The sequence below is a fragment of the Micromys minutus genome (genome assembly GCF_963924665.1).
Source record: "Micromys minutus genome assembly, chromosome: 20".
Lineage (NCBI taxonomy): Eukaryota > Metazoa > Chordata > Mammalia > Rodentia > Muridae > Micromys > Micromys minutus.
Window position 1 is genome coordinate 45,612,654 of NC_137955.1, and position 140,613 is coordinate 45,753,266.

The 140,613-nt window shown below is 44.3% G+C and overlaps 2 protein-coding genes across 2 annotated transcripts; both read right to left on the minus strand.

Moving 5' to 3' along the window:
- Nucleotides 1-44,978: 44,978 nt before the first annotated feature.
- On the minus strand, nt 44,979-55,812 carry ROPN1L (rhophilin associated tail protein 1 like; the record flags this gene model as incomplete). The annotated part of the gene is made up of 5 exons (XM_080933887.1): nt 44,979-45,042; nt 46,341-46,516; nt 50,618-50,779; nt 53,542-53,665; nt 55,682-55,812. 5 exons carry the CDS (start codon nt 55,810-55,812, stop codon nt 44,979-44,981), a joined length of 657 nt encoding a protein of 218 aa, XP_080790013.1.
- A 2,041-nt stretch (nt 55,813-57,853) lies between these two features.
- On the minus strand, nt 57,854-118,769 carry MARCHF6 (membrane associated ring-CH-type finger 6). Its single transcript, XM_080933753.1, has 26 exons — nt 118,557-118,769; nt 101,079-101,175; nt 99,977-100,050; nt 97,373-97,516; nt 94,538-94,610; nt 92,268-92,436; nt 89,705-89,894; nt 87,721-87,782; nt 87,039-87,071; nt 85,277-85,328; nt 83,754-83,812; nt 81,838-81,918; nt 81,547-81,615; nt 81,389-81,463; nt 80,197-80,331; nt 78,967-79,086; nt 78,671-78,771; nt 76,596-76,733; nt 74,902-75,103; nt 72,620-72,689; nt 71,491-71,672; nt 69,567-69,701; nt 68,466-68,555; nt 66,068-66,200; nt 63,369-63,504; nt 57,854-61,186 (listed from the first exon to the last, which is right to left on the minus strand). Exons 1-26 carry the CDS (start codon nt 118,573-118,575, stop codon nt 61,096-61,098), a joined length of 2,730 nt encoding a protein of 909 aa, XP_080789879.1. The 5' UTR covers nt 118,576-118,769; the 3' UTR covers nt 57,854-61,095.
- Nucleotides 118,770-140,613: the final 21,844 nt, after the last annotated feature.

Sequence of the window (140,613 nt, forward strand, 5' to 3'; positions counted from 1 at the left end):
CCCTCCCAGAGTGTCTGTCAAAAGCTATGAAGGCTCTTAGGGCTCTGGAGACCATAGTGGGCCACCCGTGGATTTTGCCGGACACCATCTTATCTGAATTGAGAAGCAGAGCTCCTCTTTTCTGTTTCAGAACGCCAGTCACCAGAAGTTTCCTTGAAGCACATTTCACAAGCGGAAATGAAGATGTCACCTGGGGCGATAGCTCAGAGGTTAAGATTCTCTTGCAGAGGACCCGGCGCTCACACTAGGCAGCGCCCAACCACCAATCACTCCAGGTCTAGGGGACACAATCCCCACTTCTAGGCTCTAAGGGCAACTGCACTTGTGTGTAAATATCCTCACACAAATGTACATGGCACAGACATTAAAAAAATAAAGTGTCACTTGTCCTTGGCAATTCTTCCAGCTGGAAAGGAGATAGGCTCAGAAGAACGTGCTCAAGGGTTAGAGTGGGTGGAGGGCGCACTAGTGGATTAAAACCTAAGAAATAAAACCTCTCGAGGATGTAAATGTTCACAGAGCAAGCAGTGCTCTTGAGGTACAGAGACAGGCCCTATGATCAGAGTCAGAGGCGTCAGGAGCAGATCCTCCGAGGGGGCATCTAGAAGAATAGGAAGGTATTTTAAACTTTTGTTATCACAGTGACAACATGATTGTATCGGTTGAAAGTCAGTTATTGGCTCCCTGCAAAGCACCAGGTGGGAAGTGATATTTAACTTTAGAGGCTCCCTTCTGTAGCTCTGCTGTTTCTCAACATCTCTTCTCTGCTTGGTCCTGTGGAGTGACGCTCAGAGGAAGGGCATGTCTTCCCATTTCTGGCAGAAAAGGGCCTTTTGAGTCATTCACCTCACAGATGTTAAAGGTCAGAGGCAACAGGGTTCTGGTAGCCACTTATAAAGTAGAGCTACAAATCATCCGGGATGTAGCTGTCCTAAGTAGAGAGGTGTTGGGAGGTGAACGTGCAGAGAGAACTTTTAAGATTTAGTCACAAAAGTTTGCTGTTGGTTATGTGTTGACATGATAATCCTTTCAGTGTTTTGGATTAAATAAGTTGTTGTAACCAACAGAAAGTTAATGGCTAGCATAGCATACTGTTACATTGTTGTTTATTGTCAACTTGACAGTACTTTGAATATGGTATGTCTGTGGAGGGTTATCTTGAGTGTATTAACTGAGGTGGGAAGAATTGTCCACTGTGGGCGGCACCATTTCCTAGACAGGGTTTCTGGGCTGTGTAAAGTGGAGAGACCGAGCTGAATTTACCATGCATGCATTCATGGCTCTCTGCCCTTCAATGTGGAGGTAATGTGACCAGCCTCCTCAGCCCTTCAATGTGGAGGTAATGTGACCAGCCTCCTCAGCTCTTCAGTGTGGAGGTAATGTGACCAGCCTCCTCAGCCTCTTGGCACTGTAATTTCCCTACCATGATGTTCCCTTAAGTTGCCTTTATCAGGATATTTCACCAGAGCAAAAGGAAAAGAAATGAAGATTATACCTATATAATGCTGTTCTGTATAAATTAAACCATATAAGCACTTTACCCTAACACTATACATAGTCTGTATATACACATCATACTATTTTATTATTATCCTACATTTGCTTTTGTTTGCCTTTTAAGATGCAGGGACTTGAATCCATAGCTTTATAAATGTCAGGAAAGTGCTCTACCACTGAGCTACATCTCGGCCCATATTCTATTATACTATAGCATCATATGACACCACAGGGTACGTAAAAGTAATTTTACTTTAGCATAAGAGACCAGGCGAGTGGGCTGTCACAGAGCCAAGCATCTCACATGGTCATGTCCACTACTCCCTGTGGAGACTGGGTTAAGGGTGCTTTTGTTAATGTACAGCCTGACCCTACCTTTGGTCCCTAAGACAAATATCAGAAGGCAAGGACACTCCACAAAGGATCAGCCTGACCTGGAGTATGCCTGGTCTACCACTTCCTGTCCCCACCCTGTAACCAGGACCCTCCTGGGCCTATATCTGAGAGGAACAGAAGCAGTCTCAGGTCTCAGGAGGGCCATCAGAGGCTGTTGGTCCTACCACATTGAGGGCCCCAGCCCGGGGGCTCCCTGCTGAACCAAGTACTGACAGAATGGCCAAAGTTGTGGCTTTTCTAGGCTCTGCTCTCCTCAGCACCGGCTGTTCTTTCTGCCATCCTGGGCTGTTTCATAATTGCTCTCAGTAGCTACACAGCAGGTGTTATGTCCCAAACACTGCCCTAGGATTTCTCACCGAGCACACAGGACCCCCTTCACAGCTAATATAGAGGGATGTTTGCCTCAAGTGCCAAGTAGCCTCTGATGAACAGGAAAAGAGGAAGCACGGTTTGGGGTTACTCCCAAAAGTACAGAACAACAACAATCAAAATATGTTACACACTTCCCTCAGAGGACCTGGAACTGGCTTAGTCAAGACCAGGGTTCAAACAACCTGCTGGTCCTGGAGCAGAAACAGTATCTGCAGCATCCGATGTTCAGGTCTCTTCAGAGACAATGTGATGCTCTGATAGGCAGAGAGAAGCTCTCTTCCAGTCAACACTGAGCTATCCCAGGCTCTCTCTCTCTCTCTCTCTCTCTGTCTCTCTCTCTCTCTCTCTCTCTCTCTCTCTCTCTCTCTCTCTCTCTCACACACACACACACACACACACACACACACACACTCACACAGAGTGGGGCAGGGTGAAAGTTACAGATTGGTAAAATGCCCCTGGCAAAAATTCAGGGTGATTTCCATGAGGTCCCCCTAGAACCCTCTCTCTACAGCCATTTTCTGACATGCCAATGTTCCTGGTGGAGACCTCACACTAAGGTCTGCCCTCCAGTCACCTCCCGCTTCCTTGATACCTTCATTCAGGCCCTTGCCTGCTTCTGTATCCCCAGATTCCCAGAAGGACAGTTAAGGGGTTGGCATTGAACTGAAAGGTCTGAGTGTGTCACCTCTGACCTTGACAGGGACATCAGTGAAGGCATGAAGGTTCAGGGAAGGGGCTGGGAGGATCTTTAAAAGAGGAAGGATGAGCAGAGAAAGAGAGAGAGACAAATCCCACCGACTTCATCTTTACTGTGTGTGGGATGCATTTCTAAAATGGCTTGCAGATCCCAAAGCCTCCTTGCTTTTTATAGCACATCAGTCCTGGTCCCAAATTAGCAACCCCTAATCTCCCTCTGCTCTAGTTCTGGGGGGACACTAAGCTGCCGGAGAGGAGGCCCCTCCTCTGTCACATTGAGATCACCCGGCCAGAATGGGAGACTGGGAAGCAAGTGGGACCGGGAGGAGATTGCTGGGCTGTTCACCTGGGCCGTGGAACTAACCGTGGCTCTGTGAGCCTTGCCTCCGCTGCCCCAGGAACAGGCTGCTGAGCTGGCCTGGACCCTCCAGCTATGGTTTCTGTTCTTAGTCTCTGTGTGGTGAGTTGGGGGACCCTTCTCTGTGGAGCCGTGAACTGTCCATATCGATCAGCTTGCGGAGGGCAGTGAAAGGGCAGAGAGTGTGCATCAGTGCTACTTGTCTGACATGTTTGAAGCGCTATGGTCTCATATACAATAATCCCAACAAGGTCAAGATCATCATCACTCAGCATCACTCAGCCCGGGCTACACAAGACCCTGTTTTAAAACAAACTACTAACAAAAACCAGCCAGAGCAGAAGCAAATGCTGGACGCTGTTCCTGCTCTGCTCTGTGGCAGGTGTTTGTGTCTCTCAGGTGGTGGCATCCCCACGATCCTGCAGCGCCTCCAAACATCCTTGTCTAGACAATCAGTCTGAGCTAGGGTCACCAAGCAGAGGCTCCTGGTCTTGACTCAGTCTCATCATGTTCTGCATGTGCTAAAAATAAAACATTCGAAAGTCGGTGGCTTAGAAGCAGTCAACTTACGTTCTCTGGGTTATGGACACCACAATCTCAAGTGTCCGCAGAACCACAGTGGGAAGACCCAGCCCTTGGCATCCCTCTGCCAGGCTGGCCTCAGTGGCACACCTCTGTGTTTCCTGTGCACACACCAACCAGGTTATTGCTGTCCCTGCCTCTGCCATCAGGACCTCTCTATTCATTTGTGGCTTCACCAGGATGCCATCGAGACATGTCTTGAGGTGACTATATTGTGTGAGAGGCCACCCTAGTCCAGTGCAATCTCATTTTAAGCAAAGACCCTGTTCCAAATGAAGACCTTCTCGGTGACAAGTGGCCAGGGAGTTGAGGGATGGCATTCAATGCCATACACACAGTGACAGCCACACCCATGCCCAGACAAGAAATTTACCAGGTTTCACCTTCCTGTGTCTGGGCATCATAAGCTGAGACAGCACCTCCCTTTCTGGTAGTAAGAAGAGACCAGGTAGTATAATGGTTAGTACATGCTTGGCCCGGGGAGTGGCACTATTAGAAGTTATGGTCCTGTTGGAGGAAGCGTGGCACTGTGGATGTGGGTTTTCAGACCCTCACCCTAGCTGCCAGGAAGCCAGTCTTCTGCTAGCAGCCATCAGATGAAGGTGTAGAGCTCTCAGCTCCTCCTGCACCATGCCTGCCTGGATGCTGCCATGCTCCTGCCTTGATGATACTGGACTGAACCTCTGAACCTGTAAGCCAGCCCCAATTAAATGTTGTCCTTACAAGAATTACTTTGGCTATGGTGTCTATTCACAGCAGTAAAACCCTAACTAAGACAGGGAAAAGTGAGCCCTTCCTTCACAGCATCTTCTGGGGGACACTGCCTAGGGCTTCCTTTCTGGGGCATCTCCTGCCTCTGCCTAACCAGGAAACAGCTTTGCCTTCGGGACATAGTCCTTGTTTATCATTTTCATCTATTTCCTTGATAAGGATTTCACTATGTAGTCCGGGTTGCTCTTGGCTCATAATCCTCCTGCTTCAGCCTCTTAGATGCAGGGACTACAAACTTTTGCCCCTGGGTACTCGGAGGCAGAAGCAGCCACTGGGATGGGTGTGTGTCTCATGATCTGACGCACTGGACCACCATCTTCATGGATGCCCAGAATCCCATCATCGTGTTCCAGTGGCAGCATGTCATCAGAGACATCCTAAAGTGGCTGCTGATGGCAGTATCCGCCCAAGGATGTCCAAGGCTGAGTAAGGATGTCCTTGATGACAGAAAGACTCTGGGGAGAGTAAGATGTCACCAGGCAGACAGCGCAGCCACAGCAGACCTGGTCTCTGAGGAGACGGTGCCTCTGAAGCCCTTCTCCAGACCCCAGCGTTCAGATGTGACGAAACTGATTCCATCAGGGATTCCAGAGGGCAGAATGAGCCAGCTGGGCGGTGAGGGCCCCAGACCCATCCCCTTGAGGCCCGCTCCCCTAATAAAAAACAAATTTGGCTATCAAAACAAACCCAGGTGCCTTTAAACTGAGGGATGATATCATGAAATGCACAGCACATCGCCTCATGAGCGACAACATCTGCCACTGTGCAAACATTTTATTCAAGACAGGGTTTCTCTGTGTGTAGCCCCAGATGTACTGGGACACACTCTATAGACATGACTGACCTCGAACTCACAGACATCCACCTGCCTCTGCTTCCCAAGTGCTGGATTAAAATCATGTGCCACCACTGCCTGGATAATATTTTGTTTGTTTGTTTGTTTTGCAAAAGGAAGTTGAGACAGGGTCTTTCTATATGTTGTAAACCTGGCTGTCCTAGAACTTGCTCTGTAGATCAGACTGGCCTCGAACTCAGATGTCCCTCTCCATCTGCCTCCCTAGTGCTGGCACTAAAGGCATTCGCCACCACTGCCCAGCTTCCATATGCAAACCTTAAGACCATTTTTTTCGGACCCTCAAGCTGGATTAATCCTCGGTCATCCTTCATATGTTGAGATTTGAACAGTGTTGCTTTTCCACTTGATTTCACTGTTTGTCCAGTCTATGTATACACGGCATCATGCGTGTGTGCGTGCATGTGTGTGTGCGCGCGTGCGTGTGTGTGTGTGTGTGTGTGTGTGTGCGTGTGCGTGTGTGTGTGCGTGTGCGTGTGTGTGTGTGTGTGTGCGTGCGTGCGTGTGTGTGTGTGTGTGTGTGTGCTCCTGAAAGCATCCCCTCTCTATAAGGGCAGCAGGCATACTGCATCAGAGCCTCCCTATTCTAATACTCTCCTGTCAATCTCCTACAGACCAGTCATTTTGCCATCTGATGGAGTGAGTCGTGCTTCAGTGGTGAGGTCGTGGGCACAAGTCACTCACAGTGTGGAGTGTGGACTCTGCCACCACAGGCTCGTGGATGCCACGTGACGCGGTGACATAAGAGCTGCAGGTTTGGTCCTGCGGAGCTCTGGTGTGTTCTCAGCCGTCCTACACACATCCTACAGACTCCTTCACTTGGCCACAGCACAGCCTCTGGGATGCTTTGGGTGGAAATGAAACTAACTAAAATGCCTTTCGAGTTGAGAGGATGCTCACCCCTTCACCACGCCGGAGACTAGACCTTGAGATGGGTCTCTGCCGGTTTCCTCTCAGAAAGCCGTCCTGGGTCTGTCCTCAGAGCGGCTTGATTGCTACTTGTTTTCCCTTCTGCAGAGAGAACAGGACAGATGGCCCTGGGTGTGTTTCTTATGAACACAGCATTAGTGGGATCATGATGGCTCCCCATCCATTACTGACTCTTCCAACAGCTCTTAACTGGCAGGTTCCCTATAGTTCAGGGGGGGGGAGTGGGGGCCTAAACTCACAGGAAGGATGGAATAAAGGGAGAGAGGCTGAGGGCGGGGACAGAGGAGGGGGAAAACAGGTGGGGGGATCCAGCTCCCTTTTGACCGTAAGCTCTTCACTGACATGTTTAAGAACTTGTGGGTTGAGTACAGCCATACGAGGCTCAGAGCTAATGCAATGGGTAACGGAGGCCTCGGGAGATTCACCTGTCCCACCTGCCGTGTGACTCTGGAAAAAAAATCACTCACCCCCTCTAAAATTTGGGGTTCAGATGTCTGAAAGAGTGAGATTAGGATATTGCTGTCAAGGTGGCCACGGTGATGGGATGAAGAGATGCAGGCAGAGCTCCTTACATAACAAGAGACTTCTCAACCCCAGACAGAGGCCTTGATCAGCACAGCCTGGTTCCTGCCTCCAGCACATGAGGCATGAGACAACTCCAAGCTGGCTTCAAACTAGATGCTCTTCTGCCTCAGCTTCCTGAGTGCTGGGGTTGCAGGAGTCATTGTTACCATGGTCACCTCAACTCTGTGATGTGAAGTTGCTTGGATGTGTTTGTAAGTCAGAGATAATATTGCATGTTAGAGCCGATAGTTCCAAAATTCTTTAACAGGATCTGTTGTCTTAGTCAGGGTTTCTATCCCTGCACAAATCATCATGACCAAGAAGCAAGTTGGGGAGGAAAGGGTTTATCCAGCTTACACTTCCACACTGCTGTTTATCACCGAAGGAAGTCAGGACTGGAATTCAAGCAGGTCAGGAAGCAGGAGCTGATGCACAGGCCATGGAGGGATGTTACTTACTGGCTTGCTCCCCCTGGCTTGCTCAGCCTGCTTTCTTATAGAACCCAGGTCAACCAGCCCAGGAATGGCACCACCCACAATGGGCTGGGCCCTCCCCCCTTGACCACTAGTTGAGAAAATGCCTTACAACTGGATCTCATGGAGGCATTTCCTCAACTGAGGCTCCTTTCTCTGTAATAACTCCTGCTTATGTCAAGTTGACACAAAACCAGCCAGTATATCTGTTAACCTTACAATCTCTGATTCTTCTCACCCATCCTGGAGTACTTTGGGGGGTGTCTCCACCTGTCCCAAGGCTTCACTTAGCATTTGCTGAGTGGAGGAGTAACCTGCGCTGATTCCTTGTGGGTCTGATGCTTAGCGAAGAGGTGTGGCTTGCACAGGGTCCCCTGGCCTGGAGTGCTGTCACTAAGGACCCAGCTTCATGTCCATCTTTGTCAGTTGACTTCCTGGTCTTAAGGCTTGTTTCTTGTTTTCACGGGGCTTCTGTAGCTCCACATGTCACATGTATCCTTGAGGCAGCAGGAAGTGAGAGGAAGCCGCCCCCATTTCTGTATCTCCTATCAGGAGGCCCAAAGTTTGCAGAAATCTGTTGGCTTCGGCTTCTACTCCGTATGCCTCTGGCTGCAGGGGAGTACGTTTTGGCACAGTAGCTACGGGCCCCCTCGGAAGGCAGAGGGGAGACATGGACGTGGGGTGAACTGATAGTGAGTTTGCCACAAAAACTCAAGGCGACCTGAAAGTCACTATTTAGGAGAGAGTCTAGGAAATAAGTCCCGACTTCAATCTAGCAAATGTTTCATATCAGTAAATACATTTCTCCTTTGTCATGTGGCGAAGCCAGGGCTAATGATTCAGCAGGAACTCCCTCTGAAGACACAGAGGATAGGAAGTGAGGCCTGTCAGTTAACACCAAAACTTACTTCTTTATGAAACCAACCGGCCTTACCATGGGGACAGGGGTTGCTGAGCAAGCTCCCACAGGGAACTTCCCACATGGATAGATGCTGTCCCAGCTATCTGGAGAAAAATACTTTTAAAAGACACATTTGTTTCTTTACGTATTCACTTACTTATTTAGGTGTCATACCACAGAGTGTGTTTGGAGGTCAGAGGGCAACTTGTGAGAGCTGGTTCTCTCCTCCTGTTATGCAGGTGTTGGGGATAAAACTTAGGGTCCTGGGTATGGTTTTATTGCTGGAAAGAGACACCATGACCACAGCAACTTTTATAAAGAAAGAAGAGTATTTAATCGGGGCTGGCTTACAGGTTCAGAGGTTCAGTCCATTATCATCAAGGCAGGAAGCATGGCAGCATCCAGGCAGACATGATGCTGGAAAAGAAGCTGAGAGTTCTACATCTTCATCTGAACCAGGAGCTTGAGCATAGGAGACCTCAAAGCCTGCCCCTACTGTGACACACTTCCTCTAGTAAGACCACACCTCCTCCAACAAGACCACCCTTCCTAATGGTGCCCTTCCCTATGGGCCAAGCATTCAAACTTAGGAATCTATGGGTGCCATTCCTTTATATAAAAAAAAAATCATTTCTTATTGGATATTCTCTGTATTTACATTTCAAATGTTATCCCTCTTTCCCCTTCTCCCATCCCCCCTCTCCCCATGGGGGCCATTCCTATTCAAACCACCACACTTAGAGTACCAGACTTAGCCACAAAGGCCTTTACCCACTGAGCCATCTCTGAGAGGTGCACTTTAAGCCAGCATACTGCTTCTATTGAGGGAATCAGCATTAGGCTTAGAATGTCAGGTTGGGAGTCACTTAGAAAACCCAATTTGAGGGCTGTGAAAGCGTTCCTCTGGTCCCACTTAAAACGTTTGTGTTCCAAAGTTGATCACCAACCTGGTTCCCCAGACTCAGCTGTTTCTAGAATTCAAATCAACCATCAGAGAATGACATCTGGGGTTGTTGTTGTTGTTATTGTGGGGAGCATGGTTCTTTAATGGGAAAATACTGGAAATAGTGTGCCACAAGGTGTGAAAGCAGCTCACAGGCTGGGACCCCTGAGACACACATGCTTTCAGTCCTGGGTCCTTGAGGCAGGTCCAGTCACAGGCCTGTGCCACTAAGGCCCGTTGGGGACAAGTGACAAGGAGACAGTGCTTTGGGGCTGAAGAGAATTCCCAAATGAAAGCAGAATAAACCAGCACCCCCTAGGCAGGCTGGACTTCCCCCCAGGACCCACCCCCCAAGAGTCAGCAGTGAGTCACAGTGCTTGGCCACATTGTAGTGGGCTAGAGTGAAAGGTGCTTGCTACATCCAGTGTCACGCGCCCACGCTTCCCGCCGCTAGGAATAGGCGTGCAACAAACAAACAGCTTCTTCTGCGGATAACCTTTATTGAACAGCACTTTGAGCAGGGGGCTTCTTGAGCAGGAAACTTCTCTCTGAGCCGGGGACTCCCTACCAGGTTCTACTGTCTAGACGACCTCTCACGCGCAGTCCCCCACTAGCGATCTCTCTGTCCAGTCTCTGTCCACGCGGGACCTCCCGCAATCTCTTTTACCGAGTCTCTCTCTCCACGTGGTACCTCTCTGCCATCCCTCCACGTGGGGTCTCCCGCAATCTCTCCACTGTCTTCTTCTTCTCCCCACGTGGGGGGAGAAAATGCACTACTATATATGCCTAAGAGACTTGTGTTGCTACCTGATTGGTGCATCCTCCTGTAGCTCAATCACGTGCCCCAAGAGTGGGCTGTGACTTATGTGGTACATGCGAATTAAGTCTCTTGGCTGGGCAACAGCTTTGTTTGCTGAGTTCTCGGCGGGAAGCCGGCGCCATGTTTGGGTGCAGACAAACGGCTCCCTACATCCCAGGACTGTCACAAACAGGGACAGTGACCAGCAAGGTCAACCGTAGCTGCATTTCCAGGGCAGGCTGCCCTAAGGGACTTGTTACCGAGGACACAAGTCTGTTCTGTGGTACATAGTTGTCTGTAATGTCAGAGTCCAATTCCAAAGATCTTTAAGGTCCCCACCAGGTGTGACAGTCCCATTCAGGTCACCAAGGCTCCTCAGGGAGGGGTCCTGGGGGGCAGGTGCCATCCAGATGCTAAGCTCAAAGGCTGAAAGGGTAGGGCAGCTGTTGCTCCGTTCTTTACCGCCTTCCCCTCCAATCTACCCAACTGGGAACTGAGCGAGCCACAGCCATGCAGGGGCGGTGGTTGGAATCCCAGCTGCCTCCAGCTGCGAGATCTAAATTGGAAAGATTTTAATTAGGTCCTCATAACTGCCAGTGCCTTTATCCAGTTATTCATTCTCCCCTTATTAAGAGCCCACTCTGAGCAATGATGAGCACAATGAGGCTCAACCACTCGGGACCCAGAGTGATTATGACATAATCTCCTTTCTGCTGGAGTCGCGGCCGTGACAGGCGTCTTTTATGGGACAGCCATCAAATCATGGTCTTTAATAAAGGCAGATGGCTCGCACAGATTTACTGCACAATAGGAGTTTATCCTAAGTAGGCTTTCATTAAAGTAATTTCAAGGTCCTTAGAACTCTGCTCCCAGCCTCCCCTGGCACGACTGTTTGGCATGGCTGAGGATCACCTCTTCAGGTTTTGTTGCTGAGGGAAGCCTAGCCATAGTATTTGGGAACCAGGAAAAATAAAAGCTGGATGTCACTTGCCTGCCCAGGACATGCAAGACAGGCCAAGAGAAAGTTAGCAGACACACACACACACACACACACACACACAACTGTATGAGGGCATGAGATGGGAGACAAGAAGAGGTTCCTGCCCTAGCATGTGATCTGAGGGTCACCAAACGCCTGAGAACAGTCTAGAATGTTTGTGATCCACATATGTTCCCACCCACCGTGGAGGACGAGCCTTTGATCAGAGCCTCACCGTATACACCGGTGACACCAAACCTAGACTGCAGACTCTCAGCAGTCTTCCAGAGGTGTCACTAGTATTTTCCTAGGGTGTCTCTCTAATCACCTGTGTGTGCACACATGGCCACGAATAACTAAATGAATGTTCTCCAAACCCACCTCTCTGTCTTCTCAATTCTTGACTTCTCTCACTCTGGCTAGGTCTAGGCGCTGTGTCCCCACACCCGGCCTTTTGGCAGAAGCCCTTTAACTCTTTCTAGTGGAACATGGCTTTTGTATCCTGAATTGCGAACACCGAGCCAGTGAGAAGCAGAGAAACACACCCGGCCTTCCTCAGCTTTAGCACTGTGAGACACCTATGAGCACCCCGAAGCTGGCACTTATGAACTCCTCCTGTGGTCACTCCCTGGCTGCTCTGTGCTGCTCACTAGTGACAGGAAACGCTGACCACACTTTTCATGGGCTGTTTGCACACTTACCCCCTCAGCTCCACTCCTGAAGGCCACTGTTGCCCATACTGCACAGGTGAGACCTTCCAAGGCTCAGAGAGTTTCAGTATCTTTTCTGGGGCCGCGGAGCTGGGGTCTCACAGAGACGCTATTCCCAGAGTCCCCTCAGCCACCAGTGCCCCATGCTGTATTGTGCCCACGCTGCACGCCTAACCGAACACCAGCAGGAAGCATGAATTCATCGACTTCATGGATGCCAGGGGTCGTGGGTACGGCCTTTGCGTGTGGCACAGTGAGGTTACACGGGTCCCAGTAGAAAATGTGAGGGTGGCTGAACCCAGAGCAGAGCATGCTCCCTTTATTCATGACACCTGAGCTGCCATGACCCAAAGGCGGGGTTTGGCTGGGCCCCATAACTGGGGTTTGCACAGATCAGAAGGTAGAAGGTTCCGAGCAGAAGCTGCTGGTGGAGCACATTGAGAGGGAACACTCTCAGGACTCTTCTCGACTTGGCCTGGGGAGCCATGTAACATCGCCTCAGCTACACTGCCAACTCAGTTCCAGGGAGTGAACTACCCTCCCTCCCTCCCTCCCCCCTCCTCCCTCCTTCCCTCCCTTTCTTTCTTACAAAAGGTCTCATGTTAGCCAAAGATGACCCTGACCACCTGATCTTCTTGCCTCTGACTCTCAAGAACTGATTACAAATTGGGATCATAATAAACAGGTAATTAAATGCTGAGGCTTGAAGCCATGGCCTTGTGCATGCTAGCCAACCATGTCACCAGCTGAGCTGCATTTTTTATTACATTTTATGTATGTATTATGTAGTATGTATGTATGTATGTATGTATGTATGTATGTATTCATTAACTTCACACATGCCACCACCCAAGCATGGTGGTTAAAGGACAACTTGGAGTCAGCCCATGCTGGTACTGAGATCAGGCCCAGCAGCAGGCACCTTAACCTGATCCTCCATTTTGCCTGCCTTGCTGATGGGCTAACGCTATTGACTGCTCACTTCATTCATCCCAATGGAGCAAATTTCTGGTGGTCACTGGGAACAAGGGAAAACCCAGTCACTCCCAGCAGGGATTCCTCCGCCCTGCAGGTGGATTCAAGGACAGTGACACTGTGTTTTGTGTTTCCCAAGCTGTTCTCTCCTGGGTAGGACAGCTCGGAGAATTTTCTGACTCCCATCCACACCCGAGTGGACAATGCTGTAGTTTGAATGTGTTCCCACGTCCACGTCCTGATGGCACTTAGATTTGGATCCTGTGTGAACTGGATCTATTGGGGTGACTAATAGGGTGGGAACTATTATGGGTTATCCATGACAGATTTAATGTCTTCAAGCAAACACGAGACAAGAAGCCTATGTCAACACAGAATGTCTGTCTTTTGAGTGTTGCCTGAAGGCCTCATCATTCCCTTCTCAGGAAAGGATCCCCAGGAACTAGAGCCATCATGTCCTCCCGGGACAGTAGCCAGTGCTCTTAACAGGCGAGCCATCTCTCCAGTCCCTTGAACTTAAACTTGGGCCCTCCTGAAACTCCAACTGGAGGGACCATTTCTTTCTTTCAGTGTGGGAAAAAATTCACAAATACTGCTTAAAAAATGTTCACGTGAGTCCTTTCCCACATTCCCCTACTTTCTTTCCTTTTTCTTTCCCCCTTTCTTCCTCTTCCTCTTTTTTCTCCACACCCTCCCTGTTACAGAGTTTGGCTACGTAGCCCTGTCTGGTCTTAAACAAAGTAGCGCAGGCTTGCTTCCTGTATTCCTATCTCAGACAACCAAGTGCTGAGATTTTAGAGACAAGACCGACCTACATCCAGTACCATTTCTTCTTTGCCCATTTTTAAATTGAGTTCTGACTACAGTCGAGCTGAACAAGTTGCGCGTCTGTGTATTTTTTGTAGGCACAGACTCTTCCCTGGTAAATGACGACGTGTCTTTCCTCCCGTTCTGTGGGCTGCTGGGGAAGATTGAGTTTTAATTGCTGTTTCATCAAGCCTCCCTATTGTGCTTGAGCTTTTGGTGCCTTATCTCAAAAGCCAAATGCAACATCATATATTTTACATTTACAGCTTTGATCCAATTTAATTTTTTATAGAGTGGAAGCAAAACTGTGGTATTTGTTGAAAAGCCATTCTTCACCCACGGCTGTTCCTAGCATTGTTGACCCACCAGACAGACCACGGGCGTGCGGCCCTTCTTGCCGGCCCTCAGCTCTATCCTACTGGCCCGCATGTCCACCTGCCGCCCATCCCACACCGCCCCGTCCCATCACTGCGGAGCAAGGCCGGAATCCAGGAGTGAAGACTGCCCGACCCTGTCTTCTGGATCACTTTAGCATACTGGATATGATCCGCTTATTGTGTGTGGGAAGAGGGTGGTGTATGTTTGTGTTGTAAGTGGTATATGAATGTGTGTGTGTGTGTGTGTGTGTGTTGGGAGGAGTATAAACTCTTGTTTGTGCACATGTAGAAGCTAGGTGAAGACCTACTGGGTGTTCTGCTCTATTGTCTTCTCCCCTTGAGAGAGGGTTTCACTGAACCTAGGGCTTTCAGTTTCCTATTATGCTGACTACAAATCCGAGCAATCCTCCTGCCTTTGCTCTGCACCCTGTCTTTGATGCAATACTCGGGTGGAAGCTGTGCTGGGCATTTGAACATGCTTACCCAGTGCACTCTCTCATCCCTGAGCCATCCCCCAGCCTCCGTTAGCTTTTTATGTGAAGTCGATGATGGTGGTCTGTCTGAATTGCCTTGTGTTAAAATTCACTGTTGAGTCTTAACTGTTGAAACAGATTGCTTTTTTGTTGTTGTTTGGGTGGGTTTTTGGTTTGTTGTTGTTGTTGTTTGTTTTTCAAGACAGGGTTTCTTTTGTGTAGCCTTGGGTGTCCTGAAACTAGCTGCTGCAGGCCAGGATAGCAAAACAGATTACTTGTTAAATTTGCAACAATGTGATGTCTGTTTAAGCCTCCTGCTTCATGTTTTATTGATATTTCTGCCCATGATTATACTCTAAAATTTATACATACAAAAAAATACTGAAGATAGTGAAAAGTGAGACAGCAAGAGGGTTTGTGATGTGCCTTCGGACTACAGAACAGACTCTGCCCACCTACAGGACACTTCTAAGCTAGAGTAGACTCTGACCAGGTAGTTGGATGACTGAACACCCAATAAGTAACAAAGGCCCAGGGAGGCCTTGGGGTTCTGACTCCTTATGTAACTTAGCCAGACTTCACTCATCCCAGGGATTCCAAAGAGCAACCAGCCCTGAGACCCACTCCCCTCCCTCCCAGGGTCACCCTAACCTTCATGCTTTCTGCCAGATTCCCAGAGGGGCAGCCCTGAGGTCAGCAATAAAGAGTCCAAGGGCAGCAAGGGCTGGACCACAGGGATAGCAGCTTTCCCAGATACACCAGCGACGACATCTGGTAAGCAGGTCACAGCAGAGCACAGAAATCTCCGCTATGAACCTCTTCTGGCCTCTAAGCTTAGGAGTTGGTGAAGGAAGGCTCCGGGTCCACTAAAGTTAACACATTACAAAAGCTTTGGTCTCTAGTCGTTCAGAGTGCTAGCTCAGACACAGAGGTGGCTCTCAACAAGTAAAGATGTCCCAAGATAATTTGGCTCTGGACTTGCAAGATTCCAACTCTCTACAATCACAGAGTTCCCATTAATCCATCAGTCTGAAAGCTCCTCAGCACAAATGTGGCTTTCTTGGGAAACTTCCACCCAAGGAGAGCTGTCTTTCTGTCAGATAATTCCAGAGGCCCATTGCAGGAAGGCCTCTGCCCAGGGAAGCCCAGGCAGGGATCAAGGCTTTTATGGTGAGGGTTAGTCTGGTGAACACATCCTGCTCAGTAGTTGCCATGGCACCTGTAACTTAAGACCGGGCCATGAGACCATAGGCGTGCGATGGAGCAAGACATTTGCGCAAAGTATCCGAAGCAGCGGGAAGTGGGCCGCTGCCCCGGGGCCTGTGCTCAGATCATCCTGCTTGGCTCATTACGGTCACACAAAACTCCTAAACCTTGGGCCAAGCTATAAACCCAATTTGTCCCATGTGTTGGCGGCATTGGTAGAATTAACTGCAGTAAGGCGCTCACTGGTAAGGGGCATTCGTTCAGCCAATATCTGTCGGATGTATATATTCAATGAGGCATTAAATATGAACAAGAAGGCAAAGAGGATCCGGCAGACATGGCTCCTGTCGACTTCCATGTGTCTGCTGGGGTGGGAGTCCACCTGTCCTGCTATACTGGGGACACAGGGATTCAGGCATGGGAGTTTCAGGACTGAAACTAATCTTGGGCAAACTAAAACACGTTGGTAGCTCTTTTACTTTCCAGAACCTTCCAAGAGCTAGCCCTTGCAAAAAAAAAAAAAAAAAAAACAAAAAACAAAAAAACAAAAAACAAAAAAACTTGGCATTGAATTTTCTGGGCTCCAAAAGTAAAAGAATATGCTTGTACCACATCAAGCCACCCTTGGTCTCAGCTCTTTGTCACAACCGCCCAGGAAGCCAGCCTGCAGCTCCAGAACTGACTGTGGAGGACCCAGCCCAGGCCCCACGGGGACAGGTATGACCACTGCCCGTAGCACATGCCTCTGCTTCCAGGGAAAGTGTGCAGGCTTCAGTCAGAAGGAAAGGTACAGAAGAGCAGTGTCTTTTAGCAAATATACACCTGCTCCCTAGTTCTGTTCCCCGAAGGGGACAGACACAGCGTGTGGTGTCATGCTGTCACCCAGACAACTCACTTGGTCTTGAATCATCTCTTCTAGATGCTGGCAAATAAAGCCTAGTCTCCCCTCTCTTCCTCTCACTTCCTGCCTCACTTCCTTCTTCCACCCTGCCTCTCCTTCTGCTCTTCCTTCTCTCCTTCTTTCTCCCCCTCCCTTCCTCCTCTCCTCCCTCCCTCCCTCCCTCCCTTCCTCCTCTTCTCCCTCCCTCCCTCCCTCCTTCCCTCCCTCTTTCCCTCCCTCTCCTCCTGTGACTGGGCCTGCCTCCGGACTGCAGCTGAGCTCAGCCCATCTGCTCCCTGGTGGCCTCCACAGCTGTGCTGACTTGTGCCCCGCTGACCCAGATTCCCCCTTAATCTCAGACTTGAGCACGTAGAGCGGCTGTTCTGATTTCATAAGACTGGCAGGTGGTTTTTGCTAATCACATAGATGTCCATTAAAATAAACGTCACTCAACCTATTAGAAATGACGAGCGGGCCCAGCTATGGAACAGAAAGTCAGAAGCAGCCCAGGGTAAGTGCTAAAGCCATTGGGTGTCACGTGACACGGCGCTTTCTTATTTCGATTATTCGGCTATCATGTAATCCATGAACTCGTGATCCTCCTGCCTCTGCCTCCTTCAGCAAATCCTGCCCTGTGCCCAGAAAGAATGAAATATGCTTTAGCTAGCACTCTGTTGCTGGAGTAAACACCATAAACAAAGCTTCACGGGGAGGAAGAGGTTTGCTTGGCTCACACATCATGAAAGGAAGGCAGGAAACATGTGGAAGAACACTCTTACTGGCTTGTTCGGTTTAGCTGCCCAGTCTTTCTTCCACACCTCAAGGTGACCTGTTCAGGGTGGCACTGCCCGTGATGGGCTGGGTCCTTCAAAACCCAACCACTAATCAGGAAAATCTCCCTTACACTTGTCTACAGGCCAATCTAGTGGAGGCGTTTTTCAGTTGAGGTTCCCTCTTCCTAAATGATCCTGGTTTGTGTCAAGTTAACAAAAAAATTCCCCAGCATCAGGGTCTTTGTCTTAGTGAGGACTTGGGATAAAGTAATCAAAACTCCGGGGAAGTCTGAAAAAAAAATGTATGTATGTATGTATGTATGTATACACACATATACTTAATGTTAGGCAAATATGGATTTTTAAAGATTTATTTTTATTAATGCATATGTGTGTGCACAATCATGTACATGTGCTTGTCCATGAGTAAGTGTGTGTGTGTGTGTGTGTGTGTGTGTGTGTTGTAAAGTAAGTAGGGAGGTCCAGTCTACAAGATCAGTTCATGAAAGGCCAGATGCAGACAGGAATCTCCCACCCTCACCAGGGCAGTGTCTAGAACCCAGCCCAACAAGGATGCCTGTGATGAGCGGAGGCCTCACTTGTCCCAGGAGTGAATAACAATGACAGAGGGCCCTCTGACTGCTACCACCAAGCTCTTTACTGTCATCTGAGTCATCTGTTTACCTACCCTGTCAGCGGTTAGGAAGGGACAGACCGTGCAGGGAGTCCTGGATGAGATTTGGAAGGAAAACCTCCGGAAAGCACAGAACCCACCCAGGTTCCCTCAGGCCTCCTGGGAGAAGCGTCTGGACCACAGACAGCGCTGGAGGGACGGTCACCCTGAGCGCTGGCTCACAGGGCTGCCTCAGCTCGGGGGCAGCACAGCAGGTAGAGCCCTTTGTGCTGGCTCCAGGTGCTTTGGAGATGATTTCTGGCATCCATTTGCCTTTCGTGTAGTTATCTACTACCCTTTCCTGATGGGAGGGATACCGTTCTCCAGGGTGGCCTTTTCCCAGCTTAAAGAACTGTACCCCAGTGACTCTATGTCCAAATAAAGTCGCTCTGAAGTCCCTGGGCTTGCCATGTCAACATGTAAGTTTGGAGGGGACACTGCTCAACCTATAAAGTCTGTGGTGGCACAAATCTCAGCACAGAGGCTAAGGCAGGGGGATGATGAGCTGTCTCAAGCGGGGGTGTGTTGGCCCTGTCACAACAGCCACAAGGGCATTCCCCTTCCTTCTCACAACTCTACTGCCTTAAGGTAGCACCATCCAGGGTAGTGAGTTAAAAAGGTGCATACTTAGACACAGATCAGTTCAGATCTGTTTTGTCCCCAAGAGGGTCGGTTTTAGTTCCCAATTCCCCCTTAAATGTTTTGTTCCCAAGTGACTCTTATGTACAAATTCCACTTTAACTTTTCCTGAGCTGTTTGGCTTATACAATGGCAGTTACAGGAGTGGCCGCCAGATCCCAAGGGGTGAATGACAGTCACAGCTGACTTAATGTGTTGGTGCAGCTGGAAGTCGGACCATTCAGGCATGCTCAGAGAATCCCTTTTAATATGATGCAGTGTTTCCCATCCAACAGAGACTTGAGACGAGGAGAGAGCAGAAGGTGCTTCCTGAGACTCCCTTATCGGATTTTCTGACCTCAGACAACCCCACCTGTGAGTATCTCTATGGCTTCAGAGACCGGTGTGAGGCTCTTGAGGGCCTCGAAGACCCCAGCTGGCCTCTAGTTCCCACTTCTCTAGAGAAGTGAGGAGACTCATGTGGCATCGAGGCACCATTCAACAGCTGAGGTCACAGGATACTGGTCAGATGCAAACTGTAGACCGCCAACCAAATTTCTGTGTGTGTGTGTGTGTGTGTGTGTGTGTGTGTGTGTGTGTTTGTATACTGGCTGGTTTTATGTGTCAACTTGACACAAGCTGGAGTTATCACAGAGGAAGGAGCCTCATTTGAGGAAATGCCTCCATGAGATCCAGCTGTAAGGCATTTTGTCAACTAGTGATCAAGGGGGGAGGAGCCAGCCCATTGTGGGTGGTGCCATCCCTGAGCTGGTAGACCTGGGTTCTATTAGAAAGCAGGCTGAGCAAGCCAGGGGAAACAAGCCAGTAAGTGACATCCCTCCATGGCCTCTGCATCAGCTTCTGCTTCCTGACCTGCTTGAGTCCCAGTCCTGACTTCCTTTGGTGATGAACAGCAGTATGGAAGTGTAAGCTGAATAAACCCTTTCCTCCCCAACTTGCTTCTTGGTCATGATGTTTGTGTAGGAATAGAAACCCTTACTAAGACAGTTAGTATACTGATATTTGAGATACAGAAGAGAGTTATTTATTTGGAACTCAAATGTAACCATGTGGATGTTTTATCTGGCAACCCTTCCACACATTTCTTGCCACAGCTGGTGGGTCGAAGAACTGTGACCCTTACTACACTGTTAAGTCCTCTCCAAGTTCTGGGACCTCACAGCATGACTAGATCGGGAGATAGCTATGCTAAAATGTGGGGTTGGGTGGGGATTAGGGTGGGTTCCAATCCAATGGCTGCTGTCCTGAGAGGACACCCCAGGTGAGGCCTCAGCTGATGTCAGACTTTGGTAAGTCATCAAGGAGAGGTGCCCAGGAACCGTGCACCAGCTGACACCGGATCATTTGAACCATCAGCCTCTGGAACTGCCAGCGTGTTTCTGTTGTTTGAGGTGCCCAGCCTATGAGCTGGTTATGTTGATCCAAGTGTGCTATACACAGCTCGTGTGCTTGGACCAAGAAAGGAGAAGCATTCTGGAGAAGTAAAGGCCCCTGGACACGGGTGGGTGGACCAGGAGATAGGCCCACAACAACAATGCCAACTTCCTCCTTCCCTCCTCCACCCTTCCTGTCTTCTTCCTCCTCCTCCCCCATCTCCCCTGCAATATCCAGCTTCTTGGTCCTGATACTCTGACTGCAGGCAACTCCTCCCTCCTGCCAGTGGCCATGGAGGGGAGGGAGTTAAGCACCTGAGCCCCAGGCTCCCTCCTGCAGCTGCTGGTCCACCTTGAGTTCCTGACTTTTGCCACAGGGCATAATTGCTGTGGGAATAACAGTGAAGGAGACTGGGGTTTGTTGAGTAAAGTTTTAAACTGGGAGTGGTGTCCCCTGTCATCCCAGGAGGTGCAGGCAGGAAGATCAGGGTATTTCCAGATGCATGATTTGAGGCTAGTCCAAGACTAGAGGTTGTCAAAAAATAAAAAGGTAAAGAAAAACTAAAAAAGGTTTTAAGATATTTTATTATCTGTGTCTAGTTACCGGTCTGTGTGTATCTGTGTGTGTATGTATGTCTGTGTGTGTGTGTTGATGTGTGTGTCTGTATGCTGTGTCTGTGTCAGTGTATGTCTGTGTGTTAATATGTGTGCCTGTGTTGTGTCGGTGTGTATCTGTGTGTTAATGTATGTATCTGTGTGTTAATGTGAGAGTATCAGTGCGCATCTGTGTGTGTATGTCTGAGTGTTTGTGTGTATGCCCATGTGTCTGTGTGTGTCTCTGTGTTAATGTACATATGTATCTGTGTGTTAACATGTGTGTCAGTGCATGTCTGTGTGTATGTCTGTGTGTGTGTGTGTGTGTGTGTGTGTGTGTGTGTGTGTGCATGTGTTCATGAATGTAGTGCCTTTGGAAAAAAGAATGAACTGAGCTGCCCAACATGGGTGCTGGGAACTGAATCCAAGTCCTCTGGAAGAACAGTTCATGTTCTTAACCACTGAACCATCTCTCCATCTCAAGGAAAAGGGTTTAATGACAATTAAAGTAGAGCCATGAGGGGGGAGGGGGCGGAGCTTAGAGAAAAGACTATGTACAGCTAAAGTGTGAGCTGCTTCTTAGTCACATTTGGGTGTCTCAGCGTCTCAGCTATGTGGTCCCCCCCCTCTCTGCCTCCTTCTTGTAGTCAGACAGATGTACTCTCAGCTACGGCTCCAGCACCCTGTTGCCTGCCATGTTGAACACGGACTCACCCTCTAAAACATGAGTCCCAGGAACCTTTCTTCTCTCCTTGGACATGGTGTTTTGTTATAGTAGTAAAAATGTAACTAAGACTCTAACCTAACATGTCTAAAAATCACCAGGATAAAGTCAACCGTGTCAGATTAGGGCCGAGGCTCTAGTAGTTCCCAGTCTCTCTGCCACTGGAACAGCCTAGGGCACCAAGACAGGTTTCCAGGGTCTAGGTCATTCTTTGCTGACTAAGGCAGAATTTACAGCATGGCTCAGCCTCTAGCCACTTAGAACACTCCTTGGGGATATCTGGGGGCAGCTGGACCCACTGACTAAGTCCCCCACATTCCAACACACTGAAAAAACCCAAAGACCCATGTAAACACAAGTCCTGGCTCAGAAGGTAGGCTGACCTGAGGCTTCTTGAAACTGGTAAAAATGGGGTTTCTCGTGTGAATGTCACCTGGACCTGGGAGTTTGGGAGGGGCCTAGAATCTCACTTCCCATCCAGGACCTGAGAATCAAAGCTGCATTTCAACAAGTCACAGGCAGGATGGACGCACAGGCAGGATGGACGCACAGGCAGGATGGACGCACAGGCAGGATGGACGCACAGGCAGGATGGACGCACAGGCAGGATGGACGCACAGGCAGGATGGACGCACAGGCAGGATGGACGCACAGGCACGCTAGAGCAACCTGCTCCAGCCCAAAGCCTTGGCTGCTGATTGAGAGTGAAGACCTGAGAGAACAGAACAGGGCCACTCCCACTTCAACCTCTGCTGCTAATTAATGCAAAGGGTCTGGGAAACTGACAGCCATGCAGACACACTCATCCTGCTCCAGGGAATCCAGGAACAAAGTCCAGAAACCATGGAGAGGAAAAAGCACACACGGGGATAAGGAGGCTACAAAACACAACCAAAAGATGCTCTGCTTTCATCTCTCCAGTTAAACAATAGCTAGCCGTGGGGAAGGGCAGGGTGGGGGCGGGGCCAGTGACTCAGTGGGAGAGCACTTGCTTAGCTTGCACAAAGCTCCCGGGTTCAGCCTAGCCTTGGGGAGGAGGGGATTGTGAACTCAAGGTCAGCATTGAGGCTTAACGATAGGGCACTTGCCCACCATGTGCAAGGCCCTGTGTTCAATCCCCAGCACTTGGGGGAAGGTGGCCGGGAGAAGCTCAGGGGAGGGGTATAAAGAGATATTCTGTGGGACGATGGATCACTTGCCTTCACAAGCATCATCCAGCCCTGATGGGAGAAAATTGAACTTCCTTCAACCCTCTCAGCTGTGAGACCACAAATAGGAAAAGGTCTCAGCCAACAACCATGCCCAGCTCTTCCTGTTTCAGAGACTGCAGGACTGGAACGGCAGTCTTAACCAGAAGCAGATGGCTCCAAGGGCACTCACCAAAGGATGAGACTTATTCCTCTCCATTTCAAGACATGGCAGTGAGCCTTTACTTGGCTAGTCCAGACCCCAGTTTTTTGGAAACGGTCAAAAGTTACTCAGAATCTTGTTAGCTGGTCCAGGTGGATAGCCACACTAACAAGCCATCCTCAGAGACAAATCTGAAATGTAGCAGTGACATGACATCTCTGGGGTCCTCCTGAGTATTACCATCTGCCGAGTGAGGTCAGCTGAAGGTCCCTGTTGTCATGTCCCTAACACCTCCCAACTCTACCTCAGTTCCTGTTCGCACACAAGGCAGGGGTTTATTGTGGGGATCACAGAGGAAAAGACAGTCAATTCTTAAAACATGGCTTTGGAAGCAGGGACTGGCCAGGTGGCAGCAACAAAGCCCAGGAGAGGGGCGGGGCTACCTGGAGCGTCCTGGGCTGCTGTGACAAAGAGCCACACATGGCAGATTAAACAGAGGAGCCTGGCAGAACAGCACAGTCCTGAAGAAAAAAAGTGTCCACAGGATGAGCCCTCTTGAAACCTGCAAGAGAGGATCCTCTGTGTCCCTGGGAAGCATTACCCACAGGCTTAGGTATTTGGCTGCATAGCGCCCAGCAGGTGGCGCTGTTTGAGAGAGAGTCATGCACTGCTTAGGTGGAATGAAGGAAGTGAGTCATTTCCCGTGGACCCTGAGGTTTTGAAGTCTAGTCCTGCACTGCTTCGCGGTTGCTTTCAGCTTCCTGGCAGCAGACACAATGTGACCAGCTGCCTCCCGGCTCGGCCACCATGCCTTGCCCACCATGATAGATTCATCCCCTTGGGCTGTACACAGAAATACATCCTCTTCCTTTAAGTTGCTTCTAATTATGTACTTGGTCACAACCATAGGGACAGCACATAATACACCCTCTCTGACTTATCCCAGCTCCTGGCCATCCTTGGTGCTCTTGGCATAAAGTACACCTTATAAAACTACAGCCAGTTTGGACACATTCATAATAAACTCAGAGTCACCAATAATGTGTCGGCATTGCAGTAAGGAAAGAGATCAAAGCACTTCCCTTTGGTGTCATTTAGCCAAGAGCAAACCCAGATTTGAACTCTGCTTCTCCTGTGTGTCTTTCCATCCCCTCGTCTATGTCTGGAGGCTCAACCTGTACCTCTCTGAAGGCTTCCTGTGAACCTGTCCCTCTGTTTGTGTGGGGTCTGTACCTAGCAAAGTGCTCTCCTCTTTCTTTTATTGAACAAAACTCGACACATGGGGAAGGAGTGAGGGACACTTTACAGAAATCCTTAACAGAGTTTTACAAGGGATTAAATCACTGATGCCAGTTGACCCCAACTAGCCTAGACAACTAACTAATTAACTACTAACTAACTAACCAACTATATTACAAGTAATATATAACCAATTATATTACTGGTTATTGAGCAATACCCACATGTTATGTTCAACATTTATAGTGATGTGTTGGCTAGTTTTATGTCAACTTGACACAAGTAGTCACCCAAAAGGAAGAAACCTGTTGAGGAAATGCCTCCATGAGATCCAGCTGTAGGCATTTTCTTAATTGGTGATCGATGGAGGAGGGCCCAGCCCATTGTGGCAACCTCCGGGCTGGTGGTCCAGGGTTCCATAAAGAAGCAGGCTCAGCAAGCCATGGAGAGCAAACCAGTAAGCATCACCTGACCTCTGCATCAGCTCCTGCCTCCAGGTTCTTGCTCTGTTTGAGTTCCTGTCCTGACTTCTTCGTTCAGTGGAAGATTACAATGTGGAAGTGTGAGCTGAATAAACCCTTCCCTCTCCAACTTGCTTTTGACCAAGGTGTTTGATTGCAACAGCAGAAACCCTAAGACAAGTAGATATTCATTTTATAAGACCACTTTCCACCTATATTTCTGTTCAACACACACACACACACTATTCTTGGCTCAGGGTCATGGAACAGTATATAATTTAAGATAAGAGCTATGCATCAGCTTAAATTGTAAAAGTTGCTTACATGGGCAGTCCAGGACAAGTCCTCTTAAAGGCAGGTTAAGCAGACAGGCTGGGTACACAGTAGGATAGCAATCTTAAGTGACTTAAGGTGTGTTATTAACTCTGGCTGTGAGGTTCAGCAAAAGTCCCAGTCTTCTAGAAGGGAAGAAATGCTCTCATTGTAATGTGTTGGTGAAGTGACATCACTGGTCAGAAAAGGATCCGAGTCATGTTTCTGGTCCCGAGGAAAGACACTACCTTCTGAATACTTAGGTCATTTATAGCTGAAGAAACCTTCTAAGATGACTGTCAGGCCAAGGAATTCTGGTAGAGCACAATGACATCATCCCGCCCTCTGCTCCAAATAACAACGAGCCTGTCAATCACCCGGAGGGGAAAAGTCTTCCGAACAGCTGTCCTCCAGCCCGGATGGTTCCAAACCCTAATCCTCATGACTCTGCGTTCCAGCATCACCCAGGGTTGGAAGTAGATTTTAAGTCTACTCCAGACCTGCAAAGGCAGTCTGGAGCAGTGCCCACCACAGACCAGCCCCAGACCAAAGTCGGAGCCTAAGGAAGTCTTCGCTTCCTTCTGAAGCCTGCTCCAGTCCTAACGGAGCTCCAGAGTCCTAAATCATTCTGCTCTTGGTATTCCCCGCCAAGACCCCGGGACTCACACAGAGCCTGCCCCTGGCCTCATCCCTCCACACAAACTCCGCTCTTTTCTCTCCCAGCAGGACAGGGCCAGCTGCCTAGGAACAAGCCCATAGTTTGGAAGTCAAGTCTTTTGGTTTATTTATCTTCCTGGAGCTTCGTCTATTTTGGGTCTCACGTACCATTCTGAAAAGGCGTGAGCTGTTATACTTGTTCAGGGTGGGGTAAGAGTGCTTGTCTTAAACCAAGTTGAGAAACGTATCTCAGGCTTGAGGGCTGGCCCAGCACCAGGCCCAGCCTCACCTGTCTGCCTGTCCAGTAATCGCTGCAGACCTTCTGGGTTAGGCCCTCCCCACAGCCGCATCTGCTTCAGAAAAGAGAGAGCACTTCCCTTTCATTGAGAAATTTCTGTTCTGGATAGAGCAGGGCTGCTCCTCACAGCATGCCATGGCCGGCTACCTCACTCCACCCAAGTCACATGGCCGTCACGTGATCCAGGCCTGCCAGTGCATTGGCCTACCTGTTCCTGGCAGCGCTGATTGCTCCAATGTGGACTCGTCGCTGAAGCTAGCCCACTTATGGTCTGCGGAGCTGCTCACGAGAGTCCGAATGGAGTCTGAGGAACCGCAATGACGTCTATAAACACACCCCGTCTCAAGCTGTACCACCCCGATGCTCTGCTGTTCAGAGGTTTCCAGACAAGCCCCAGATCAAAGTCAGAGCCTAAGGAAGTCTTCACTTCCTTCTGAAGCCTGTTCCAGTCCTAAAGGCCCCAGACTTGGAGCTCCACAGGCCTGCTTTGAACTTGATTTGTCATTTGTCACTAAAAAGGCTCTAAAAAATCCCCATCCTGGAAGTCTTTCAGGGGCTGCCACGGTGAAGACAACATCTTAACCTCCCAGTGTAGCTCGATGCCCTACGCTTCCTCAGTGGAAACACAGCTCCTGCCCTTGATCTTCAGAAGTGCAGGTTCCCGCTGGGCCCTTCCGGGTCCCTTTCTCCCTCTGGATGCGGCACAGGGCAGGTGCACTATCCTGTGTGACAGCAATCAGCTGTCTGTTTCCTTCCTTCATCGTGAGCCTGAGAGACCGTAGTTAACGCTGCTTTGAAACCCAGAATGTCTCTGACTAATAATATCCACAGAGCCTCCAAACTCACCTTGAGACTTGTGAACTCGGGGTCTGCAAACACACTGCTCTATAGTAAATATGGAATTAAAAATATATATTTTCAGAAGGCGATGGCTGGAGCGGTTGAGTGGTTTTGAACGCCTGCTCCTTTTGCAGAGGACCAGAATTTAGGTCCTGGCGCCCACAACAGGAAGTTCACAGCTCCACCTCTGTGGATATGATGCCCTCTGCTGGCATCCATAGGCAACTGCACTTATGCAAGCCCACATTTGCATTCCTAAACACAATTAATTAAAAATTTAAAAAATAAATAATAGACATAAAAATATTTTCAGAGGTGGAAGGACACTGGGCTATTTGTATGGAATCAGCTGAATGGCTTCAGTCTCTGCTCACTTTGTTTCTTTACATCAAGCCTGTGCTGGCATCTCTAAGACACTATCATCTGGCAAAGGGGTTTGTTTTGTGTTTTTCAAAAAAAACATTTTCTAAGTTTTCTTCAGTATATTTACTACCTAAAAATTTAATTTTTATAAAATCTAAGCGAACTGCAAGTGAAATAGGTTATGCCACTTTGAGAAAAGTAAAAATACATTAAATAATACAAGTAATAAATACATTAAATAAATAATAAAATAAGTAAAAGTAAAAGCAGTAATTCCAGCTGGCAATGGTGGCACGCACATTTAATCCCAGCACTTCGGAGGTAGAGGCAGGTGGATCCCTGTAAGTTCAAAGCCAGACTGGTCTACAGAGAAAGAGCCAGGACAGCCAGGGCTACACAGAGAAATCCTGTCTCAAAATAATAATAATAATAATAATAATAGCTATTATTATTATTCTTTTACATGAATATGTCTGTTCTGGCTAATGGGCAGAACATAGAATCCTAGCCCAAACATGGGTCTAGGAAATAAATGGGGTTTTGTTTGTTTGTCTGTTTAATTAATTAATGAGAGAGTCTATCAAGATATGTATTTGGGTATTTTGTAGCTCTAGGGGATAGTCAAAGGAAAAGAAAAGTCAGCAAAAGTAGTTACATTTGTTTCCGGCCAACTACAGCCAATGTATTCATTTATTGGCTCTGGCAGGGAGTTGAGAGGCTCTAATTTTAACACCTCCCTTGCTCAGGCTAGGGTGCCTCCCTTTAGCTGATAATTCCTAGCCTCGCCTGCAAGTCCACCCAGAGGAGTTAGTGAGGGCAGGAGCCTCTTCCCCACAAGTACCAAGGATTCCTCCAAAGCTGGAGAGTCGGAGGTCTGTCTGCAGCTCCCCTCCTCGGCTGCCTCTGTGCCATGTCAGTCGGATTTCCAGAGAGGCCTCCCTAGTCTTCTGCTTGCAAATCCTGTGGGTGTTGACGCTGCCGTCCCTCCTCCCACCTCGATTTAGCTCCGTCAAGCCATCTTGTCCAAACAGCACTTGATAAGGCCCACTGGAAACAACGGACGGAGCACAAGCCCCACCTCCACCCTGGAAAAGTACTTGTAGGTTAGTCACACAGTCACGACAAATGTGACCAGGGCCTGGGCACAAGGGCTCTCTGACTCCAAGAAGCTGGGTTAGACTCTGAATTATCTGTACGGCAGCATCTTCTGTTCTACAGACCACCCCACCCTGACTTGTATTCCCAGAAGCTGAAAGAGTTCTTACTGCCTGCTCCAAAGTGACTGGCGCATGCCTCGGCCATTCATGAAGCCCATGTATTTATCCAGGCCGTTGCTTATTTTGTTTCGTTCCGGTGTGTTGTTTGTGTCTTTTGAATGCTTATTTTTAAAACTTTTGATTAATTAAATTTTTTTTACAAATTTTTAAAAATTAAAATAATTTAAATAAATCATTTACATTATTTCCCCATCCCTGTCTTCCCTCTAAACTTTCCCATACACTTCTCCCTCTCAAGTCATGGCCACTTTTTATTACATGCATACATACATACATATATGCATGCATACATACATACACAAACATGTTTAGTGTTACTTGTATATATGTATAGTGTATTACGTATTATATGTGGTACGTATGCCTAGTACTGCTTGTATGTACGTATCTTACTTCAGGGCTGACCACTTGGTACTGGGAGCCCCCAAGGGACAGTGATTGTCCCCTCTCAGCCGTCATTACCCATAGTCCTCTGTCGAGGATGGAGCCTGGTGACATTTCCAAATTAGGGTAGATTTTCTGTTTTGTTTTGTTTTTGAGATGGGTACTGAGTAGCCTGGGCAACTCTGGAACTTGCTACATAGCTGAGGTGACCTTGAGTCTCCTGCCCTTGTCTTCAGACGCTACCAACGCAGGTTTGTACCTCTCCTGGTACATGCAAGCTGGGAACTGAAACCAGAACTTCACACGTGCTCTACCAAGTAAGCTACATCCTCGGCCCCATCATGGGGGCCTTTTAATACTGCCGTTCACCACATAGTGACGTCTCTGGTGGTGCACCATGTATGAGGTGGTCAACAGTCACATTATGGATGAGAGCTGTCAACACCTATTGGGCCTTTCCTACAGTCAGACACAACACCACCATGCAATGACTGCACTGCATAGTCAGGACAGCAATGCGCTGGGCAGTTGTGTGTGTGTGGTGGAGGGTGTCCAGGTCTGCACAGTGACAAACTTGCCTAGTAATGCTGTTGACAACCGTAGCACAGGGGCCGGTCACTGTGCACCCCAAGCTGTTGTTCTCATTACCCTAATCAGCTCAGAAACAGGAAGACTAGGGGACACAACAAAACCACACGCAGACGCAGGCTTTACGTCTGAGGGCACCAACATAGCTCATCCCAGCTTATCGCCTGAGCAGACAATGCCCTTCACTATCCTTCTTTCCTCTCCTGAGATGAACCCATGGCTGCCTTCATTACCTCTAAGGTGTACTACTCTTCAGCCTGAGAAATCCAACCGTGTGGGCTTGGGCGGTGCATCGGCTGGGAAAGGGCTTGTTGGCAGTGCTGCCTGTCAACCAGAATTCAATTTCTAAGATCCATGTGATGGAGTGAGAGAGCCGCCTCCCCAAACCTGACCTCTGACCTACACATACACATTAATTAATTGATTGATTGATTGACTGATTGATTTAAAAATTTGAAGAAATCCAACAACATAGCTGGGCATGGTTGGATTTAAGCCCAGCCCTCAGGAGGCAGAGGCACGCTGAGCTCTACGTGTTCAAGGCCATCCTGGTCTACTTGTTGAGTTCCAAGCCATTCAGGGCTGTAGAGTGAGGCTCTATTAAAAGAGAGAACAAGCCAGCATGTGTGTAGAGGTGAGCACTGAAGTTAATAACACACCTTAAGGTCTCTCAAGTCTTAAGATTCCTATCCTACTGTGTACCCAGCCTGTCCGGTTCACCTGCCTTTAAGAGAAGTTGCCCTGGGGCTGGAGAGATGGCTTAGTGGTTAAGAACACTGACTGTTCTTCCAGAGGTCCTGAGTTCAACTCCCAGCAACCATATGGTGGCTCACAACCATCTGTAATGGGATCCAATGTCCTCTTCTGGTATGTCTGAAGACAGTGACAGTGTGTTCACATATATAAAATAAATAAAAATCTTTAGAGAGAGAGAGAGAGAGAGAGAGAAAGCAAATTTGCCCTAGATTTCCCATGTAAACAATTTTTACAATTTAAGCCAATGCATAGTTCTAATCTTGAAATACATCAGTTGATATTTCCTAGAAACGGAAACATAGGCTGAAAGCTGTCTTATAAAATGAATATCTACTTATGTTCCCTCGGCTTCTGCAAATTTGTACCCAGCCAGAACCTCTGCATATGGCCCCACTTGTGAGTAGAATCTTTGCAGGTGTGGTTAAGACAGGTATTTGGGTAAAGTGAGCATCTTCACAAGGACCCTCTGGATAAAGATGAAGGCTCTGTGAAGAGGGAGGCTGGGATTTAAGTGATGTATCCACAGAGGATCGCCAGAGGCCAGCAGAACCTGGAAAAAATCAGGGAAGGGGTCTTCCTTGTCACCTTGGGAGAAAGAGGGCTCAGCCATCTCTGAGATTTCTAGTCTCGGTGGTGTCTCAAGACTGCGTGAGCTCAGTGGCCAGCCTGAGGTACTCAGGTATAGCAGCCCCATACCTGAGTATGGGGTACTGTGGGGGACAGGATCTGAGGTCGGAGAGCTCAGAGGGAGCTCCGGAGGCTGTGACTGAGCAATTGCACCATTTATCTTGCCGGTGCCACCAGCTGCCTCCCTCTATGGCAGCAGAAGCATAGTCTCGGCAGAGTCTGCACAAATGGCAAATACTACCGGATCCTTCACAGAGGAGGCAGGTTCCCAGGAGCGGCCAGGTCCCCTCTGCTTCTACCTACTCCATCCCAGGAAATATGAATTCCAGCCACTCCCCCCCACACCCCCACCATCCCTAAATGCACAGCAGTGAAGCAAATGTAACCCAGGTCTCTGTGTTTATCCCCAGCCTGGATGGCCAGGCAGACACACACTCCTGATCACTCTATGGAGGAGAGTCACCTGGGCAGGCTGATGGGAGGCCCTGGTGAGGAGGCACTGTGAGCAGCTTGTCTGACCAGGGCTCCCTCAGCAGGGGTTCCCTCTCCAGGTTGGCACCGAGGGTGTCAGGACCAGCATCCTCTTCCCTGAGCAGAGTAGCAGACACCCTCTGTCACCCAGTTCTAGGAGACTGGTCAATTGAGAATCCCTCATCCTCGGGTCCTATGGTTGCCTAGCCAACCCCCATCCCACCTTCCTTTCCTGGTGTCTGCATGGCTTTGGCCCACTTTATGCCACACATCACGTTTAGTGAGACTAACAAGAGCAGGACCTGCCTCTCAGGACAGAATCTGGGACCATCTGTGCTCAAACATCGTGTTAGAAGACATCACCACAAAACTAAAGAGCATCCGGGTCAACGGCATGAAGTTTGTGAGGTGAGAGGGAAGTGTAAGCAGCGAGCTAAGAGCAGTTTCATGCATATTTATATTAATATTATACATATTTAAATAACTGAAAAGGTGAGGCATACAAGTTAATGATGCTCATTTACCTAAACTTATAACTTTGGTGTTGAGCAGTAAGGGGTTTTCTTAGATTTATTTTTATAGTATGTATATGAATGTTGTGCCTGCTTGTGTACACGTGCACACTGGGTGACTCTGGAGACAGGAAGAAGACCCTGGATCTTCAAACTGAAACAATAGATGGCTGTGATCTGTCAGTAGTGGGAACTGCACCCTGGTGTGTTGTGAGAGCAGTATGCGCTCTTAACCACTGAGCCGTCTCTCCAGCCCCAACAATAAAATTTCCCTGGACACAAATGCACTTTTCATTTTCACATGTTTTCGTAGGGGACACGTGTCCTACAAAGTCTTAAACTGTTTCCTGTTTGATGTTCTACAGAGAAAACTTCCTGGGCTCCAGCAACCACACTGACTTGCAAATCCACTCCTGGCTAGCTTTGTAGCGTTAGGTCAGTTCTCCGCCACATCCTACCTCCATTTCCCCAGCTCCAAATGGCCATGACAGTCCAATAAGTCCCAACATAGCTTTATGAGACTTAGGTAGATTAGCATTTTCAATTAGTATGGTGCCTGAAACGCTGATATACCATAGATAGTGTTATCAGTCAGCTTCCAGCAACTACAACAGAACACCTGAATTAACTCAATTATAAAGTGAGGTTTGATGTGGCTCTTCATTTGGGGTCTACTCCATGACTGAGCAGACCTTTTCTTCTTAAGCCTCTCCTGGGGGCTGTGGACATTTCAAAAACATGGGGCATGGCAAAACTGCTTAATTCATAGCTAGGAAGTAGAAGAGACCAAGGATGAGTCTTTAATCACATAGGAGTTAAAAAGGATACCCCAATGACCTATAGTCAGTTTGCTAATGGCTTTGGCTTGGTGAGAAATGCACATACAGCCTGTCATTCTGTTTCAACGTTTTAGAATTAAGACCAGCAGAGCTTGGGAGGAACTCTCCATGCCGAGAAGTCGGAAACGCTGGTGGGATGGATAACAGTCTCTGTACATCTGCTAGGGAATACAGAGTTTTCCTCCCACGTCACAAATTAGAAACCATCTGGGACTCGAGAAATCTGAGCTCAGGTTTCCTGAGTGTTTGCATATGGCGCAATGGCTGAAAGTTCGGAAAGCATGAGTCAGTCTTGAAGAACTTCTGTGCATGAGTTGGGGAAGCTCCTGGAGGTTTTCAGGGCTCATCCAGAAGACCAGGGTAGGCTGGATTTCAAGAGAACAAGGACCTAGGGAGTCATGTAGTCTGTCAACTATCCTCTGGATTCATGATAAGTCTGTTCACAGGTGCTGTTGAGAGATGGTGGGGTCTGCAAGAGGTGGACCTATTGGGAGTCCTTAGGTCATCAAGGTGTCCTTTTCAACACTAGAAGACCTATCCTTGGTCTCTTTTACTTCCTAGCCCAACAGAAGGCAGCATTTCTGAGTCTGAGTCTCAGACAGGAGTATATGCTCTTCCTATTTCAACTGCTAACCTCGACCTGTGCATGGCAGCCATGCAGAGAGGAGACAGTCGCAGGATGGCAAACCGAGAGGACGGGGCCATCAGCTTTCCTGGAGGACCGACCCGAGAAGCACAGGGATTCTGTGATGAAGAAGCCCTCATCCAAGGGACCCTCGAGAGAGAGTCAGCTATGTGCTTGATTCACAAGATGACTTCATTACAGCAGCTTAGCTTTATGCTCCATCTATGTGAAGGCCATCACCTTCTGCAGACTACAGATGAGGGCAAAAGAAGTTCTCACACTTAGTTATAAAGCCAGTCTCCCACCTTGAAGACCTGTGCTCTGGCCATGTGTCCTCAGTGTTGTCTGCCTGTGGGAGATGGAGCAGTGTCTCTTTTCAAGCCGTGTGAGGTGCCATCAAGCAGCGTGTCAGTCTGAACCCAGTGAGGAGAAAGGAACTGCCCAGTGATTTGAACAAGGAAAGCTTAATACAGACTCAGGCACTAGAGCAGGATTGGCTGGTAGAAGAGGAGGGAATCCTGCAGATTCTAAGAACAGATTGAAAGAATAGTCATTACCCTAAGGACTGGAAGGTGGGTTCCAACAAAGCAGCTGGGAGGGGGAAAGGAGCTTAATGCCCAGGTCAAATGGATGGTCTGAGGATGTGGCTTCATCTTTAGAAATTTGCCCTCTAAGATGCCAGGGAAAGCTGCCTATACCTAGGCAGCCTCTGTCCACACAGAACAAGCAATCTATTTCTGTATACATCTCAAACACGGTTTTGCATAACCAACGATCAACTGTTGTTCCTCCGTCTATATTTTCTTTAGATGCTTTGGAACTCTTTTCAGACTAATGTGTGATTCTATTCAGAGTACAGACCCATGCATAACACCGGATCGTGAACACAGCTTAGAGAAGACGCGCAGCTGATGTCCCAGCTCAGCTGCTGCTGTCTGAGCTAGATGAAGCGCTTGTGCGGCCTCAGGACCCTGGAGAGGTCCCCGCGGTAAAGCAGTCCCCAGCTGGATCCCAGGACTGTGAGAGGGATAAATCTGCATGCTCTGTAAGCAACCTGGTATGTGCTGTTATAGCAATCAATGAAAACAGACTAAGACATCTCCCACACACAGTGAATTGTCTTCCATGAAGCTTTCCTCTCAAATTCTATTCAAGTGTCCCTTGCAGGGAGCCTCCACCCCATGCTGTCACTGCCCCAATTCTGGCAGCCACATTTCCTCCCAGCCTTGATTTTAAAGGCAGGCTCCCTAGGCTTACTGCCATACCTCTAACATACCCGTTTTAACCAAACAAACTTGGACAAGGATCTGTGTCTTCATCCATAAAATGTGGGGACAGGAACCTCTGAGTGTGAGAACTTGGCGGTATGCAAAGTTCTTTCTTGACCCAGGATCTGGCCCATAACAGGTTCGAGAGAAAAGCATCTTTATGCAAGCCCAAGTGCTATCTCAACCCAAATGCCTTTCCAGCCTGAGGCCCCTGGTGTGCACTGGCTGGTCCTTCTGGCCACATCCTTGCTAACTCTACTCTGTGTTGATCTGAAGTTAGCTGCCTCAAACTCAGCACAGGACACCACAGGACTGCTCCCTCCTGGTGGGGTGGCCTCAGTCACTCTTGACAGACCCCTAGGAAGACTGGCATCAGTGTGTCACATTGTTCAATTTATTTTACCTGTTGGGTCTTCTGATTTCATAGAAAGGCAGCAGAGGGTTGGGGGGGGGGGGTGATACCAGAAATGCTGTCTAGTGTAGAGACCAGAGAGGGACAAGTATGTGGGTAGGTGGATGGACCTGAATCAGGTCCTGAGTGTCTGTAGTGGTCTGAATAAAAATGACCCCCATAGTTCCATAGGGAGTGGCACTATAAGATGTGGCCTTGTTGGAGTGGGTGTGGCTTCGTTGGAGGAAGTTCGTCACTAGGGAGTGGGCTCAAGCCAGTTCTCTTCCTGTTGCCTGCAGATCTCAGCTTTTCCCCCAGCACCATGTCTACCTGCCCAGTGCCATGCTTCCTGGCATGATGCTAACGAACTAAACCTCTGAAACTATAAGCCAGCCCCAACTAAATGTTTTCCTTTATAAGAGCTGCCTTGTCCATGGTGTCCTTTCACAGTAATAAAACTGACCCTAAAACAATGTCACTGGCCTTTGCTATAAAGAGGCTAAAGTCTTCTTCTGTGGCTTGCCTCTGGGTGATCTCTGAGGAGTCCCTTTGCAATCAAGGAGAGCCAGCTTTGAAGAGCAGACGAGAATGCCGGAGATCTAGTTCAAAGGAAGCCTGAGCCATTTCCTCAGTCTTCGGTGACTAAGGCAGAGAATTCAGACCTGCAAGTGTCTCAAGGGCCTTTGCAAATGATGTAGACTCTTGAAGAAAAATGATTGGCTGCAAATTACTGAAGGAGCAGAGTCATTCTACTCAATGATTAATTTATATATTCATCTCCATTAATTGCTAAATTGAGATAAAAATATGAGTGCATTTGAAAACCATTTGTAAGTCAGATTTTTTTCTCACTTTACAAGAATTCACAAGTGTGCTTGCAAGTGCCAGGAAATAATAGCTGATCAGAAATGAGTGATTGGACCAAAATCATTTCTGTAGCAAATGCTTGGGTCTGGCCCCTCCTCAGCACTCCTCCACAAAGGGGGCCACATGTTTCCCAGGGGTGTTGCTTTACATGCCATAAACACCTGTAGGAGAGAACAAAACCCAATTTATGATAGACAGACAGACAGATAGATAGATGTAATGTGTATATTGATAGATTGATGAGAGAGAGAGAGAGAGAGAGACAGACAGACAGACAGATAGATAGATGTGATGTGTATATTGATAGATGGATAATAAATAGATAGATAGATATTGAAGGTACTCACACATATGATAGGTACCCACACATAGACATAGTCAGAAAGACAGACAGAGAGGCCAGCCAACTACAGCAATAGACTGAAACCAAAGACCCATGGGTCACCACTGCATTGAAGAGGACATCTGAAGTAGATTTTAAAGAGACACAGCACTAAGCCTTAGGAGGATTAGCACTGGATGTGTGACACACAACTGTAATCGAGCGCCCAGGCACTCAGGAGGCTGAGGTAAGAGGATTGCCTGGGTCCAGAGTTCAGCTTAGGCTGCAGTACAGCCCTATCCCAAAAGCATAGAGAGACCTGGGGAGATGGCTCAGTAGGTAGAAGTACTTACTGTGCAAAACATGAGACCCTCATGAGTCCTCAGCACTTACATAAACAGCTGAGCATGCCCACACATGCCTGTTTCCCTAACAGAAAGGGAAACAGATCCCCGGGGCGTACTGGCTCCCAGCCCAGCCAAAGCAGTGAGCTTCAGGCTCAAGGGGAAATTCTACCCCAAAGCAAGGTGGAGATGGTGACACCTGACATCAATCAACATGGTCCCTAGGAGTGCCTGCAAGGACAAGCATGCATGCACAATGAACACACACAAACACACAGTAACCCCCACCCCAACAACCCCCCACTTGTCACTTCTGGCTTTTCCAATTCCTCATCAATAACTGCAACTTGGGGATGTTAAACAGATCTTTTTCAAACCCGTATGTACTTGCCCATTTCTGTTGTGGTTGCTACCGTAAACTACATAATCAGAATACCTTTATAAAGATAAAGCGATGCCTTTCGCATCCCTCTGGTGAGGATATAGAGGCAGGAGCACATAGGAGAGGGGAAAATCACATCACCAGATGAGCCAGAGTCCAAGAGGCACAGAGGTCCTTGTGCTCTCATATAAGCACTAGAGGAGCCAGGAATGGTAACTAGGCAGGGTTGTTGTCTTACTCAGGGTTTCTATTCCTGGGGAGGAAAGGGTTTATTCAGCTTACACTTCCACATTGCTGTTCATCACCACAGGAAGTCAGGACTGGAACTCAAGCAGGTCAGGATGCAGGAGCTGATGCAGAGGCCATGGAGGGATGGCACTTACTGCCTTGTTCAGCTTTCTTATAGAACCCAGGTCTACAAGCCCAGGGATGGCTCCACCCACAACGGGCTGGGCCCTCCCTCCTAGATCAGTAATTGAGAAAATGCCTTACAGCTGGATCTCATGGAGGCATTTCCTCAAGAAAGACTCCTTTCTCTGTGATAACTCCAGCTTGTGTCAAGTTGACACACAGAACTAGCCAGTACAGTTGTCTCTTCGAAAAGATGTAGAACCTATTTTCAGCCCAGATGGATGGGGGCAGGGGTGGTAAACAGCTTGGTGAACTTCACACCAAGTGTATGACCAAGACCGTGTCATGGACACTTATTCATGAGCTTGTTGATCTATAGAACCCATGTTTATGGAAGATGCCATGTGTGCTTTCTATGTAGTCATGTGTAAGCTTTGACATCCACGCAGGATTGACTTAATTATCACAAGAGAGTTTTTTCCAAATTGTGCTGTGCTTGAACAAAATAAACCATCTGGCGTCAGACTCTCAAAGTTTGAACCAACGGCAGCCACTGAGCAACGCTGAACCAGATTCCCTTCTCTCCTCTTGTGGATCAACAATCTGCTGGTCATGATGTTTGAAGAGACCCTCACAGGAGAGACCACTCTCACAGATACTCACACTTGTGAAAACTAACACAGGGTCTCAGAATAATTACCCATAATCCTTTCTGAGAATGGAGTCCCAGCGACCCAGAGGACTTCAGTTAGGTTCTGACACATTAATTTTTTTAAAGATTTATTTTTATTTTTGATTATGTGTGTATGTGAGGGAGGTGGATACATGTAGGTACAAGTGCAGGTACCCTTGGAGTCCAGAAGAGGACTTCTCATCCCCTGGAGTTGAAATCACAGGCAGTTGTCAGCTTCTGGAATGGGTACTGAGAACTGGACTTGTGTTTCTGCGAAAGCAACAGATATTCTTAGTCCCTGAGCCATCACCCCATCATCCCATAGGTGCCATCTCTTAAGCTCTAATCTCTCCCAGCACTAGGATTCTAAGGATCCAGCTTCTGACATCTAATGCTCAGGGAACAAACACAAGCCATATACCAGCCTTAGTCCCATGCCTTTCAATTACGAGGACTAAAATATTCTGGTGTAGAGGCTCACCGTTATCAGACTGTAACTGCTAAAGTCTCTGCCACTGTGGTGTTAATCCAGATGGGGTGCCTGCCTCCCTTCCCCTTTCCCACACGTGAGTAGATCCTGGCTCCTGGGAGAATCTACATGGTCTGTCAGGGTCCTCACAGATCCCAGCCTGTGTGCGGAGCACAGATGTGACACCACGCAGCCTGCGACTGGAGATGATTTATTCAAACACACCAGTTACTTGGTCAGTTTGTCCTACCCAACCGTCAAGTGAGCTATGACAGTTGCAACATAGCTGCTGGTAATTAAACCTTTGTGTGTGTTTGTGTGTATGTGTGTGTATGTGTGTGTGTGTGTGTGTGCGTGCGTGCGTGTGTGTGTGTGTGTGTGTGTGTGTGTTTGTGTGCGTTCGCGCGCACTTTCTAAGGTGGTTATTAATGTGACTGAAAGCCTAGCTTCCTACAGCTGTTTAACCATGAGTAACTGTTACAGAAGTGTTAAAGTCCTAGACAAAAATGGGGCAGAAAGTTGCCAGGCTGATTGTCTGCCTCACCGCTGGGGTACCTGAGTGTCACCAGCAAGTCTCTGGGGGGAGGGGCATTACAGTCTGTGATGGCATCCCAGCCTGTGTTGTTCTGGGACAGATCCTGTGGTTCTTAATCTCCTGTATACCCAAACACCACTGGGGACCATGAGTTGTAGAGAAGAGTGATCCAAGGGTCTGCCTGTCCCCTCACACCAGGCAGGAAGGGGATGGTTGAGCCCAGGGAGGGGTAGAATCCGATTTGGTTCCAAGTGAGTGTCATGGGTACAAAGGGGCTGGATGAGAAAAGACCTTCTCTAGGAAATGTAGGTGTGCAGGCTCTTTACAATGAAGGCTTCCCATCCCATACCCCCACCCCCACAGCGATCCTTGATGGAGAATGCCCTTGCTTGACCAAACTGTTTTATTTATGCTAGACATGAATGCATATGTCTTACTCGGCTTGAACCGGAAAATAAATAACCTTTTGCAGAAAGAAATGCCCAGAAAAGGAAGCTCATTGGCTAAACACTCCATGGATACCTAGATACCTCATTAGCATGGAAAGCTCCAGGTTTTGTTTTTTTTTTTGCTAACGTCACCAGTTGTCATGGTTCTCTCCGTGGGGTGTCATGGTTACCTGTTCCAGGACAGGTAGAGCTTGGCAGGGAGCTGGCTCCATGCCTACAGTTCTCAATTCTGAGATTCCCTGGGGTTTCGAACCTGCTTCGACTTTACCACCTCTTCTGCCTGGAGCACAGTCCACATAGAAGTGTCTTCCTTCATGTGTTATTAATAACACCACCAATCATCTTCCATCCCTGGGGAAGCTCAGCCCCTTTGAGAGCCCAAGGCTTACAGCTTGCACACCAGGACGCCTGGGGCCTGGATCTGAGCTGAGAGGCTAGGACCAGAGGGGGCTAACAGAACATGAAGGTGACTCTGAGTATGTGATGACCCAAGGAGGAGGGGGGTTTGCTCTGTATCCACTGCTGGGATAGCCAATGGCTCCCATTAGGAGGACAGGAGTGCAGCCGACAGGCACCCGTGTTCTTCAGAACATTCTTGAAACCTTGAACTTGGCTGATAAGCATTTACTCGTAGGGCTTCAGCTCTGCTTGCCATTTGAGATGATACGTGTGTTCAAGTGTGAACTAGACAAGGGCCAGTGTAGTGTCTAAGGTCTCTTTGTTAGCAGTTTATGACCTAACTCACTAAAAGTTAGGCCAAAACAGTTTGGGAGACTCAAACACAAAGTAATGTGATCTTGGCTCACTTGTGTTCCTTTTCAAACTCATGTGTTGGAAGTCCTAACCCCAAAAATCTCAGAATTGTGACCATATGTGTACAAAAAAGTTTTAAAATGATGCGTCATTTAAAAGAGGTCATCACAATAGATCCTGATCCAGCATGATTCTTGTTGAGAGAAAATCAGGGCAGAGATGTGCAGAGGACACATGGAAAGCCAAGGTAACAGTTAAATCAGAACTTTCTCTCCTGGAGTGAAGAGAGAGACTCCTGAGATTCCTGGGAAGTGAAACATGCAAGCCACAGGAGTTCCTGAAGCTTACAGGACTCAGGAGCCCACCTCCTTAGAGTCACATAAGTAATAATAATTGCTGGGTTTAGGAGACTCTCCAATCAGCTAAGCTGCCTTAAAGTCAGCCACAGAGCTCCAGGGAACAGCCTTCATAAGCCACCACCTATAGCTTATAATATTAAAAAGCAATACACATTAGCACGTGCTAGGCACCAGCCGGAGGTCTCAGTCTATTCTCAGCCCAGCACATAGGCCAAAACAGCATGTTTCCCTTTTGCAAAGCCTGTCCCACCAAAGCTGGCTCTGCCTCTCCACAGCTCTGAAATTGCTCTGTCCTCCCTGTGGCTGGCTGCTGCCAAACCTGCTCAGCACTCCCAAATTTCCACAGCCACCGCTCTGCCAATCTTACCTTTTCCTGGACCTCAGCCGAATCACCTCGGAAGGAAAACACCAGACAATCTTCAGTTAGATCAACACAGATAACACAATCATCGGGCACAGAACCTAACATCCTAAATTCCCCAACTATTCTATGTTAGAAATCTTCCCGTGGTGGATCCTGGTGGATCTGCCACCCAAACTAACAGCCCCCAGCCTACATGTTGGTTGCCTTGCCATTGCAGTCCAAACAATGTCCCCTCCTCCTGCCTTCCCTCTTCCTCTAGGACCCAGAAGTCCCGCCTCCTTCTCACCCAGTGATTGGCTTCTCATATTTATTATTTTAATCAATTAGGGGAAAATTCTGATACAACCACCAACCTCACTGGTTCTCCAAGATGACCTTGGTGGAGCCCTGCTTTGGTCTGTTGTCAATTCATGTCCCATCCCGGGGTAGGGGCAGACTTTGGTTGGCATCTACCCAGGAAAAGTCACTGCACCATGAAAAACCTCAGGGACTTTGTTAGTGAGAAAGGGAAATGGGTTTGTGTCACCCACACTGTCTGCACCGGAAAAAGGCAGATGGAATTAAGTATCATTCCAAATTCTGCCAAACATTCTGTATCCACCAGCGGGCTCTGGAGGCACTGTGTAGCCTGCGCTCCTGGCTCAAGAAGGGCCCATTTGGCCCTCTGACCCCAATATCCACAGAATGAGGCTACTTCTGCCAAATTCTCATGGCCATATTGGCAACCCTCTAGTGGGGCAGGTTGCAGGGTCCTCTGTAAAGTCACAGGCTTGAGAAGAGCCCAGCATGGAGGAACTCCACGGTCCTGGGAGACCATAACACAGGAGGGCCCTCTCCTCCCTGCATAAACTACCCCCATTTTCTTACCTCCTCCACACCCATGTCCCACTATACAGTCCAGCAGGCCTGGGATTCAGGATCCTCCTGCCTCTGCCTCTAAGTGCTGGGACCACAGGCATGCACCGTGCTCTATCTGTTCTTCTGTACTTGGCTGATCAGGAGTTTGGAGACCAGCCCATGTTCCCTGCCTTCAACCACCCATCTCCAGAGACCACATACCCTAGGGGCCATCTTGAACCCCAGAGCTCACTGAAATCATTCACTCCAGCCCTAAGCTTCCTTGGTGTCTCTATTCTGTTCCCACTCTTCCTTCAAGGCTGGACCTGTCTCAACAGGACAAGGGCAGTCCTGAGCTTTTCCTGCCTGATGTATGGAGAAGAAACTGAGACCAGGCATATTCATGGTAAGGCGAGGAATGGCCCAGGGACAGGGTCCTAGTGGGGCTGTGGCTTTGGATCCTGAGACTGTACTCTTGCTGTCCTATGGTGCTGTGTACTTGGTCTCTGTGCCCTTGAAGTATCCCTTTGCACACTGATTGGCTTATTGCTTACTTTGTCCCACTGTATGACAGCTTTTGCTGACACTGACCTAGTTTTCTTTCAGGAAAACTGTAAGATGCTGCATTTCTTAATAAACTTTGCTTCCATGAGCCATCGGCTTGTGTAAAACCACCCCCACCCCCATCCAAAACTTTCCTATCTTCTCATCCCCTGGCCACCTCTCTCTTGGGAACCTGTCATACTGGATATGATGTACTGGTCCAGATCACAGCTTTCTTCTCTCTTCTTCAAAATCCCCGTGGCCCTGTGTGGGTGATGTGCCTCTTGCATCTAGAAACCTGTCTCTCCCTGAAACCATTTCTTTTGCTGTCTTACTGTGCCTGACTAGAGGTGATCCTGGCTATATTTTTAGCATTCTCTGAAGCATAGTTCTTGAGAGACAAGCCCATTTTAGAAGGGATGGGAGAGGATGGAGTGGCCTGGCGTCTCTCACAGAGTTGTGGGTATATCCTGACCCCTGGATTCCATGATTGTGGTCTTTAGAAAGGAGGGAATCAAGAGATAGGGGCCAAGGACATTACTCAGTGGGTAATGGCTCTTGCCACAGAGCCTGACAGCCCCAAGTTCCATCCTCAGGACCTACCTGGTGGAAGGAACTGACACAGGTTGTTTGTCAGAGCACACAGGTGCGTGCACATGCACACACACATGTAATAAATAGTCTTTAAAGGGCAATAGGATTGTTCTGCTGTGCAGATAGGCCCTGACCTCCACGGCGGGGGGAAATACAGAAAGGGTCAAGAGATGACTGCGGAGGCTGAGGTGGGAAGCCCCCAGGCATCTGAAGCTGGCCCTCGTGCTCTTTCACAGAAAGCATAGCTTGATTTTGATATGGGCCTTCAGATGGTGTGGGGTAACTCCCTCTTACTTCCAACCAACCACAGGAAACCATTGGGGGCCAGAAGATAGCCAGGCACGGTAGCCTTTCTGTTCTCATAGTGTGTCCCGTCGGTAAGTACTGACAGAAATTCAGCTTGTCCATTGCTAACTCCAGGGTTGTCATGCTCTGTTGCTATGACAAAACAGCCCAGGCCGGTCCTTTATTACAGAGGAGGTTTGCTTGCTCTCTGGTTCTGGACGGGGTCATCCTGGCACGTTGGAGCAGAGAAGTGCATGCAGCTTCATCTCCTGGCAACCGTCTCAGCAGCCTGCAGTCCCAGCGCCCACGTAGCTGGTGCTGGAGGATCATTTTTGTGACCAGCTTGTGCCAGAATGTACCTAGACCCTTTGACAAGACCAACACAAGAAACAACGTGACGGTAGCCCCAGTGTTCTGAGGACTGACTCTGTGATGGTTAGCTCTCCCAACTTGACACAGTCCAGCATCCCCTGGGAAGGTTCCCCTTGACGGATGATATCATTCAGGCTGGTCTGCAGGAATACCATTCCCTGGGAGTGTGTAGTAGATAAATGCAAGAGGGGACACGGAGCTGAGTAGGCACGAGATTGCCCGGTCCCCCTCTGCTTTGACTGCAGAGATGACTGGCTGCTTCAGTGTCCTGTCACCTTGATGTCATCTGAATATGCTACCCCCACACTGGACAACAGCTCCAGCACCTGAGCCTTCCTGAAACCAAACACTTGACCATCTAGAAAGCACAACGAAGCTGAGTTCTTAAAACACAAACGTTTAAAATGAACTCACCAGGCCTGGGATGCACATGGGAGGCACAGGCATGAGGATGAAAGTAAGTTCAAGGCTAGCCTGGTCTACATACTGACCAGGTCTTTCAGGGATAGAGATCCCATGTCAAAAAGACAACAGCTCTCAGAGCCCCACTTTCTTGGCTTGAAAACAGAAACATACTGCTTTATACTGGTTTCCATCAGGGTCACTGTTTTAGCTTCTGGTGGTCAGACATACACACACACACACACACACACACACACACACACACACACACACACACACACACACACACACACCACTCCCGGAAATCACTCTGAACTGGGCCCTGCACTTCCGACATCCAGGGCGTGGCTTTCCTGTGGTGATGGCTCATTATGTAGTTTGAACAAATAGGCTTTGCAAGTTGCTCTCGGAGGTTCTGGCCTGTGGCTTTCTCTCTGAATCATGAGTCGTCCAGTCTCAGATCTCAGAGATGTTTTCCAAAGTCGAGTTTATAAAACACCCAGTGCCTGGACTGACATGGAGCTACAGTTGTCCGAGCAAGCCTGTGCATGTGTGTAGCTGGCCTCCAGGTCAGGGGTCAGTGGCCTGCAGTGGTGGTTCAGCATTCCCCGAGTTACATTCCTAAAACTGTAGTCTCTTACTCTACCCCACCCCACTCTGCCATTTCCTGAGCCAGTTCTTGGAAAGTTATAGTGCAGAGAGAATAGCTTGTGTATTGTATGGATGCGCCACCTGTCAATCAAACAGTCTTTGGCTTAGGCAGGAAGGAGGTGGGACATCCAAGAGAGAGAGAAAGATTCGGGGCGAGAGCCAGGGAGGGAAGATTCACTGGGAAGATGTGACGGAGATGCGCGCATGAGCACAGGTAACCAGTCACATGACAGAGTGTAGGCTACAATAAATGGGATATTTTAAGTTATATCTAGGAAGAGAAGAGCCCAGCTATATGGCCACAGTATTTGTGTATGGATTTGGAGTCTGTGTCTTATTTCTGGGAGTGTGGGGCTGGGAGGAAGAACCAGAGATAACATCAACATTATAGTTTTTAAATGTATGCATTCCATCAAAATTGAGATTTTTTTTTTTCAGCTGTGAATGCTCTTGTCACAGACAATCCCACTTCCGGGCGGACTCTCGGCCCTGAGGAGCCAAGTGTCTGTGTAGTCTTCTAGGCAGGAAACAGCTGGACCCTGAACACTTCCCACCCACTCCGCTCCCTGCTCTCTCCAGATCAGTTTAGCAAAACTGACTATCTCCCACTTCGAGGTCTCCCCCTTCCCACCCCTTCCACACTGGAGTGAGAAGCAGTAACTAAGTGCCCCATGAACACCTGCCATACTACCATCCCACTAAGAAAAACTCCCAAGTCACAAGTCATAAGGTAATGAATGACAAGCTGTATTTGGCGCCAAGTTTTCTCAAAAGCATTGCTTCAACCTTAAACGTGTTCCTCTGTATTAATGCTCTACTCTCCTTTGGAGCCTTCTCTTCACGCTTCCTATACTGTCTTTCTTCCAATGTAGAAGTCCGAAAGGCCCACCATGCCATTCTTTCTAGACTCACTGGATGGGAAACAGACACAGCATTAGAAGCATTATTTATTTTTTACAGGATGTAAACCATTTAACAAAATTATCTCAAAAACACTTGGGTTTCACTAGACTCCTGTTCAAATCTTAGTAGGACAGCTCTATTTTCTTGTACAACAATGGATGTTTATTTCCAGGTAAAGCACCCATGCTGTACCTTGAATCCCAGCACTCAGGAGGCAGACCCAGGCAGATCTCTGAGTTCTGGTCTACAGAGTTCCTGGACATCCAGAGCTGCAGAGAAACCTTGTCTTGAACAACCAATCATCAAACAACAAAAGCCACCTATATTTGGGAGTGGCTTTATGCTAAGCAGTGATCACAGCACACCATAGTTCTTGAGACAGCAAATGACTCTCCAACCTTCCCATGCCTCCCACCTCCCACCCACTCACGCTAGCCAGAGAGCTCTCTGTTGCCTACCCCATCCCAACACACATTCTCTCTCCCTCTCCCCTTCTCCCCCCAACCCCCGACAGTTCATAGGAAACCAGTACTAGCGCCCACATGGCTCTCTGTGCCTCAACAGCTAGAACAGATCATCATGGACAGCTTCACTGTCCACAGAGGTCAAGTCCGTCAACAACCTTCTCAGCTGCCATTCTCCTCCATACATCCACCTCAGTGTCATGGAGTCACACTGTCTGAGATAATCCTGGGAGTATTAGGAAAGACCTAGCCTAAAAAACTTATGAGCTTCCCACATAGAAGCAGCAGCCCTCTCCAACCAAGATGACAGTAAGCCCACATCCACAGAGCACGGAAATAGAACATCTCAGATATGGGTACCTTGGACCAAGTACTAGAGAGAGAAGATACCAGCCCAAGGCATCCATGAGTGACCAAGGGCACCAGAGGACTTTCACTGCTCTACATTCTCTCAGTGCCAGCAGCAGGAAGACACAGTGTGCACATGTCATGTGCCAGTTCCTCAAGCCAACAGTGGCATGGGTAATACAGTGTCCACAGCTGCAGCCAGGGTACCCACTGCTGCCAAGTCACCTCGGTGTCTCATGCATTGGTGAGGTTAATTCCCTCCATCTAAGGTCAAGGAAGATAGAATCTAAGTCCCCATCCTGGCTGCTGCTGAGAGGATAAGCTGAGGCCTGTGGCTCTTTTGCCGTGGTCTCTGATAAGCAGCTCCTCTACAAGACTGTTGGGATCAAGGTGGGTATCTTTGCCTTCCACCAGGGGCAAATCCTCAACAAAGAGGTGGATGAAGGAGATGCTCCAACTGTCAACACACCAGAAACCCAGAGTATTGTACTTACGACTTCTCCCTTAAACTGGCAAGATAGTTCTCAGCCTCTGAGGCCGGGAGTTCGGGGTCCAGTGAAGACAAGTACTGGTAAACGTAGGCAAATGTCTTAAAGGGAACTCGAGCAGGCCCGCCCTCTGGATCAGAGGTGAGGATCTCACACACGTTCTTCATGGCCGTGTTCAGGGTCTGGATAGGGAATGGGACAAAGATGGGACACAGTCTATCTTGGAATCACAGAGATGAGCAGCTGACAGCAGAGACAGAAATGCAAGTGTGCTCTGAAAACATTCTTTAGGGTGTGTTCTCCACCTTAGCGAAGACCCAAGAGGATGCGTAGCTTCCACAGCCGGAAGCAAGGAGGAAGGTTTGACCAGGACACAGGAGAGCAGACACAGAGGTTCACAGATGTTATAGAAACGAGAGTGACTGCATACACAAGATAAACATATCGACTTTAATCAGCAGCTTTCTCCACGAGGTTCCGGGCTTAGAGTCTAGAACCATTAACCATGACCTTTAGTCAGTGCCGTCTGACTGGATGCAGACACACACTCTGTGCCATGCCAAGGGACACAGGGAACGAGTGCCGGTCTGAGCTGCTCCTGGAGAGGGCACAGTTGGCAGGACAAGTGGTACTGTGCATCCGTCAATGTCCCTGCCGCCCAGTCTTCAACCTCACTCACACAGGAGGCTTTAGGACCCGGTCATGCCCAGGAAATCAGCCTATGACCTGTGAGCCTCTCTCAGACCTGCCTACTTCTTGGCGCCCCAAGATGGCAACCTAACTCTACCTGCACCCCACCTTCCACCTGCAAGCTGGCTGCTTTCCTCAACATGCTCTCAAGTCCATACACAGGTTTCTGGTCTCTCTTGAAGGCCTACAGAATAGCAAATGATGGACCAGGAGCAAGGCTGCAGAAAAGCACTGACCAAGCCTCAAACACTTCCCCCTTGCTCCGTTAATTCTTATTGAAAAGGGGGGATGGGTGATGAAGAAAAAATAGTCCATAATAGATTCTACCTAAAAACTATCCAGGAACCAAGTTTCTTTCCTTTCTTCCGTACCGAGGCAACATAATGTCTTAGCTACGCTTTCTATGCTGTGATTAAAACATGAACAAAAGAAACTCAGAGGAAAAGATTTCTTTGCTTACATTTCAAATGAGAAGAGTCAGGGCAGGAGCTCAGACACTCCTCCAGGAACCTGGAGGCAGCACTGGTGCAAGTGGAGTCTCACAAGCTTTCTTGCTACTTCCAGGCCTGCTCCCCGTAGCTCGCTTGGTTTGCCTTCTTAGAGCATGTAGGACTCACCAGTCCAGGGATGGCCCCGCCCCCATCAGTCATTAGTCAAGAAAATGCACCAGGGGCCAATCTAGTGGGGGATTTTTTTTTTTCTTTCCAGTTTTCGTTAAGCTGGTGTAAACTGGCCAGCACGGATCAGAATACTGAGTTTGCTGCTAGCTGGGAGACATCCCAGGGAGCAGATTTAGAGTTGCTTTGGGTGATGTGGTAGCTGTTCTTGGTTGTCAACTTGACAATATCTGGAATGAACTAAAACCTAAGTGTTGGTTATGCGTCTGAGGGATGTTCTTTCTTAATTAAACCACCCAAAGTGGGAATTCTGGCTTTTAATCTGGATCTTTTGAGGTGGAAAGACAAGCCTTTCGTTTGGACCACCTTCAGCTGGAAGCCTGCAGGAGGACACGGAAGAGGGGAGCTGGGTCTCTCTGCCTGCTTGCTCTCGCGCTCGATGGTAAGTCTGTGCCTTCCTTGGCATTAGAGCCTACTTTGTTAGGATTCCAGCGTAAGGACTAGCTGAGATGTCCTTACTGAATAACTACTGGATTGTTGGACCTTCCATCGGTGGACAGACATTTCCTCGCCTGTTCCTGTGAGTTCTGTTCCTCCAGAGAACTGCAGTTAGTTTGATTGTAATGGTCCCTAAAGGTAGGCACGAGAAATAGTGGGCAGAAGCCAACACATGCAGAGCTTAGAATGGTCGAGGTGCCAGTTCCGCAGCATCCAAGGGGACAGAAGAGCAGGTAATGAGCCACACCTCTTCTTGCTGGCACTTGATCCTCAACTGCTGGTGCCGTTTTGGGACCTTACGGGACCTTTAGGAGGGGAGACTGAGCTAAAGAAAGTGAGTTTCTAAAAGGGGTAAATTTGAGCCAGAAGTCTCAGCTTCCTGACCTAGGACGAATGAGCACTCACCATCTGCCTTGCCTACCACGATGGAACAGCATCTCAAGCCGTGAGCCAGCATCTGTCTTTGTGCCTTTACTTGCTTCCTGCCCGGCAATAGCACAGCAGTAAGATCACCCAACACACCTACCAGCTCCCTTCTCCATTTCTCCTTTGGGGATGTAGTTTTTAGAATGCAGAATGCCATCCTACTGTGTGCTTGCGCATATCCAGGCCACAGAGCCTGAAACATGGGCTCCACAAGTGTGCTAATGGCTCTTCTGGGCTCGGGTACCTCCCTGCCTGCACAGCCAGCACTGAAACAGAGTTCGCTCTCCACTGGGGAGTAGAGAGTGGGGGTGAACAGACCCCATCCGATCCAGTGGAAGGCAAGGCTCAGCACTCCCAGCAGACCCTGACCCTGACCCTACGTGGTACTGGGCACCTAAGAGAACAGAAGTCAAGCAATGCGGTCAGTGCCCATGAAGACTGAGGTTGGGGGACAGAAAGGACCCCTCTGTGACCAGTGTGCTTTTTTGGTGTAAATTTATTTTCTAACAACACAGTAGCATAGAACAGGACCTCAGTTGTTTCCACAGCCACCGCAGGTGAAGCGCCTTCCTTTACAAAATGGCGCCACCTAGTGTTTCTCCAAGTGCATGGCTTGGACTTGTTTTCATGAATTATCCTTGTTCTTTCTTGTTAAGAGCAAACTGTCACAGCTGATTTTAGAGGCATGCACTGTCAACACTAACCCCAAGGCTTGATACTAATTCTATGCTAATATAATGTTAACTTCAGAGCTCCTGATGTGCACACTGAGTTTCTCTAATAAACACGGCTGTCTTGCCTTTCCCAGGGACAGTCCACTGGGCAGCACAGCCCCTGTGAGAATACTTGTCAGTGTACGGGCCTCAGCACAATGAGCCCAAAGCTGATGAGAAACCACATACCCAACCACTGCTGGGCATGCGGCCACCTGCCTGACACTTGCCTTCTTTGAAGGGACAGGGGGTCCTCTGCTTGGCCAGCCGAGGCCATGCATACACTACAGCAGACAAAGGCCTCCACCATGCCACCAGGAATGAAGTTTCAGGAGACACCTATCTAACTACCCCATCATAAAACCCAAACAAGCTCCAACAGTGCGCGTCCTGGGGCATTTGTGTTTAAGTCAAAGGACTAGAACAGGCAGAGAGATGGCAGGCGGGATGGTGGCCGAGGAGGGCACACGCAGCTGGGATTTCACTGTCACTGTCTCAGTGCCGTTCAGTACAGAGTAACTTCACAAAGTAAGAAGAAGCTTGCGCATGGACAGGCACTAGAGGAGGACAGAACAGGAGCTGGCTCAGTGGTTAAGCACATCCACTGCCCTTCCAGAGGGCCTGAGTTAGAGACAGACAGTTCTTCACCGAGAGGCTAACGGGGGACCCAGCACCCTACTGTTAAAGAGTGGGACATGAGGGATTATGAGTTATGTACAGTAAGGTACTCAGAACTGCAAAGGCTGAAGAAGCAATAGAAAATATATCCAGACCGGAAAAAGATTTAAAAGGCTGCTTCTCCTTTTGAAGCCCCTTTCTTCACAGACGCCAAGTGTCCCTTCACTTCAGCACAACCTCATCAGACAGCAGCCTTCCCAGGAAGCTCCGCCCACAGCCTCCACCTCCCGCCTAAATGCCAGGCTCACAACTGAGGAGCACCGGTCCACCATCCTGCTTTCTTATTCCTACACTGCTGGACTTACACTGCAAGGACAGCAACGGTACACCGTATCTAACAGTTATTATTACTGGGCTATAAGTGCAATGGAAATTTATGTCTCTTCCTACAGAGGAAGAAAACTGTTACCAACTTTCAAAATTATATTGTCCAATAAAAGAACTCATTGGTAGATCCCATTTGAAAACCTAAATATATTCCAAGTGTGTCCGCATGTTTCCTCCACACTGAAGATCTTTGAACTGTGGTTTTTAATCACATAACTGAAGTCTTGGAAAGTCAACATTAGTTTGTAAAATATCCAACCTGTTTTCTGTAGCTACCGAAACCCAGTCGGACATATAAAATCACAGTGTTAAAATGCCATGTGTAGGTACATACCCCACCCAGGGAACTACATCCAAGTGCTAAAAATTTGATCCATTCCATTTTGTCTTCACACGGATCCAGATCCAGGATAGCTCTGAACTTTGCTACTGGCAGGCACAAGTTTTTCCACTTCTTCTCAAGATCTGGTAAATCCACAAACTCTTTGTGGCTACACTGTTTAGAAAACACAATATGACACACTCAGTATATGTAGAAACCCCACGAAACCAGAAAAATGCTTCTGAAGACTGTAACTCACAAGTAACCATCATGTGTGTGACTGTGACTGTGCTGTGTGACTGTGGACTGTGCTGTGACTGTGGACTGTGCTCTGTGACTGTGGACTGTGCTCTGTGACTGTGGACTGTGACTGTGCTGTGACTGTGGACTGTGCTGTGACTGTGGACTGTGCTCTGTGACTGTGGACTGTGCTCTGTGACTGTGGACTGTGCTGTGACTGTGGACTGTGCTGTGACTGTGGACTGTGCCTGTGACTGTGGACTGTGCTCTGTGACTGTGGACTGTGCTGTGTGTCTGTGGACTGTGCCTGTGACTGTGGACTGTGCTGTGTGACTGTGGACTGTGCTCTGTGACTGTGGACTGTGCTGTGTGACTGTGGACTGTGCCTGTGACTGTGGACTGTGCCTGTGACTGTGGACTGTGCTGTGTGACTGTGGACTGTGCCTGTGACTGTGGACTGTGCTGTGTGTCTGTGGACTGTGCCTGTGACTGTGGACTGTGCTGTGTGACTGTGGACTGTGCTCTGTGACTGTGGACTGTGCTGTGTGACTGTGGACTGTGCCTGTGACTGTGGACTGTGCCTGTGACTGTGGACTGTGCTGTGTGACTGTGGACTGTGCCTGTGACTGTGGACTGTGCTGTGTGACTGTGACTGTACCTGTGACTGCTGTGTGACTGTGGACTGTGCTGTGTGACTGTGACTGTGCTGTGACTGTGGACTGTGCTGTGTGAATGTGACTGTACCTGTGACTGTGAACTGTGCTGTGTGACTGTGGACTGTGCTGTGTGACTGTGGACTGTGACTGTGACTGTACCTGTGACTGTGGACTGTGCTGTGTGACTGTGGACTGTGACTGTGCTGTGTGACTGTGGACTGTGACTGTGCTGTGACTGTGGACTGTGCTGTGTGACTGTGCCTGTGACTGTGGACTGTGCCTGTGACTGTGGACTGTGCCTGTGACAGTGGACTGTGCCTGTGACAGTGGACTGTGCCTGTGACTGTGAACTGTGCTGTGACTGTGCTGTGACTGTGGACTTGCTGTGTGACTGTGCCTGTGGACTGTGCTGTGTGACTGTGCCTGTGACTGTGGACTGTGCTCTGTGACTGTGGACTGTGCCTGTGACAGTGGACTGTGTCACATGACTGCAGTCTGTACCATGTGACTATGAACTGTGCCTGTGACTGGACTGTACCCTGCATGACTGTAGTCTGTACCATGTGACTGTGGACTGTAGACTGTACCCTGCATGACTGTAGTCTGTACCATGTGACTGTGGACTGTAGACTGTACCCTGCATGACTGTAGTCTGTACCATGTGACTGTGGACTGTAGACTGTACCCTGCATGACTGTAGTCTGTACCATGTGACTGTGGACTGTAGACTGTACCCTGCATGACTGTAGTCTGTACCATGTGACTGTGGTCTATACCGTGTAACTGTGGATTGGTCCACCCTGGTAAGGAGATCTAGGAAGGGGCACAAGAAAAGGACATGGCAGGATGAATCGGCTAGATGGATGTTAGCAATATTTCAAAAGAGAAAAGGTTAGAGGATGGCTCAGTGGGGAAAGTGCTTGTCACTCAGACACCTACCTAAAAGCTGTGGTGGCATAGACTTTAAAATCTGGGGTCCAGTCCTTGGGACTGCTGGTTCTAGGTGTAGTCCCTTAGTGGTGTAGCTGACTGTAGCAAGATGGCTATGGAAGCTGTCAAAAATGGCAGCACAAGCACATTTCCTCAGCTTGTAGCTGTCACAGAAGCTGCAGATGTCGTCCATGTGGTACATCACTTTTCCCACCACAGCAGAAGCCACCCCTGGAGAGAGTCCTAAGACTTTCCTGCCTTAGCCTATTCCCATCATGAGGAGCTGTCCACTGGTGGTGACGCTTTCTTTCTTGCCCCAGCCTGCAGCTGTCCCTCGGGAGCTGTCCACAGTGACAGCTCCTCCTCTCCAGCCTCCTCCACCAGCCCCACAGAGTGCCTCAGCAAAAGCCAGCTTCGGCTGGGAAGGTCTTCCCACCCTAATCAATGAGCCTAATACAGGGGGAAGGGGGTGGAAAAAAAGCCACCATTCCTGAGCAGGAAAACCCACTAATCCCCAAACTCCCCAAGCTCAGGACTTGAAATCCCACCAATCCTCAATCTGGGAATCTCTGGCCTTAGAAATCCTATATAAGCCCTGCCCTTTGTCCAGTTCCCTGCTGTCCACTCCTGGGAGCAAAGCAGAGCAATCCCTGGATTCATCCCTCCATATCCTGGACACGCCAGTGAGTCTCTTTCATGAGATTTTCTGCCTGGTGCGACTCATCAGAAGAAGCCAAGAAGAAAGGAAGCAATGAAGAGAAGGGGAGAAAACACACACACACACAAACACACACACACACACACACACACACACACACACACACTGTGCATACAGAAGTTTGAGGATATCTAGGACTAAAGAGCATGTTTCTGTCCCTCAAAAAAAGCATGAAACAAATTTCTGGTGGTTTGTTAATCTCTGCTTTACACACACACAACCTCCAACATACATTTACAAAAGAAAAGTAAAATCTATACATAAAAAACTAGCTCATGGGGTTCTTTCAAAGAAACAAAGTCAGACTTAAACGTGGCGGGACAGGTCTGGGGACATGTTTCAAGAGTCACAGCAAGATAACTGCAGCACGGGCAGGTAAGAGGCTCACCCACCTGCTTGTGCAGGACTTTCAGGAGTCCCTGTGTCAGGCCAGTATCAGTCTTCTGTGTGGCCACAGGCATCTCGATCCTGTCCTTTACAGGAAGCGGGTCTCCTCTGGACAGGGCTGAAAAATACCTGTAATGAGAGACATCACTGAAGAGCATCAGACCACAGGTAACACCCAAGGTATGAGCTGCCTGACACCACAGCAGATGTGGGAGCCCCAACGCCCGAGGACCACACTGAAGTCCCGGAACCTCGGCTGAGAAACTCACTGTGCGCTCTGGTTTCTCTGTCTGCAGAGCAGACATGCTGATTGCTATCTGAGGATCCCGGAAGCACCAAGTGACCGAGAACTTGCGTGGGAGCCAGGAGAGCCTCGCTGAACTGTGTTCGCCTCCCTTGTTGGTCTCATGTTCCCTTCCTCCAAGAGCTTTGCAAATGTGAACAAAGGAAGCAGAGTCTGATGCTGTGGTTTTTGCTGTTTTTTTAATATTTTTATTTTTAAGTGTGTTTGTGTGTGTAGGTACACAAGTGCAGATGTCCTTGACCTGGAGCTGGTGTCAGCTGGTTGGTTGTGAGCTGTATAACGTGTGTGCTAGGAATTCAACTCAGGTCCACTCGGAAAGCGAGCAAATACTGTTGTTAATGGTGACTGTCTCTCCAGCACCCTGTGCCAAAGGCTAATCCTTTCTCAACAGCTGCTTTCTGAGGTATGTGGCGTTAGCACCTCTATGCACTGACGTGGGGGGGCAGCAACTCAGTGGATCAGATTTGGTCATCGGAGGCCTCGTGCCAGGCAGGTTCCTGAGTCATAGTCGTTAACCAAAAAATTTGCCTCCAGGAAAATGAACGTGAAGGAAAGGTACGTATAGGAGTCACCAGAAGCCATCTAAGTCTGTTAACATGGGTGTGTATGGATAGAGGAGACTGAGTAAATCAAAGGCAGCCCCCTTTCTCTTCACCCCTTAGGGCCAACTCTGCCTATAACAACTAAGACCTGTGCTCCTCTCTGGCTTTGCCAATGACCTAAGGACTGGTGCGGACAGCCACGAGAGAAACATGCAGAACTGACCTAAAGGTCCAGGCCCCATAGCGGACTCACAGCTATTTCATAGTTGTCCTCATCACCCATCAAATGCTTCGTGTAGTTCTTGAGTAAGGCCTCAAAAAACTATCTCTGAAAACTATTATCAAATGCGCCCGGTGGGGGCGGAGTCTTGGGGTGCACATACATAAGCTTCCATAAAAGGCTAGACCCTTCTCTAAGGCTTGTGCATAACATTGTAGAGGGGAGGGGAGGTTGAGAGAATAGACGAAGGGTAGGTGCTGGGCTCCGAGGTGGCCCTGACAGAGCTAAATAAGCCACCCAGGTCCCATCCCCTCAGGCTGTGAGAGTCGCTGGATACGGCAAGAGCCTCTGCACAATGAAGGACTTCAGATGGGGAAACTATCCTGAACAAACTGGACGGCTCCTAAGTGTATCACAGGAATCCTCAGGAGGGGAAGGCAGGAGAGAGCCTATGGGTTGTAGAATGGCCATTAAAGTACAGTTCTCCCCCAAAGGGGCCACCCCAAAAGCCTGTTGCCTGCTTCAGGTGATTTGGGTTTTTTTTTGTTTGTTTGTTTGTTTTGTTTTTCCTCCAGAGCTGTCGTTTTAAAATAAGTTGAGTTATTTAAACAGCTAAAAGAAACGAAACCACTTTAGTTATACAGGTCGGAGAAAGTTAGCAAGATCTGGCTAACTTTCAAAGTACTTATTCTCGCGATTTATAAAGTGGCGGGGCTCTCTTGTACAAACCGAGAAAGAATGAGTGGTAAGATTATAACGGTCAGGCCCTTGAAAGGGTTCGTGTCCTTATTTCTAGAGTGTGAAGGTTCGCTACCTGTGAGCTGTGTTGGCCAATTTTCTCGGGTGTCGCATACCTCAGCCTCGGTGAGGTTAGGGGGAACCTAAGTCAGTTGTTCTGGGCGGTTTCATTGTTAACATCCCTGTAACTGATTTAAAACAAAACAACAACAACAACTACAACAACAACAAAACCTCAGCAGAGCCTCTTCTTGCCCGGCGGTTGGTGTGCGAGCTTTGTTAGTCTACACCCACAATGCAGGCGTCTGTACTGTAACGTGAGGTTCCCAGGCCGGCCTTACCCCGCCGACCACTGCAGCACGTCCGCCGGCTGCGTACGGATGGCAGCCTTCGTGAACTGCTTGAGGATGTCCGGCAGCTCCGGGGGGATGTGGATCTGCTGCGCGCAGAACATGGTGTCCGGCAGCGGCATCGCTCCGGACAACAGGGGCGGCCAGGGACGATCCGCTGTGCTACGGGGAGGACGGGCAGGGTCAGCGCAGCGGGCGGCGGGGAGGGACTGGGCGGGCTCCGCTTCCAACCGGCTGCTCCGCCCCCTCCAGGAAACTGAGGCCCAACCGCCCACAGTGCCCAGAGCGCGCGATTGTGGCGTGCGGTTTCCAGGCAACCCGAGGCGCGCAGGCGCACAGCTTCGGCGAGCAAGGGAGCGGACGTCGGACCTCGGTCGTGGTGACAGAGCGGAGAGCGCAGCAAAATAGCTTGTTTTCCTAAAAAAACAGAGGTTGAGCTAATCTGGACCCTAGGAGGTCGCAAGCTGTCTTTTGGTTAGACCAGGGTCTCAGCTCGGCGTCACCATCTGTGAGTCCATTTGGTCCACATACCCACATTTCCAAACCAAAGCAGCTTTAGAAAAAAAAAATTTTAGTTGATAGAATGGGAAAACTCTCAGACACTGTAGACAGACGTGCACGTGTATCTGGGGACTACAGACCAGCCTGGGCAACATTTAGTGTTTCCAGAATCAACAAGTCTGTCCCCACCCACAAACACCTACGACCACCACCACAAAAATTAGGCACATGGCCAGTGAAGCTGAAAAGATTGTAGAACAATCTGGGTATGCACTTGTCTGTTCTTTTTATTCTTAAGTCTCTCAGGCATAAACTGACAATTTAACTGCTGTTGTATCTTAAAAACGTGTGCCTAGGACACATTGAACTACATTTTTCTCCCTACAGAAGTTACCATCTGGGGATTTTACTCAGAACTAGTTCATTTGTACATATCTGTAGTATGAATGTTTGCTTCTCATTCTGTTACCAGAGTCCAAATACTTCACTTCTGTTCAGCATCCATGCACCGTTGTGAAGAATCCACTGTCTGTCTACATATGGGCGTGTCTATTTTTACCAGTCACACCTCGGAAAAGAAATGGCCTCCTAAGCAAAGAACAAATGGGTGTGGTTCCTGAGCAAGAAGCTCCTTCCTCCTCCAAACGTACTCGTAGTCGCTGTTATATAAGAAAGAAGAGAAGAAATAAAACCAATGGCTAAACAAAGGAAACTGACGCAGAGGGACCTGTGCCTTGGTGTTCAGAGAAGCGGCAGGCAGCAGGAGGCTGATTAGGTGCATATGTGTGGAGACCTACAGATCCCACTAGGTCCCAGTGGTCTTCCGAGTCCCGTGTGCTGGCTCAGGCAGCTGACTTCTCTTCCATCTTTCGGTTACTATCTGTTCTCCACTTGTGGTCCTTAGAGGCAGACATCTTCAGTCACTTGACACATCGACTCTCCAGATCACTGTTTCCAATGAGTAGATAAGGAGATAACCATTTCTGAGTATTTCCTTTGATGAGGACTTTTAACTTTACAGATTAAAGATGGCTGTGGTTCAAAGAGCATTTTCCCACCACTCCTACACTGAACAATGTATTTAATTGGCAGAGATGAGAAAAATGTTGAAGCTTTGAAAAACCAGAAATAGCCCCTAAAACCAAAAGATCTCATCATAAAGGAGGAAAGGTCATGCAACCCGTTCCTTCTGCATGCAAGCAATGACATAAAACGGTTTCTGACATGTCTTTTATCACAGTCTCCATCCCAAAGCCATGGCTCATGGCATGACAAAGTGGGGAGTGGGCAGTGTCACCTGTGGCCCAAGTAGAGATGCCTCACGCCTTCCAGAAGAAATGTCCTCCATTCCAGTGCACGAGAAGGGGCAGATGTGTCCTCTGCAGCTACAAGTTCCACCCACTGCACACAACGGGACTACGAAGCTTCAGATAACTGTTTTCCTTCCGATTATAAACATCTAGCTATTTCTAAATTTTATTAATTTCTTTTGAGGTGGGGCCTTCCACCCAGCCTAGCCATGAATTTCTTGTCTCCCGAAATCCTCCTTTTTCCTAGTAAGCTGGGCTACACTCATGTACCACAGTACCAGCCTCAGATTTTTGGAAATTAAAAGCATTCTTACATCAAAGTAAAAACACACAACCAAAAAGAAAACAAGGCTACAACTAACATTCACTTTATTCAATTCTGTTCTCTTAACTCAGAAGGCAACAAATGACCACATAAAAAAAGGGAGCATTTTGAGTATATACACATAAAATTGGTCTGGGTACAGGTGTTTACTGTATAGAAAACTGACACCCCACATCACTAAGTGTTCTAATCCACTCCTACAAGAGACACCCCTAGGCCTTAGTCATTCCTTTCCATCTAAGGTTCTATAGGATGGCCATGATTACAAAATGAGGCACTCATACAGACAGGAATGGAGACACACATACATGTATACTGTCTCTTTATATTAATGCCAAAGCTCTTACTGGAGAGTATCTGAAAGAAGCCCTTGCTCATGACAGCTGTTTAAATATTTGACACAACAGCGATAAGCCGAAACAAAACACCTGATTGACAGGGCAAATTAAGTGCGTGGATACAGGGCAGTTTAAGCAAAGAATTTAAAGACCCTTCACAGATGAGGTCTTTATTAACACTTCAGTGGCACTGTCTCCATCTCTCCCCCTTGATAATGACTGAACAGGTTAAGGTCCTAGGAGACTGTTTTAAACAACAACTTTGAACATCACAATGTAAAATGAGGCATCACAGTAACTAGCCTGATAGTCTCCATCCTGAGAAGGAGGAGCTAATTTGGAGCACCGTGACAAGTGCCAAGTTCTTGCATAGGGCACCAGTTCCTGTGTCTGCAAACACAACAGGGTACAAATGTCCAATTCAAAGACAATTTTGTGTTTGTCTTAAAAATTCATCAGCTCAACCTAAATTTAAGAATATACTCTAATGGAGCATTTGTGCATCAAAGAAACAACATGCCTAATAAACTCACTGAAGGACAATCACACTGTTCCTCGAGGGGAAGGGCTGTCTGAGAATTCACAGTAATAACATCCATACTGAACATTGAGATAAAAATTACCGCTCACGTCTGGAATATATGTCCTATCTCCTTTCCCCCTACAGAGGACGACGGGAGTGAGGGCTGGGCTGGGACGACAACTACAAACATGGAACTTTGAGGCTAGCTACACACAAATTTTATATTGGCATTTTCTTCAGTTTTCATCTAAACTATTAGTACTTTGTAGTTTAAAAATCAAACCATAATTTGTTAATAATGAACAACTATGCATTTCGATAACTTGATAACTGATCACGTAAAACTAATCCTAAGTGGTGATTTGTCTTCAAAGTATCAATAATAAAGCACAGAGGTCTTTCCTAGTAAACTTCCTTGAATACTGGGTATTGGCCCAACTCAAAATGATGCAAAACTCTTTATCTGTAAGTTTCCTGTAAAGACAGGCAGCAAATAGGAACACCTTCTGAACTGAGGGTTTTAAATGTGTATGATATTGTTGAATAAATCCTGTATGTCACCCTAGCAAACGTTATGCACAATAAGTCCTCATGAGGATATTATTTTATTGAAAGCCACTGGACAAAACACAACTGTAAACCCGGGAGGAATTCCTCAGGAGGAGAGCAGAGACTCCTGCCAATGAAATGGGGGCAAAATTTGGTAATCTGTACTGTCTGTGTTTGTGAACTAATAAGGTTCAGTTCAAATTCCAGATGATTAAGAATTTTTAACTTTTTGTGGTAGATCCATAAATTCTTTAAAAATTAAAAATGAAACCTAAATGTTATATGCCCAATACAGCAGCAACTTTTTCCTCAAAAGATTAGGTTTTATAGACACATTCCCATTGACAGGTGGCATTGCATTTTAAAATGCTAATTCTTTATTAAAAATCTAAGAGTAAAGGCTGGTTTGCTAGAAGAACCTTACTTTACACACAAGAGAAAGGCTGTTACGAAACAATAGTGTTAACACTGGATCCCATGGCAAGCACTGTTTTTGGTTTTTTTAAATATAATGCTGCTTTAAAACAAAGTGTCTATCACTTGGTGAATTTAAGAGATAGAAAAGACAAATATCAAAGAAGAAACAAAACCAGGAAGCTCTGCTCTTAATCTTTTGTTTGGCTTTGTGTTTGGAGGTGGGGGCTGGGCCTCAGACCTTTCCGACTATGGGTTTAATACTCCATGGAACTCTTTACAGTCTAGGACAGCTTCTAGCACTACCCTTACAATACACCTCACCATTAGACACTGGGATGATGTGCAACCACCCTACTCTTTTACACTTTAAACATGAGGCCTGGGCTGGGGGAACCAGTCTTCCTCGGAGTACGAAATTCTTTAAAATCTCACATTTCTCTTTCCTATGGTGAAGGCCAACTCGGTTTTATTTGCAGTTTATTGTAAACAAAATGCTTTAAGAACAGGGATTTCCTGGTGCATTCACTGAGGCTCATCTTCCCTGCTGCAGTAGGCCTCACACCCCAGCCCAGCCCTCCACCTGTCACAACTGGTATTGTTGGTGACGTCATCCCTTAGGTTTCTCATCTGGCATGACACTTTTGGCCACTGCTGACAAAAAGAAAGAGCTGTGTGGAAGGGGAGGAGGCTAATAAAAATCTTCATTTGTAGTTTATCTTTCTAAGTATAGACATGCCCCTAACAAGCACAAAACCCCAACTCCCAATGCTGATCACTAGGAATATTAAATTATCAAAATTAAAAATAATTTCCTCATCTAGCACAACACACTATACAATATTACAAACACAGACACATGAAAACAATCAGGCAGTAGAAAATGTACAACAGCTTTGGTGTTACATGTAATCGTTTCCAAACACGACTGTCTGAGAGGCACTCTGTCCACGGCCCTTACCACAGGCTCCACTGCTCACCGGCTCCTGAAGGACTGACCAGCCAAGGACAGGATGCAGTTACCTGGTGAGAGCTGCTGGCCACACTGTGCACTGTGCTCCGAAAATGTCAGTCTTGCCTATACACTACTGCTCTGTGGCACATTTCCTGTCGAGATCACAGCAGGTCCAAAATAAAGTGACAACTAGATTTAATAAATTAATATACATTTGTTAAAGATGTACAATGCACATTCTGTTTAATCCAAGGTTTTAGGGCATTAAGGAACTCCTATTTACACATGTACAGATCTCAGACAGCAGTGATGTCGGCAGATGCAGGGAGGAGCGGTAGTGCCGGATACGCTGCTCTCTGAGTGCTGAGGACACAAGTCAGGTACATTTAACTTAACGCTGAGATCACAGGAGAATCTCCAAGTGAGAAGTCAGTCCACAACAAAGGACACGAAAAGGCAAGGAGAAGCTCAAGGAGCTGAGACAAGCACTTTATTCTTGGGACGACACTGGAGGTGGTGTAGATGGACCTTGCTTGCCAGATTTGCGCTCATAGTTCACCAGGCGCTGCCCCACAAGGTACCTAGAGTACAAAAACGGGGTAGTTACTTTCCTGTGTGAGTCACACATACACCATCTTCCAGGGCAAATTCTTCCAGTGGCACCTTGTTAACTGTATCCAGATCAGCTTCCTAGCAACCTTTCAAGAGACAGGCTACAGGGCGTCCAGAATGAGCACAAAAGTCAGCACATTGGAGGAAGGTCTTACGTAAGGTATGGTGGACACGGCCTTTACTACAGTGAGGAGGTTAGTCATCCCTTGCCGACCTTGTAAGAGAGCAAACAGGTGCAGAGATTTCCTTTGTTCATCTTGCCAGGGTTTACACTTTACAAGTCACCTTAGTGCTAAGGTTTTAGGAAGCAGACTACAAATAGTGCAGGTAAACAGCTTGGACAGGAAAACAGCAGGACCTGAAAACCTCTTGTCTAGAGCAAAGGAACAATGAGGGGCAGATTTCAGGGAGGCTACGGCACTGAAGCACGCAGTACTGAGGCTGGAGTACTGAAGTATGCCCATGAGGAAGTTGGCATCCTCACAAGGCAAAGGACAGCAAGCTCTCAGCGATGAGCACATACATGGACCACTAAAGACACACACTTGTGAAGAGTGGAGTCTGCATGTGATGAGCTGTCAGAACAGGGACTGGGACCTCAGTTTACTTCTTAGTGACACAAGAATGGTAGTGTCATGCCACATGATTATTCTGAGACTAGGAATGCACACAAAGCCCCGTGACAAAGGCTTTGGCACATGTTAAGAGGCTCAATGCAGTGGTCGCTGGCTTCTCAGATCGTTTCTGTCAATGCATACAATCCTTCAGACATCTCTCAGCTTCTTCAATGTCACTGTTATGAGGCTCTCAAGTCTGTCTGCTTCTTTACCCATCATCATCTCGGTAATAAATTCCTTTTCACATGACTAGTTCTTTTCTTGAATTTAAGCATTCCTTACCCCAAAGCAGTGTTTTTTGAAACAGGATTTTGTTAATATCTTATATGATAGTGCTATTTGATATACGGAAACACATCATCACATATATCAGGACTTGTCAAGAATGTGAGCAGGGCCACATTACTAAAAAAGCAAAGAAATACAAAGTACACAGACTAAGTGATGGAAATCTGCCTAAGATCCAAACTGACTCACTAACAGAAACAAGATGCTGAACTCATGGTCCACTTTCAGCCTCCCCCTGTACTTTAGTCCATGTCCCCTTCTCTCTATACCTCCTGCAGACCAAGCTGTGCCAAAGGGTTCACACTCAGAGACAGATATCACATGTAACAAGTACACTGAAGTGGGAAGTGAAGAGTGGGGACGAGAACCCTCTGTGACATGAGAGCAGAAAGGTGGTGACGGCAGGAAGGACGACAGAGGGAAACAGAGCAGAAACAGAAATGGTGCTTGAGAATGCTGCGATGAAACAGTACTGTCTGCTGGTGAAAACACGAGAGTGGTCAACAGACCCTGGAGAAGACGGAAAAGGGTGAGCCTAAGGACAGGTGGGCTCCAGGATGAAGGCAGGGAAAACCCTTCAGGAGCACTATCCTTTATCCTCCACCTGCTGGTACTTGTATTTCTACTGCCAGAACATTTTTCAGAGAAGTTTTAAACAATTTAAATTTCCTTCTTGAAAACATTCCTCTTAGGAATCCGCAGAATAAGTAAGGTGTCTCTGGAACTGCTCTCAAACAAGGCGTGCACAGTGAAGGGCGGTGTTGTTGATACTGATGTGCTACATTAATTTATGTCCACTAGATGAGCATTTTCTCACATAATTTATCACACTGAGCACGGGGGTTGTTTGAATAACAATGCTCCTCCATAGCTCACAGGGAGTGTCACTATTAGGAGGTGTGGCCCTGTTGAAGGAAGTGTGTCACTGTAGGGGTGTTTTGAGGTCTCATATGTGCTCAAGCACCTCTCAGTATGAAACAGTCTCCTACTGCCTTCAGATCAAGACGCAGAACTCTCAGCTCCTCCTGCACCATGCCTGCCTGCATGCTGCCATGCTCCCCACCAAGGTGATAATGGACTGAACCTCTGAACTTTAAGCCAGACCCAATGAGATATTTTCATTTATAAGAGTTGCTACAGTTATGATGCCTCTTCGCAGCAATAAAACCCTAAGACAAGCACAAAACCCATAAAATGACAGCACCTTAACGAGTTGCTACATGAACAGAAAGAATCCTAGACTTACTTGTCATTTTTAATATGTTCATAAAGGCGCTTAAACTGGCGGACCTGGAAGGACAGGATTCCCATCAGCACAACGACCATCAATAAAAATGGGTAAATCCGCCGGTGAACTAAGTTCTGCATTTCTGCAGTAACACCTGTAAAAGAACAAACAACGGTGATTTTATTAAAGCAATAGAAAATGGACCAATGAGCCTGTGGATAAAGAATGAGGTATGGCCTTTCTGCCAACCTGGCACCTGTAGAGTCCCGCTGGGAACAGGACTCCTTAAAAAAAAAAAAAAAAAAGTATGTGTGGAAAGGTTTGGTGCCATTTTTACGGCTATAGCTAGAACCAAAGAGAGCACATGGCTCTTCTTAAAATTTAAGGTGTTTATGGTAGAGATAAAACTGAGTTCTACTTAGGCAAGAGATGTGCTTATGTGTATAAAGAAAAAAAAAAACCCACAGAAAAACAAGAGTGATTCCTGGAGGCAATCAAAAATACCAGAGTGATCTGGGGAAAAGAAACTGAGGAACCAGCAGCATAGGTCACGCCACACTTAAAAGCAGCGGTCCTACAATGGCCATTGGACACAGGGTCCGTGTGATGCTGTAAGTACTCTGGTCTGCTTCTCTCTTCTGTGAAGTAAGGGAGTGCAGGTAAGTGCTCCGGGAGATTCATCAAATGCAGATGCCCTGGACTCCACAAGCACTTGGTTTCACTTGTGTGTTTCAGCTATGTCACCATTAAAACTAAGATCCGGTGCCTGTACAGAGCAGGAAACAGATGCTTGCCTAGCCTGTGTGAGGCCTTAAGTTCAATAACACAGACTGTGCCTATATAATGAAAGAGCTGACTAGGGTTGTCAAATGGTAGAGTGCTTGCCTAGTATGAACAGAGTCCTGGTACGCTGTGCCACAGCATAAAACCAGGCATAATGGAGCACACCTATAACCCAGTGAGTGTGGTACTTTAATAGGACTGGCCTACTAGTGTGTGTGAATAGTGGCCCAAAGAAAGTGCCACTATTAGGAGGTATGGCCTTGTTGGAGGAAGTGTGTCACTGTAGAGGCAGAATCTGAGGTCATTGTATGTTCAAGCTACTTCCAGTATGACACAGTTTCCTGTTGCCTTCGGATCAAGATATAGAACTCTCAGCTCCTTCTCCAACCACGTCTATCTGGATGCTGCCATGCTCCCCACCATGATGATAATGGATTAAACCTCTGAAAATAAGCCAGCTCAAGTTATGTTCTCCACGATAGCTATACTGGTCATGGTGTCTCTTCAACAGCAATAAAACCCTAAGACAGCCAGCATTAGGAACACAGGAGGATCAGAAGTTTAAGGTCACTGTCATCTACACAGCAAGTTCAAAGACAGCTTGAGACCCTGCTTCCCACACTTCCAAACACAGATTACCAAAATACATGTATTCATTTTTCTAACATTCAAATGCTTCCTTTTCAAATCTTAGCTTATGAGTTTTAACTCTTCTTTCAAATAGGGGAGGCTTTAAAGGCAGAGGAAGTATTTCAAAGGAATAAGGAGAGTAAGCCTCACAACTGGTTTAATCCAAACACCACTCCTCCACTGTGGAAAAAGACCCATGTACTCTGGAGCCCAGCACAGCTCAAAGCTTCCCCTCCTTAAAATCTACAATTTGTAGAAGATGCTCAATCTCTATGAACTTCAATTTCCTCATCTCTATATTCAAACTGATAAAACCTTCAAAACGTCCAGTAAGGACAGCATACAGGAGTTGGGGAGATGGATTAGAGAGTAGACGGCCTGGGCCTGACCCCTGAATCTACATAGAAAATCTTGGCATGTTGGTCATGCTTCTAGTACCATTGCTGCAGAGGCTGAAACATAAATCCTTAGGGTTCAATGGCTAGCCAGCTATGCCTAAAAAGTGAGCTCTGGGCCAATGAAATATCCCGTTTCAAAATAAGGTGGACAGTTGCTTATTGCTTCCCGAGTAATATCCAAAACAGCTCTTAAACACACACACACACACACACACACACACACACACACACACACACACACACACGAGTAATAAACTATGTAAAAAACCAAGACAGTGCCATTAAGCACATTACTATTAATTTTGCCCATTTACTGCCATTACCCCTTTTGTTCCCAGGGCAGTAGCTCATGCCTTTAATCCCAGCACTCGAGAGGCAGAGGCAGGCAGGAGTGTGAGACTGTCTGGTCTACAGAGCTAATTCCAGGACAGCTAAAGTTGCACAAAAAATAGATAGATAGATAGATAGATAGATAGATAGATAGATAGATAGATAGACAGACAGACAGACAGACAGACAGATAATTATGTTTTCCCTTCTCACTGAGACAAGATCTTGATGTGTAGCACAAACTTAATTTTAAGCTCCAGCCTCTGGAATGCTGGGATTACTAGGCATGCATTGCATACCCTCACACACATGAACATGTACAAAAAGATTTAGGTGTGGAAATTAAATTGTAATTCTTAAGTCTACATACTGTCAATGAGAAAACTGCAATATACATAAATAAACATACTATAAAAAAGACAGTAGCATATTCCAAACAGCCACAATTTCAGCAAACTTTAACTCTTTTTGGAACTTTGTGTGTGTGTGTGTGTGTGTGTGTGTGTGTGTGTGTGTGTGTGTGTTTCTGTTCTAATGAAAGTATTCTTTGAAAGGTTCACAACCAGCATTACCTACCTAATAAAGGAACCACGCCAGAAGCTATGACATACGGTATACACAGGGAAAGTAAGAGCACAGAGATCACTGGAGCTGCCAGCCTGCGAATGATGTAGTGAAGGTCGATGTTACGAATGCCATTTGCATAAACCTGAAACATTGAAAAGGAATGGTTAGGGTGTGGCCGCTGAATGATCAGCAGGTAAAGGTAACTGCCACCAAGACCAGCCTGAGTTAGACTCCTGGGACCACATGAATGGCAGCAGGAGAGGACTCTCCCAACTTGTCCTTTGACCCTCAATGCTGAAGCACTCAGGAAACCCAGTTATCTTAGAAAAAAAGCTACTACATGGTATTGCAGGGGGAAAAATTGGATCCAAGTGGGAAACCTTGAAAACAGACAGCACTGCTGTAACAGAGGGAAAGACAGCACTGTCCTCATTTTCTTCTCTTGGCTTCACTCAGAACTTCTTAGAAGTCAGGGTATAGCCCAACTCAACCCATTACTCTGAGGTCTGAAGGACAAACAGACTTACACCTCTGAAGACATCTTCCATCTCCAACAGAGTAACCCAAATGCATTAGCACTAAGGAGCCGGCACCCCAGGGTTCCTCAATCAGCCTGTAATTTCTCCCTCTCAGGCTGCCTTACCCTAACCCCTCCCCAGTCTAAAATAGTGCAACAGACAAGGGGACCTCACAAACATCAGCAACGTCTCTTAGCTCCTAGCTATTAATAAAAGCTATTTCCAAACTTCTCTGAAGGTCAGTTTCAACTGGTAGACTTTCCAGTGGACAGTCTCCTATTTCTATCCTGAAGGGATATGCTGCCACAAACACACTGTGGCCATCTGATGTACCATTTCCTGGCCCCACTCTTGTTCTAAGAATCAATGACTAAAAGGTCCAAGACTACTCTGAGTGATTTTCATGTGTACACTGGGCAGAAAGAACTACTGCTTTTGGGTAGATCTCAACTGCCACAGGCCTGCAAGACTTTTACCTTTCTAGCAGTTTCCTAAGAATAAAAAGACTGAGTTATCCTTGAGTACATTTTCTAAATAACTGAAGTTTAAAGAACAAAGTACTAAAATATCTAATAGGGCTACATGGATAATGTTTTCTTCTGAAATGAGCTATCGATTCCTATTCAAAAGCACAATCTACTTTTTTTCAAGGTTAGCACTATGATGACCAAGTTACCTGAGTAAACCGTCTTAGATGCTACGTAATCAAGAGTATTCCAAGCAGCTGCCCTATCTGTTCTATGAATAGTAACTTCCTTTTATCTAGCACAGACTTAGAAATAAGAATACTGCCTCATCAGAACACCTGCAGTGGAGAAAAGAGGATCAGTGTGCCTCCACTTCAGCCAATGTCCTAGTTCTGTGAATGTACAGGGTAACCTTCCAGTGAGTTTTGAGAGACATATGAGTGACAAGAACAGAAAGCAGAGCAGGCACTGCAGCACCTGACACCCTTGGCATAAAAGGCTGAAAGCAACACATGTGGGAAAGCACTCAGTCCTCCTGCCCCTCTTCACAGAAAAGGGACAGAAGGTGGCTCACCCCTAACCCATACTAAGAAGGGCAAAGGCCAGCTACAGACAACTTGAAGCTTTCTTTGTAGGCCTACCTAGAAAGGACCAGAGAAAACAACATTGATAAACCTCATTATGTTATCCCCCAGGCCTTCAAAAAACGGTCTCCGATGGCCCAGCTGTCCCTGAGCTGCATAACCGAGGACTGCAGACATGGGCCCTTGCCTCCACGCCAAGTGCTGCAACTGAAGGATTTTTTTTTTTTTGGTCTTCTACGTTCCTTAAAAATTTGTTAATGTTTCTTAAAAAACATTCTATCAGTTAGAATTCAAAGCTACTTCTTTAATAATTATTTGTTCTCAAGCCAAACTATTCTAACAGCCACAATATAAGAAAACAAAACTACCTCCTCTGTTTAAAAGAAGAAAGAGGCTAGGCATTGTCACCTTTAATGCCAGCACTCTGGAGGAAGAGGCAGACAGATCTCTAAGTTCAAGGGCAGCCTGCTCTACAGAGTGAATTCCAAGACAGTCAGTACTACACAGAGAAACCCAGCCTCAAAACCCCCTTCCATCCCCTATCCCCCCAAAAAAAGAAAAAGAGGTCAGCAATGGGTAAGGCACTTGCTATGCAACCCTGACAACCTATTTAATCCCTAAAACTCACAGTGGAAGGAGAAAATCAATGCTCAGAAGTTGTCCTTACATAGGTGCACTTAGGCACACAAACACACTCACACAACTTAGAAAAAAAAACTGTATGTCCACAATAATGAAAACAGAGCTCAGAAAAGTAGAAACATAAAAACAAAAATTCATTAGTTAAATTCAACCATGACCCATTTCAAAGTATCTTTCCATGAAATTGGTTTCTTACCTGTTCAATGACAGTTTTCAACCACCACTGCGGACCCATAAGAGTTATAGCTGCGATAATTTTGGCATGCAGCACTCCCAGTGCCCAGTCCTATAATTAGAGAAAAACCACAAATACTTAACACATCTTCATTGGCCTCAAAGGTAAGCCTAACAAAAAGCTGTTTAGTTTTGAAACAGAAGCTGCCCAAGACTGGTAACACTTTGCTAAGCTACCACTGCTAGCTTCTGGGAGACGGTCGGTTCTCTTTAAGAGATCAACCATTGGTGGGTAAAAGCCACACATCCAAAAGTACATGGGCAGCTTATATTTTATGGATTAAACAGATCCCCACCCCCTCAGGCCACAGATTAGGGATAGTTAAGGAAGGGGGAAGAATAGAATATGACCAAAATACACTGTACAAACTCTCAAAGGACTAATAAAAATGAGATTAATATGTAAAAGCTCAAATTGAGCAAAATAGTCTTGTATCTTTTAGAAATCTCCATTATTTCCTCAAGAAAATATAGACAAGTCCGTACCCCATTAATGAAGACCCCAGTAAGGAAATAAAATGAATGTTACTATTTAATCATCTATGCTTGTTGCCTGTCCTGTGTTATCACTATGGCATGAGATACTTAGGTTGCAATAAGACACTTTGACCTAAAGAATTATTCCAAAGGCTGGTGTTCAAGCTCAGGCATTTGTGGGTTTCCTGAGCTGTTACCAAATCCAGACTGTTTCCTATTCCACTACCATGAAACCATACTAGTGGTACCCTGCCTCCAACCCGTCCTTCAGCTAGCCCATAACCACCCACCCCTCCATCTCATGGACACACTTTAAACAATATACATCAAACCCTACAAGCACTAGACCCTGCTTAGAACCCTAAATCCTTACCATGGCACAAAGCAAGTATTCCAAGAAAGGAATTTATATGGCTTTTATATCTTAAAAGCAAGAATAAAAGAAATCATTTCAACAACTTTACAAGGGTTCTTAGAATATATATATTAAAAAAATCTTCCTAAAACAACTGTGTTAAAAAAAAAAAAAAAAAAAACCTCAAAGATATTTTTTTGATCCCACATAATTAGCAACGTACACATTTACCTGCCAAGGGTAGAAAAGGGGAGTTTGATCAAGAGGGACCCTCAGAGGAGCAACAATAACCAGCTCAAACAGGAGCCCCAGGAGCAGTGGGACAACCCCAGCCAGCAGCACAGCAACTATCAAAGTCTTCATTATCTAGTGGGAACAAGGAACAGAATCATTACAGAGAACCTGTCTTCTTGACAAACTGTATTCCCGTCAGCCTTGTTTTCCTCTTTGACCTGATCCCCAACACATTTTTATGTCATATATTTCAGTGAAATTTCTTTTTTAAAATGTGTATGAGCACATGTGGGAGTGCACTGCACAGGTGTCCATGTGTGCACATGCTTATGGAAGCCAGAGGACAATCTCAGATGCAGAGAACTCATCTATTAGACTAGACTGTTCAGCCAGTGAACCCCAGGAGCCTCCTATCTCTGCCTCTTCATCACTGACATTACAAGAATACATTACACACCCAGTGTGTTATGTAGATTTTGGGGACTGAATATTGGTCTCCAGTTTGCAGCAGGAGCTTTACAAAGCCAAGTCATCCAACCCCATTAAGTGATCTCACCTGAAGGTACAAGCGCAGAACTCAAGCTGTAACAAAACCTAACATTACAAAGATTGTTGCTCTAAAAGATTTCCCCCAAACTTTTATTTATTGTTATATACAGTTAACAAAATGACTATGATGTTTTCCTCCAAATATCCTTCTCAGTACTTGACTTTTTATCTTCCTGCAAAAACACTGATTTGCCAAATCGCTGGTCCCATAGCAACAGAAGTCATAAGCTGATTTGTGAGCCTTTAGGTAAACTGGTAGTTAATCCTAACTCCAGTTAAAGTGACTCATCAAGCCAATCAGAATAGTTTTGTTTAATTAGGAAATACTGCCTATCTGTTTAATACACGAGCAGCTACAGCTAATGCATCCACAGTGCACCTTTAACATTTGGATTAAGTAGGAATAAGAATAAACGAATACAAAGTAAAAGAAGTTAAAGTATAGACAATGAAATCAGTCTTTTAAATGACCTTTGGTTCTGGTGACCTCTTTTGAAGGTGGCTTCAGTTGATATTCTTACATATGACCAAACATGGTATTAGTGGAACACATACATACTATCTCTTAACATGGCATTTGTGAAGATAGGATAAATCACCAAAAAAAAAAAAAACAAAAAAAAAAAAAAAAAAAAAAAAAAACTAAACTTAGCTGTTTTCTGTATTTTAAATATAGGTAAGTGGCTCATTACCCTATAGACTAAGTAGCAATTTAACCCCTCCACTCATAATCTACAACAAACCACTACAGACACAAATGTTATCAACACATAATTGTGCAATGATGGAAAAGTGGAATCTGCTAATCTAATTAGAGCAAACTACATATACAAGTTAACACGTGGTACCAAATTGTATGTGCAAATAATAAGTTTAAAAATTAAAAATGGTTTCAGCACAAATATAAAAAGTCCAAGAGAAAGCAAATTATAAAGTCAGATTCAAAATGCAGAGCTGATTACCCAAATGACTAGGCAGAGAAGTGCCATTACCATATTTACTAGTCTAGCCAATGGTGTGCACAGGAATTCATTCCACACTCAGAAAAAGATACTCTGGGTGAAATCAAGAGTTTTGAGAATAGCTTCCTTAACCTGTGCAATTCCCATCTCCAAAAGCATTTTCTGTAATTCTTAGTTATCTCATGAGTTTACTTAGCAGCTCACTCTTCTGTTGACTCTCTCAAGTGTATCTGGGTACTTGGAGGACTATGGTTCAAGTGAAACGGAAAGTTACCATCTTAAAGGAACGTGCCTTCTGATAAAAAGATAACTCTCCTGAAAATTAGTGACTCGGTGAGAAAACAAATGGGAAATGGCTGTTGAAGTCTTAGTGCCATCAGTAAGATCAATCTCCTGCTACAGAAACCTACCATGAGGGACCACTCTTTAACCTTCTGGAAAATCACTCTTCGACCCTGCGGCATCCAGGCCACCAGCACAGTCACCGCCCTTATGGTTAGCCAGCACACATAGAGACCACAAGCAGCTGTGTACAGCTCATGGATTTTGGCAGTCCCCGTCCAAAATGACATTAACCAACGGCCAGCAAATACTGAAAATAGAAAGGCTGACAAATGAGACATGTGGCTAGGTAAAAAGAACTGTAATCTTGACATTCTATAAATATTTTCACGTCAGAATAAAGAAAAACAACCCAAAACCCTTCAGTAATAAATGACTTAAGAAACATCCAAAACACAGAGCCAATGGGCTGACTGTCCCAGAATCTGCACCTGATCCGCCAGGCCATTCACTAGTTTATTCCGGACGGGGATGTTATGAACATTCCTGCTTCTGTTACTCTTTATTACCAATTGAAATTATTATGCTAATAGGATAAAGATACGAGTTTTCTATTATTTGTGCTATCAATACTTTATCTAAAAACATTACAAACAACTTGGGGTTTCTCCCAAATGATCCATTCATTAGCACAGAAAACCAAACTTTTTAAAACAAAGAAGTAGACACAAGGAGGCTGGAGGGATGGCCCAGTGGTTAAGAGCACTGACTGCTCTTCCAGAGGACCTGAGTTCAGTTCCAGGCAACCACGTAGTGGCTCATAACTATCTCTAATCTCATCTGATGCCTTCCACTGGTGTGTCTGAAAACAGGGACAGTGTACTCATAAATTAAATAAATCTTAAGATAAATAAAGAAGTGGATAACATTTCAAATCATAGCATCAAAGAATAATGTATAAACTTTCTTTTTAAAAATCAACACCAACATGGAGACAAAGTCAACGTCAGGGAAGAACAACATTTTGAAGCCCCAGATTTTAGTAAGAAGTCTTTGAAAACCCAATTGCAACATATTATGAAAACTGAAGGGCTGTTTCTGGAACCTGTGGGCCTATGGAGTCCAACAAGATGAAGTACCCCAAAGGGATCAATAGCCTGTAACCAAACATTAGGACTATATTCCCAGTTTCTATTTGGTATGACATGTTTTGAGAAAAGAGTTTTGACATTCAACAGTTGGAAGCTAGGATCATACCTGGTAATGTAAGGCATATGAGGCTGGCAATTAGTAATGTTATGCACATGAAGACAATCAGCAGAAATATCTGCAATACAAAACAGAAAAGTTCATAAGTGGTTCACACATCCTCAATGTATTCTGATACTTGTCAAAGAATTCACATAATATTTCCACTATAAAATCCCACCACTGGGAACAGGACACATGCCTGCACTCCCAGTACCAAGGAAAGAAGAAAAGGGGGCAGGAGACAGTCTGCACCTGTGCTTTAGGGGTAGAGAGCTTTTGGAAAATAAGTAAGTGTTCATTTTCACAAGATCAGATATACCCAAAAGAAAAAAAACTAATACACTTATATTCAAGCTCATCCAAAATTAACAAATTTAAGATATCCACTGTTCTAAACTCAGCAATACTGTGACTCAATTAGAATGTTCTGTGTGCTGATAGAGACATCTGATTCTGCACTCTGTTCAGCACAGCAGTCACTAGCCACATGTGGCTACTGAGCCCATGACATGTGAACAGTATAATATAATAACAGAACTTTAAGTTTTATTTTCACTAATCCTAACTGTAAATACATACACACAGCCAATGGCTTCTGTGCTAGGAAGTATCAATGGAACCGAGCACACAAGGGAAAGGAGACCCCTTCTCTGGGGCTGAAAGAACGCTCACTTTCTACCTTACCCACCTCCGAGATCACACAGCTAAGACTACAGCTTTGCCTGCCATAAAAGCCCTTAGTGATTCTGTCTCTACTGTGCCGTCCCAACACCAGCAAGGGGGCCAAGTGAAGACCAGGGAAAAGTAAAACAGGAGTTTACTATGAGGTCTGCTTTTAAGACTCAAAGATATGGAAGCTGAAGAAAGGACCTTTCCATTTCCTTTATCATTATAATCAACATCTTTAGGATAATCTAATGCCTTAGAACAAATGTGTTTCTCAATGGGACCAGAAGCAGGAAATACAAAATCTTGAGTGCCAGCTACAGTACACTGTAGTTCAAGTGTTCAAGGCTCTCCACTCAGCTGCTGCCCATCCAAAAGTCCGGTCTGCCATAACCTCCCTGCCCTTCACCTCTCCTCTGGATATATTCAGCTCCCTGAAGCTCCAAGCTTACCATGTCCTGGAAAGCCCTTTCTACTTTCCTCTTGTGGTTAATCCTCTCAGCATTAAAGGCAGCTTATTTATCACCTCCTCCATGAAGATCTCTATGCATCTGTACTACAAGCCTGTGACCACTACCCAAAAGCAGTCACAGTGCCCTCAGCAAACGTCCACTCTGAGAACCCAAATTTGCTAGGTTTTTGTTTGTTTGTTTGTTTGTTTGTTTGTTTTGTTTCTTAATCTCCCAAAATAGTCTAAAAGTAGTTTTAGGACAAAGACTGCGTGCATGATCTCCACAGCCTTAACACACATCCAAAAAATATCAGACACTCAAGATATGTTTACACAATGGCTACAAATGACTTACATATGTAAAAATAAGACAATGACTATTTTTACAGAGAAAGAACCAAGGATGAGATATTTAAATAATCTATCAAAATTTCAAAATGCTGACTCACAACCTCAAACCATTATGAACAGGGATTTAAAATATAACAAGTTGCATATAAATGGTCCTAACATCAGGACACATTTCTGACAAGACTGTGAATCACACACTGGCTTTGAGACACTGGAACAGGTATATTTTAAGCCAAGCTGGTCTTCAGTTTCATTCCATCAACATGAAATGAGCACCCACATCTCGCATGCCAGGCCCTTAAGGACACATTGGACATGGTAAGCTCAAATACAGATAACTGAACCTGGTTAGGAGCTGCTGTATGCAGGAGAGGTAAGGGACAAGAAAAGCTGTGACATCCAGCACTCTGGGATGGATGGACAGATGCCAGAGTAAGGAGCAGAGAAGGCCACATGTGCACTGCCCCACACTCACTGCTCCTCTGCCCTACCGAGGAACACACTTCTGTCCTGACCCAATAGCTGCTCTAAGGGGATTAAATCAGAGGCCAACACTAGCATGTCATTACAGTTCCTGACACACACTGAAATGTTATCTATCAAGCTAGCTTCTAATTTATGATCTTTTTCTCTCAAACAAGAAGTCCATGGAAACCTAACCCCATATAATGCCCATCTCCAAAATCTAATAAACTTGTTTTGAACATTTAAGGTACATAATGAGAGCAATAGTTTCCTTCTAGGAATCATACGTCACAGCTACACAGCACTCAATGGGTGAAAGAAAAGTTAATAGAGAAGACAGGCTCTCTGGACTTACCCTGAGTGGGAAATGTAGAGGCCGGCGGTAAGGCTGAAAGCCCACAGGCCCTCCCTGCTGCAGGATGGCTTGGTGGGCTGCGTGCAGGCCTTCCCCAGCTTGAACAGCGTTATTGTTCCTCGCGGGCTGGTTGTTGTTGACCTGTTGATTTGCACTGTTCTCGTTTTCTTCCTGGTCTCCAAGTAAGTAGGAATGAAGGTCCCTACACAAAAGTCACACCACAGTGAGCCTTATTTCAGGCCAAAGTGACAGTGTCAGGTGTGACATATCTTCTTAAAGGGGAGAAGACATTATACAGAGATCGTTACTCCTGCTGTCTGGACTAAATGCTGGTGTCTGCTTCAAATCAAATCCTGCCAACTCCGTTAGCTAGCTTGGGGGACAGTCCACAAATTCAACCTATTTTATGTTTCTTCACCTAACACCAGGGAAAAGTCAGCAATTTAAAGGAAAGCACAGACACTCAGCATTAGGCTCCACAGAGTGAAAACCTTTGCCTTTCTCTTGATAACTGATACGTCTCTCCTGCAGAAGCGACAAGCAATTCAGACAAGAGCAGCACCGGGGAGAAGGGAAGTGTTCAGTCATCAAATACACCAAGTCTATATCCCACAGTAACATACCATACTATGCCAAGGATTTCACAGAAACCTCCATATGTATATAAGCCTTATATGCCAGTGAAGAATATCTAAAGTAGGCTGAGGTGAGAAGACATCCTAAAAGTAGGTGACACCATTTCTTTGCCAGGACAGGGATCCTGGACAGTAGTAGAGTAAGCAGTCTCTAAGAGAGAAACCAGCATTCCTCTCTCTGCTTCATGAATGCAAAGGTAACGGCAATAGAGTCTTCAAGCTTCTGTTGCCAAGACTCCCCACCACAAAATGGGGTCTACCCTGAAAACATAGCCAAAATAAATGCTTCCCTAAAGCTACTCCTGTTGGGTTTTTTCTCACAATATAGTAAGTAACAAAGTAACAAAAAAGAAATCAAATCTTAGCACTTAGCATTTAGTCCAGATAGCAGGGACAGACTCCCTAAAGTAAGTGTAGAGTAGTCTTTAGGTGCACTGCATTTTAACGTTTAGGCTAGTGTGCACTTCTAGTAACACAAAAGGAACTGCAGTGAGCCTGCACAAGGTGGACAGTGTGAACGTACCTGCCTTCCACAGGTAACCTCCGGACAGTACTCAACTGTTTGGTATTAAAATGATGGCTTTTGAAGAGTTTCTGAGTACATGTATGTATCTGTAGGCCACATGTATTGTGGGTGTCCAGAGATAGAAAACGTATCAGAGCCTGGAGTTGGACTCAAAGGCCATTGTGAGTACCCAACGTTAGTGCTGAAAAGTGAAGTGGGTCCTTTGAAGAATAGCAGGCACTCTTACCGCTGAGCAGTTTCTACAGCCTCTAAACTAGGTTTTATTGAGTGGAACACAGAACACACTTCTTTCAGAAAGGTTATAAAACAATGGCACATGCCTGTATGCTCACCACTAAGACGACCAGGGTACAAAGACTCTAGGGTTGAGGACTGCTTGGATAAGAATGTGCCTCAAAATTGAAAATAAAATACAGGGCTGTAGTTGTCACTCTGTAGTATAGCAGTTGTACAGTGTGTATGAAGCCCTGACTTTAGAAAAAAGGCTGCACACAGATAACAGAGATGCCCACAGAGTCAGCTACTATACTCACAGCAAGTATCCAGCAGTAACAGTCCATGCACGCACAAGTCCCTTCAGCCACTGCCTCGTGTGTCCCTGTTCCAGCAATGCTGGCAAGACAACCTGCAGCAGGAGCAGCTCAAGTGACAGCTCACTCACCGGAGCATCACTACAATAGTTACAAAGAGCCAGGTTTACTACACGAGTCTCATTATAACTTATAAAACATCTATCTAGATAACAAATCTCCAAAGCCAAATGAATCGTCTTTATTGCCTTTTCTCCCATTCTTTCCAAGTCAGTGAGGCTATCCTCCTAAACCCCATGAGGCCGTTCCTGGTCCCTTGGTGTCCACCAATGTCCATGCCTTGGTGCTCACTTGTCCTGTGACAGCAGTGTGCTACAGAGCTGCTCCCCCTTCCCACAGCTTCCAAACAGCTGCTCCCCCTTTGCCTCCCCAGTCTAGAAGAAACACAAGGGCCCAAGTTCTGTCCTGTTTCTCAGTCTAGCTTATTCTCTGTATGACTGTAACTCATCTGGCCTGAATACCACCTCTATCTACAGTAGTAGTTATTCTTCCCTGACTCCTAAACTGGTGTTTAGGAGTTCCACAGTGGAACTCAGTGATTCACGCTGAGGTGAACAAGCATCCAAACCATTAATGCTGCTCTCCCCACTATCGCATAGATCTTAATACATGTAACTCCACTCTCCCATGCTAACAACACAACTTCTGATTTCTTGACGTCTTTACGGAAGTTTGTGATCTCTTTTCAGCTCACATCCACTAGACTCCTTTGACTCAACAACACTATCAGTCCTAACTGCTTCTTAGCCTCCACTGGTGCCTCCTTCATCTACACCCTCCCATCTCCACCAGGATCCTCACACTATCTTACTGCTATTCTGTTTCTACGCTAAGCACTCATGCTTTCTCTGGTCCCCAAGGAGCAGAGTGACCTCAGAGCTTTCACAAGCTATCCAGGTCTTTGAGTAACTGCCACAGAGCCTACTACAGCCTCCAAACTCAGAGCTGCGCTCAATGCTGTCCTTCACTTCATAGCTAACTCCTTTGCTTTCTCCTTAGCCAAACTAGTCTGTCAAACAAATCTGGGCGCTAGTGTGCCTACCTAATCCACTTGCTTCAGCACCTCTGTCCCCCTCCTTGCATGGCCTTCCTTAACTGTCACCGCATCTCTCTTAACCCCATCCTGGACAGTCTCTATTCTTTCTGCCCCTTTCTTTTCCCTAGAACAGTAGTGGTTATTAAGCATACTATACATTCTATCAATACTAAAGCCTGTCTCTTTGCCTGTAAATGAAAATGTCCTATGAAGGAGCTACTGATAATTTTTTAACACAGGAATAAAACAATCTACCTTTTAGAAAACCTACAGACAGCAGAGATGCGGATAGGATATCAATGGAGAGCAAAGGGAAACTAAACTACTGAGTGGAAAATGAGCTACATTAGTGTAAGTAAGTTCTTAAGGACAAACTGACAAGACAGAAGTAAATTTGAGGACATAATCTCGTTCCTCATAGCTTATGGTGAACTATGGGGTAAAAAGTTACTTGAAAGCTTAATCCAAAAAGATGAAAGCCTTGAGTCTTGCTTTTAGTACATAGTTAAAGATGTACACAAAGAAAAAAAATGTTACTAATTCTCCTTAAGTGTGGTTTAAAAAAAAAAAAAAACCTTTTCAAACAAATGCAATAAGTCATCCCTTGAAAAAAATGTATCCAGCAGGTGGTAGAAGCTCAAGCCTTTAGTCTCAGCACTTGGAAGGCAGAGGCAGGCAGATTAACGCAGTGAGTTCCAAGATAGCCAGGGCTACACTGAGAAACAATAATTTGGGGAAGGGTAAAGGGAGAAAAAAAACATCTAACTATTAGAAGTATGGCAAAATGGAACTAACACATAAAATGTTTAATGTAAAGTGAATATTAAATCCCCAGCAGTGATAAATCATTACAGCTTTCCTAAGTTTTAAAAACATATCTTAGATTTAGAGATGCTGCTCAGTAGTATGATACTTGCTTAGCATGCTAGGCAGAGTTCAATCCCCAAACCACCACAATAGCAACAAAAAAAAAAATCCTTACCTGTAGAGCATGACATTGTAAGGAAGAAAATTAGGCAAGAGACTCTTAATTATACGTATAGGAAGCCAGAGCATCAGAAGTACAATGGAGCCAAAGACAATCTGTAGTAAGAAGCAAGGTACAACCCTACTGTGAGTCTAGGAAACTACTTGTTATGTTCCACAGGTTTACTCAAATACAGTCAGTATGTTCTCCCAACCCTCCCAATCTAAAAGAATACAAACAACAAAATGCTGTATGAAACTAAAAGATGGCATGCTTTGATTTTTTTTTTTTAAATAAAAAGACCTGCTCACCACTGACAAAATAAATCTTCGGAGATGTCTATAAATGGGCAAGTGAATCATTTCCTGTACTGGATTAAAATCTGGATCATTCAAATTCCTCAGAAACCATAAAACGCCAGGTCGAAGTACCTGCAAATATATTTCAAGTATGATAGATACTCAGTAACATCTTTATGCTGTGCATCTGAAAATTAACAAAAGAGAGAGAGAGAGAGAGAGAGAGAGAGAGAGAGAGAGAGAGAGAGAGAGAGAGAGAGAGAGAGAGAGAGGTCCTAAAGTTATTCTGGCATCTAAAATTCAACCCTGACAATTCATGGAAAAAAGAAGTTTCTTAGACAGAAACTATCAAACGAATGTGCTTTAATGACCTTTGATGCTTTTAATCATGAACTGGAAAACACTCACTGAAAACAACTTATCAAGAAATCAGGGTCACTGAGGTAAAAACATACAAACATTACTATACATCGTATGATTTAGAGGCAAGACTTAGACCCACCCCCCTATTGTCCTCAAACCTTTTACAGATTAAGCACAAATGGCATTCAGTCTGTGATTTCACATTCCATTCCCACTGCCTTTGTTGGCCTTCTCCATCAACAGTCTTAGGAGAGCAAGCTAATATTTCAAAGGATTTATTAACTCCCAGGAATGGAGGCTAGGAATTGTCTTTGTACCTCATTATTACCCCAGTGTACAGCATAGAATCTGGAGACAGAGGCGTACATTAAGAAAATACAGACCTCCTCTTATTTTTAAACCACCCTGAACAGGACCTGTGAAGGCAGCCAGCCACCTAACAAGTGAGCTGTGATCATAAAGGATCCTCACTGTTATTCTGTAATTCAAGTGTCTGTTCCTAAATATTTCAGTGTTTTCAATTGTATAAAACCTCTCTTGGGGATAATGTCTATGACCAATTATTATCACAAACACTTTTAGGAGTTCACAACAGAGGGTTAAGTATGATGTATATCAAATAAGAACAGTGATTTTTAACTAGCCGTGACCATTTTCAAAACTATAAATTGCCATTTTTGACATAAATATTGATTCAAAGTAATCAAACCAAACTATCATTAGTTCCTCTCTCTTGGAAGAAAATATGGTTTGGTTAGGAAAGCATCCTAGTCTTTGAGGGATGTTAGGAAAGCATCCTAGCCTTTGAGGGATAAATGGCTAACAAAGCAAAGCCCTTCTCAAAAACACTGCTCACCAACTCTTCCATACAAGACCTACCTCTCTCAGTAACAGGATGAAGGAGGCAAAGTAGAACACATACACCATTCCCACCAACCAGTGCAGAAACATGGTGGTCCCTGGAGCTGACTGAAAGCTCAGCTCTCGATCTTTCAGAGTAGCATCAAACATTTCCTGAGCCAAAAAGAACAGGTCAGAGATCTGAACCACCTACATCTGCAATGTTTAGTACTTCCAACATTAACAAGTCAGATCATAAAAGTTAACATTTTGTGAAACTTTAAGTTCTAATGAAAATGTATTATACATTTACAAATTACAAACGTATAAGAAACATTAACTTGAAAGATAAAAGTCAGAACTCCAAATGTAGATAATGTCAATGTTTTGGGTTTACAGGGTCACAGAGCATAGAACACTTTAAAATTCTGAAGCATGGACAGGTGGCTAACCCTGACTCTGACCCCTGGACTCCATGGTAGAGAGAATGAATTCCTGCAAGCTTTCCTCTCACCATCGCACGTGCAAACACTTAAACGATGCAAATAAAATCATGAAGCATAAATAGTGGCTGCACTAGTTTGTTTTTCTGTGAGGGGGTCGCACGTATCTCAAGCCAGCCTAGAACTAGCTGTGCAACTCAAGAAAACATGGACGCTCCCATCCTCCTGGCTCTCCCTCCTCACTGCTACAACCACAGACCATGCCATCTCACTTATCGATACTGGGAACTGAACCCAGGACTTCACACATCCTAAGCAAGCATCCTACCAACTGACCTATGCGCTCAGCCTTTACTATTACAAGCTACTCTTGTTAACTGTACAAGATCTTGATTTCTTAATTACAGCCTGCATTCACAAAGGTTTTAAACGATGAAGAGTAAGAGGAGATGTCAATCTCAGAACCAAAAGCACCTTTTCTACACATATTTTGAAAAATTAAAACTAAAAACCATTAAAATTTAGTGTCATAATATTAAAAACTGACCACCATTACTATAAAATTTAGGAGAAAAAGTAACAAGATTCTCCAATAGTTATAAGAGTTCCAGTCAAAATACTCTGACATTCAAATATATAAACAAACATTAAAAAAATTAATACTCAAGACAAATTAATGACATTTAGACTTAATAGTGTTTTGTTCCAATACTTTACTTTAAAAGAAATGTTTTGTAAACATGTTCTGAAGCTTTGAAATGAGGTATCTCAGTGGGTACTCAACTCACCAGAGAACAGATATCCAGCCACCAGCCACAAATGAGAGGGAACACTCCAATTTCTACCACAACTAATAAAGAGACCTTAATTAAATAGAAATAAAGTTCATTAGTATCAATCAAATGGAGGACAAACCATTTTTAGCTTTTATTTACAATTGGATTACCTTAACCACAATGTAGCAGACGCCCAGCAAGCGGCGAGACCTATGAAATTTAACCAGAGTTGCCAAGGCCTGCAACATTTAGTCAAGGAAAAAATGTATGAGACAGGAAACTCTTCAGATAATACTGAATGTAATAACAAACTTCATTTATCTCAAATCTCTCCACACTCACCCCTTCACCAACACCAACTTTTATGAAGACAACAGGGGAAGGCAGCTGCTGTTATTAGTGAGAACTCTTCGGTATGAATGGCACATACCTCCAAGCTAAGCTGGTTCATTAAAGGATACATGACAAATTATCAGTGTTATTGCTAAAAGTATATATCCAACAATCGTTGTGATTAGACCTTCAAAATGAGATGCTTGGACCTGAAAATAAAACAAATAAATATAAGGTTTCCCCACACGGTTGGCAACCCAGTTTTTTCAGTATACTAAGGAATATAAATGACACAAAATAAACTGTGGCTTGCTTGGCTTGGTTTGGTTGGGTTGGATTGACTTTCAACTCAGAGATCTACCTACCTGGGCCTCCCAAGTGCTGGGATTAAAAAGTATGCAACATCACCTTCCAGCACGGTAGTAAGTAAACTGTTGATTCTACATATTTATAATTGAAAAACTGGAATCTCCTGCATCTACAAACCAGACTCTCTCATGTACAGACAGTTATATATTACTGAAGATTGAAGAGATATTAGATAACATTTTATACAAAGAGTCAAAATAACAGAGTGAATGAATTTTTCCTATAAGACCACAATCTTATCAGCCAGCCCTTATTTTCAAAAACAGGCATTTACTCCGGGCTGACAGCTAAAGCAGCAAAAAAGTCGCCAAGTCGCCCACCCAGCTGCTAGCACCTGACTTCATTATCTCATACCCTTAGAAGTAACATTTAAGCTTCTCTGAGCCTCCAAAATTTTCATTCATATCATTTCAGTAAGTAAGTAGCCACAGTACAGAAAATTAGTATCTGCTAATACCATTTATCTCAGCTTTCTAGGTGCTTACAAACAGCCACCAAGGGGTGTCAGCAGTAGCAGATAATGAAACATTCCTAAAAGTAATCTCAGAACTCCCCGACACAAGAACAAGTGAGCTCAGTCACCCAGAAATCTTCAGAGCCCATAAAGGTAATCATACTCCAAGGGTCTTTGGAACCTACAGCTGTGGTAATCCTTCTTAACACAAAAGACAGTCTTGTTGACATGCAAAGCAAAGCCATCACCATCTAACTGCCATCGGAATCAGACATGCACAATGACATCCTTCTGCTAAGGAGCCGAGGGACACCAAGTTACTGGTGTGCTTTTCTATGCCATTAAAATGTTTTAGGTAAAAGGTATTAGGAATCTGACAGCAGGAGAGGATGTGCCTAATCCTGTAGAGACTGGATGCCCAAGGAAGGAAGATGCAGGGGCTAGGGGAGAGGTGAACTCTCTCAGAGGCAAAGGGGAGGGAGGATGAAGAACTCTGGGAGGAGGGTACAACATTTAAAATGTAAATAAATAAAATAATTAAAATTTAAAAAATTAAAAATCTACTGGAATACTTATCCACTGTTAGGAAATAAGAATATATAAAATATAAGCAAATTCTTGAGCAAACAGTACAGTCTGCTACTCCAAGATAGTCCTCTATTCCCTGTTTTTAAATTGATAAGTACACTGATACTTCTCAAAATTCACTATGGACAACCTGGGGAAAGGCAGAGAGAGGGACACACAAATTCATCAAGTAAGTGAAAAGCAACCTTTGGGAGTGCTCTTGCAGTGTTCCTCAAAGTCCACCATACATGCTGTGAGGTTCTGTAGTGGACCTGTAATGACTTGCAATATGACACACTACTTCCTGAGCAATTGTTTGGCTTTAAACAAAGAGAACAAGATTATGCTAACTATTCTTTTGTACAAGATATACTGAGATATGAATTCTTGAGAATCTTCCTTTTGGGCTGGAGACATGGGTCAGCAGTTAAGAGTATGGGTTGCTCTTGCGCAGAAGAGCTGTGCTCAGTTCTCAGCCTCTGTATGGTGGCTCACAACCATCTATTATAATCTCAGTTCCAAAGAGCCAACAAAACACACATGGTACACATATATGCCAGCAAAACATTTATACACATAAGATAAAAATGTCCCTAGAAAAGAACAAACTCGGGGACAATTAACAAAGTAAGTTTCTGAAAGTAATATACTCACATGCTCCTCAAACCCCAAACCAACAAGGGAGAAATGACCAATGTGGTAAGGACAAAATGCTGAAAGGGAGGATAAAATTTATCATTAGGACAATGAGCACTCTTAACATATTCTCCACTGAAGGAACCAGGACTTCTTTGAAAAATGGAAATTCTAAGATGAAAAACAAAATCTATTTCTTAAATATTCTCTATAACCAGAGAATAACTGGACCCTGTCACAAGGACAGAGGAGCCATATTGACAGGTGTCACTGTCAATTTTAAAGAGATTATATGAACATTAAAAATTAAAAACAAATACCCAGTGTCTGAAATTGATGGGAACACATACATCCCCATGAGCTTTTAATACTCAAAGCTCAAAATAACTACAAAAGAAAGACAGCAACATGAAAAAAAAATGTTTAGTGTCTAGAAAGTGGCTAACATACACGCTCCTTACTCAGAAACAACAGCCTTGGTCATGTCTAGAATCTCCTGAGAACTACCCTCAGAGTAACTGAATTGCTCTTGCAGAAGAACTGCTAAAAAATATCTTTAAAATGCCAGGATTTGAAAAATTCAGCATTTTTTGCAACACCTAAAGAGTCCTAAAAATAAGTCACTTGGATAGAAGGATGCTGGCCTACTAAACTATCACTCTACAGATTATGTACAGGGTTTCTCTGTGTAGCCCTGGTTGTCCCAGAACTCATTTTGTGGACCTGGCTGACCTCAAACTCAAGAGATTCACCTGCCTTTGACTTCTGAGTGTTGGGACTAAGGACGTGTGCCACCACCGCCCAGCTCCCCACACTCCCAGATTACTTTCTTGGTGGAAAGAGAAAATGAGGTCGTAAAACAATGGATATCATCATATACTTCCTCCTATGTCATATTAAAAGTCAAAGTGTGCATCCAATAACCTTCTCACTGTATTGAACCTGAATCAAGCCCTTTAATCTCACATCCAATTTAGATAACATGGTAGACAGAGGCTAAGGGTAGGGGACACCAAGAAAGTAGTCAAATGAGATCAACACACTCATGTCATAACAGTGGAGTGGGAAACAAAATACTTAAACCTCCTAGTAACATGCACGTTTACTGAGATCATTATTCAAACCAACCAACAATAAAATGGCATTTAAAGGAACAACTTACAGATCACAAATGTAATAGATTATTGGAAAATGATAAGTAAATTCTACTAAATCTTAGATGTAAAGATGACACTATAGTTAAATCAGAAAATGTACTTAAATTTTCCTATTACAATTTTTTGCTTCTCTTTTCCTGATGCCTTTCTAGTCAAATTTCATTTTGTTAATAGTAAACAGTATAATAGATAAATAGGGCAAAAAATGATTCCACAACCAAGTAAAAGTGAGAGCATTTACTAGGGTCTGGCTCCTAAATCTACATTATATATTCCTTAGTATTTCAAAGGTACAAAAAAACATAAAAACCTGCAACAAGATTCCTAGACAATCAAACTTCTATTACGCTACCTCAAGAGCTAAAAGCATTTGGTACAACTTACCAAAAACAAGAATGAACAATGTGTTTAAAGACACCACCCAGAACACGTGTTCCTAAGGAGAAAGCATTACTGTTAGATATTTTGTGTTTAACTGAACAACTTCACCCACTTAGTCATAGCTAAGTCCTGAAAATAACTGACTGTAACTTTTAACTTTAGTTCTCATTATGCATCGTGTGAAAACAAAATAAGACAGAAAGTTCATATTTTTACATGCAGAAAATAAGTCAATTTGTAAAAATTTCCTTTTCAAAACTAACTGTCCATCACAATTTACACAGATTTTTATAAATACTACCAGATTTCACTTAAATGACAATGAAAAGTTCCAAGTGGAGAGAAAAGTTCATTCTAATCAATACAGTAATGTCAAATACAGAGTGCTTCTCCCATTCCATGTTTTTCTTTCTGGACTTCATCAAGTTCACTACTACTTAATATCCTTCCACCTCGCCAGAAACTGCTCCATGAAATGGGCTCCAGTCCCTGCGCTCTCCATGTGATACCCTGGCTCTGCTGTGTCTCAGAAACATATCCACGTGGCCATCTGATCTGCTCAGGTTTGTAACTAGTTTATACTGACTGTGTGTGTGTGTGTTTACCTTATATTATATACATTATACCCCCGAGATGCATGTATGCACCTGCTCCACAGCCATACCACACACTCTATGTCAGCCACATTCTACATCCGGTTACACCGTCCCAGTCCAATCATCTGCTCCCACCACGTTACCCACATGAAGACATGAGCTTTGCCAATGTGGGCTGGATGAGATGGTCTGACTTCTTTTTGGGTTCCCTCGTCTTCCACAATCAATCAGCCAAGAAAGGTGATGAGTTATCCAAAAAGAATGACTGACACATTGACCATGGAAGCTCAATTTTTTAAGTTTCTCTGCCTTAAGGGCTCCTAAACTCTCCCTATCCCAACATCTCCTATGCTTATCTCTTAACAGATCATCATCTGCTAAAAGATACATGTATGAATGTATATGCATATATTTTTTTAAAGATTTATTTTATGTATGTGAGTGCACTGTTGCTGTCTTTAGACACCAGAAGAGGGCATCAGATCCCATTACAGATAGTTGTGAGCCACCACGTGGTTGTTGGAACTCAGGACCTTTGGAAGAGCAGTCAGTGCTCTTAACCACTGAGTCCTCTGTCCAGCCTGAGCAGTGTTCTTAGCTGACTCCAGCCTTGTGCTCTCCTTTAGCGCTGTAGCTTTGGAGTACTCAGGCTTACCCAACAGAAGTGCTGTGTGTCCGTCCTGATGACCTAAGTTTGACCCCAAGTGCCACACTCGAATGAGATGTCAGACTCTGGCCTCTACATATACTGATAAATACATTTTTTATAATTGAAAACTTTGCAATAAAATAAAAAATGAAAATGTAAGCTTTACTCCTATGGCAGACTGACTTTCCAGCTCGGACTGTGGCTCTTGCTTTGTGGAATAGACAAGACTGCTTTGCCCTCAATGGTACCAGCATTAAACATGGACAACCCAACTTTAAGCATCAAGTTCTTTTAACTACTATTAACTTTGGATATTTTCTTTCAAATATTTAGTAACTTTGTTTTTAAATATTTAAATTACCTTTAAATATTTCTACTACTGTCAGTATATAAAATATACTTTCAAACATGTAGTTGGAAAAAACTTTGACTTTTAGTATAATAAAAGCAACACTCCATGGTTACCAAATAACAAAGACAAATAACTCACAATTCTATCAAAAGTCAGAACTCCACTTACCAGAAAAACTAGTGATCCATCAAGTCCAAGCATCTAAAATAAAAATAATACACCTTAATTTAAGATACAGTAGGACTTTCTTTCTTTTAGAAAGATTGCTTTCCTATCAGTATCATTAAACAGCTTCCAATCACTACTTTCTAACCCTATCATTCCCAGAATTTTTTAAAAATTCTATGTACTCAAGTATTACACACTGAGTCTCCCTTTGCCCTAAGTCACAGGGAAGACATCATCTAAAAAGCTCCATTCTCATGCAGGCATGGGTGTGTGTCTACGCCCCACACTAGAGAAGCAGCGACTGAGACGGAGAGTGAGCCTGTGCCAAGCAGCTGGCAGGTGGGGAGAGCACTTGCCTAGCGAGCCCAAAACTATGGATGCACACCCAGTACTGCAGAAAGAAACATGGACCCATTCTGACTGCGTCTTACACCAAATAGAGCCAGTCATAACTTCATTATACAGATAGTTTATTTTCATCAATTACTGTGTGGAAATCCCGTTTAAATTTAAGTTTTTACTTAATTTTTCTCAAGTCCACAGTTGTCCATCACTTCATTTTCTGTAGAAATTAAATCCTAGCAACAGTCTTTATCAAGTTTAAATATGAAATTTGTGTTCATAGGTAAATATGCCAAACTTCAAAATACATTTTAGGATTAAACATAATGAAAGTTCTTACTCTTTCCCAAGTAAGCTCTTCTGCAGCCCGGTCCCACTCTAAAGCATTCCAGTTCATGTCGTCTGAAAATACAATTGCACATTCGAAATTACTGACTTACACTAAACTAGAACCAGTAAAAGCCAATTTTAATTACACTCTGTTAAGCTGAGCCACATTTAAAATTTTGTAAGACTTAAATTACTAACTAGGTTGAAAGTCCTACATATGAATACATACTTCTAAGTAAGAACCAACACATAAAATAATCATCCTAGACTGTGGCAAGTGCTAGAAAAAAAAGTAATTAGGATTATGGAAAAGACAAATCTAATAGCTGGGGGTCAGAAATGAATCTGGTAGGTATGAGGAAAAGAAGGAAAGCAAGGGATTAAACTTTCTTTGAATTTGTAAGTTAGCAAAAGATAACAGTATAAAACTCAGAGGCTGCCTAGTGGTTAACAATTCCAATGGTGCTGACGGGCTCCCTCTGCTCCTGCTCTACTCATACCACGTGCCTCTCAGCAGCCTGGCACTCCAGCTCTAGGGAACACCCTCTCTGGCCTCCATGGGCACTATACATACACAGACACAAACCCATAGACCACAGGCACACATATACACACTCAGAAATAATATGTACATTTAAATCCATCAGAGCTGAAGCAGGTGATACAAAGTGTGTGATTCTACCACTCAGGAGGCTGAGGCAAATACATTTCAAGTTCTGGGTCAGCCTGGACTATACAGCAAGACCTGTCCCAAGGAAAAAGGGATGAGAGGCAGATGGAGATTAAATAGGAAACACGGAGAGCGCACAGGTTGGGCTGTTTACTCCTACTGAGGTGAGCAAAGTATCTAAGGACTTAAGTCAAGGAAGATGACGACTGTAAACAGGAGACTAATCAGAGCCACTGCAGACAGCAGAGGACCATGGAGCAGCAGCACGTGCTGTTTTCTCCAAGCCTCTCATCCTTCCCTGGCAGCCTTTTGCTCCCTAGTATGGATTTGTTTCTTATCTTTCAAAAGGTCTCAGCTCAGAAGTCACTTATTCTGAGCTTCCTGGGAAACCTTATTTATTTAAAACAAGTATCATCAGCCAGGCAGTGGTGGTGCACACCTTTAATCCCAGCACTTGAGAGGCAGAAGCAGGCAGATTCTGTGAGTTTGAGGCCAGCCTGGTCTACAGAGCAAGCGCCAGGACTGCCAAGGCTACACAGAAAAACCCTGTCTTGAAACAAACAAAAAAGTAAATAGAAATTATTCTCAGAGTAACCCATATACACTAATACAGTGTTATGTCTACTCCTTCCCTAGACCAGAAGCTCACAGGAAGGCAGGCCCAGGCACTTCAGTCTCAAGTGGCTGGCACAATGGACACAGGGACTAGCAGAGTGAGAACTGAGAGCGAAGAGGAAGGCAGTGAGCTCGGACAACTGAACACACATCTTGGGTCTCATCTTACCTCCAGAGTTCCCCTTTATAGAAAATAAAAATGGTTTCTAGAGGTGGCACCTGGCCTGCAGTGTCCACTACAGTTCTTTTTTCATTTGAAAAGTGCAGCAACTCCATGAAAGCAGAAAGGGTGGAGGGGAGTCAGGTAATTCTATACCAAGCTTCTTCCTCAAAATGTGATCCTGGTCACACTTAACCATTTTTCCTCAACCATCTAATTTACAGACAAATAGATGGATGAAAGGATGGACGGATGGACGGACAGACAGAAAATGGATGGACAGAGGAAGGAAGGATGGACTAATGGATGGATGGACAGTAGTAGGTCAGTCCTGTGTAAAGAACTGGGATAACATGTTTCCTCTTTTGCAGTAAGAAAGCAACTTGCGCACATGTATATTCATAAATGATAGCTTGTCAAAACAGATACAGGTCATGAATGGAACTTTAACACATCATAAAACATGAAAACATTACTCTCTCTCTTCAGCACAAGCTAAGAATGGCTGACAGCCCTAAAGAATGCGCAAGGTCACAGAGCAGCCATTACCTTGGGCCCCATTGTTGGCATCAGCAGCATCTTCTACAGCCGCATCATCTTCCTCCTCGTTGTCCTCTTCCTCTTCTTCTGCTTGACCATCCTGGGCATCAGGGTTCTCACCCAGGACTGCATTCTCACCTGCTGGGTTAGCTGGCTGATCAGCAGCAGGGTTTTCTGCACCATTTCCTCCTACAGGAGCCTAAAACAAGAAAATAGCCCAGGAGTTTACTTACTTGACATGCACCACCACTGCCCAGCACAAACTCACTTTTCAACGTACATGTCAGAAAGCACTACAGACCTGAGGAGGTGGTTTCTGTGGGCAAAGCACTTGCCATACAAGTGTGAGGACTGGATTTTGGATTCCCAGGACCCACATAAGCTGGGCACAGTAACGTAGCTGCAATGTTGTGCTCCAACAGGGAAAGAGGAGGTACAGAAAGAAGAATCCCTGGACACTTGTGGACCAGCTAACAGAATCTAAGACTGTCTCCAAGAATGTAGAAGATAAGAACACATACCAAAAGTTGTCCTCTGACCCTCATGCGCACACCATGGCACATGCACAGCCTTATTTATACATGTAAAAAAGAAAGATGGTATGAAACATGGGCTTATAAACTGGCTACCTTAGGAACAAAACCAATTTTTAAAAATTTATGTAGTACGTGCACAGATGTGTACACACCTTAATTTGCTACCACTGAACATTTGAGGAAATTATTTCTAGTATGACCTAGAGATTAGGATTTATCATTTATCAAATGTATTTTCTTTTGGATTTTCCTTTAGGATACCAATCAAGAATGGTGGCCTGGAATGGTAATTCCAGATACTGTAGGGGAAAGGAGCTAGATCTGAGGCAGGAGGACTATGATTTGAAGCTTTGACTAGACTTGACTAGACCTTTGTATCAAAATGGAAAATAAAATAAAGGGACTGCAGCCACAGCTCAGTGGGATGGGAGGTACACTGCAGTGTAAAGCCCTGGACTCAGGCCCCATGGCCAGAAAGTAATACAAATCCAAGTTCTGCCAATGACCAAATGCAACAATATAATTAACTATTAAGTTAAAACACAATTCACTTTGATTTAATGAGAATTCTAAAACAAAACTACATGAAATGCTTCAAACTATGAGGTGTAATAACAACAGTGCCGATCTTAACTAATAGCAGTACCTGCACTGCACGATACTCTTGGGGCACAGGGAGGAGGAGTGCGAGTTTGAGACTCCTTTGGGCTACATACTGAGACCCAGTCTAAAACTTAACAAAAGACCTGGGGTGTGGCTCAGTGGTAGAGTGCTTGCCCAGCATGCACAAGGCCTTGCGTTCCATCCCCAGAACTAGGGTGTACCAGAGCTTGAGATATGGAGTTTGTACATATGTTTTTCAAAGGAAAAGTATACTCTGATTTCATTTCATTAAGTCTGAAATCCTTTTCTGCTACAACCTAAATATTTATTAAAAGTAACAAAAAAAAAAAAAATAGATCACAGGAGCAAAAATTATCATTGAATAGTTTGTAACCAACTGTTTCTCTGGAAAAAGTATATGAAATGTGAACTTTTCACTTCACTGAGTAGTTAATGTGTAACGCTGTTGGCCCTAATTTCCCAGCAGGAGAGATACTAAAAATCACTTGCTATACTATCCTGGTAACAGTCTGACAAGTTCCCTTGTATCTGAGCATGTTAATATCACTGATAAGAAAACTGCACACAATTCTTATGTGTGTGTGTGTGTGTATGTGTGTATTCGTGTGTGTGTGTGTGTGTGTGTGTGTGTGTTGTGTGTGCACATGCCCTAGTACATAGATCCAAACATATTGTATGTGTGGAGGTATCAGAACAACTTTTCTAGGTCCACTCTGACTTCTGGGGAATCCAAACTATGGTTATCTAGCCTAGGTTGCAAACACATCTACTGTGAATGGCCCACATTTTCTAATTTTGAAAAAGTTCTTTCTGGCTGGAGAGATGGCTCAGAGGTTAAGAGCACTCACTCACTGGCTGTTCTTCAGAGGTTCAATTCCCAGCAACCACATGGTGGCTCACAACCATCTGTAATGGGATCTGGTGCCCTCTTCTGGCCTGCAGGTGTCCATGCAGGCAGAATGCTGTATACATAATAAATCTTTAAAAGAAAGGAACCTGTTTTTAAAAAGAAAAGGCTCTTCCTATACAGCAAAAAAGACAAGGTATTTTGCACGAAGAAAAATGCAGGGATAGGTAGAAAAAGAGTCTCTTTACTATGTAGCCCTGGATCTGTCCTGGATTATTCAGCTATATATATAGAAAGTTGTTACTTACCTTCCAGACCCAAGTTAAGCTGCTGACTCGAGCAAAGAAAATGTAAGAGTGTTTTAGTATTCCCTTTAACACTGTTCTCAGTCTAGCAATAACATTAAGAGACAGTCACAAAGGTATTTTTTCAGTTCCACTATCCTCTCCTATTATATGAGCACATTGTAAGGCACATGACTGACGGTCAAGGGTTTGGACTGCAGAGGGTGAAATGGGCTTTCATGTGCTACACATGTAAGATACATGTCTAGTGAGGGGCTTACCTCATTTTGGTGGTGTCCAGCAGCATTAAAGGGTGGAGCAGCATGCTCCAGCCAAATTGGTGCTCCCCCATGGACTATTTGCTCTCGTAACCACACCAGGCTGATGAATGCGCAAAGTGTGCACGTCACCACAAAACAACCCTGCAAGCAATCTGCCAACAAATTTTCCCTATTTTAAAATAATAATAATAATAGTTAGAAACAACTCCAAAGAACACTTGTAAAACAATTAGAAACAATTAGAAAACAATTAGAAAAATATTTTCAGTAAAATGCAGTTGCTTCAATAGGATTACTTGCAATGATGTTAAAATTCTAACTTGTAAGCTAGATAACATGTACAATTATATACTTATATTGAGTAGATATAAAGTACAGCAGATTATACAGCTATTAACTATCCAGCCTATTCTTTCAGCATGGCCAAGAAAACAGGAGTATAAGCCAAAAAAAAAAAAAATCCTCTAAAACCAAGCATTGCATTTATAAAATTTACTGAATTTAGGTGAGCGACTGCTTTATTCTTTGACCAAAACAGAATACATATATAAGCACACTCATCAATGGGAAAGGTGGGAAACTCCTGGTTATTAGTGCCTGGTCTAATAGCAACATAAAGAAAAAAGACTGAAAGACATTTAGCATGCTATGGATCAGATGGAGAAACTTACAAATTCTGGCACAGTAACTCTTCACACAGAAAATCTAGTTTTAATGCTACCTCAAAAATACCAAGTCAACTCCAAAGAGGCAGAGTGTGGTTCCTTTAGGAAACCGTGCAGGGAAACATGAGACTTGTCACACCTGGAAGCTTTTGTTCCTTCTTTCTGAAGAAGTTTGTCCTTCACTGTCAATGTCTGACTTCAGAATAATTCAAGAATAATTCCAAAATATAGATAGACTTTAGAAAATTGATTCCTTTTGTGTCCATTTAAGGGAAGGTCAATCTGAGAGGCCTTGGCCTATCCACTTTAACTGCCACTGTCTCTAAGGCGGTCCTGTCTGCAGTGTCTACAAAATCAAACAAGGACTCCTAATCATCACTTATTAAAGGCTCCTTTACACCATCAAAATCATGATGAGCTGGGGATGAAATGGTCCTTCTCCATCTTCCTTGTCAAATAACTAAGTGCTTCCTGTAGGCTTTAAGTGGAACTAGATGTCAAAGCCCCTTCTCTAATGCCTTCACACTGAATTAGCATCACATTTACCTAGACTTGACTTAAGGATTCCCAAATGCCAGAACCCAGGAAAGGCCTTGTGAGATCCCACTCTCCCAGGTGTTATGGCAAGTCCACCTTAGAGAAGCCCCGATTAGCCTTCTAGAAGGTGAAAGGTCATGTGGAGAACTAATGCACCTCAGACAGGTCCTCCTTAGACAATCAAAATCCAGTAAAAGACATATGTGGCTTAGGCAAGCGTAACAGACGAACAGCTCCACTAAGATCAAGCTCAATTTCTCACCTCCAGAATTATGAACAAATGAAATGGCAGCTATCTGACATCATTATGTCCCAACTTTGTTTTGCACCAAGAAAGAAGATGGTTTGCCTGGAGATGACCTAACTCACTACACACAACATGCTACCAGATGTGGTACATATGCAGAATTTTTAGGAAAACACTGCCCTCTATAAATTATATAACACTCAGTACAGGGCCAAGAGTGTTCATAATTCTGTTTGACCACTCCCACTTAGCATTCTTCCTTGAGTAGTCTAATGAAGGAGGCAACCAGTCAGATGACATGTCAACACAGGACCAGCAAAATGCTAACATCATGACATGAAAAGAAAAGCTACAGTGAACAAGTTTTTAATGTGGCTTAACAATAATCTTACTAATGTTTTAAAATTATGCTCAACATACAAATTCAGAAGCATACAACTCAAAGTGCACAAAATATTTTAGTTTTACATGTCCTTCCAAAAGGCTCCTTAAATTCTTCTGCTTTAAAAGAAACAGAACTTACACATACCAATTTCTAGACTATGGCAACAAAACTGTGGTTAGGAAAAGAGTGAACTGGTGTTCTTAGATGGTGGTGCTCACTGTGATCCCAGCCCTCAGAAGACAGGGCCAGGTAGATCTCTGTGAGTTTAGGCAAGTCTGGTCTACAGAGCAAGTTCCCCAGAATAGCCAGGGATGGTATATGTCAGAGAAACCCTGTCTCAAAATAAAACAACACAAAACAAACAAAAAAGACTAAGTAAATGAGAAAAGACATCCTTTTCCAGGGCCCAAGCTTCCCCCTTGGAGTTGGTACTCACGTTGACAGCATGTCTAGTGGCAGTGTCAGTAGTGAGCTCACGGAGCCAGTAAACAAGCACTTGTAGATTCGGCCTACAAACAAGTCACAGGGCACAGTCACAACTGGCATCATATACTCACAGCTGGCTCGAGGAAGCAGAGGTAAAGTGGAACACGGACATCAATAAAATAGGTGTTTAGTCTTTGTAGGCCTGGGTGGGTCTCGCTGGTTTAATTCTTGTTTATTTGCTTGGAGTGAGGGGTGGGGATGGGGGTTTGCTCATACCCACATACCATGGTTTGAGTGTGGAGTTGAGTTTACACTCCTACTGTGGGTTCCAGGGATGACACTCAGAGGAATGTGTGGCAAGTGCCTACCTGCTGAGGCCTCTCACTAGCCTCAAACTACTACTCCAAGATAATTTAAAACGTGAGCAAATAGTAAGTTCTCCATGATAATGTTGAATGGTCTTTGTAAACCAGGACTGAAACTAGGGCCTCACACACAAGCTCTAGAATGAGCTACATCCTCAGCTCTAGATACCTTACTCTTGTTTTTATTGCACGAGTTTAAATACTGGGGGAAACACTAAATTAATCATCTAGATAAAAGATGAACTACAAAATTTTGTAATTATTCATAAAAACAAAAGATTTCAGATCAAAGAAATGCACATCTCTGAACTAAGAAGCTTCTTCAGCACAGTGCACAATCTTATGACACTTTCAGAGACAGTGAGATGGACAATCCCAGCAACCTCAGTGAGACAAACATTCCAAAGTTGTTCTAATCTCCACACATACCAAGACAAAAGAGCACACACATATAGAAATAATTATTTTTTAAAAAAACTTTGGGGTGGGAAAAAAAACAGCTTCAAAAGGTCTCAAACAAAGACTAACTTACAGTCTTGGAGGGGAAAGGCAAGCATAAAAAGAATTTCACTTGTTGAGGTTTGGTCTGTTGCTATGCATTGTAAATGCTAAATTCTATACCCTAAGGTAGAGGCCTACAAGTGATTTCTCACATTTACCAGCTTTTGTCGTGCAAACTTGCTCCCTAAAACTATCAGTTAAATAAATGGCTATAGCCAATTACTGGTGGGATTAAAGGTAGGCAACTTTCTGAGATGCCAGGTTGAATCTGGCAGAAGGGAGAGAGAAATCACCAAGAGAGCAGAAAGAACATGAGCACATGGCCAGGAGAATCAGTCTGGGGTACACCACTGGCGAGGAAGCCAGGCCAGCAGTTAGAAAAGCAGATTGGGGTGACTCCCCCCAGTAACTGTCAAAGCCAAATAAAGTAACCACAGTCTGAGTCTCATTTATCTGTAAGCTGATGGGGATAAGCTTAGATTACTTGTACCACACTCACTACCACCCTTACCCTCTCATTCAGAAAAGGGAGTATGGTTTTCAGTGAGAACGGCTGAATTCCAGAAAGAATGAGGTATCAAGACTACAGCTTTAGAAATGGACTGAGGAGAATGCTGAGGTTTTCCTTCAGAACACTTCTAGTACATTCTTATTTAAGCACTGTCTTCAGTTTTAAACCAGGCCATTTCAATGAGTTCAATGACTTCTTTTAAAAGTCAAGTCAAAAGGGCAGACTAGGAAAGAATGACAAAAAAATGGAAATTATTTGCATATCTATATAAAAGAAAGCAGGCAATAATTGCTTACAATAAGTAAAACTAACAAACCAAAGGTCAGACAGTAGGGAAATGGGCTGAGCAGCACAAGAGCTCCTTAAAACTCTGGCATGGGAAGAGGGATGGCACCATGTTAAAGAGTCTGTAAGAATATGTATTATATGATGCGACTTAAATGTGAGGTACATGTGTATACACGAAAGGTCGGAACAGAAATCAAGTTTGTTACAGTGAACCCAGGCATCCACCAGGACTGACCTGTTTTATTTGTAGATTTTAGAAAAGTATGTTGCCTTGAGACTATAACTGAATGTTTCTTTCCTTTTCTCTTATGTTTCATGTAGACCAAGCTGACCTCAAACTTGGGATCCTACTGCTTCAGCCTCCACTGACAGAATTAAAGGTTTGTACATTTCAAAGTTTAAAGTGGTAAACTAAACACTTAACATCTAAGGAACTGTCTGTATTTTGTTCTTCCAACTGAAGTCTACTGGGGGAAGGGTTATATTTAAAAAAAAAAAAAAAAACTTGTCATGTTTGGAAGGTGCCACTTAACACCTTCTTCTAGCATTTAACACGATGATTTTACATCTGATTTTCTTCACTTTGTAGGACAATGTGAGAGTGTATATCACTATACACTTATCACCATCAGCACCCTGCCTGACTCTAAAACATTTGAAACATTTAGATTTGTAGTCTCCTTCCTTTATTATGGTTAGTTTCCTAACAGAAATGATCTTACCTCCTAGAACAACTGGTTAGGCAATTACTAAGTCAGCCAGGCCTCGCTCCTGTCTCTCCCTACTGCACCTCTGCATTACAGTGGAGGAGGACTCACTGGCTCCAGCCAGCTCACTAGTCACCCTCCATCAGGACCTGCTCTGCCACTCTGTGTGTGGTCTGTCTCCAAGGCATTCAGGCTAGTTTTACTTAAGGAAACATGAAGCTGTACGTGATATGTATTTAGAGCCCCTACTCACAGAATCATATCTTCATACTCTATCATTCATGTACTATCAATACTGAGTCATATCTGAGAAAAACACCCTTCCTTCCTCCAGAAACAGATTACTGAAGATGTTTTCTTTCCCAATACATGGCATTATAAATAATTAAATATCACTTATAGTAGTAGGCAACAATTAAAATATTAAAGTTATAAAATGTTCAAATAACTCCAGAAGAGGCATGAATACTCACATGCTGTAAGAGGAACAACTCCTAGCCATGCAAAGGCCACAAGTGTGTAATGAAACCAGTATCGTATTGCAGTGCCAATACTTGTAACCAGTCCTGCAAATATGTCTTGGATTGGTAGCCGTGAAGGCATATCTGGAGAATAAACTATAAGAGAAAAAATTACTCAGTATTTCATGAGAATTTTTAAGTGACTTAACTCATAAATATAGCATAGAGATACTGAATTTCAAATCATTACAATAATACTACATTTATGAGTCATTTATTTATCCAAACCACAACTAAACATGGAAATGGACAAAGAAAGTCCACTGAGCAGAGAAACAGCATCAAGAGGAGAAAAACATCTACTTCCTCAGCTCACAGCCTTGAATCTCATAGTATTAGTTTACACATTTGTAACAGGACAGCCATTTGATGACCGAGCTTCTCCAGCTATAAAGGATCCAGTAACAGACACAAGTGCAAAAGGAATTCTGCAGGCATGTTACCAGAGGACTTTCTAAATGCAAGTGCCAGACACAGCATCCCAATGACCTGTGACAGCAATTTCACTGGAATAAACAGATCACTGATGTCACTTAGCTAACCATCCTCTCAATTAGAACATTACTTTAATTTTCAAATCATAAATTCAGACATCTTTGCAAAATGTAATTTAGATATAGTTCAAGAATATTCCCACATTAAAAGAAAAATTGTAAGAATTGTTCTAGTAGGGCTGGAGATATGGCTCAGCCATTAAAGGCTAGGCTCACAACCAAAAATATAAGAATTGTTCCAGTAAAGACTATTTTAATTAAAACACTCTACTTCATATAATATACATTGTCTTTTAAATGCCTCTTTATTTAAAGAGGCCAAAACAAGGAACTGTCATATAAAGTCAATGATCTAAAATTATAAAACAGGGAAGAGAAAACTAAACTAAACGCCCATGCTGGGTGTTATCTCAGACGCAGAGTACTTGTTAGCACAGATAACACACTAGGTTTAATCTTTAGCAACCCAAAAATAATTTATTAAGAAAAATTTTAAGAATGATCCCATAAAACTATTCAGCTACAAACAAGAAAGAAGCAATAACAAAGGGCACGTCTCTACACGTTGTGAATCACTCAGCCAACAGGACACTGGTGTGAAGGACTCCGCGGGAAACACTGCACGAACATCAGGGGAAAAGTAAGCTACCTAGTGAGCTTCCACTGGCCTCAAGGTATTACTGTGTGCTACAAATTCTCACAAATAGCAGCATGCTTATAGCACCAGAGGAAATTAAAGACTGAAAAAGAATACCTGTAACATTTTTGCTGGAAATGAATAAACAAAATGTGGTGACTTTAATCATCCAGGCTTGTCAGATATCAAGTAAAACTAATGATAAGTTACAGTATTTGTATTGAGCAGCAAGAGCCTTAAAAAAAAGTAAAATATAAAAACACAGGTACAATGTACTTGGATCCCAGCATGAAAAACTGTGCTTCACTTTTTAATAATTTGCCAATACAATCCTGATCATTTGATATAATAGTCACAATAAAATCAATAGGCACAAGTATTATAATTAAAATTTTAGACATCTGAAAAGTATTTCTTCTAGCCTTACAAAACACGGACTCTAACGTTTGTTTCCTGGGGCTGGGAAGACAGCAACTAAGATTAAAGTCGGGATCTCCAGCATCCACGCTGGGCAGCATGGAAGCCATGGTCTGCCGTGATCCCAGTGGTCAAAAAGTGGGAAGAGCAGATCTCAGGGCAAAGTGAGGAGTTGTGACTTCAAATGAGATTCCATAATGTATGTTAGAAGGCAATAAAATCAAGGACATCCCAGCAGGGCATGGTGGCATATGTCTTTAATCCTAGCATTCAAGAGGCAGAAGCAGGCGGATTTGAGTTTGAGCCTGACCTTTTTTACAGAGTGAGCTCCAGGACAGCCCAGGCTGTAACACAGGACACCCATATCTATCTCTGGCACATATGTTTAACATACTACCCACTACACACACATGTACATGTGCACCTAGAGAGTCAAACACACATGTACATACATTTTAAAAGTTGGTTTCAGAAAGAAAAAACACCATGCTCTAAGACTTGCTCTTTACTCCTTCAATATCCCAGTTCTCACTCAGAAGATCAGACTGAATATGCTAGATTCTGATGAAATCAAGGAATTATTGTTTTTGCAGAGAAATAATGACGACTCCTAAAAGGAAGGAATTTTTGGTGACACTACTGAAAATAAACAGATAAAATTAAAACTGACAGGATGTCCTTTAAAAAGGACAGACTAAGAAAAGATCACAGAACATAGTAAAAAAGAGTACAGATGAAATGGGACAGCCAAGAGTTTTAAAAACCAAACGCACTCACAAGCACAAACTAGACACATAGGCTTGTCTGCGACTAAGCAAAAACACAAAGAAAACAAAACAGCCTATAAAGCATGAGAGTTCTTAGAATAGTCTTCTACATAGAACAGGTCTGTTCTATTACTATCAAAGTTAATAAAGTTTTAAAAGTACTGCTTTCAACTCTTTAAATACCTTTTGTTGCCAGAAATAACAAAGAGAAAACTGTAGTGAAAATTTCAAACAAACTTACTTGGTGTAAAAGCAAATCTGTGCTTGCATAATTCACAGTATTCTTTCCGACTATGTTTCAACCACTGAACTAAGCTGTAATTACAAATACATTCATAAATACAGTGTTTAAAACAAAACAACATCAAAGTTTCATTAAAAGCTCATGTTATTAAATTTTTTGTATTACCAAACTTTTATAGTTTTCAATATTTCAAATATGGACTATTTTAACTTTTTATATGTCCTAAGAGAATAAAACTTAAAAACAGCTAAATATAAAACCAGTATGTGTTATATTAATAAAAAGATTTAATTAACCTAAATTCTAATCTCTTCCGAGATAAATAAATGTTGAATAATACTAAGTAACGCAGGGGTCAGGATCAGTTTTGATCCTGGCCTCACAGTGCTCGCAGCTAGTGAGCAGGTCTGAATTCCTGTTCTGTCCTGGCAGGCATGTGTCTTACACAAGCCATTCCTTCTGTCTGTGCTCTGCTCTGCTTCTTCGGTTACATAATAAAGCTGCAGACTTTTCTTGCAAAGAGTGAGTTAAGATGTTTAAAGCAGGGGGTTCGTGAGATGCTCAACAGTTAAGAGCACTGGCTACTCTTCCAAAGGTCCTGAGTTCAACTCCCAGCAGCCACATGGTGGCTCACAACTTCTGTAATGGGATCTGATGTCCTCTTCTGTCAGATTCCCTCATCTGTCCCACAGGCATGCATGCAAACAGAGCACTCATATACATAAAATACAGAAGTAAATAAATTTTTAAAAAGCATCAAAGAGTTCTTAATTAATATAAGATATTATGCCACTTGAAACCAGAAAACATACTTATTCCCATGAACAAAACAAGTTCTCAAAAAAGAAAAAAAACCAAAAAAAAAAAAAAAAACAAGTTCTCCATGCTAGAAATAAACAGACTATCATTAGCATATACACAATATACCAAAATAATGTACCAGGTATTAAACTATGAATAATTTTTTTTAAACTTTAAACTTTTTACAACAAAAGTTTTAAAAACAGCGATACAGGGCAAGTTCACTGAAATGATCATTCTTATTACACAGATGACAAAAATTGAACTTAAGAACTATACAGTTTTCCAAATGACTTACCATTCTTGATGAATAAACTTAATACTGCCAGTACATACACAAGGATGATAGAGAGGCTTCTCGGGTGTTCCTTCTGACCGACACACTCTACATATATCTGATAACAAAGGAGAAAAAAATGGGATTACCTTTGGGTATGACTTTTATACAGAAAGATCAACAAAATAAGACTATTTTGTACTAAAGGTAAAAATCGATGGCATTAACCAATAAGATGGAGAGGTACAAACTGTGGTAAAGCACATGGTTACAGGTGCATCTGAATTTAATGCATCCCTTCAAAAAGGATTAAAACAAGTTGTTCCTTAGAAAGGTCTGTAAATGAAACTGAAAATTAAAAACGTGTTTACATTAGCTACATTTGCATTTTCCTATAACAAATAATCAAATAAGTAATATCATGTTACCTAGCCACAAATAATGGTGTCCCAACAGTATAACTTTTTTTAAAAGTTTAAATTCAGTTCTAAGCAACACAAAAACATCTGAGGGAAGAAAAAATGAGAACAAAATATAATGACATACATAAAAATGCCAGAATGGAGCTCACTACTTTGTATGCCAACCTAAAAATTATTTTTAAACTAAGATTATCTCTAAAAATGTTCAGAAATCTAGAGAGATGCCTCAGTAGTTAAGGGCATTGGCTGCTATTCTAAAAGACTTGGATTTGATTCCTAGCACCCACTTGATGGCTTAGAAATGCCTGTGGACCCCCAAGGTGGGGTACACAAAGGCAAAATACCCATATAGATAAAAAAGAAATATAATTGTAAAAATAATTTAAAATCCTGTCTGAGGACTTAAGATGGAAACAGCAGAGAAATCCACAGTAAATTCCCCCACCAAACTGATGTGTATGTGCACACACTTAGGATTTGGGGATGGCACCTCAGGACCTTGCAGACTCCTACCAGAGAATTAAGAACCAGAAGCTTCCTTAAGCAGAAGCTACAGCAGCCCAGGGCTGAGGAGTCAGCAACTATGGAGCGCACTCCCTGCTAGGCACACACATGCCCTGCGCTCTCTCTCCTGTGGCCAGCAGGCTGCATGGAGATCTTTGTGTTGTCTTGCTCATTTCTCCTAAAAGTTCCTCTGCAGTGCCACGTTCTGAAATTTGACTATTTCTCAGCTGACCCTCACAGCCAAGTGACAATACCAGGGCAACTGTAAATGTGCAAAAGGGACAAAGACACAATGTTTATGACTTGTTCTCTTACAGGAAATTCCTCACTGGTGGAGAATAATGGCAACCCTGATGATTCAGGCTTCACTGATAAACTGAGAGCCCACAGTACATGTATCCTCTGAATTAGAACCACACAAGCTGAGAACTGAGCTGCACCATCCCAGACACTTGGTATCATTACAGACTTTGGTTGTTCAGCCTTGAGTGACAGAATGCCACTTATCTAAGCTGAGGAACACCAACTATTCAGGAAAATCTAACTGGTTATTACACCAAGCAATCAGATAAGTCTCTTTACCTATACAGAAAAGTCATATTCCCCTGCCCACAAAAGGACTATCTCAGAGTCCAGTCTCTGTGGTAGAGTTCAGTGAGGTTCCACTCACTGCCCCTTTCCCTGCTTGGAGTTAGTGATCTGCATGCCCCTGCCCTCCTCTACTAGTAGTTTAGCACACCCCCTCTGTGAAATGAATGAAGATTCCCTATCACCTGGATTCCAGGTTAGTCACTGCCACAGTAGGCAGTGCAACCAACACATAAAGGTGACAAAGGCAATGGTGCTTGCAGCTGGCCTATGTTATCTACAAGTACCAGAGCCACTAGCACCATGGATACAGGTGAGTATCCTGGGTAAGTTACCAGTTATCCAGGCAGGCGACCAACAAAGCAGACAGAATAATGTTAATACAGATGGATCAGCCCCAGATATGGGATCCTGTATCAACTGCCCTCCATCAGAACGTGATGCAAAGAAAGACAGTCAGACTCACACAAATGGGGTTGTCAAATTATCCACCCTCCAGGGAGGAACATAATAACTGGTCAACCAAGTAAGAATTGAGAAAGAGCAAAAAATAGAACTTACTAGTAGTAGTCAGCAAGAAACAAGGGCAAAGGCGAATGAGAAAACATGGACATGGTTGGTTCAAAGCAACGAAAGCAGTGCTGGGACCGAGGCTAGGGGTGTTCATCTGTACAGAAGGAGCCTCTGAACAAGAAGGACTGAAGTAGGGAAATCTCCTTAAGGGACCCGATATACCTGGAGAGGACACTGATATTTTTCAGAAGGCCTCCATTTACCTCAGAGACAAACCAACAAATACAGTATCATGCAGACAACCAACTTAAACTCAATCTCCAAAGCTCTGTTTAATACTAATGTGTAGCAGACACCTGGATCCTTTGTAGTCCAGATGAACCTTGAACTCAGTGTTCTCCTATGACAGTCTCCAAATGATCCAATGTATCACCACCCCCAGCCTACAGCAGCATCTGTAGAGAGCACATGACACAATATATTGGATGCTGCCACAGATTTAAAAAAAAAAAGAGCTGTTGTTCTATTAACTAGACATTAAAAACAATTGTAATATAAGCCAGGCTTGGTGGCAAACTCCTTTACTCCCAGTATTTGGGAAGCAGAGGTTGGTGGATCTTAAAGGCAACTACCTGATCTACAAAGTTCCAAAACAGTCAGGAGAATGCTGCCTCAAAAACCAAAAAACCAAACAAAAAACCAAAAACACAACAAAATAAAACAAACAAACAAAAAAACCCACTCCTATAACCAAATTGGGGGATTTAGAAGATACAATTTCTTTGTTTAGGGTTTGCTGCTGTTTTGGTTTTTTTAAGTCAGAGTTTCTCTTTGTAGCCTGGCTGTTCTGGAACTCGCTCTGTATCAGAGGATGGCCTCCTCTCAGAGACTTGCCTGCCTCTGCCTTGAAGGTGCTGGGATTGATTAAAAGCATGCACCACCAACACCCAACTTGAAAGATAGTTGTATGAAAAATAGTGTGTATGTATAAAGCCACAATGAATGAATATGCTATTTAAATTAAATGAGCAGTGAAGTTAAAATGGTTCCATTTATTTTCCAATATAACAAATAAAATTCTTACAGGTCTTTTAAGAATATAAACATATGTTAAAACCTCAAAAGTTTGAAAGCCAAGGACCAGGAAGAAAGCTGAGCAGGTAAAAAAGCATGCCTCATTTAAGTCTTACAACTGTAATGTGACCTCCAGAACTCATATAAAAAGCTCTATGCAGTCGCCTGCATCTGCAATCCCAGCACCTGGATAGCAAGATGGGTGACACAGACAAAAGCCTGAAAGCTCAGACTACCTAGGCTGGAGCAACAACACAGCAGCCCCCAGGTCAACAATCAACTCCTGAAGTTATCCTCTGACTGCCATACATGCACTGATGCATCTGTGCATATGTGAGCGCCTGCTTTCTTTCTAAAGTTTAAGAACCACTGTTCATTAGTAATTGTTCTGATACATTTTTTGGCTCTTTGGAGGTGGTGGGGTGTGTGTGTGTGTGTGTGTGTGTGTGTGTGAGTGAGAGAGAGAGAGAGAGAGAGAAAGAGAGAGAGAGAGAGGTAATGACCCTTTCTAAATATATCTGTAAAATTATTAGGGCCTCCTACACTCAGACTAAATCTATAAGAAAAAAAGGAAGGTAACTGTAGACTCTTCATTTCATTTCAAACCATGGAAATCATCTTTGCAAGTACAAAACAAAATTATATCAAAATGGGAAAATTATATCAACTTCTAAATATAAATACAAACAAATCAATCAATAAACCCAAGCATATACCATGACTAGCTACAAAAAAGAAAGACTTTAAGGTAGTGATATGGAGCTGGTGAGATGGCTCAGCAAGTCAAAGTACTTGCTATATACACCTGACAGATGGCTCGAGTTCTACTCCCAGTACCATGTGTAAAGATAAAAGAACAGAACAGATGCCTCAAAGTTGTCCTTTGACCTCCACATACAGTGTGTGACACACCCATGTCCACAGATACACACACAATAATAAACAGAAATATATAATTTTTAAAACTAAGAAGAAAAGGAAAAGTCAGCAAGGGATGGAGAGATAGCTTCAGAGGCTAATAGCATCTACTACTCTTGCAAGGCTTGGTTCCCAGTACTCACAGCAGACACCTCACAGTACTCGCAGCAGATACCTCACAGTACTCACTACAGACATCTCAGAGTACTCGCAGCATACTAACATCAGACACCTCACAGTACTTGAAGCAGACACCTCACAGTACTCACAGCATACTAACATCAGACACCTCACAGTACTTGAAGCAGACACCTCACAGTACTCGCAGCATACTAACATCAGACACCTCACAGTACTCGCAGCATACTAACATCAGACACCTCAGAGTACTCACTACAGACATCTCAAAGTTCTAGAACATGTCTGTGCACTGGGACACAGAAGTGCACATTTATACAAGCAGATACACAAACATACACTGTACACAAAAATAAAGCTTTATTATTATTATTAATGTACATATTTAATGTATGTAAGTACACTGTTGTTGTTGTCTTCAGACAGATCAGGAAAGGGTATCGGATACCATTACAGATGGTTATGAGCTACCATGTAGTTGCTGGGAATTGAACTCAGGACTTCTGGAAGAACCGTCAGTGCTCTTAACTGCTAAGTCATCTCTCCAGCCCAAAATAAATCTTAATAAAAAAAATTAAGACTAGCAATATACTCATACATCCCTCAGACTATACTCTAAGACAGAGGATATATAAAGAAATCCTAAGCATAATTATTAACTGTTAATAAAAAAGAATAGAAATAATACTGTGGTTATTTAAAAACTTATAGGACAGAGGCTACAAAAGGGCTCTAGTATGTGGTTAAACTTAGTGCATACACAAACATAAGAAAACTCACATCGGTTATTTTCTCATCTCACTGGCCTTTTAGCATGATTAACACTACACTGACAATAGGGGGAAAGAATGAACTTAAATACTATTTGTCTGAACATTCCCAAAAGTCAACAACTAAATCAACTTTTACCACTGTACCCAAGACAAATTGCACATGAAAAAAATGTGATCCTACCTCTCCCTCTGCCAAAGAAAGTCTAAGACATCAACAACCTAAGTTGGCAAGAACAGACCCACCAAGGTGATTTAAAAAAAAGGGGAGGGGGGCTAATGTGAATACAGCTTCAACAAAGAAGCCACTTTTCTCAGGGGTAGGTGTCAGGAAAGCCTAAGGAGCAGTCACAAAGCACCACTGTTGACATCAAAGGTGGGAAGACTCTCACTACCAGCTGCCAGTAATGGGGCAGTGCCTCCTCTACCTGCAAATCATAGAAAACAAAACCCCAACATTTTAATAAGAACCATATGCTTAATACAAGCAAAAAATATCCATGATACAATGGAAAAACCACTCAGACCAAGCATAAGGAGAACCCCAGCCAACAGATGTTGCAGCTATCATAAAAAACGATCCTGTGAACAATGACAAATCTGAGAGATAAGAAACATCAAGTTTTCACTGAGACTCGGAAGATAAAGAACCCATTGTAACAAAACCCAAAACATTTACTGGGGGATAGAAAAGATAGTGAATTTAAGATTTGACAATAGAAACTTCTCAATCTCAAAAAAATACTTCAAAAAAAAAAATATCCCTAAAACAACCTGTGACTATAACAAAGTATGTAATGCTTTTGGCAGCAGCATTAAGGAGGTAAACAAAGTTCACAAACAAGATTTTTCTTATCCACAGGAAACAAATACCAAGAACAGTGAATACTTGAAACTAGAACAATGCCAAACCCTACATATACTATGCCTTTCTTATATGCACAAATTAATGTAGGAGCACTCAAAAACACACACGGTAACAGGTAAAAGTAACAAGAAACAGGCAATTATAATATGTAGTAACAAACTCACAAACATCACTAACGATTAAGCCAAGTAAGGGATCTTACACAAGAGTGCTGTGATAGATAATATCAGAGTGGATCTGATAACTCTGGAAACCCAGGAACTAAATGGGTGGGAAGCATAACACACAAGCACCACATGAAGGATGACTCAGCCTAGACAGTCTTCAAGAGGAACAACAAGTAGTTCTAGGCCAATCCTAACCCTGGACGGACGGAAGGATGGACGGACGGACGGACGGACACGAATGGACACGGACGGACGGATACGGACAGACGGACACACACACACACACACACACACACACACACACACACACACACACACAGAGTTGAATCTATCCATTTGTTTCCTTACTTTTATTGTATAAAAACAATGACAGGCAAGGTCTCAAGTAGGAAAACCCACTAAAAGGAATTCTACTATTGCAGTTTCCCACCAGTTTATACAATGAAGTTATATATGTATTAATGCAAGAGCTAACAATCATTCTCTGCTGCTAATATAAATTTTACCCAAGTAAGTTCCTTTTCAACTAGCTTTGTTTATCCTCAGATGTATATCCAATTTATAACTGGCTATATCCTACGTGGACAAAAACAAAAACATGAACACACCAGGAAATTTTCTAACAATTATAATACACAAAATTCTCTACATAGATTTAAATTTTCTAAACCATACCAAGTAAAAACATTCTACAAAAGTATTAAAACAATCACATTTCCATTATTATAGAGACGATAAAAGAAAACAAAAATTGTTTTCAATACATCACGACTGCAGTTTCCCCTTCCTCTGGAGAACAGAAAATTTTAATTGTGGAGTCTGCCACACATCCTTAATTTGATCTTAAGAGAAAGTAAGATTAACTTTCTACTCTGCTGTGGTGTTTTTTAAAGATTTATATCTATGAATGTTTTGCCTGTATGTATGTGCACCAAGTGCAAGGAAGGTTACAAGCACCCTGTGGGTTCTAATAACCAAATATCACTTCTGGAAAAGCAGCAAGCGCTCTTAACCACTGAACTAACTCTTCAGCCTGTCTTTCAAGGTATTAAAAAAAAAACAAAATAAAACAAACACTCAAGGTTCAAGAGACCTTTCAAGAATTGAGTGTGTGAGTGTGTGTTTGAGTGTATGCAAGCATGTGTGCATGTACCATGGATCTCCTATGTAGAGAGCAAAGAACAACTTGTAACAGTCAGCTCTCCCCCCCCTTCCATCATGTGGATCCCAGAAACAGGATCCAGGTTATCAGCTTTGGTGGCAAGTACCTTTACCTGCTGTGTCATCTCACCTGCCTTGTCATGGTACTTCTAAAAATACATCCAAACAGATGTTTTATTATTCTCCAGGCCTATTGGAGGAAATTAACAGGAGATTTTCAAGGAGAGCAGGAAAGTGCCTATACTGTTTAAGATGAAGTATCATGCAACTCAGGCTGGCCGCAAATTCACTACACAGTTGAGACTGTCCTTTGAATTGTTGATCTTCCTGCCTTCACCTGAGACCCTTGTGCCCTTTTTCATATAAATATTATCTAATTGTACATGTATTCATGCTCATGCAGAGATACTCAACGACCAGAAGGATATTATATCCCTTGGAGATGGAGTAATGTGTTATCGTGAACTTCTCACACTGGGTTCTAAGAATTAAACTTGGGGGCTGGAAAGATGGCTCAGTTCTTAAAGAGCACTGACTGCTCTTGCTCTTCCAGGGGTTCTGAGTTCAATTCCCAGCAACCACATGGTGGCTCACAACCATCTGTAGTGGGATGCAATGCTTTCTTATGGTGTGTCTGAAGTGATAGACAGTGTATCACATACATTAAACAAATAAATCTCAAAAAAAAACAAAAAAGAAACAAACAAAAAACCAACTAAACTCTAGGCCTGGAAAAGAGCATTAGGCACTCTTGACCATTAGTCATGTGTCCAGCCCCATTATATATATGTCTTTCACTACTATTTGACATAACATACTAAGATGGTATCTTTACCATCTAGTCCTTCCTCTCTGTTATGCCCTCCCATCTGTACACCATGTTTTCCTGTAGTGAACACATTAGTGAATATTAATGAATTAAAAATAACTAGGTAGTAAAGCAGCTAATCACAGAGATTTATTACTAGCCAAGCTGAACATTTCTAAATACTATACCAAGTTGTCATTCTCTGCAAATTACGTCTGAATTATTTGTTCTACTTTTTTTGTTTTAATAAGAGTGTAACAAGTATATGTGTGCACATGATGTGTGAGTATGTGTGTGTGTGCAAGCACAGTGGTCAGAAGAATGCCTAGGTATTGGTCCTAGAGACCAATTACCTTGAGAGAAGGAAGCACTGCATATGCCAGCCTAGCTGGTCCACAAATTCTTCTGGGGATTCTCCTGCCTTCTACAGATGGAACTGGACATACTACTGTGCTGGCTTTGCTTAGGTGCTGGGGATCTAGACTCAGGTCCTTATACATAGCAAACATTTAATTACTGAGCCATCTCTCCAGTGCTTTTTTTTCCTTTGAAAACTATTTATGTAAAATGATTTGAACATCTCCCAGTTCTGTCAGTGATGTCATGATTTCAGAATTTACTGTCATTACTAGTAGACTTCATCTTTATAGAACAGCCAGACTTACTACAGATGTTATGAAAAGAGATTGGAGAAAATTCAGCACACGGTATCTCTTAAAATGTCTTATTAGGATTTGCTAAACTTTCTTGAATTTAATAACCCAATACTGATACATTAACGTTGAATTCCATTGTTGATTCAGAATCCCATAGTCTTTACCTAAGGCTCCTTTCCTGCACATTCCATACACACTTAGTGGTCATGTCTCCTTGGGTTTCTTTTGACTCTAGGAGTTTCTCACTTTTCCTGATGTTGATAACCTTGACTTAAACAGCATTGATGGAGGCTACAGTTCAATCCCCATACTGAAAACTGACTCATTCCTCAATGATTTGAAGCAGGAGACCACAAAGGTACACTGCCATTCTTATCACATCCTATAAGAATATACACAGCAACATGATCCAAACAATGCTGGTCTTGTTTCATCTAAAGGAAATAAACTATTACCTGCCAGTAAAATGTTTACAACTAATAGCTTCAAACATAATAGGCAAATGTTAAAAATATGATTGAAAATACTACTCTGGATGTCTGCGGTTAGCCTACATATGTGAAGAGGTCCATATCTGCATTAATTGTATACTTTCACTATATGGAATATAGTTTTTTTAAAACTGTTACACAGAAAAATGCAGATTAACTAAACAAAACAGGAATAAAAATAAACAAGTTCTACTTTTAAATTAAAAACAGCCTACAAATGAAAATGTAAAAGTGTGGAGTGGTTATAACTGGTTAGAAGACAGCTAAGAGCTAGAGGGGTGGAGGACAGCAAAGAATTAAGACCTTGTAAATGGAGCACAATGGATGCACATGTGAACTCACAGACTGTGTGTGGCAGCAAGCACAGACTACAGGGGTCTGAACCAGATGGAGTCCTAGAGCTGAGAGAACTGGACACTCACCCCCACCCTAAGCCAGAAGCTAGCTCCAACTGATAACTACTTGCATGAAAATTTAAGTTTTCTCCAAGGGGGGTCTCACTGGGGAAGAGTATTGGCCAGCAGTGCCAATACAAAATGAACTCAGCAGTTATCTGTGGAAGGTCTTTGTCTCTGTAATGTGCTGGGACTTTTTTCCCACCTTACAGGTCTTTGCATGTTTTTATGGGATGTCTGTGTGTGCAAACATGTGTCTCTCTGCATCTATGTTTCCTGTGCTTTTGGGGGAGGGGCAGGGGATCTTCTTCTGTTTGTTTTGTTCCATTCCAGCTTGTTTTTGTCTTGTCTTATTATTATTTCTTGGATGCCTGTTTGTTTTTCTAAGGAGAGACAGAAAGGGTGTGGATCAGGATGGGAGGGCAGGTGGGGAGGAACTGGAAAGAGTTATGGAAGGGAAAACTGGAATCAGAATATATGGTATTTTAAAAATCTATTTTCAATAAAAGAAAAAAAGGTGGCTATTTTAATTTCTCAAAGTAGCTAGTGTTTTGCTGCTACTTTTATAACAATAAAATATTTTAGCTGCCCAAATTCTATTTTTAAACATTAATTTTGCTAAGTATGATAGAAAAATCCTAGCGCTTGGGGTGTGGAATGAGTTCACAGCTATTCCCATTCCCACAGACACTTCACAACCAACTTAAACCCCATCACACCCTGTCTCTGATCCCCAAATTCTTTGTCTGTGGGAAAAAAAAATTTTTTTTAATGTGGATTTAAGAAGCAGGCATCCTAAAACCCCAACCCCGGAGCCTGCAAGCAGCTTGGCTGATAAGGGTATTTGTATTTGAAGCACAGCTTGACCAGCTGAGTCCGATCCCCAAAGCCACATAAAGGGGGAGGGGAGGGAAAGAAATGACTCTATAGACAATTTTCTCTGACTCCACATCCATACACCTCACATACAATAACAAACATTAAAATTCCTATTCCCTATGTATCCCCAAGTTTATTTTCTTACCTTGCTAGGTTATTATCAATGAAAACAACAACCTTTCCTGATATTCTTGGTTGCCTGAAAACTACATTTTCTGGCTTCCTAAAAGACTAAATTTGTGTTAACAGTCTGTCTATAAGGAGCACATCGGAAAGCAGAATGAAGGAAAGAAATATTGTATAGTTCTGCTTCTAAGAGCCAGCAAAAAACAATTAATTTGCAGGTTTAGGGATCCAACCTATGACAGAGGTTAAGGAGAATTTTGCCAGTAGCTTGAGGAGAAGGTTTAGTTGCAGAAGCAATAACTATTCTCAGCCTCAAGTCACCCTTCAATGCTTAAGCCCCACCAGCACCCAGTTTTTCGGTTCAGTTGCCAGTAAAGGGTGCTGGCAGCCGCTGGAGAGGACAGTGCTTTCCTACTCTGCAGTCAATGGGCTTCATCCCTCACAGCCCTATACTGCAGACCTGACACAGGCCACCACTAGGTTTGCTCAGCCATTTTACCACATCAGTTTAGCCACTCTATTTGGAATGTCACAAATACAACTTAACTTTCTTTTTAAAGTATAGTGCACACCATGATGTTAAATCATATGTGTAGATCAGCAGGAGTTATTTATAGCACACCATCATCACTACTTTTAAGACATCTAGAAACCTTGTAACTGACAGCAGTTCTAGCAGGCATTCCACTCCAAGTAACCACTAATCCACTTACTCTCTAACCACCAATCTACTTCCTCTCTAACCACCAATCTACTTCCTCTCCACAGAGAGTTGTCCACAAATGTCCACTTGAAATGTGGTCTTTTGCAACTTGTTTCTTCACTTAGCATAATGATTAAGAAGTCCATCCCAGATGATATGCCTTGTTTCTAAGTACTGGTAATTAATGCCCATTCATACATACAACATGTTTATTTATCAAACGAGGACATTACTAAGTACCTTTGTAAAAACCTATCAAAGCCATCCAACAACCTTCTTTGACAGATCAAGCTTCCAGAAGTTTCAACCTAGCCCAAGACCACAAAAAATTCCTAGTTAAGTTTTGGGCTTTTCAATTGAGTCTAACATTCTTTTTTAATTAACCTTAATTAACCTGAAAGGACCATGGCTCCAAGTTCATTTTCCTGTCAATATTTAGTTATTCCAGCATTATTTATTTAAATATGTATATATGTACTTTCTCTATGGAATTGCTTTTGAACTTATCAAAAATCAACTGCCCATGTACATTTTACAACATATGAAAACATCCCAAATCATCAGACCAAGAGATTCTTTAAAAAAAAAAAAAAAAAAGTTTCAGAGTTACTAATGTTATGTTTAACGGGTATTTCCCTCATATATGCTTGTGTAACACATACGTGCCTGGTGCCCTTGCAGATTAGAAGAGGGAGTCAGATTCCCTAGAATTGGAGTTCCGATGGTTGCACATCACCATGTGGCTGCTGGGAAACGAACTGGGTTCTATATTAGAGCAACACCAGCTCTTAACCTCTCAGCCATCTCCCCAGCCCTAGGCCAAACATTTTAACATCTGATTTAAATCTTTTAATTTAAAAATTGACATTGTAAGATACATTATCACTTAAGTTTTGACATAATAACAAACACACAAAACTATCTGAAAATACTTTCCTCCCTTTTCAATCAGAAGTTTTCACTTAACCAAAGCATGTAAACAGTTACTGCAAAAGCCAAGTGAATATCTGTCTTCTAATAATCCATATATAAGACATTTTTCATGACTTAAAATACTACTAGACTTTATAGTCAAGATTTTCACCTTAGGAAATGTATCATAAAGTTATTCTGTTAGCATGTACTGACATTATTCCTTTTAAGTTTTATTTATGTTTTATATATATGAACATCACCTACATGCCTGGTGCTTAAGGTGAGATGAGGGCACTGGATTCCCTGCAACTATTATTATAGACAGTTCTGAGCCACTGTGTGAGTATTAGGAATTGAACCTAAGTCCCCTGCCAGAGCAGTAAAAATGCTAACTGCTGAGCCTTCTCTTCAGCTCCATCATTACTTTTAAATACTGTTAACTTGGGAATGGAGAGATGGCTCCAGCAGTTAAGAGCACTGACTGCTCTTCCAGAGGTCCTGAGTTCAATTCCCAGCAACCACAAGGTGGCTCACAACCATCTGTAATGGGATCTGGTGTGTCTGAAGGCACACCTACAATGTACTCATATAAATAAAAATCAATTTAAAATTTTTAGAAATACCCTTAACTTTTAAAGGTTGTTTACCAGCATTATCAAGACACCTCAGCAGGTAAAGAGCACCTGCTGCCAAGCCTGACTCCTGAGTTTGATGCCAGAAATCCACATGGTTGAAGGAACCAACTCCCTACACTCTTCTCTGATCTCCACACTCACGTGTGTACACACAGAATAAACATAAATCAAGCAGTTTGAGAAGACCGAGCTTCCTTTCTAATAGGGCAAATATCTACTATACTACCCACAACAACTTAAGTGTTATGGTTCCTCAATTTTCAGAGTTCAAAGAAAACCAGACGTGGTTCCAGCACACTTAGACACTGACACAGGACTGTAGGTAGGAAGTTACCTGAGACACACAGGAGGTTGGTTCGAGGACAAATAAAGACACAGTTTCAAAACAGATAAAAACAAACCAACCGCTGGAGAGATGGCTCAGTGGTTAAGAGCACTGACTACTCTTCCAGAGGTCCTGAGTTCAATTCCCAGCAACCACATGGTGGCTTTTAGCCATCTGGAATGGGATCTGGTGACCTCTTCTGGTGTGTCTGAAAGACAACTGCAGTGTCCTCACATATGTAAATAAATAAACGTTAAAAATTATTTAAAAAAAAAAAAAAACCAACCAACCCATAAAGAGTATAAAGGGGTCCTGGGAGTAAACTTGGAAACCATTCTCTATTACTTTTCTTGTCAAGGTGATACAACATCTGGCAGAAGCAATGTGGGAAGATTAAAGTGGAAGGGAAGCAAGGCCACTAGGGCTCTTCTGGGATAGCCTGCTGTGAGTCTCTAGGAACTGAACAATGCACTTAGAGTAAGACAAGCAGAGGGCAAGGACTTACAACAGGGGTCAAGAGAATCAGTTGTATCCTTTACAGTTAGTATTAAGGGCAGCTGTGAGCCACCTGACACAGGCGCTGGGGAGCAAACTCAGGTCTTCTGGAAAAATATGGGAGAATAAAATTGAATTCATTTTTAAGGAAAAATGGGTTAACGTATATAAGTATTTGCCTGTCTGTATGTCTGTGCACCATATGCATACGTGATACCTTTGGAGGCCAGAAGAGAGCGATGCATTCCCTGGAGTCACAAACAGTTGTAAGCTAGGTGTGGGTGCTGGGGATAGATCCCAGGACCTCTGAAAGAGCAGTCAGGGGCCCTAACTATTGAGTCCTCTCTCCGGTCCTATAACATTCACCCTTATTAACAGATATTTAATGAATTTGGCTCATCAGGTAACAACCTGACTATGGTACACAGGACCCACATGTTTGAAGTAGAGACTGAATAGAGAACAAACTACCATAAGTTGTTCTCTTAAATTCCATAACTGCACCGTGAAATGGGCACACCTATATATACATTCTCATTCTCTCTCTCTCTCTCTCTCTCTCTCTCTCTCTCTCTCTCTCCTCTCTCCCTCTCTCTCTATCAATCAATCAATGTAATAAAACAAATTTAATTTTTTTCTTAAGTCATACTTTCCAAACACAAAACCAACAGTTTGTAATCCCAAGAAACAAACCGCATTTCTTTAATTTAGGAAATAATCTACAGGAGCTGGGCAGATGGCTGGCTCAGTAATTAGGAGCACTAGCTATTCTGGCAAAGGACCTGGGTTCAGTTTCCAGCACGCACAAGGAAGCTTACAGTCTTTCATAACTCCAATTCCAATTCAACTCCAAATTCAAAGAGGGATCCAAAGCCCTCTTTGGCCACCATAGTACCAGCAGGCGCATGGTGCACATACATACACACATGCATTCAGTCAAAACACTCTATGATACATAAATATTTTTTAAAAAAATATCCTGCAGTAACTGAGCAAGCAGACAATCGTTTGCAAGCTTTGCACCTCCTCATTTTAGGTTTGTCATGAACTGTCCCTTGCAATTATTTCAAGTCAATTTTAAATTGGGATAATTTCAAAAAAAAACTTACAATTCAAAACTTTACAAAAATGGTCATAAAAACTATTGATATTCACTTTTTTAAAAAGATTTATTTATGTATATTAGTACACTGTAGCTGTCTTCAGACACACCTGAAGAGGGCATCAGATTCCATTATAGATGGTTGTGAGCCACCATGTGGTTGCTGGGAGTTGAACTCAGGACCTCTGGAAGAACAGTCAGTGCTCTTAACCACTGAGCCATCTCTCCAACCCTAATATTCACTTTCATATGCCAAGAGTTGACTTGGGTAAAGAACGGTGCCTGGTGACCTCAGCTCAACTCCTAGAATCCATACAGTGGATGAGAATACTGACACAAAACAGCTGAAAACTAAGATCTTTGTCAACTTGTATTAACAATTTATCCTCCAAAGGAAATGACAAAAACAAGCTATCACACTCTGGAACACTTGATGAGCCTCACGAGCCATCTCTCCAGTTCACTTATAACTAAGCACCCGGTCTGACATGCTGGGGCAATCTTTCTCCTGCCATTTACAACCTGAGTGAACTTGAACAAGTTGCCCATTGAAATTAACCTTCAGTTCCTTCACCTGTGTAGGCAAGTTGCTGCCTTCCTAGACTTGCTGAAAGAACTGAGAGGAGATAGTGTTTAGTAAAGGGAAAGCACACTGCGGCTCCTCAGTAAGTTATTAGTTACTTTGAGTAACTCCCCCAGAAACAACTCACAGACTGTATGAAGTCCAAGAAATAAAGAAAACAAAAATATATATATATATATATATATTTTTACAAAACAAGAAGACTTTGACTATTTCCATGTTGCATTTTGTTTTGTATGTACTTTACGCTCATGGTAACTATTAGGTTTTCAATGCATACTGTCAAGCCCTTGAAAAAATCAAGTACTGACTTAAAAATATATTCACATAGTTTTATGTAAAAATTATTTTAATATCTGAAAAAACAGTACTGACAAAAATGTATAATTTTAAGCAAAAAATGTTTAAAATCTGTACATTTATCTTTGTTTTGTAAAATAAAGTCGTTTAAAAATAAAAAAAAAGTACCTTTAAGCACTAGATGTAGCATTTCCTTCGTGACATCACAGACACTCAGTTTCTCAATTCCTGAGTTAGTGATAACTGTGGTCATTTCATGAGTCTATAAAGTACTAAGTGCCCAGGTAGAAAGAATCAGGGTTTCATATACCAGTGCAAAGCAAGTAATGCATATGCTTGCTAGATTTAGTCATTTTTTACTTGATTCAAAGGAGATTACAAGCACTTGAATCCCAGCACACATATGGCAGCTTACAACGATCCACTACATATGAGCAAAATACTAACAAACGAGTCAAAGCCCGTGACAATAGGGCAAGAGGCTGAAACAGTAGGGAGAACTCATCTCAAAAAAACCAAACCAAGACAAGCACTGAAGACAAGCACTGAAGATAAGCAGATGTGAAATGTAAGAGATGTTCACACAAGATCAACCTGTGTGATTGTTAATCCCCAGGAGTTTCGTTTGACTCTCTTCCTAAGTTCTGCAATAGCGACTAGCTTCACTCGCTGAACGGAACATGCTGTAGCACAATGAAGTGACAGCGACTAGCAATGAAAATAGGGCCAACTGTCGCCTACCGCCTGTGTGAACCTTGGCCAAGCTACTAAATAAGCCAAAATTTCCACAGCTACCAAAGGTAATGCAGATCCACCCCCTAGGGATGTCGGGAACTTCAAAGTGACTCCTTCTGTGCATGTTTTGTAAACTTTACTTTTTTTTTTAATGAACTCATCACATTACTAAAGTTTTTATTACTCTAATTACTTCAATACAGTGCTTGATGGTTCAATAGCATGTAAAGTCGGCAAAATAAACACTGAGCTTGAAAAAACAAGACTATATCCAAAGTGTAAGTATCTGCACTGGTAAGTACATGATCAATAATTTCCTCTACAGACTCACTAATACATCAGCGACTGTAAAAACTGCTTTAAAACACCCTGCTAACGTCAGGTACGCAGCTGCTTTCTATACTCATGTGGCTGTTTTTGTCTCGTGTTCTCTGCTAATTCGAAACAACCATATCCAAAATACACGTCCACAAACAAAACAAACCCTGGCTTGCTAGTGCCAACGGTTTAGAAGAAACCTACATATTAGCCTCTCTCCCTCCAATCGTCTCTAGGAAAATCATTCTCCTGTCTGGTCAATGCACTTAGGGGAAGGGAAGCGGAGGGCAAGGTTTTACAACAGGGGTCAGTTCAGTCCACTCAGCCGTCGTCACCTCGCGGTGCATTTTCCGCGAAGTTTCAAAGTCAACAAAGAAGTTTTGTGGCAGAGGTAGGGCCTAAAGGACAACGGCAAACAGACCAGAACACGGGGGGAAAAATGAGTGGGGGAGGGGAGTGGAAAACGCCCCCGGACTTCGCACTGCGGCCCCTTCCTCCGCGGACCGCGGGATGGCGGAGGCCGGGGCCCCGATCTTCCTCACCGTCAAGTCCCAGCAGCCCCACGGCTCGGGCACCCTATGGTCTCCAGCCCCACTTCCCGACATCCCCATGTCTCAAGCACCCCACGTCTCGACACCCCCATATCCCGGACGTCCCACGTCCCGGCACCCCGCGTCTGGGACACCGAAGTCCTGGCCCTCAGTAACCCAGCCAGGGGTTCGGTCGTCGTCCGCGGGAACCGGTGGGGGGCGCGCAGAGGGTCACCTTCCGATCCGAGCCCGCTGGAGGACCGGCTCCACCCGCGCGCCCGCCGGCCCGGCGAGCAAACGGCCCGCGGGAGCCGCCGCGAGCACCCCGGCCCGACGGGAGCGCGGGCGCCCCAGCAAGGGCGCGGGCGCCGCCGCCTCACCTTCCTCGGCGGTGTCCATCTTGTCTGGGGGGCGGCGGTGACGCAGCCGCGAGGCGCCCGCGACCCGGCAGAGCCTTGGGGCCCCGAAGGGAAAGGCGGGAGGGAGGAAGGGAGGAGGAAGAGGACGCGGGCCGGGCAGGTGCGTGCGCTCAGGTGCGAGAGGAAGGCGGACTCGGGCGATGGGGAGAGGGACAGCGGCTGACAGAAAGCGAGCGCCGGGGAGGGGGAGGGGCGCGCGGCCGAGAGACGGGCCTGGGCGGGGCGCGCGGCGGAAAAGGCGGGGCGCTGGAGCTCATGCGTCACATCCGGTGCGCGCTCTCGCTCGTGCCGGGCGGGGTTGGAGGGGGCGCTGCGAGTGCGAAGAACGTCCTGGTGGCGAAGGCTGCGTGGGACGGAGACTGAATGCCAAGGCGGCACCTCGCGGAGGTGCGGCGCGTTCCGGGACAAAGGAGCGCGGAGCAGCGGGAGCGAGCGCCGGCGAGCCGGGCGCGCGACCAGGCGGGTGTGCGGGACAAAGGCCCCAGCCAGCCTGGGGTACCCGACCGCCACTCTCGGGGCATTCAGAATCGGCCGCGGAACAAGCATTTTTGGTTCCGCTCTAGAGTGCCTCTCGGACGCCTTGTCTTAAAGAATTACAAAAGCATTCCTAAGATGGAAAAAGACGAGCACCCCAGGTTATCAGAATCTCTCCTGGGGAGGCTTATGCAATTGATTGGAAAGACCACGTCTTCACAGCTGAAAGCTGACATTGAATCTACCTCTAAGGGAAATTGGTTCAGATGTCGACACAATTAGAGAAGCTTACCTGGCCCGAACTAAATTTGCTGATGAAAGAATGATGAAAGACTCAGCTCTGATCGCATCAGTAGGCCACCTTCCTCACATAATCCTTAGAGCTTTCTCTTAAAAAGATAGTACAGATTAGAAGAAAAGTTTTCCCAACCTCGGTGCTTAAGCATTGCACATAACGGAAAATCGGAACTTTGTCCGTCTGTGTGAGTAGGAATCAAAAAGACTACTTTCGATCCTCATTTGAGTATGAAAAGGAGTCCTACAAAAAAGAAGAAAAAGACAGCAAGCCTAGAATAAAGTAATTTATTTGTCTGTATCTCTCCAGGCAAACTCTTGCTGCAACAATAGTGGAGATGGTTTCAGTAAGAATTCACTCCGTAGGGCCTATCTTGGCATACTTGGAGCTAACCAAGACTAGGAACATAGAACCAGAATTCAAGTCTGTCAGATAGCATGGGAGGAAAGACTCTGGGAGTGAGAAAAAAGGGTTTGCAGAAGGAAGTATCATTAATAGTGTTCAGGGTGGGTGTATAAACCTGTTGGCCATGGGTGATGTAAGATGGTGGTATGGAGGGCTTTCTACTTTTGATTTTCTGTTTTCTCTTGGGAACTCAAGGGGAAAGTTCACTTGTCACCAGGTCTCCCTTTCACATAGCAATACATTGTCCAGTGAATTAACTTTTCCGGTTTATACTTTGGATGAGATACAAGAAATTAGGCGATGTCTGTTTAGTCCCTACTATGTGCCAGGCAGTTTTACAACAACCCTTTGAGTTGTATAAATCAGACCCCCCCCCCCAGATGCCTCTAATGGAAACTTAACTACTTTTAGGCTAAAAGCAGGGCGATACTCTTAATGTGAACTTCAAGGTAAGACCGTGGTAGGTCACAGTGCTACAGAGCCTCTCTGCCCCATCCTCAGCTTGGCTTTCTATGCACATTGGGTTCATCTTGTCCAGCCAACTTCTTCCACGTGGCTATATACAGGGAGAACATGAAGCTTCCTATTACCAAACATAAAACTTCCAGGGAAAAGCAATTTCTTCAGCAAATGGCTCATCCCTGAACCTAATGACTGTGCAGCAGGAGGACCTATAACAACACAGAAACAACCATGTTCATGGTACTGCCACGACTGTGTGGAAATGCGCTGTTTACTGTGCTCTGCAGACTTTACTACTCCTGTTGTAAGAGAATGTTATAGTCTGAAAACAGCTTGTTCATTTTGGGGGAGTGTGTTGTAATTAAAAGTTTGACCTAGGGGTGTCACTTATGGAAAGTGCTAGAATCATTTGGGAAGTGGGGCCTGACGTCAGGTGCCTAAGTCACTAGGGTGTGCCATTGGAAGATTATAGTGAGGTTTTTAGTTGCTTTAAAAACAAAAAACATGTGACTTTTTTTTTGTTTTAATCCAAGGCATGGGATTTGGGACTGCTTCAATTTGGCTACAGGTATTAACTATGATTGTGTCCTGCTCTAGGAGGGGCATCTTTGCCAGCTGCAAAGAGTTTAAATCTGGGGACTTTGGAGAGGGAATAAATACCTGAGCCCTCAGAGTGTGGGCAGTACTTTGAAGAAGGAGGAGACAGAAGGGGAGGGAGGGTGTTGGTTCCTGCTGCTCCTGGTTGCTGTTGTTTGATGAGACGTTGGACTTGACAAAGATTGGACTGGTCCCAAGAAACTTAATGCCTCTAATCATCAGGAAGTAGTTAAAGGAGGTCTACATTTCCTTTTCCCTCTAACCTTCTTTCTCTCCTACCTTAGTGTACTAAAACACAATAGAATACACCCCCCCAAAAAAGTAGCCCCAACAGAAGGCAGTCCCTGTAGATTTGTCTTTTGAGAGTTCTCACCCAAAAGAGGCCAAGTTTAGCCCCATGGAGACTCTCAGCTCCTGATGGCACACACTCCTGTATGCATATCGCCTTCATCCTCTGCCATCCTGAACAGCTTACAGCAACAGGCATGAAGAAAGGACGGGTCATACAGAAAAGCTGAGATCTGTGGGCCAGGCTTACTCTCATGACTGGCCTCATGTTTACTGTGAACAGCACAGGAGGAGGAGTTAGCTAGTCCTGGTAGGAGTTTCTGTGGCAAAACAGTCTCACAATGCAGTCATCTGGAGGAAGAAGCTGTAATTACTAGGCTTTGCACATACTGGCCAATTGTCTGTAAACATACTTGGACCAGAGGAAGGCCTTGCCATGCCCCTGAACCTCACTGACAAGGAAAGCTTTGTCAGTTCCCATGGGTCTTTAGCAATGGGGTCCTTGACATGGTTTTCCTTGTCGATAATTCACACCTTACACATATCACCATGAGATCCTCACACCATATGAAGTTATTATGCAGGACACCATGGTCTTGAGCCCACAACTCCAAGCTAGGTAAGCCCCTTTTTCCTCTCCCCATTCCTCTCTCTGGGATATGGTCTCACTATGTAGTCTTGGCAAACCTAGAGCTGCTTTTTCTGTGTAAGCAGCTTGTGTCAGGTATCTTGTTATGGGATGAGAAGATGATTCAGAGAGGACATGTGGGAAAATACAGTATAATTTTTTGAGCATGAACAATAGCAAACTAATAATAATAGTAAGTAAACCAAAGTTCCGATTATGTCCAATGAATATCAATGGCAATCCTGTGAAGTAAATACACCCGTTCACAAATGAGCCATCAGATTCACAGCAGGTGACTAATACAAAGGGGAAGAGGAAGCAGTGTTAAGCCACAGCTCCATCTGACTCTAGGGCTCCATATTTTAAACCTCATTGGTTTAGCATAGCAACCGCTCACTGCCATCAAACACTCACCTTTTTTTATTTTTTTTACTGTGAGCTTAAGTGTGTAACAAACCTGTGACCTTGAAACAGTTGCACAGAACTCTCCTGAAGAAGCTTTTAGTAATGAAGCCAAGAGCCTTCTCACAACCCTGACCTTACCGAGAACAGCCAATTACTAAGGGCAATTCATGGTACTGTCTTAAAATTAAACTCCTTCCCACTTCAATTTCTCTTGTTAATTTTTTCTTCCCTTCTTGTCTTCCTTTATTCTTATCTTCCCTCTCTTTCTATCTTCTTTATCATTTCTCTTTCTTGAAATGAGACCCAAAATCAAGGTGGAAAAAAAGTATACAGGTAAAATAGAGAAGTCTGGTGTGGTAAAACAGTGTATTACAGTCAGCAACTAAAGATGTTAAGAGCAAGGATGGCTTCTCAGTAATAAAGGAAATACAAATATGGAAAGAGAAGGCTAGAGATAGTCCTGAAAAATTAAATCTAGAAGTCACTCCTGACAGGTACTGCTGTCCAAACTCAGCCATCAGTGATCAAATCATCTCAGGCAATGAATTTGGTAGAAACAAGCTTGGGCACAGAAGGAGAGGCAGAAGCAAGCAGATGTCCAAGTTTGAGGCCAGCCTGGTCTATATAGTATAGTCCATCCAGGGCTACACAGTGAAACTCTTTCTCAATCAACCAATCAATCAGTCAATAAAAAATAAAATGAGCCTGGGCTGCTAGATCTCTAAGCCCTTGGCAAGAGTAAACATAAATTGTTTCTGGAAAGGTGTACCTATGTTGTATTCACTGAGCATGTGAGTTCATTTGTGGAGATTCTTTGAGGGTATGTGAATATAAACTACAAGAATAAGAAGTAACATACAACAAACAGTAGAAACCACCCTTACTGACTGCCTTCTCTCATCCCAGGAGAAGCAAAGTCTCACCAAGACTGAAGTTGCATGCCTCCCTGCACCACGGTGTTAGGGTATCTACTGGGGTCTCTTCAGTTACCCACCACCTGGTTCAGTTGCCACGCCTGTCCTGAGGATGGATCTAGATCACTGATGCCTTCCTCAGTTCCTGATCCCAGCATGTGCTGCTTAAAATTCTGTATTCGGAAGCTGGAAAATCCCTTTACTATCTCTTAGTAAGGGTTCCTATTGCTCTCATAAGACACTATGGTCCAGGAAAATTACAAAAGAAAGTGTTTACTTGGGTTCCAGAGGGACAGGAGCACATTGCTATCATGGTGGGGAGCAAGGGAGCAAGTGGACCAGCCATGACACTGGAGCAGCAGCTGAGAGCTCTCGTTCCAATCCACAAACAAGGAACAGAGAGAGCTAACTCAAAATGGCAGCAGTTTTTTGAAACCTGGAAACCTGCCCTCAGTGGCATACTTTGTCTAGCAAAGCTTCACTTCCTAATCCTCCCCCACTGGCCACCAACTAGAGACCAAGTATTCAAATGCCTGAGACATATGGGAACATTTCCTTTCAACCACAATATCCAGCACTGTTCTCTTGCAGTCATACCACAGAGTCAGACCTCTGTCAGTAGCGTGGGGACAGAAAAGGAAAGATCTTGAGGCATTGCCATGAGCACCAAGGCCCTGTAAGTCCTGCCCAACTGGCTACATTTAGTTAGTATCCATGCTGTCTTGTTAGAGAATTAGCTACCACGCCTTTAACATCAGAAGACCCTTCCTCCTCCCTCAAAGGTTTAACTTTGCCTCCTCCAGTACTTTACTACTGTGAATCTGTCCCCATGTAGGACAGTCTTCCTATACTCTGCCACATGCCCCACTTCTTTGTTAACTGGATCGTGAGCACCCCTCTCTAGATTCTCTAGCCTCTGGGTAGTCCCTGAGGAACTGCTCAGGTGATTAGCAGATGGTGACCAGAACCATTTGTAATAGCAGCAGCCAGGCCAGGAAGCCATGTTCCACCCTCTGCGGCAGTGATCCAGGCATGGCAGGTCACGTTTTCCTCTGTAACACTGACGCCTTCCGTGTTGGCTGCTGCTGCTTCTACTATAAGACCAGCTAGAGAAAGACAAAAGTGTTCCCATTCCGGTCACATGGGATGCCCTGACCTCATCCACACCATTAGCCTCTAACCAGGTCTCCTCTCTGCTCACCCCAGTTTTCCTTCTTTTCATTACAAAGATCTTTCTGCTTGCCTTTAGTCTCTGCCAAACACAACTGGCAGTGGTGGACTCCTTTTCCACAGAATAGCCTTTGCTCATTCTTGTTTGGGGAGCCTTTGCTTATTTTTAGCTAATTTTAGTGGCTAGTTCTGAGGTCCCATGGTTGGTATCTTGCCCACCCAACCTTCTGGTCCTCCTCTACTCTGAGGGCTCTTCACCAGGCTTCAGTCTGCCTCATTGTAGCAGGAATGGCAGCGCCCTTCCCCGCAGTGACTCATCCGTTTGTTCATTGTGTCCGAGGAGACTCCAATCACTGTTGGATACCCACAGAGCCTCATTTTAGCCCCAGTGCTAGGGAAGCAGTTGCCATAGTGATAGATGCAGTCCGCAGGCTCACTTCGGAGTGGCTTGCTGCAGCTAGCCCATGCCAGGAGGGGTCAAGCCTTCTGCATGTCCGTGTTCTTTAATATACCCAACATACCCCTCACCTCTGGGAGTCCAAGCAGAGTAGAGGTGGAAATCCTCCATGGCCGTCATTCTCAGAGTCTTGATTTAGTATGCCCTCCAACCCTGCACTGATGCTTAATGAAACGACAAGGTAAATGCAACCTTCACTGAATGTGTATGAATACCTCAATCTTTCAAGATTGAGTTCCACTTTAAGATGTGAGTTGAGCAGTCTAAGCCTTCTCAAAGGAAGGTTAGCAACAAGAACAGAGAAAGTGCACAGTGTAAGTGCATATCTTAATAAATTATAGCCAACATACAAGTCCAGATAGAGAAAAGGAACATCTCTATTTCTCTGAGACCTCCTCAGTTCCCCCTACCTTTCTCAGTGACCACCCCCTCAACATAGATATGATTTCCACGATTACCTTGCTGTTCCACTGGCTTAAGACTCACATAACTAGAACGAGACTGTAGACCTGTGTATCTGACTGGACTCAGGGCACTACGACAGTGAGATTTCCCCCATGTGTTTGCAGTAAGGTGTATGTATGCACGCACACATACACACATAGAGTTTCCTCCACCCCAGCAACAAGACTGTCCCATTCAGTAGTTGATCTACATTTGAAATAATTTCTAGTTTAACAAGGACATTGTGGCCTGCAATACAAATTCTCACAGACACTTACCTGCACTCATAAAATGTTACTATTTTGGGGCTGGAGAAATGGCTCAAAGGGTTAAGAATATTGACTGTTCTTCTAAAGGTCCTGAGTTCAATTTCTAGCAACCATATGGTGGCTCACAACCATCTGTAATGGGATATAATGCCTTCTTCTGGTGTGTCTGAAGACAGCTACAGTGTACTCATAACATAAAAAGGAATAAATAAACATGTTTGTTTTTTTTAATGTTACTATTTTTCCACCTTTTCTTTACCAGTGTTTCTCTCTGTACAATGTATCAATTCATCTTAAAAATCATGTAAAAGATTATACATATACATTCTTACCCCTAAAAACTTCAATGTACAAACATGTCTTTAAGGATTCTTTTGAATTATGGAGTAGTGTAGGGTTGTACACGTGAATGTAGGTGCACACAGAGGCCAGAGGGTTTTGATCCCCCTGGAGCTGGTGGTTGTGAGATGCTCACTGTGGCTGTTGGAAACCAGACTCAGGATCTCTGCAACAGTGGTACTTAAATGCTGAGCCAGCCGCAACCCCCCCCCCCCCGTGTGTGTGTGTGTGTGTGTGTGTGTGTGTGTGTGTGTGTGTTTATTATATTTTTATTTATTTTGTTTGAATGTGGGAGTAGGAGGGGCCATGCCACAACTCATAGGTGGATGTCAGACGACAACTTGTAAGAGTTATTGTCCTCCTTCCACCATCTATATCCTAGAAATCTTGTTGTCTTGGAAACAAGTGTTTTCACCTGCTAAGCTATCTCACCAGACTTTTTAAGCAGAGTCTCACCACGTGAGAAACTGTAAGGCTAGCCTGGAGTTCACTGTGTAGAGCAGGTTAGCCTTGAGCTCCCATCAAGTGCTGAGATTTCTGGCCTGGAGCTTTGCTCCTTGAGCAGCAGAGATCAACAGTAATAGAATCCAAGTGCCAGCCTCTGATTTGCTGGCACCAAGAATTTGCAAGCAGCTCCTTAAGTCTTGGAGCCCATGAACCTGGGAACATGGCAGAAAAGCGGGTCATGGCCTCTACCAGCTCAGCCTCCTGAAGGACCTTCAGTGGCCCCAGGAGCCTTCTTTAATGTCCCTACTGCCCACCACAGAGAAGAGGAAGCATGGGGGAAGGGGAAGTGATGGAGAAAAAGTCTGGGGCTTTATCCCTGGATGCTTTCCTGACATAGATAGTAACAAACACTCATAGGTCCCATTGGGTTTGATTCGTCCCACAAAAGCATATAAGATGGTGGTTTAGTTTATTCAGTAATAACAGCCCCAACCACAGTCTGTCTTTAATCATTTTTCTCTCTGTAGGAAGGGAGCCTAGGAAGTGAGTAGTTATTCCTTTCTGACTACAGATTGGACTGTTTCGGAAAGTGTGGTGGTTTGAATGAGGATGGCCCCCACTGTCATATATGTATAGTTGAATGCTTGGAACTGTTTGGGAAGGACTAGGAGGTATGGCCTTATTGTAGGTGTGTCACTGAAGGTGGGCTTGGAAATTTCAAAAGCCCACAACAGGTACAGTCAGTCTCAGTCTCTCCTCCATTCCTCCCCACCCCCCTGACCCTGCCTTGTACTTGTGGATTAGGTGTAAGCTCTCAGCTATTGCTCTAGGACCATGCCTACCTGCCAACCAAGTTCTCAACCATGATGATCATGAACTCATCCTCTGAAACTGTAAGCAAGCCCCTAATGAAATTCTTTCTTTTATAAGTTGCCTTGGTCATGGTGTCTCTTTACAGCAATATAGTAGTGACTAAGACAAATAGCAATGTTGTGGTGATTTGAATAGGGATGGTCCTCATAGACTCCTGTGTGAAAGCTTGGCCTATAGGAAGTGGCACTATTAGAAAGTGTGGCCTTGGGGAAAATATATGTGGCACACAGTCTCCTGCTGCTTGTGAATCAAGAGGTAGAACTCTCAGCTCTTCCAGCACCATGTCTGCCACACACTGACACACTTTCCACTATGATTATAATGGACTGAACTAAACTGTAAGCCAGGCCCAGATGAAGTGTTTTTCTCTCTAACCTTGCCTTGGTTGTAAGGTAACTTCAGCAATGGAAACCCTAACTAAGACACATGTGATCTTTCATATCTAACCTCTTTTATGTAACATGCTTTCAAGATCCACCCATGGACTAGCATGAATCAGCACATCATTTCTTACTATTGCCACATTGGCACCCCATTCTGTAGAAGTCACCCTCAGGTATTGGACACTCGAATTGTGCCAATATTTTTGCCATTATGAGTAACGCTGCTTTGGACGATAACATTGTGTGGATCTATGTGTGACTTTATAATGTGAAGCAAAATTGCTGTGGTCAAATGGTAACTTATTTTTAGAGACTGTCAAAACTTAATTTTAGATATTTTGGGAAGAGGGAGCAATGTAAAAAGCAAACAAAGTTTGATGACCCAAGTTTGATTGTCAGGATCCATGTGGTAGAAGAAAAAACCAACTTTGACAAGTTCCTTCATGCTCTGGTCATGTAAAAACACACACACATACACACACACACACACACACACACACACAGAGAGAGAGAGAGAGAGAGAGAGAGAGAGAATAAAATTAGATGTAACCACCTAATAGAAAACAACAGACCTGCACAGCACTGATAACTTCTCTCCTGAGAATTTAAGGAAAGCCTCTCTGTAGACATTCCAGAACACAAGAAAGTGGGGGTGTTCTGGAAAGAGGGGATGGAGCTGAAGAGCTCAGGGGAGTAAGCATTTCCTTCTTGCAGGGTGGGAGGGAGGCAGACACCCCACCTTGCAGCCATAACCCATTCCAGATGTCTTAGCTGGAAGTGAAAAATCCACAGAAGGGCCCAGGAGAGGCTAGCTCTGCCTGAACATGGGGAGTTGGGGGGGGGGAACTCTGCTAGATCAGGGGAGGAACACAGCAGCTGAGATAATATTTACCTCTACCTTCAAAAGACTCTGTGAGTTGTCAGCAAATCAGAAAGAAAAAAAAAAAGCCTTCTGGGAAGGAAGACCAGATTACATTAACACCAAGCCATGTTTGAAATTATGATGTGTTTGGCAATAGTGAGAAGAAAGGTAAACTGAGGTAGAAAGTCAGTGGCACATTAGGGAGTTTAGATGTGAACCTAGAGGCCCTGGGTGCTTTCATGGGGCAGGTGGTCAGCTCTTATCTAGCTGGTCTTGGAGGTGAAGAGGCAGGGAAGCTGAGTCTCACTGGACGCTGCTGTGGGAAGACAGAGCAGGGGAGGAGGTAACTGTAGAATGGGAGAGGTAGTGAGTGAGGAGAGCCGTTGGATCAGTCAACTTTCATTTATGTTTTCCAGAGAAAGAACAACCTAGTCTGACGTTCTGAGCTCTTGGGGCACGCGTTGTCCCTAATTGCTTGTTATGTTTGCCCTGTAAAGAGTCCCCGTGGGCTCGTGTGTTTGAAAACTTGGTCTCTAGCTGATGGCACTGTCTTGGGAGGTTGTGGAAACTTTAGCAGGAGGGTACGTCTTGACCGCTGTGACTGTGTCCTGTTCTCCTCTTCCGGCTCTACCGTATGTGCCTCCTGCCACAGAGCAGGAAGTCGCCTTCATGAAGAATTCTATTCCCACAAACCGTGAGCCAAAATAAACCTTCCCTCTTTCTTCAATGTGCTTCGTCAGTTAATTGGATGCTGGTGTGGAAGAAATGTAGATATAAGGCTTTAACAACGTCTGCCAATGAGTTGGAATGCCAAGACATTACCCTCAGGAGGAAACTCGGAGCTTGGAGAGAAGGAGTAAGTATTTATTATCCACCTTGCTGGGAGCTGCCTAAGAGGGCCCCTTCTTCAACATACCCCTCCCTCACCCTACCCGTGTCCAGCCATTTACTTGCCAAACCATCCAGACTCTGCACTGACTGACAGCCAGTGGTACCTCAGCTTCAGCTGCTGTGAGGACAAGAGCTTTGTGCCGCCTTGCTCTCTCATGCCTCTGTATGTCTGCTTGTCAGTGAGAACCAGCCATTTTCCACCTGCCCAATGTTCCCAAGAGACTGGCTGCTCTCGAAGGAGCATTATGTCTCCTCTAACATCCGTATCCTGGGTTCAGGCTAAGGATCAGCATTCTAGAAAGGGGTGCTGACTGAAAAAGTCAAGGGGAAAAGACATCCCATAGATGGATATGGCTGAGATGTTGGGCTTGATCTATAGACTGGCCGGCCAAAGAGTACAAAACTCAAAAACCTTCACTATATTCTTAATTTGCATTCAACATTCTTGAGGGTCAAGCTCGTGGCCAAAGAGAACTGTGAGGACAAAGGCTTTAAAAGGGGAAAGGTTGGCAAGGGTGACTCTTTGGCCAGATTGGCTGCTGGTTCCCCAACTGTGGTATTAATGTATCTTCTTCCAGGGATTTCTTAGAATGAGCCCAGGCTGCAAAGGTGATTGGGTGTCAGTGCAGAGCTGGCCTCCACCCAAACATGACTTCTTATTGCCAGAGTTTGAGTTTGGCAAGGCTCAGCAGGGTGTAGGTTGTGTGTGAGGATATATCTGAGCAGCATCCTGTGTGAAGATCACGTAGGTCTTTCTCTATGTCACCCACCAGGGACCTGCAGTCGCTGAGCTCCGGCGTACAAGCAAGTTCACTTTTGACCACATCCTTTTTGGAATCAGATGCTTTCATTTGTTCTACAGTACTGGGCATCAGGAAACCAAAGAGAGTTGACTGATAATTTCATAATAATCATGCATTTAAAAATAGTAAATGAATCCTATGGGGGGGTTGTTGGGGGGAAAAAACACACTTTTCTTTTCCCATGAGGTTTCATGTGAAAACCCTCATTTGAAATCCCAGGGAATCCTAAATGTCCATCAACCAATGATGATATGGTGCAGAGCCCCCATGGATTTTTGTTCAGCTGTCAAGAAAGTTGTTATTTGCAGGAATATGAGCACAACTGGAAGATATTAGGTTAAGTACGGTATCTCAGAAATGTATCACTACACTCTGAGATATGGCCCTACTTATATGTATGTATTTATGTGGGGGAGACTGTGGACAGAGGTCAGGGAAGTAGGAAGGATGCTTGAGAGGGAGAAAGAAAAAAGCTTTGGGGGAGCCAGGAGGGAGGCCAACAGACAGCATATGACAGGAAAGTGGAAAAGGAAGTACAGGGACAAAGGGGGACAGAGGGAGTGGGGAGGAGGAAACATGGGGGGGCGGGCACAAAAACGCAGAATGCAAGAAGGAACCAGCAAAACCCAACTAAATATGTATGAAGTGAAAAACCAACAAAGCAGCAGTGGAGGGGGGTTGGGGAGAGAGCTCGGTCCAAGTTTGTCCCCAGAAACAATAGAAGAAGTCAGATAATGGTGCACTTTTGTAATCTCAGCAGGGGACCTGTGAGCTCCAGCAGTGGGGAGTAGAGGGTGGTGTGCAGAAACAGGAGAGACTTGGCTTCCTGAAAGCTGTCCTCTGATTTCCACACACATGTTGTGTCATCCCTGAACACACATGTACACACATGAAATAAATACAGGAAATTAAAATATATATATAAACCACAAGAAATAACATTACTCACATTTCTTTATAACTGACATTTTTTTAAATGATTAACTACCAGGGACCTGCCTGGGACTTTACAGATCCCTCTGAGATGGGACACAGCGCTGGACAAAGGCCAAAACCTGAAAGATCTCTGGCCTTGTAACTCTTACTGTTCTAGAGGCCACAAGCTGACAGCCTCTGGAAACTTAACTCCCTCTTGCTATTCTGTGGCTAAAAGCCACTGGTTTCTGGAAATTAGCTCCTGATGTTAGCAGCAGATTATGTAAAGGAGATTTAGTTGCTAGGGCTCTTTTCCTCTTTTCTATCTGACCCAAGGGCCCCTCCCTAGCCAGGCGAGAAGCTTGGAATTCATTCACTCTTTGTGAACCAGAGAGAAAGGGGGTGGGGGATGAAAGAAGGAAAAGAGAAAATTCACACATGTAGAAAAACACTCACTCATTCTGGATGAAAGAGAAAAAAAAGCTCCAACAACCTTTATTTTCTGTTCTCAGTATATATACTATGTCTTAAAAAATCACCCCATACAACTACTAGGCAGAACCATTACAGCAGGAAAATTGATTACATGAATATATATATATATATATATATATATATATATATATATGTATGTATGTATATATGTATATATATATAATTTATTTTATATATGTGAGTACACTGTTGCTTCTGGTATTTCAGACACACCAGAAGAGGGCATTAGATCCCACTACAGATGGTTGTGAGCCACCATGTGGTTGCTGGGAATTGAACTCACATGATTTTCTAAATACTTTTACATTCCAACAAGTTCACGGTAACTTTAAGACAATAATTCATGTCATAAGTCGGCAAGGCTTTAGGAATAACAACAGAATGGAGTAGAGGGAGGTTCTGGTGATCCAATGCTTTGATTGGGAATCTGTTTACTGATATTGAGGGTCTTTGCCCTCAACTGGTTTTTGATCTATCAATAAAGTTGCCAATAGCCAATGACTGAGCACGGGGACACTGTGTGAGTAGGATGCAGGAGAATCATTGAATAAGATATGGGGGAAGGGGATGCAGTAGTAGGGGAGGAGATAAAGCCAACCAGTCATGTGAGTTTTGGGTGACTGGCCTCTCCCTACTTGTCCAACTGGGCCTGGGGTAACGGGAAGATTGGGGGTGCCCAGTCATTGTGTTACCCAAGGCATTTTAAGAATAACTGGTGTGTGTGTGTGTGTGTGTGTGTGTGTGTGTGTTTTCTATTTGAGGATCCAAGATAGTTCCTCAGTGGGTGCACACACGTGCCCCCAGCTGGGAAAACAAAGCAGTGTAGACAAAACTACACCAAACAGAATTGCTTAGATGTTTTTTTCATCAAGACTAGTATCTCACTAAACATTCAGTATTTGTTACTATCCTTGTAAGTACATTTTAAGTTAAAAAAATAAATTTCTATGTCACAACTTAGTACAGTTTTGTCAAGAGAAAAATAATCTGCCTGTGTCTTGTTAGTTTTGAAGTTTTTGTATAGATAAACTAGTCAGTATTTTATGTTTTGTCCTTGTACCTACAGTAAATGTTCCATTCCCAGTTTATGACCTTTAGTTACCAGATAATGGTCTCATACCTAACCTAGAAAGAATGTTTTCCTTGCTTGTAAATTTGATCTGCGCCTGCTTTCTTTGTCTAGTGCTATTAGTCCTAGACACACAGATGTCTACAGAGCTCTGTTTACAGCTTTTTATTTTAGAGGGGGTTGAGATTGTATCAATTTAAGAATTGTATAAAATCATTATCCAGAATTGTGAAATCATTAATTCATCTACACAGCATTAGTACGTGAGCGTACATCTTCATGTTGATCTGCAGAAAATCTGCCCAATAGGGTGGGCTATGACCAGGAATCACTAGGCTATGTAATAGTGACAGTAAAAGGCATATCTGCAGCAAGAAGCAATCCTGGGATGAACTTTCTTGGGATCTTGCTTCATAGACCTCACCAATCTCAGGCCATTCAAAACAGTGGACCAGCTCCCAAAAATTTACTTTCGTGTCTTTAGCCTTTCCTAGATAGCTTCTGACAGTTAACTGAATTAAAACTGCACTGAAGAGGCTGGAGAGATGGCTTAGCAGTTAAGAGCCCTGGCTGTTTCTTCCTAAAAGACCTGGGTTCAAATTCCAGCATTCACATGACAGTTCATAACTCTCTGCAATTCCAGTTCCAAGGGATCTGACACCCTCACACAGACATACATAAAGGCAGGATACCAATGTAAATTAAAGTTTAAAAGTTATAGAAAAAAATCTGCACTTAATGTGAATTTCCTATTCAAAAACCATTTAACTTAATATCAACCACCAGTTCACAGTTTAGGAGTCACTTTGCATCAGGCATAGTGGAACACACTTTTCATCTCAGCACTGGAGAGGCAGGTGGATCTGCCTGACTTTGAGGCCAGCCTGACGGTCTACATAGCAAGTTCCAGGATAGCCAGACCTACATAATAGACAAACTCTCAAGAAACAAAACAAACAAACAAATAAAGAGCTAACTTAGTGAATTCCTCCAAAAGTGTCTAGTGTCACTGATACAGTGATAGCTGGAGGTTACAGTTAGGGCCCTGATAAATGTGCACCTGTCTTCTTGGCAGCGTGTTACCTCAGATTGCTACAGTTTTGCTCAGCTGTTAAGCCTGTAACTCACTTTAAACATAATGTTGCAGAAGCCAAGCCATACAAACTCTGCATCTAGGCCTTGAAAGATAATGTGAACCTTTCTCAATCCCTGGGAACAAGCAATAATCTCATGTCAAGAAGAGCTGTGCTGACGGCCACACCAAGGACCCAGACCTATCCTACCAACTCCAGCCATCCTTGGCTGACTGAACAGGGAGTATAGCCTGGTTTGCTCCAGACACTGGACAGTGCTTTAGGGTCTTTGAACTTCAGCAATGAATGACTAATCTAACTAGTATCCTGCCAAGGCCAGAATGGAGTCCTTTTCTCATAGAAGACTGTATGGACCAAGAAAATAATGCTCAATAATAGAATACCTGTCTGGTTGGGGGAGGAGGGTCCAAAACCTTAAAGCCTAAAAACGTTCCCAACTTTCAGTACCATATATTAGACTTCCCACCATTGAAGTGATCGAGAAAGTCTATGAATTTAGCTTTTAACCCCAAATAAAATGATGTGTATACCATGTGGAATTTTAGGACAGAGCTAAAGGGCTAGTTAGGGAGAGACAAGACAGTTAACAAACTGCATGCTTGCTCCTCATTCTTATCTATAATCCAAGAAGTGTGGCTCTACTCATTTTAACCTTGGCTTTCTGCAATAGGAAAGTTGAGCTCTTCCTCCCTACTCTCTTTGTTTTCAGATGGGAGGACTTCCCCTCAGCAGCTGTCTGCGCACTAGACACTGGCTGTGTCCACAAGGAAATGATTGTCCCTTTTCCAGTCTCTCTCCCTGATAGCATGATATTTCCTGCAGAAATTTAAATTAAAACCCTTCTTCCAAGTCAAGATTTGGGGATAAACTGTGCTGCTTTATTATTTTTTTTAATATTTATTTATTAAATGTGCACTGTTGCTGACTTCAGACATACTGGAAGAGGACATCAGATCCCACTACAGATGGTTGTGAGCCATCTATATGGTTGCTGAGAATTGAACTCAGGACCCCTGGAAGAACAGTCAGTACTCTTAACTTCGGAGTCATTTTCCTAGCCCTGTGCTGCTTTATTGAGAAATACATACCTAAGCATGGTGGTTCGCATCTTGAACTCAGGTAAAGGCAAGCAGAACTCTGTGGAAGAAGGAGAAGAAGAAGAGGAAGAGGAGGAAGGAGGAGGGGAGGAGAGGAAGGAAAGAAAGGAAGGAAGGAAGGAAGAAAGAAAGGAAGGAAGGAAGGAAGAAGAAAACATAGGCAGGGTTTCATGGGATTCCCTTGGGTTTTGTTTTTGTTTTTTGAGACAGTCTCATGTAGCCCAGGCTGACCTCAAATTCACCACAGAGGATCACCTTGAACTTCAGATCCTCCTGCCTCCACCACTTCTTGGATGCTGGAATTACAGGTGTGAGCAATTATGCCTATGCAAGCAGTTCTGGTAATCTAACCCAGGGCTTCATTCATACATTACATTGTAGCAAGTGAGTTACACCCATTACACTGTAGCAAGTGAGTTACACCCATTACACTGTAGCAAATGGGTTACACTACGCTCTCCCTGGGTTTAGCTTTCAGAACACTAGAAATGGAACAGGTAAGGTAAAACCTTGGAGACTGATTCTAGCCACCTACTCGTCTTTTAGGCTGTGTGAATAACTTGTTTCCTCTTATGCCTAAGAAGCATTTGGTCATGCCAACATACAACAACTTGTTGATCCATTCACTACATGTGAAAATTGGTTCTGATTTGACATGGCTATAAATAGAGCTATTATAAACCCCTCTTCATTTTGATTCATAAAATGTCTGCTTTTATTCAGAGCTATTGTGTCAGCAGAAATATTAAACCACCATTTATAATTTGTGGCTTTATATGTCACAGCTTTTCCTTCATAGTTTTGGGGAGTGTTCAATAAAAATACACTTTGTATTATGCCTTTTTAAAAAAGTGTACATTAATTGTAAAAAATACTGATTAGTTTCATTATTAAATTTATTTTGATACAAGTTATCTTGAGGTCTAGGTTGTCCTCCAAGTCATTACGTAGCTGAGAATGACCTTATAGCCCTGATTCTCCTGCCTCAGCCTCCCACACACTGGGATTACATGTGTGTGCCACTCTGCTTGGTTTTCCTTATGACATTTTTAGACAAACACATTTTTATCATACTCACCTACACATTTCATATATACCCCTCCAGCCTTCTGTGCCCCCACCCCATTCAATAGTTTCCTTTCTGGTGTGTAATCTGTTTTTCTAGTCTACATATGAAAGGAGAGATGCAGTCATTGTCTTTCTCATTTGAAAAATAACTAGGTGTGGCCACTTGGGCTAAGTAAACTGTGGGTGGATACAGATTATAAAGCTTAACCCTGGGGTCAGCTGAACAGCTGTATGTAATTAAGTTTCAAATTTCATTCTGTCTGTATATGGGGCTCTGTAGAAAAACACAACTGTCTTGGTTGGGGTTTCTATTGCTTTGACAAAACACCATGAATGTGGGGGGAGGGTTTATTCAGCTTTCACTTCCATATGGAAGCTCATCAAAGGAAGTCAGAACAGGAACTCAAGCTGGGTGATAAACTGGAAACAGGAGCTGATGCAGAAGCTACAGAAGAGTGTTGCTCACTGGCTTGCTCCTCTTGGTTTGCTCAACCTGCTTCCTTATAGAGCCTAGGACTACCAGCCCAGGAATGGCACTGCCTACAATGGGTTGGGCCCTCCTCCTCTAATCACTAATTGAGAAAATGCCTTACAGATGGAGCCCATGGACATATTTCCTTGACTGAGGCTCCTTCCTCTCTGATGACTCTAGCTTGTGTCAGAATGACACAAGACTAGCAGTACAACTGACCCCCCCCCAACTTAATACACAAATACATCACTATTAAGCCTCAAGCCTTCCTTTTTTTATTCATCCCCAAGATCTCACATTAAAAACATAAATGACTTTAAAAGTCCCAGTCTTTACAAATTCAAACACATTACAATTTCAGTCCATTTCAAATAGCCAATCTCTCTAAAAGCCCATCATCTCTTTTAAAGGTTCAAAGTCTTTTAACTGTTGGCTTCTGTAAAAATAAAAAGTTAATGAAATACCTTCTTTAAGAATGAAGAACGAGGGCACAGTCGCAACCTGAACCAGCCAAATCAAACTCCAACGGTATAAATAACTCGATGTCCAATGTCTGGGATCCACTCACAATCTTCTGGGCTCCTCTAAAGAGCTCGAGTCACTTCTCCAGCTCTGCTCTCTGCAGCACACACAGCTTGTCCTCTAGGCTCTGGCTGATTCAACTCCACTGCCACTGCTGTTCTTGGTGTTTATCCCATGGTTTCTGGCATCTCCGGAATGCTGGGGTCTTCTGCTGCAACTGGGCAGCAACTTTCACTAATGGCCTCTCCTGGCCTCAGCTGTTCTCCAAGACCCCTCATGCCTTCAGAATCAGTACCACCTGGATGGCTTTCATACTACCAAGTTGGCTGCCAGTATGAGCTACAACCTCAGCCGCTTCTGGAACACAGCTTGTGTGTGCTGGCTCAGAGCAAACACTTCCCCAGAAGATTTTATCAGTGATGCTGGTCTCTTCCCAATCACCACTTATTTCTCGGCTCCAGCTGACCAGCATCCATTATCCTCCTAGGGTCTTTCGGCTTCTCTCTGAACTCGATAAGCCAGGCCTCCGTCTTTTGGACTGCTCTCAACATTTTTTAAAAAATGATTTATTTACATATGTATGTGGAGATTCATATCTGCATGTACATTTGCATACCAGAAGAAGGTACTGGATCACATGGGACTACTTACAGACAGGTAGTAAGCTGGCATGTGGGTCCTGGGAATTGAACTTAAGACCTCTGGAAGAACAGTCATCGGTCTTAACTACCAAGCCATCTCTCCAGCCCCCTCAACGTTCTCATTGTGAGGTAAGAATGCTTCTACAGAACATTCCACTGAACTCTCAACACTCAATGGCTTTCCTAGCCCAAAGTTCCAAAGTCTTTCCACAATCTGCCCCCAAACATGGGCACATCTGCCACAGCAATATCCCACTATCCTCGTACCAATTTGACCTAGTGAGGGTCTTTATGGCTATGACAAAACACCATGACCAAAAAAGCAACTTGGGGAGGACAGGGCTTGTTTGTCTTGCACCTGCATATTCAGTAGGCTAGGTAGATGGGGCTATGTTTGGCCTGTGCCTCTCCTCTGACCTCAGACATTGAAGTACTTCACTGAGACTGGATTTGAAGGTAGGGCCTTGAGGGATGAAGGCAAAAAGAGGTCACAGGCTGGAGCCTTCCTACAGCAGGACTGGTGTCTTCACAAGAAGAGGAAGAGACAACAGGTGTGTCATATTTCACAGGTGCACAGAAGTGGCTCCTTTTATACATTTGGAAACTCAATTCCTGCGATGTCCTGTGTTTAGACAATCGGTGCAGTTTGTGTTTGTTCACCCTTATCAATAACTTCCCCAGGAGTATCTACCATAACACCCGTAATTTCATCCTTTGCTGTTCCTGGACTTGTAGGGCTATTGATTTGAGTGCCCCATGGTTGTAAAAGATCTCTTCCTCATAAATTTATGGGAATGTTTGCTACATAAGGTCTCAACTTCCCTGTTGGCCTTTCTGGTCCCATACACTTAATCCATCGGACACTTTGTCATCCCTATAAATTATGTACGAGTCTTCTGAAGTGTCCGAGACTTTGGGAGAGTGTGCTGCCATCAGCTCCTGTATCCAGCAGACCTTCTATGTCAAGACCATCCGTTTGTACCATTCATTTGGGTCTCTGGTCATTGACCACTGTTTGCAGGAACACACGTGTTCCAATACTCCCCAAAGCCATGTTCTTTCTGGAAGAGCGGCCTTGCCCTTGGTGTAAGGAAACAGCAGCAGAGCAGTTCCATCCCCCGCATCAATCTCCATCTCCTTTGTCACATAAGCCAGGATTTCGATGTCTTCCCTGCTGTTCCCACCTACTATACCTGGATACACAATAAAGCCCTGAGAAGTTAATCCACTTCTTCCCAAGACTGTCCCCACTGTCCCCAAAGGGAGGGGACCATACACACCAGTGGTTAACTTATTACATTCGATTTTGGGGATAATGTAAGAGGGGTACCTGTGGCCAGATCCGAAGCTGCACTTCCTTTCGTAACGTGCACATGAGAACAGAAATTTTTAGTTTTGATTTTCTTGCCTGCTGGATACTGACTGACTGACCAAAGGAAAACGGCCCATATTGCTTGCTTCGAGGCCTCCCACCGACAGACCCCTCTGTCCATTTCCCCATGTCAAGACGTTATCTCATGTGTCACTCAGACTGACAATCCTCAAACCGATGTTTGCCCTTTCCACAGGGGCTACACAACCCTGGAAGCCTTTGTGGATCATTGCAAATCAAAACCTTCCTGTTTTCTTCTCTGAATGAATACTCTCCAGTCAATGTACCTGCAATTTTCCCTTAACCTATAGGAGTAAACTATATGAATCATTATAATTAACAACAAAATATTCCTGTGCTTGGCTTTGGCAGCAGTATACTGATAAGCTTTCCTGAATTCTAATAACTATGAGAAATCTAGAACATTGAAAGGGTGAACAACTCAAAGTTTTCTGTTAAGGACTACAATACACTTAAAATTTATAAGACTTCACCCTTAAATCACAAGGGTAAAATCACTATTAGGCTATACATTAAATTGGTATTACATACCTGATTTTCCTATAGGCTAACACCCTTTAACTATCTAAAGAACATTAAAAAAATGTGTATATCCTACTAAATAGAATTCCAGTAAGATTATGGTTTAATTCTTATAAGATTTCACTTGAGGTATGTATTCTCAACTAAGAGATACCTGCTCCTGAGAAATGGTGGCTCACTGTCTCACATCACCGAGCTGCTAAGGCCAGGCACGTGGAACACTTATGGATTCCAGTACTGCAGAGGTAGAGAATGGATCTTCTTGCTGTCTGACAGCCCTATAGAGTACCTTCCAGAGCACTGAGGCATCTATGGCTTACAGACAATGTGCCATGTGGCTCCCAGACTACAGTCCTTACATACCTCCTGCTTTGACGGTAGTCTTAAAATAAGAAATCCCCATGCCCCGCCACATGGAAGAAGGTTAAGCTTATTAGAATCTTACATTCTCTTGCTTTGTCAGACCGCAGGTAACTTTTATTTAAAATGCAATCTGAGTGAAAACCCGATGCCACACGTGCACCTGTGTATCGATGAGATCATTCTACCGGCCAAGGCCTGGTGAGGCACCTACGTGACATCAGACCCACATCCTAACACCTAGAATCTCTGCTACCTTTTTACAGATGTCATCAGAGATCTTGAGCTGAGATCTTTTTGGAGTAACGTGTCAAAGTGTAGTTATCAGAGACAACAGGGAAGACGCAGAGAAACTCTCATGCAGATGGAGCAAAAACTGTGAAGTGATTTATTCACGGCCAAAGAACACCTGTAGCCCCCGAAGCAGGAAGATACAGGGATGAAGCTTCCCTCAAGATGCATCGCACAGCCTGTATCTTCAGAGCTGTGAGTGGACCAGTCTTGTTGCCTTGAGCTTTCAAATTGTGGGCGTTTGGTAAGGTGGCCGTATTCACATGAGATGGACTTTGGAATGGAGAACATCTTGAGGCTCTTGAGTTATAAGTATGGAAAGATAATGACAGTCTTAAGCTTGCAAGGAACACGTGTCTTAAGAAAGCTGGTTACTAGGACTGAAGTCTGAGACAGGAGCTAGACTTGGTGGTTCATACCTCTGTTCCCAGCACAGAGACACTGAGGCTGAGGCAGAAGGATCTGAGTTCAAAGGTAGCCTGGGATACGTAATAGGATCTTGTCCCCAAACAAAATATCTGAACCTCAAGATGGAAAAGAGATGGAATGTAGGTCTGGAGCCCTGGTGGGATCCTCCCTCCTTACCTCTGTGCCTGTTTCAATGTCTTCTCTCACCAAGAGCCACTCACACTGTGGAATATGGCCACGGGAGAGTACCTGCACTCACGTGTGG

Bases quoted from the DNA above. Each gene is read 5' to 3' on its own strand.
- MARCHF6 (XM_080933753.1), bottom strand. The intron at 85,329-87,038 runs GTAAGTGGAGTT...CTTTCTCCTTAG, and splicing joins ATGGATCACTAGTTTTTCTG to GAACACGTGTTCTGGGTGGT. The intron at 72,690-74,901 runs GTAAGTCCAGAG...TTTGTATTGCAG, and splicing joins CTCTACATTTCCCACTCAGG to ATATTTCTGCTGATTGTCTT.